At 46.2% G+C, this 144,179-nt stretch overlaps 1 protein-coding gene across 1 annotated transcript; it reads right to left on the bottom strand.

Moving 5' to 3' along the window:
• Nucleotides 1-26,349: 26,349 nt before the first annotated feature.
• OSTC (oligosaccharyltransferase complex non-catalytic subunit) lies at nt 26,350-103,198 on the bottom strand. Its single transcript, XM_069630872.1, has 4 exons — nt 102,974-103,198; nt 64,081-64,174; nt 31,005-31,202; nt 26,350-26,584 (listed from the first exon to the last, which is right to left on the bottom strand). Exons 1-4 carry the CDS (start codon nt 103,110-103,112, stop codon nt 26,566-26,568), a joined length of 450 nt encoding a protein of 149 aa, XP_069486973.1. The 5' UTR covers nt 103,113-103,198; the 3' UTR covers nt 26,350-26,565.
• Between the last annotated feature and the right edge of the window lie 40,981 nt (nt 103,199-144,179).

The raw sequence follows: 144,179 nt of genomic DNA, 5'->3' as shown, positions 1-144,179 counted from the left end.
GTGTACTGGAGGTGTTGGGGGCTTAAAATTACTTTTATTCACTTGTCATATTACCTCATTGATTTTATTTACTATGAAATAAAAAATGTGATCATGGTGTACTTTTATTGAAAGTTGTTTATTTTGAAATAGAGCTAATGTAATATAAAGTACATGAAGGCAAAAACTAGTATGTGAATAAATTATAATATGAATTGCAATTACCCTTTTAATGCAAGTACAGAGTATTTGTTATGTTAAGTGTGGTGTGTGTGCCTTGTAAGTAGCTGATGGAAATTGGAAAGTTGAATTGAAAACTTTAAATAAAATGCATAGTAAATTGAAAGAATTGGAACAAATGCTAGGCAAAATTTCTATAAACATATTTTTCATTGAAAGTTGAAGATGTTAGAGTTTTTTTAGAAAAGGTTTATAGTGTATACGTTTTGTCTAAATCGCTGGTATTGTCGGAAGTCACTATGGAATTCTTCACAAATGGCTCAAAACGGTTCTATGTGAAAATGTCCCCAGGAAAAAGTAGTCATGTGAAAACGTAGTCAGCAAAAAGTCATTTTAATACATGTAGTCATTCAATACAAGCAATGCAAAGTGTGCACCTGTTTTCAATAATAAGGTTGCCCAAAATACTGTTTTATAATACACAAAAGTACACGAATGTTACCCTAAATATGACCGAAACCTCTAACAAACCCCCACAATCAACCTTCCCCTAAGTAGAATTACGGTTATTCTACCCTGAACTCTTACTGAGCTCTTCAGCGCGCCAAAGCATTTTATTAGCATGTGACTCAATACAAAATCATTAGAAAATGAACAGTGAACCTATCTCCAAACCCAACACCACCTCACCACAAAGTAGATAGCCCTTGCCTTAATCCAAACACTTGTTCCAATGCTAATGTTCGCCTTCACCTAACTGCAACTCCTCACTTACCCTAAGGCTTAAATTACCCTAACCTCTAGGTTTAGCCTAATCGCTATCCTATGCCAACATCACCAGCTCTCTCCAAATTCCCTATCCCTTTCTTTAACACTTACCCCAAACCATTTTTATATTAACCCAACCCTCACACTAACCCGGACACTTAATCTACCCTAACGACTAACCAAACCCTTACTTCTTTACTCTAACCCCTATCCTAACCCAGACTCCTACCCTAACACTAAACCAGGCAAGCACAAGCTCATCAAACTCTCCTTAAACCCAACAATTAGCCTACTACAACTACATTTTGGCTACCTTTCAGGCACTTGTTTTGACTACTTTTTGCTTGGTAACGTTTTCACTGCAGAGGTATTTTCACGACAACCTTTTCACTGACTACAATTTTGTTGGCTGAATTTTCACTGGATACCCTCGAACCACACAGGCAGGTATTTACTTGTCGACCGTGGAATCCCATCCTTCAATGAATCAACCTTAAAAACACTTGATAGGCCCAGTGCTTAATTTATGCTCTTATTAACCCTGCCACTTAGTTCTGAGACCCGGCCCTTATGGTCTCAGACTCATTAACTATGAAGTGATGATAGCCTGAGTATCCATCAACCCCGATGAGAAGGTGCGAGCTGTAGTTTAACCCCAAATGTGTTGAAACTTTGGGAAGCAGCTGTGGGTGGTGACAGCAATGGTGGTGAACTGCCCGCCCGCAGTGTCACAAGCATGCTAGAAAATATTTGGGCCCTGGCACTTATTTTCTTACAAACTAAGCACTGGATAGGCCACAATCCTGTACCCATCTGTGTAACAGATACAGAAATAGTTTTGTTGAATTAATCTAATAATTGCATTTATCTTGTCTGGCCCATCTTCGAAAATACAAGGCATTGGTAGGTTTAAAAAAGTCCCTTTTTGAGAGAAGTACGGACAGTACAATTCTTTTCAAGCAAGGGTGATATAGAAATGTTTACGCCCTTTTGAAAAATAAAATAATTTATTTTGAGCTTTAAAGTCAATTAAATGTTATTGTTAAGTAATTAAATAGAATGTTGAATAGTTTGCCTTGAAGTAAGAACTATACCTTTTTTCAAATATAAGAACATTTATATCATCAGTGAACCAAATTCACAATTTAGTAGGAGAACAACATAAATGGCTACAGTTCAAGGCTGTCACAAATAAAATGTATAAACACAAAATGTACTCATTACATGGAGAACAAGGGCAAACTGTTGCTCTAAGTTTGTGCATCAGGACTATCATTGTTGTTTGTTTGTTTGATTATTGATTTGTATTATGCGCCGGACCCAAAGGTATCAGGGCACAGAGGTTACAGGATGATTCAAGGCTTGAGTTACAGGCAAAAGTATGAAATATAAATACAAAGAATACAGTGATAGTTATATAAAATCGTAAAAATGCAGGAGCATAATAACATGATAACACACAGTAACATAGCCTAATAGCACAGAATGTAATAGGAAGCATGCAGATGACTTATACAGAGCAGGAGTCAGGCCTTACTGGTCCTGGGCTTTGAGCCAGTTGACTAGTTTCTGTCTAAAATGCGTATATGGTTGATCAGCTCAAAGGTGGTGGCAGAGAGTTCCAAAGCTGAGCAACTTTTACCTCGCCAAGTTTCACTCTTGGGACAATGAGGTAATTCGAATTGGCTGTTCTTGTGGGCCTGGTAGAAGGTTTCCTACAGAATCTCTCACTGAGGTAGAGAGGGGCGAGTTATTCAGACATTTGTGGGTGAAAGAGGCTGTTTTGATATGGATTTTGTTGCACGTGGAGAGCCAGTTATTTTGTCTTCTGCACTCAGAAACGTGCTCTCTCTTTGTGATGCCCAAGGCAGCTCTGAGGCCATTGTTTTGGAGCATTTGAATTCTCTTGGTGGTGAGTTTGTTGGACCCTACATAAAGTTACAATAGTCCAATTTGGAGAGGATGAGAGCTCTGGCCAGGATGGTAGAGCTGTCTATAGATAGAAATGATTTGCCTGCTCTGATAAGTTTGCATGTATATGCAGTAGTAGAGGCCACGGAATTTACTTGACAGGGTAGAATCAAGGTAAAAACCTTAGGTTTTTACCTCTTTGGCAACTTTAATGAGGTTACCATCGATCATAAATGAGTTGTATTCGAGGCCTAATTTATTAAGGTTAGATGTGGTGCCCAGGATGAGGAGTTCCGTTTTCTCATCATTCAGGCATAGACCGTGTATTGCCATCCATGCCTGGATGATGAGGTAGACCCTCTTCACCAAGGCCAAATCCTCGTCATAATCCCCGGAAAGTGGTAGAAGAATCTGAGTATCATCTGCATAGTTTGTGTAGGTGATACCAAGATGGTCCAAATCATCAAAAAGGGGCTTGGTGTATATATTATAGAGGGTTGTTGAAAGACAAGATCCCTGAGGCACTCCACAAGTGATGAGAGTAGGGACTGCAGCAACAGTAGTTGAGAAGGCTCTCATAGTCCTATTACTTAGAAATGATTTAATTCAGCTTGTGGCTTCCTTGGAGAAGTGCACAGCAGAGTGCAAGTGGCTGCACAAAACATTATGGTCCACAAGGTCAAATGCAGCTGACAGATCTAGGAGTAGTAGGGCCGATTTCCCTTTATCCCTAAGTTCGTCTATTTTAAGGAGAAAAGGCACTGTGGTAATGGGTCGGTAGTTTGTGGGGATGGATGGGTCTAGAGTTTGTTTTTTAAAAAGAGGAAGTACCCATGATTCTTTGAGGTTGCATGGGATGGAACCAGAGGTAAAGGAGGCATTGATGAGCTTCGATATGCAGGGTGCCAAGTCCCTTGCATCTTTAATGAATTGGGCTGGGCATAGGTTGCCCTGACAATTCGAAAGTTTAAGTGAAAGTATAACTTTTTCAGTCTCCAGAATAGAGACTCTAGAAAAGCTGAAGCAGTTTAGGGGGTTATAAGTGGTAGCGGGGGTGGGTACAGGAAGTGTTAAGTTGGGTAGAGAGGCTTTTTTTTGTAATTTTGTCTTGAAGGGTGGTGACCTTGTTGGCTAGATCCGACTGAATATTAGTGCACCATGTTTGATCTTTAGTGCAGGACTCTTGTACTGGAATGGGTGATTCTAGTTCTTTAAGGATTACAAGTAGTTCCTTCATGCTGGATTTGGCTTATGATATACGGTTATTGTATGATTCACGTTTCAACAGACATATTTCTTTTTTGAAGAGGGATGATATGTTGATAAGGTTAGTTTTGTTTCCCGGGGAGGGGAATAGTCTCCATGTAGTTTCACATCTTCTTTTCTCCAGTCTTAGGGTTTTCAAATGAGGGGAAAACCAGGCGTCAAGATGGGCTTTGGGTTTGCTATGTCTCATTTTAAGAGGGGCAATAGAGTCAAGTGAGGCTGTCATAACTTTATTGTACTCCGCAACTAGCATGTTAGGGTCCATACTGTCTGTGAGAGCATTAAGGGTTGGAAGAATTAGGGGTACCAGAGTATCCGCTGTAATATCATTTTTATTTCTATTTAGTGTGGGAGGCCCAGTAAGCGTGTTTATGCACGTAGGTTTTATAGGGGCAAAATTGAAGGACACTAGGTGGTGGTCTGTCCAGACTTGAGGAATGATAGCAGTGATTATAACCTTGCAGTTATGGTCTGCCACCCAGTCAACAATTCTTCCTTTGTCGTGAGTGGGTAAGTTAACTCTCTGTATTAGTCCTAGTTCTGACATAATATGGGCAGTACTTTCAGCATGTATATCTTCAGGGTCATTGAAACCTAAATTGAAGTCCCCTAGTATTAGAACTGGTAATGTACTTTTTAGGTTGAGAGAATAGTGGAAATGTCGTCCTCGAAAGACCCAATGGGGCCTGGAGGTCTATATATAAAAGATGGATAGTGAGAGTTTGTGAATTGGCTATAGGCAATTTTGCTATTAGGGTCTCACACAATGTAGGATGTGGAGACGGGACTAGTCTCATGGACTGGCTAGTTTTAGCGATAAAGGCCACGTCACCTCCTTGCGCCTTGCATCTATCTATCCGCTCTCAGGATGGTGCATCCATCCGGGACTGCTAACATGATGGCAAGGCCTGCTGTCTCGTGTAGCCAGGATTCGGAGATGGCAAGAAAGTCATAGTGTCAAGCTAGAATCAGGTCAGAGATCTCTGTAAGATGCGCGACTAAAGATCTGGCATTTATTAGTGCTCCATTAAGATCTAGAGTGGAGGTGTCTGTTGGGGGTGAAGGTGCAGGACTTGTCATCCCACTGAGGGCTGTGTGGTGGCACCATGGGAGGGTTTGGTCAGGTTAGGTGATTTTTTTGGTAATTTATGCATATTTCGAGGATGTGCCTGGTTGGGGGGGTTTGGTTGTTTCTAATATAAATATTGGAGGGTAGTGACTTTTTACTTTCAAGGGCAAAGCTGGTGACTTATCTGACAAGAGGTTCAAAAAGTTTGTCTAGTCTAGACCGAGCCTTGTGTTCCTGAAGTCTGTGTCACTAGGCCAAGAAGGGTATGTTGGTAATTGGGAAGAGTTCAAATTGCTGTGCGAAGGGTTGTGCGTAGACTTGGTAAGATGGGTAGGTGGAACGTTGATAGTCATGGTGGACTTGGTTATACATGTCAAGTCAGACATATGAATAGTTGAGGTTGTCATCAGACTGGCTATGAATCCTAGTATTAGTGGGAAATCTGAGGTGGATAAGTTGGAGGCAATGGTAGGCATATCGCTGCAACATGTAGTTAACATGGGATAGCACTAAAGATAGGCGGAGCAGTGCTAGCAAAGGTCCTGGATCGTCTGATGTATGCTCCACTTAGTGACTAGCGTTATATGCAATGACTGGGAAGGTAGGAAACACTGTTCAGTTCATACACAGTATCAGCTGGGTAGAGTGGCATATATTATCAGTGTAGGCTGAATGTAACGATCCGTACTAACATTCTCGGATCTTGTAAGGCAACCTGCCCTGAAGTCATGCAGCTGGGTAATGCATAGTGGTGGAGGCCGTGCTTTGGCTTTGTAGGCCAAGCAGCCAGAGTTTTCTCTGCGACAGCAGTTCTCCACCAAAGTTGGCATTACCTCACATTGATGGCAGGTACGCCAAGTGCAAATGTCTTCCATGCGACTAGGATCGGGATCCTGTGATTGATCGTCATGACTTTCTGTAGATTCCACATCTTTTTGGCTTCTTTCTCTCTCAACCATTTCCTCTTCTGTGCACTCCAGCTCATACAGCTAGGGTTGAATTGTTGCCATAATTCTGGATTATTGAGGAAGTATAAAAGCAACTGCATGAGAAAAATAAAAACTAATTTGACAAAAGTAACAAAATTAGGATTTAGTTTAAAATGCTATGTAAAAGAAAATTATAAGAAGATAAAGAAATGTTACAAAAAATCCATAGTGCAAAAACAAGAGGAAGAGGCTCAAATTTTTAAAATTCGCATTGGCACATGTACAAAAAGAAATCTTCGATAGAAAATGTTAATATGGTTTGGTAAAGACATTTGTACATCATATAAACATGTTTTAAATAGAAAGTGCTTACAGGGGTAACTTAAGCAGTGTAAGTACCAGTTCTCAGTACGTTGTACTTGATAGCTGAACAGAGCAAACAGTAGTTGTGGGGCCTCGAAATGAAATAAACACAAAGGAAGAAGAAACTCCAATGTTGGCTGATCAGAAAGGGTTTGCTGATACCTCAAGGAAAGAGGCATCTTGACATTTCCATGGAAACATCACTGTGTCCCGTACTACGCTTCGGACCAACATACCCCCAGCTCATTGCCTAATCGGACCATCACTAACCTAAGCCTTGCACATGAGGTCTACCTCTAATCTGCACCCCTGTACCTTCCAAGTGCCCCATCACCTACTGCCTTTGATCTTCGCACCTATCCCAATGTCAAGACTGCTAAGCTGAATTCTCACGGGAACACTGGTATAATGTTACGCTGCCTCTATGCTAAAACTGTTGCTAATACTGCCTTATACATTCGGAATCTAAAATTGCATGCCGCTTCCTTCAGTTTCCCGGTAACATGTCTTCTTGCATAGATCTATAACATATTGTTGCATACTAACTCTTAGTTTGCCATGAGACCACCCTGCCAGCTCCTATACCACTACTTTATTACTTCTTCTGCCTCACATATGCTACTCCACTGTATCTCTGTCTACTTAGCCACTGCCCAACTTCCCCTTACAAGCTTACTACAGTTCCCCGTAAATAGAGGTGAACCTAGTATGCATTACCCTGCCGATCATGTCACAGAGGTCCGTTTCATGCAAAGACCTTACTATACAATTATTCTTTTGATATTTCTGCTCGTTTGCATGCTTAATGTGGCATTCTATGCCTAGATTTCCCCCTCCTATATATGCATGTTACCGCCATCCACGTTATTTCCTGATGACATATTAACCACAACTCTCTGAAACAACTGATGTGCCTCCTCTAGCATGCATTGAAAGTACCCAATATGTCCTTCCCACGGGCCCAGTGGCAAGATAGGAACTTTCTTATGTATTTCTTGCACCTATTATATCTACTTATGTACCTGATGTAGTTCCCCACAACAAGAGGCAAGCTTTCCCAAGCATATTTTCTGTGTAGCTATTATGCCCTCCTATGTACTTTGACGTAGCTCTCTGCAACAAGAGGTAAAGCTTTTCCGTGTATGTATGTATTCTCCTCCACTACCTAGGCCCAATGTAAGCCTGACTTGTAATTATTGTAACCATATTCTTAAGCTAAAGCACCCACATGCCTCTGGGCTTTGTGCGCTATATAATTAAAAAACAAAACCAAACATGTCAATAGATTGCGCACAGAGAACATGCAAATGAGAAATTCACTGGAGTTGTGACAAGGGGCGCAACCGTCTAGTGATGTCAGCTTGAGGGGCAGTTGATCCGATTTACTGCCGCAAGGGCACTTGAACTTAGGGCAATGGATAAGACGTTACACTCACCTGGTCGTAGTGCAGAAAGCGTAGGGATCTCTCAGGAGCACCTCCTAACAGAACTTCAAATCGGGAGTACAGGAGCTGTATGGGAACAAGGGAAACGCTGTAAATATATAAATATAGGAACCCCCTGTGTTTACACATCATATCATATATATCAAATGTGGCAGATTCATGAACCCGAAGCTTACCCTCCGGTCCTGTACTCCAGCGTTGTAACTAATCTCAGGAATCGATCCAGAGTCACACACAAAATGAAGGACAACTCTCCAGCAATAATGGAGTAACCTAACAGCTAACACTAAATACCTAGGGGATTAGACTATCTAGTCAAAGCCATAGGATCCTCGATTCAAAGGTATGAAACCGTTGCAAGAACGCCATAGCGTCTTCATTGAGAGCCATTTGTATTTCTCGACATCCCATCCTGGTTAGCACGCTACGTACTGACGTGTTCGGGCAAGCTGCATGCCTGCTCTGTGATTGACTGGGGGGGTGCGTCCTTGGCTGTTGCTTGCCAAACACCTGCTTGCGCACATTGCACAGCTTCTCCTCCGTACCAGACGATAAGCGCCTGAGTAGTAACAGGAAAAGGCACGGAATGTGGGTGCCGGGCAGTTCCTAACATGAAATTACCACAAAATTGCGGTTTCTGGCCCATGAGTTTCGCATGTGTACATATGAGAAAACCAAAAGGTAAGATGCATTGGCATTATTATTTTTTATGGATCGATCGATATATGCTCAAAAATACAAGCCTGATCCATTGGGCAAATGAAATTCCTGAAAGAACTTCCCCTTTAAGTATAAGCTACAGTGAAGGCGATGTGCTCAGCTAATTTCCTGGAGTGACCTGTGCTCCGTATACCACCATTGTTATTTTGTGTGTCCTTCAAAATGATATTAACATGTTGGTTTCAGACACTTAAACACATCAATGGGGTAAAGGAGTACTGTTGTTTAAAGTGAATTACATGTGCAGTTACAAAGCTCAGACCAAATAAAAGAAAAAATAAAGTTTGAGAAGAATAACTGACGAAATAGACTACTGCTCTGCGGGAGTACAGGGATGAGTGGTGACTACACCTCCTACTTAGCTGCACACCACTACTAAACCAGCAGCGACACCAATCAAAGGTAAAACAGGCACAGCCGAACGGTATATACCTCTTAGGCCTTGTCTGAAAGCACAGGCTGAGGGCAGGTTGGATCTTCAGAAAGGGAGTGAGCTGAAACACAGTAGCAACCCAAACAGCTTGAGTACTGCAACGCTCACCTGGTATCCACTGAGATGTCACTCAGCCTGTTCTGACCTCTTACGACCTCGAACCCTTCCCTGGAGTCTACTCGACTGGAGACTGGGCCTGAAACACAGGATTGGTGGAGTTTAACTCCCTATTGTCTCTGTGTGCTTGAACCTCTTCTTCCCCGGGGTTCACCGGGGTCCAACCCTTCCCTTTGATCCACAGCTCACCCTGTTTTCTTGGAAAGTGTGCTCTCCGTCCTGCTTTCAGCGCAGGGGGCTGTTTATTAATGCAGGCTTGTTGCTGCCTAGTTACTTCACTGGCAACAGTCCGACAGGTATAATGAGTCTTTTGAACAGTTCTCTAACTTCGTTCCTTTCCTTCCTTAGGTGATGGCCGGCGTCCGGGGATGGCAACGTGCTGCTGTGATGAGTAGCGCTGAAGGTGAGTGAGAGCGCGATGCGCGATGCAACCCTTTCGTATTTGTATTGAACGGAGTTCTTTTTCTGTGTCTTTTAGGTGCTGCGATGTTTTCAGCGTGGCTGCCGGTTATGAAGAAGAAATCCGGTGAGTAAGCGCGGTATGCGGCGCCTTTAGATGTTTCCACGCTAACCTGGAGTGTCTTTTCCCTCTTGCAGATGGATGAGAAGTTCCGGAGACAGAGTTCCCCCAGAGCGGCTGGGATTCATGTAAGCGTTTGAAGCTCGTACAGTCTTTAAAAATAAGCAAAGATTTGCTGAATGCTTACTAATGCCTTTTTCTGTTCTTTTCCCTTAGGAAGCGGCATGCCGGGATGGGAATGACACCGCCGAAGATGCCCGCAGAACAGAAGAAGCAATGAATGATAGGCAGAAGCGCCACAAGGTAAGGCTGTTCCTAACGGTGTTCTTGCAGGAGCTGAGCGCAGAAGATAGATGCAGGCCTACTGGAGACCGATCCGAACACAGTGAGTGTCACGCCTCAGGTGCAGAAAACACAAAGTATGTTTCTCAGCCTGGGTGTGGCTTAAATAGTCTCTGGGTATCCCAGGTGTCTCTGGGCTGAACCACACCCAAAAGACTAGACTGCACATGCAGTTCTGGGAACCAAAATATGTGGGGGCATCCATCTTGTCCCCATCAATGCACTACAAGTCCGATCCCCAATGTTATCCTATGGGAGTGAATGAGTCTGGTGCCACAAGCGCCAAGTCTGACTCCAAGTGGGTCTTTGGAGGGATGGAGAGGCCCTTAAGGGCCATGTAGATGATCGTAGCCTGGCTCCAGCCTGACATCTTGGAGGGCTGGGGGCATGAGGGGCAGGAATCATGACAAGTACAATAGTCCAAAATAAAAGAATGCCCAATCAATATTCTATACAAATATAGAGTTTTAATCAAACAAACAATAAAAGGTAAACAATCAGAAAACACTACAAAAACCGATCACTGTAAATGAAAACATGGAGAAGACAGACTTTCATGAAGGGGCACTCTGGATAAATGTGCAGTGTGGTCAAGCACGCAATTGGCAACAATGTCACTGTTCAAAGGATTTGTGTTTAAAACTATGGTAGAGAAGTGGCGCTTAAAAGTCACTATAATCCAACCGTCATTAGCTAGGCTTTTCATCATCAAACATGGAGTCAGTGTGCCTTTGGAATCAGGCCACTTATGAGTCGGGGAACAGAAGTCGCCAGAACAAATGAAGATGGCTTGTTAGTCGAAGACTCTGGGGATGGCAGGCGATGTCTTGTTAGCAACGCTGGAAGACCTGGTGGCCTCGGGTATGCAGAAACAGACTGACCTTCAGCAGTGAGCAGGCATGGCTCACTCAACAAAGCATCAGGCTATTCCAGTGGCAATGACTTGGAGCTTGAAGAAGCTGGTGACCAGGTGTTGTAGAGTAGAGGACAGTAGAATACTTGCTGGGTCTTGGATATGTGGAGATAGTGGAGCGTCAGCATCAGATGAACTCTGAGATGTGGAGGCGTTTGGGTGTCAATGTCGTAGAGGACTCCGGCAGTTCCCGTGCAGCAGCTTGGATGGCTTCAAAGTTGCCCAAACTGGCCTTGATGCAGTTTGGAGATGCAGCGGACGTTAAGGGTCACTTCCTTGGTTCTGTGGTAGCTGGAAGTTCCAATCAAGGGGCTCCAAGACCGGGCAAGTTCTTTTGCACTCCCGACTCCAGGGAGCCTGTCTTGCACCTAAAAGGATCATTCACCTCCAGTGAACAGGAGCCTGGTTCTGGCGTAGCCATTATAGAAGCCTTGGTTCAAAAGCAGTCCCCCCACTGTTCCCTAGGGATCAATAGGGGGACAGAACGATCTACTGACTTAGATGCCTTCTGTCTTCACCTCCTCCCTGGCAAAGTACTTTGGGAGAGACTCTCACGAAAATGGGTCCCGATGAATACACCGAATTTCAAAACCAAATATTAAATAACTACATGAAAAGGTGCTGAAATGACTCCAATTAATAAAAAAGGCGACAAGAATATTCCATGTAATAATTGCTCCATTTCGCTCATTGATGTTAGTGCTAACATGTCTGGGAAATTCCTGCTCCAAAGGCTGAAATGCTGTCTTATGGACAATTCAAGTGCTGTGTAGCCTTCATGAGGGATTTTGACCTGGTATTACCACTATTGATCAAGTGTTGCGCCTAAAACTGCTTCAGCAGAAACGTGCAATGTTTTTGGCCAACCAGTGTACATGAACATGATTGATCTGCGCACTGCGTTTGACGCAGTTCAGAAGGCAAAAGTTACGGATATATTTGATTTCCCTAGGCGCTCCAATCAACCTGGTATCAGCAATTGCCAACGTGCACCAAGACAAATATGCAAGGATGAGATTTGGTTTTGAGCAAAAACACTCTAAAACTAAATATTTAATTTGTTCATCAAGGAAGATGAGGGACATCAATCTACGACTAAGGGATTCCCCGTTACAAAGAGTAGATCGCTACGATTACCCTGGTGTATGTGTTGATGAAAAGGACTCGTGGCACAAACATTTCTAAAAGCGGAACATCACACTCGCAAGGTATGGAGATGCTGTTAGTAGATCCTCAAAACAGTATAGCGGGAACGCGGTTCAATCCCTTCAGGCCCAAGCAGTAGCTATATATCGAGCAGAGATATGGGGGCATAGTAACCTCCAACATTTGGGGAGAAGGGAATTTAAGATTTTAAAAAGTGTATTAAATCTCCCTTTGAGTACACCCAATTTCCCTCTCCTTTTAGAACTCGGGGTCCACAGTATTGATTAGAAGGCAAAGCTCAGGCTGTTACTTTTTTGGCACAAGCTTTTTTTGGACCACAGAGTGCTTGAATCCATAGAATGTAAAGACTTCCCCTCTCAAATTTGACCCAACACCCCGCTTGGTTCAAAAATATTCACAACTAAGCTTATGAGCTGGACCTTGGTAATGCAAAACATCCCATGAGATGGTTTGCCCCCAAGACTAACCATGAAAAGAGCTTATGAAGAAAGGTTTTATTCTAGTAATATGGCCATCATTGCCGGCTCTGGTATAATCCACAGGTATCTGGATAACAAGATCGTCCCAGATCAAGAATTGCATAGATCCTCCACTCAGGATACACTAACACAAATGCCTCTTTTTCAATTGCGAACCTGTTGCCCTCTCTTTTTGTCAGGTGCCTGATAAATTAGGCACATAGGGCCTCATTACAAGTTTGGCAGTCTGTTAAAAAAGTGGCAGTAATTTCATTACTGCCACTTATTTTGGCAGTAACAGAATTGCTGCTGCATTTACTGCACCGCCAAGCTACGAGTTGGGCCTTAAGTGGAGGATTTACCTCCAGCATGATGCTGTAGGTAAATCTTCCACTTTAATGCAAGAAATATTTTCTGTGGCGAAATTGCTGCTCACGATCTATCTGCTAAAATTCCCATGGAGTCTAATGGACTAACGCCACTATACCACCACTCGGAAACCTGTGATAAGTCCACCGGACTAAATGGAAGGAACTAATTGATTTTGCCAGGAATTCGGATTTACCAAAGTTAAACTGTGCTAGCACTGCTCCAATCCCAAATTCACAGGTATCTGTCTGAATGATACATTCCTGCCCATAATCCAGGATCTGTTGAAACGGGGCCCTGCACAAGCCATATTTCAAATCTGAAATATTATTTGGCAGGCAGGTGTCAAAGTGACCCTCTTTGGCAACTTTCTGCATGTCGGGTCATTCAATGGCGTGGCATTGGTCCCATACCCCTTGATAAATTACCTGTAGTAGAAAGACCATCACCCATTTCTGGGTGGTAGGGATGTCCCAATCCTTCACTGCTTGCACTTTTGCCTTGAGAGGCTGCCTCTTATCTCCACCCAGTTGGGTGTCCTAGGCAACAAATTACCCTGCTGTATCCAGAACTTTGAAGTCTTGAGTTAGACCAGCCTTTCCTTTGCCTTGTCAGTCTAACCGTCATACCAGTACCCAGTTGTGAAGTCAAAAGGTACTCATGCACTTGGCAGTGCCTACCTCATCAGCCAGCTCATCCGTACAAGGTATATGGTCAGCATCTGCTTGGGTGATACAATTGAGCCTTCTGTACCCACACACAAGTGGATATCTGTATTCCCAATGCTGGATTTTTAGGAACCAGTACCAAAGGACTAGCCGCTGGGCTAAGGCAAGGTCCCAAAACCACTAAATCCAACATTCTGTTCTTTACCGGCATCCTGTCCCTGGTGTCAAGATCATGGATCCACCAATCTATTCTACCTGAAATGAGTGAAAACAGACATGCATACTGGCACTGCAGTTGTTAGCAGGCCTCCTGCTCTGTTCTGTCAGGCTTGGGATGGGGAGGGGGCCGGGTTTGAAGGGGGAATCTACACTCCCTTCAGAGATTAATCTGTGGACTCCAGTGTGATAATTCTTGAAGGGGATCAGTCTCCTCAATCTCAATCTAAATCTAGTCTGCTATACTAGAGCCAGCACCATGCCATCCCTGCTGTAATGAGCTTTCAGCCGATTGATCTGAAAGACCCTGTGTCTCTACCTTAGGGACTTTGTGTCAATGAGGTAGTTAACCACACTGATCTTTTTCAGATCCACATAAGGCCCAATCCACTTACCATGAATGGCGCCGAGTTTGACAGGTGCTATAAATCAGACCATCTGTCCAGGATTATAATCTGTCACTGTGGATTTCTGTTCATGCCAAAGCTTCATCAGCTCTTGGCTAACCTTGAAGTTCTTGATGCTCTGTTATCTTTACTTGGCCATTTTGGATCTAAACTCAAGCACATAGTCCACTATGTCATGAGAAGGACCTTTGGGTTCACCCTCACATCCCTCTTGCACCAGACTTGGGGGACCCCCTAACACGATGTCCAAACTGAAGCTTCTAAGGGCTAAACCCTACTCCATTCTTTGTCACGACCCTGTAAGCGAACAGGCGGCATGGCAGGAGATTGTCGTATGTTCTCCTCCGGAGCCCTGGCAAGCCACCGTTCATGCCTTTCAGAGTCGTGTCAAATCTTTCAACAACCCATTGGGTTGGGGGATGGGAAGCTGTAGAGAACGTATACGTCACTCCACACACTCGCACCTCTTCATATATGCAGATATGAAGTTGGATCTCCCATCAGAAATGACATCGTTAAGCAACCCCACGCAAGAGAAAGTCCCCATCAGATCCTTCAGTACCACAGGGGCCATGATGCTCCTAAAGAGTACTACTTCATGGTACCGGGTGGTGTGATTTTTCCACAACCAAGATGTGTGGTTGTTCGAGTTGGTTTGGGGTCCCAACTGACTCACAATGTCCATGCCAATCCTCTTGAAAGGCCATCCAACCATTGCTGAGGGAATTAGGGGGTCTTTGTCACCCCGCCTGACTTACTGGATGCTTGGGAAGTATGACAGGGCTGAGCACATTCCTTGATTTTTACTCCCACCAAAGACTAGTAAAAATGGGCAGCCATCCCATCACTTGTTTTGATTACCCCTAAGGAACCTGCCAAAGGGCTGTCATTAGCCAGGTCGAGTAGGAACCTCTTGTGTCATTGGGGCACCATCAGCCTCCTGTTGGCCCCTGCCTTCAAAATAAATTCTTTCACTGTACAGGAGAACATTTTCCCTGTACACCTTGAACACCTCAGGGCTTTCGTCCTGAGCCTGCTTCTCAGGTCTGCTAGAGTGGGGCAGTCTCAGCACCCAGCAACGGTCAGCCTGAATTGGACCTCCAGCTGGTGAAACCTTGCTCAGCTCAGGTCTGAAGCTACCCTGTCCTCCATCAAAGGTTCTTGTTCAACACCAGTAGATAACCCAGAGGTCATTGATCTTCCACCACAGTAGGCACACCAATTGGCACTATACACTGGTAGGCGCAGCTGCCTCGGGTGTGCAACCTCAACCAAGAGCAACCAGGGTCTCTGGCCCCTCACTATTTAACAGGAAGAGCCTCTGGTCCCATGGTCACAAGGGCTTCCTTTTTTTTCTTGCTGTCAGAGCTTTCACCCTACCGACTGCCATGATTATCTTGGGCGCAGGAAGCTCATTACCCAACAGACAGTCTACAGGAATAGTCTCTTAACTGCTATGCAGCTCTGGGAGACCTTCCATCTCCAACCAAACTCTACCATTACCAATGGGCATTAGCTGAGGCCATCGAAATCCCAACAAGCTGGTCTGTGCCCTTAATGTCATTCTATAAAAAAACTAAAAACTTGGCTTTTCACAGAGGACACCTAGTTATCCTCTCCCCACTTGCAAATACCTGGACATGACTTACAGCCACCAGTGTAAACTATCACTAGTCAGGTACTCCCAGCCCTAAGGTGACTCGCTGTGTAACAAACACCTGTGCCTCGCATCTCCTGGAACCAAGTACTTAAGTATGCATTACTTGTGTTTTGCACAAGCTGTAACCAGATTCCCTCGCACAAGCTGTAACCACATTGTTAAGCCTGTTGAACATGTAACCGAATTCTTAAGCTTGCAGAACTTGTAACAAATATTGTATGCCTGCTTAAACTGTAAGCAATATCTTAAGCCTGCTCTACCAGTAACCATATTCTTAAAATGATGCCCCCAGATGCCCGAGGGTTAGGCAAGCAATACAAATGTAATAATGAATAAATAATGATCTGCTCATCTCACATCCAATGCCGTCCAACAGTGGTGCAACTAGCTGCAGAACGCACAGGAGTTTTGTTCCTATTGATGAAGTCATGCTCCAAAAAGATTTGGGGACCCGGTACCTTCCCCACTCAGTCACAAGGGAATATTTAGTCACTTCCTGTCCTAGTGGGAATTCATCTGTGGAGAAGCACATGCGGATGATGGCCTCCTCCATGAGGCCATCTAAAATAACTGGTATTGCCAATATCTTTATCAAAATATACTTTGTTATTTTTACTACGTATTTCAAGAAATACCAGCCTTGTGATGATGTGGTTTGCAAAATATTAATACAAAATCTAAATCTAGATATATAAAGCTTGAAACTTTTCAATGTTTCAATGTTTGTGAGAAACCGGAGGGTGTTCTCCCAAGTAGACCCCAAGAATCTCTTATTCAGGTGGCCAGGGAAGGGCTGGCGCGGTCAGTTCCCAACCCTGGTGTTAGATGAGCGAGGGAGGATCACCTGGGTAGGGGAGCCCGGGGGTATGCTCGGAGGGGTTGGGGGGTGGGAGGGAATACCCCAGGTGAGAGACGGTATTACTCCAGGGAACAAAGCAAGGACGAAGTCCCTGAGGCTTTTATAGACTGTTCCAAATCAACCTCCCTTCCACCCAATGAATCTCCCTTACCAGAAGGAAAATCCAACAACCCCTCCGTATCTGGTAAACCTATTAGGAACCCAAAACCCAGTTGCATTGGGAAACTACATCTCCCAGAAACCCTATTTTCCTGTTGACTACCCAAGTACTCCCAGTCATTCTTCTCCCCGTCCCTCTGATTATTATTTTCTCAATTCCCAGTCTGCTTTTATAAAATACTACAGTTCCCACAATCTGCCCTAATCATTTCACAATAATCCCAGTCATTCCCTCGACAGACCTCCAAACTATTATATGGATTTTTCCAATTCATTCCAGAGCACTACAATTCTCACCCTTCCGAGTTCACCAACCCCTCCCCCCCTGAACCCGCCTAGGATGAGGGTTAATGAACTAGGAGAAAGAAAGAATCCCCATGGGAATACAAGGGCTATAACTATGGGAGCCCGCCACGCTGTTGCAATTTTGAGGCCAGGCAAGATCAGGCAATTAACCTAGATTACACACACCCGGCTTCCCTTTCTGATCCCCACAGGGATAAAAATCAAAACACAAAAGACTCTGAGCGAGGCAAAACTTCTGTGGAAGCAATAGTTCAGAGATGGCGGTTTAACAAGAGGAGAAAGGAAGCGAGACCAGAAAGGGTTGCAAGGAGGGGATTGCCATTTGCCTTTTCAACGAAAGGAAACCTGTTACTTTCAAGAGCCCTCAAGGATAAGAAACAGAAGACCGGAACTAACGCTGAAGAAAGGTGTATTGTGTGTTGAAGGTACACATGCCTCTTCTGCATCAACAGCAGACGCAGGGAGGAGGGATTGCCGCTGTTGTATGGTCCTTGGCTCCAGCAACAAAGCTGTTCCAGTAAAGATAGCACAGCCGGCGAGTCTGGGAAACTGATAGCCGATCAGACTGTGTTAAACCCAAGGTCGCAAGCGACAACGTTGTGTGAAGAAAGCTGCAAGGAAAAAAAGCATAAGGCGTATGTGATGAGCGACACAAATAATTGAAGATCCAATGAGTGAGTGAACCTTTGAAGCAGAATAGATACCATACAGAGTGGTCCAGCACCATGTGGGAGCTCATTCGAAAGTCTCTGTTATGTATCCAAACAGAGTGTAAAATTGTAAACTGGGATTACAAAAAGGCAAGTGTGAACCAGACGGAGGGATACCGAGAGAAATCTAGGGGCAGGGAACCCTGCTTTCTGAGGATTGCAATTGTAAATTATGAAGCCAAAGTGGTCCTGCGTTGGGTCAAGCCAAATCCTGTGCACATTCGTAAGTCTTTGATAGCAAAGTTGAACTGTAATTGATCTGAGCCCAACAGGGGGTGTCCGAGGTGAACCATGAGTCACCAGAGAACTAATTGTGGAGAAGGGGTCTGAGCCAGACAGAGGGTAATCCATGCTGAGCCGCGAGTCACCCGAGAACTAATTGTAAAGGGGGGGATCTGAGCCCGGAAGAGTGAATCATCCGAATTGAATAAACGTGAGAGGAAAAGAACATTGTGTTTCGTTTTGATGCATCAGGCCCTCTGAATCAAGAGACTGATGAAGAGACTTGGGCAGAGAAGGCCCCGATCCTGGTAATGGATCTGTATCCTTGTGCTGAAGAAGACAGAGTGAGTGCTATGCTCGAGTGAACCGCCTTGTCCCATGCTGAAAACGTGGGGAAGGGAGACGCACGGCCTCCACATCATGACTTATTCTCTGTGAACACTTATTTTTCATGAACATTATCCCACACCATTTGTAAATTAGCTGTAAGGATTAGCAATAGGTTTTTTAGTATAGGGCCTTTTTATTTTGATGAGACTTCACTAGAACTTTTTAATTATTTGATATTGTTGCTTGTCCCCATCTTAGATTTCGGTTTAGATAGGATTTCATCACACCCTTGTTAAAAGTTCAATAAATACCCTTTAACTGTGGTCACTTGTGTCCATCTTGCTTCGATACCATGCCTTCCCTTACAGTTTACACATCACATACATTAGAAAACCACCTTTACAAATGTACTTCATATTTTAAACATGATAATTTAACAAAATGTAAGAAATGTACACAAAATCATTTTTTTGGCATGACAAACATTAGTCCTGTAGTATGAAACCCTTATATAAGATGATTCAACAACAAAAGGTATTATGCTTCCATCAATATCAATGCCATTCTTTGGGACCATTTTTTCTTTTAGAGAAGTATATTTATAAAACGCACCCTATAAATGATTATATATGGCAAGTTTCCAACATGTTTTTTTCCGACATTCATCAGAAAGAATTATCAGTGTACTAGACTTCGAGTCATAACTGCATTGTTAATCTATTATTGGTTCATCTGTAATGTACAAAGGAGGTTCTAAATGTTGACTCCAATATTGATTAATGTTCTCTTGTTTAATAATTTGTTTCTTAAACAGCATCACTGTGCGATTCACCGCTTAAGCTAATCTCTCGGTAGGAATGTAACTTCTTTCCATTGTGGATGATGCACATTTACGGGTTAGTTTTTTCCCTTATTAGGATACTGCCGATTTGTAATCCAATTTTGTTAATGAAGAGTTTTGGAAATGAATATTTTTTGAAGGCTCTATCCATCAATTCAGGTACTGATGCCCCTTTGGACCTCAGTTCCAATGTGGGGTTTAGCTCATCTGTATTGAGATGTTGGCATGTACATTATACCTTGTGTTCGTAACATGGAGATGAACAAGTTACTCTCTTACCTGGCAACGTTCTTTCAATGGGATGGTCCGACAACTTATTCCATATCTATGACACGTAATCACCGCATCACAGCTATGGTGATTACATGTCAGAAATGGAATACGTGAGGACCCAATCCCCTCGAATGATTAATTAAGTGTTAAACCCATAGAAATATTTGTTTTACTGTAAGCGGCGAAACAGCAGAGTTCCATGCTCCTGGGAGGTCTAGTCTTTGTCTCTCCATGAGGCCAGCACAGATTATGGTCTGCTTGGATCAACCCTTGCATGCTGGATCACCCCTTTGTGTATCATCTCTCCACATAGAAAGGAACTTTTGTTTGCCGAGGATGTGGGTGCCTTCTTCTTAGGGATACCTTCACCTTTCTTTTCTGTCGAAGTGGATGTGCCATGTGGCTCGGATTTCCTGTTCCGTTTTTGAGGGGTCAGAACCTTTCTCCTTACCCTCCTTTTGTTTACTTTCATCAGTGGCCATTTCTTCCGATTTGGGCATGCTCGCCTGAATCTTTTTTTAGACTTGATAACTGTCAGAAGCTTTTGCCAGCTCCCTAAACTCTGCAATATTTTTGGTGAAACTCTGGCTCACAATTGTGATGAATTGTGACGGACATGCTCACATGTAATCAAATTATACATCCCTCCAAATGTGTCAACTTTGCTACTAGTGACACAACCACTCAGATACTTTAAGGACTGACATGTAAAGGCCTCAAAGGATTTTGTGCGCTCTCGGAAGCTTCTCCTTTTTGTGATCTCTAAAGCTCCAGCGGTATTGCTCTTCAGTCTTGCAGAAAATTCCTGAACCAGGTGGCCTTCATTTTGACATTAATGGGCCTCTATTTGGGAGCAAACTGAATGAGTACATTCATTCCAGCCATTTCTAGACAACTAAAAGGGCTGCTCCCCACAATTCCTCTTCCGTCTCCTGGAGCTAGATGACTAGTGACAGTGCTTCGAACCAGTTGATGTCCTTCCCCACCTAATACTGTTGGACCAAGTCCTTGGGGACATGACACCTACACTGTCCTAGGGGCCATCACTGGAAATCTTTCCCTGCACCTTATAAGATTGCCTGCAGGCCTCCCTTTTCTCCTCAGGCACTAGCTTGCAAAGTTCTAGCATCACCGGATCTCTCTGCTTCTTCTCTACCAAGAACACACTCCTCTAGAATGAGCTTCCTGGCAGCTACTTCTGCCCCAATGACACTACCCTGGGACCTGGCTGAGGCCTGGGACTTTAGTGAGACCTGGATCTTTGGGAAACCACTCTACCGGCCCGTAGGGAGGAATGCTATAAATAACACTTTCCCCATCCACTACCATGCCCCCTGCTAGATAGAGGCCTTGGTTTAGGGGTTCAAGATCACTACCTGCCCCCTGGGTCTCTTCTACCAAACCAGATTCCTCAAATGTTGGAGCTTTTTAGCATTCCAGGTTTGCGAACATAACCGCAATGAGGAAAACCCCTTTCTTGACATAGCTCACAAACTAGGCCAGACTTCAGGCCCTTCAATGAGCCCATGTTCCGTTCCATTTTGGAAAAAGCAAAAAAAACACTGTCTAACATTGAATGCAGAGTCTTATTTTGGCTAAGCTTTAGGCGCAGTCTGTGCCAGATTCCACCGCTGTCCACTAGTGTGATGAAATGACTACTGCTCTGTAGGACTAGAGGGATGAGTGCTGGCTCAAATGCCTACTCAGCCCTACACTGCTACTAAACCAGCATTGATTCCAATCATAAAGGTGAAACAAGCACAGGCCAACAGATATGCCTTCTTTTCCTCGTTTGGTAATGTGAGCTAAGGGCAACCTGTACTCATCAGGAGTGCTGTGAGCTGGGATAGATGAAATGCAGACGACATTAGTATTAAAAAAAAAAAGTTGAAACAAGGTTCTATAAAAATTGAATCTTTTAATTAAAACTAACAAGCATCCACCCCTATCACAGAAAACAGAGAAAAAAAAAAAGACTTTAGAATGAAGGGGCCCTCTGGGTTTGTAGACAGAGGAATCAAGAAAAGACATCAGCAACACGTCATTCAAATGTAGAGAAGGGGGCTAAAATGTCACTAGAGCACTAAGTCGGACCTAGGGGATAGGGCTTCTTCAAATTGTATTTGGGACAAAAAAGGTATCAAGCCAGCATTATCATTGTCGAACCAGGAGTCTAGGTGCTTTGGTGCCAAGTTGAGGAGGATGGCGACAGGTACCAGTGATGGCTTGTGAATTGAAAAGACTTGGGGTGGCATGTCGGGTCGGCAACACTGGAAGACTTGGCACCTTGGGTGTGGAGCAGTGGAGACCGGCCTTCAGTGGCGAGGGAGCTCAGCTGGCTCACCGCAGCTTCGGGGCATTGAGCAGCAACAGCTTGGTGCCAAAATAAGCAGGTAACCAGGCCAACAGTGTCGAGATGGGGGTGCTGGAAGACTCAGATGGTCTCAGATGTGGAGAGGGCAGGGCGTCCGTTTCTTCGTCCAGTGAAACTCGGAGATACAGCATTTCACTTGCAGTAGTTTGGATGACGTTGAAGGTGCCCAAATTAGAACAGGGGCGGTTCACAGATGCAGGGAGAGCCAGGGGGGCACATCCTTGGTTCTCAGATTGCTGGCAGACCCAACCCAATCCAGGATCTCATGGGAAAGCTGTGTCCTTTATGTATGCTCTAACCAAACAGGAGGTTTTGTAGAGGCCACTTACAGGAGCTCTCCCACTTCAAGTGGCAGGGTCCTGGTACCAGAGCCTCTGTTGCAATAGGCTTTGTCCACAGAGCAGGCATTTGTCTACCTTATGTGGCAAAATCCGATATTGTGACTGTCCAATATTTATGTTCGTTTGTTAGCTCAAAGGCTCATCCAGTTTGCACCAGCTCTTGTATCTTGAATAATCATTACAAATCACAAGGGCAATAGGTTTCTTTAATTCAAATGAAAACGTAAAATTAGTGAATTGGACAACTTCCTGAAGATACACTGGAGACAGTGGAGAAACACGTGTAGAGGTTAAGATTTGTACCCAATTGAATATAATGGGATTTGAAACCAAGATCAGACATTAGCAGCCATCAGACTGGATATGTGAATATCGATATACAAGGGTTATATATGCTGCTTTAATTCAAATCTCTTGCGCCTTCTTACGATTTGTAATGATTATTCACAATATAAGAGCTGGCGCAAATTGGATGACCCTTTTGTCCACACAGCAGTTTCAAACCAAAGGTGCCCTTGGAACGGGTCAAGAGACTAGCTTTTTCCTTCCTTGAAGCCTTCCGTCATCACCTCCATCTCAAACAGAATATCAGTTGATCCACCTTTTTGTTCAAGTCCTAAGATAAATCAACTGAGGGGCGGGTCTGCCTCTTTATTAGGCAAAATGCTACAGCAGATGGTCCAGAGCAGGCCAGTTGTCAAGGGTGCAACCCAGGCTGCTGTAACAAGTGTTTTTTGCCTTCAGATGTCGTATCAAGACTGCTTTCACTGCAGGAAGATAAGGGACCCGGAGCAGAATCAAAGATGGTGGAACCCCTCTGTGGGCTAAACCTCGCCTGGGAAGCTACCTCCATCCCCTTCCTCCATTCTGTTTTGAGAGGGCATTATAATTGTGCGATCCCAGTAGCCACCATGCCATAACTGGACATGGCTTATATTTCTTTTTGTTTTATTACACACTGGTAACTCGAAAAGCATCAGGGCGTGATACACAGAACATGAAGACAAACAAACAATAAGCCTATCCAAGATAGTGTGAGACGTTCTCTTTAGCTTGTAAAGAATTGAGATATTTTGGAAGGTTACCATAAATTGCCTTGTGTGTAAGGACCAAGATTTTGAATACAATTCTGGTTTTAACTGGTAACCAGTGGAGTGCTATTCTGTGTTCGGAGATAGGTTAGACGAAACACATTCTTTGTGATACTAACTGCTTTATTTTGTATTGTTTTAAGAATCTATAAATCCTTCTTAGATGCACCACCAAGCAAGGCATTGCAATAATCCGTCCTAGATAGGATGGTGGCTCTGGCTAGCGTTTAACAATTTTCCTCTGAAATCAATGGCCTAATTCTTCTTAAAGGTTTTAGATGGTATCAGGTGTTACATACTATACCATTTACTTGGTCCTCAGAACTAACCGGGCAGTCCATAAACGTGCCTGAGGTTTTAGCTTTTGATTGGGTTCCTACGAAGCAAAACAGAATCAAGTTTAGTTCTTAGGTGTGTGGGGCCAAAAATCATAAGCTCTGTTTTTGCTCCATTTAAACACATCCAGTGTTTTTGCATCCATTCCTTTGTGTTCAAGATGATCAAGATGATGTTCCGATTTGTTCGTAAAACCTTGATAGCTCAAACTATTGTGTATCATCTGTGTAATTTGCGGATAGGACGTTAGCATCTTCCAGAATATTAAATAGAGGTTTCATGTAAAGATTAAAAAGTGTTGGCGAGTGGTAGGCTCCCTGAGGAACACTACATGTTCTAGGCAGGTAACCGATACCATATCATACCATTATTTAGATATTAACGTGCCACAACAGTGGCTAGGGGCACAAAAGTATATTTGGAATCAGAAGTGATTGCAGTTAATAAGCCACCTCTGCCACCTGTTAGCACTTGTTCTTCCAGCGGCTGTGTTCAGGAAAGTACATTTGACCTTTGAACCTGCCCTGTTGTCACTGCAGGGAGACTGTTGGGAGAGGTCAGTAAACCGCCAAAGCCAGGGACATGCCATGCTAGTTTTTTTGACATGGAGCATTTAAGAAAGCGTGTCCGATTAGCAAAGATCACGTTCAGAGACATAATTACCTGCATCATTTTATCGCTAAAACAATTTAACCAAAAAAGTTAATGCCCTTTACCCCCACATATGGCATCCCATCACAGGGGGAGAAGGCAGGTGCAGAGGTTTTTAGCCCAGTTGAGGGATGAACAACAGATCAGGGAGGTAAGCGCTCTTTACACGGTTTCTAGGTGTGTTGTTGGTGCACAGGCACCATGAGTCAGTGGACTCTAGATAACGGAGAGCTAGTGGGCATATGATCAAGAGCCATTGTTAGTGTGGACATTTGGGATCAAATGTATTTTGCGAGTTTACATTTTGGCCGTGCTTGGGGCGTCAAAAGGAGTGAGGTTTTTGGGGGAATTAAAAAGCATATCCAAGAGAAGCTTAATGCATGCCCACCGATATATGTATAGGGAGTATGACATGTTGTATTATACATCTTGCAGGTTGAAAAAAATACTGGCATCATTGATGCTTTTGGCAATTCAAAACCTCTAAAATTCAGATTAGAACCACGGTTTCTTTCTCCCAACATAGTGTCTGACCTGGTGGCTGGTAGTGTGAGTATTTACTAAAGTCATTATTGTGTGTTTTTTAGGGGTTCACATAATCATGGTGGTGCAGCGGAACACTGTTCACCACTACGATGCAGTTATCCAATCGAAACTAGCTTCTTCGATCAAGGAAGCACGACCTCGGCAAGTTGACCATTTATGGTTGTAGAATACAGTATATGGTGGACGGGAAGTCGATCTATGAATAATCCATATTCCACCATGGACGTGTAGCTAATAGATTGATTTACCATGGGTTTTGTCGGTCTTCGTGATCTCGGATTGTTAGCACTTCGCACTTTTTTGTTCTATTTCTACGGGCTAGGTGTATGGAGTAATTGAATATATACGTGCACACCGTTGGTCAGTGAATGGAAATATGTATGAGCTGATGTCTAACGCTGCCTTTTTTGATGTAGGTATTGTGGTTCGACCTGTGTTTTTTTATATGCACCCTATGTCTATGATTTGTTTGAATTCTAATTAAACAATGATATTTCTCAAACTCCTATGATACCAGGTGGTCACTGTGTGTGTGGGGGCAGGGTAACAGGGGGCGGTGGGCGGTAGTCATTCATTTTGGTTCAGTAAGGAGTAACGGTGTGCGATTATTAAATATTTTTGCAAATTCCTAATGTGGCACCTCCTTGCTTTTTTCCTTATTAATCATTTCACCGCTGGTGCCAGTGAGTTACATAATGTTCCTATCCTTTTTCTTGGATATGGCAGATGGAATAGAGCAGCTAGGAAACCATCAAAAGATTAAATGTTGCAACAACGGCTAAATCATTTGATTTGCCACCAACAAGGCAAAGAATTTGATGAGGATTACCAACCTTGCAAGCGGCAAAAATCATAGCTTAGTTTTGCATTTCATTTCTTCCACGAATCAGGCCTGTAAATCGGGTGCTGAAATAAACAGGTCTGCACTATTCTGTAGAGCATCCATGCACACGTATCTCAAGATTAGCCTCCACAAAAAAAATTGATTAGTGCCACGTGTCTAAAAAGCTACATTATTCGGGTGCTATAAACCTTCCTAAACCATCAACTTTTGCACATAGCATGCCACCAAAGCCGACATCAAATCCCAATTGGTTTAAGGGGGCATTCATTTGGTTGTTCCAATTAGTCCCCGCCAGAAAGAGTAGTGGCTCTGGCAGTCTGGGTGGCTGCAAATGTTTGGTGTAAGGCAGATAAAAGGTGGAGCAGTTCCTAAAGACTGCACCCAACAGTAGCCTTCACAAGTTGCCATGATCGTTTTTACGCAATCAAGGCCCAGCTTTGAACTCATTTTTCGGGGAGATCTTACTTCGGAAAACTTTGTTTCCATTGCGACAATAGGTACATCTCTCACCATCATAAAAGCAACACATTTAGAAGTGTTCTACGACCATTAAAGAAGCCAAGCGCTTTAAGAAAATCAGTTTATTTTACAGAATGCAAACCAGTAAAAGAAAAACCTGTGTGTTGATCACAGTTTTTAAGCAGCTGTTGGAACAAGTCCATCTGAAGTTGAAACCCTAATAATACGGGTATTGTGTAGTCTTTGCTGGATCCTTCCTCTCCTGGTAGCTCCCGATTTGCAGCAACTCCAGACGATGCAATCACGCGCCGCTTGGAAACACATCAGCCCATTAGGTATCCCCTGCATGACAAAAAGAAAAATAAGTTGACCAATAAATAGCCACGAATTAAGGCAGACAGGAAATTGCATTGCAAAAAAATAAAAAATAAATAAATTTAAAAAACACGTATTTTTATTGTTCCACAAGTGGGAGTATTTTAAGAAAAGAAAAAAACCACCTTATCGTGTTATACGCAGGTTGCTCTGTCCAAACTTTCAAACTGCTAACTATAGAATGTACCTTTCAGACTTGTAACGTATAGATCTTTAAATAATGGACATAACTTAATTCAAAGATCATCTATGCCACTAATAACCAATTCCTCCGGTCACATCTCTTCCTGTAGGAGCTGGTACAATGAGGCCACCAAACGGTAAAAGCGCATGTGATGCATCAAACTCAGGGGTACCAGTGATCCAACCTTCTTATCGAATTTTGGTAATTTGCACCAGGGGGGTTGCTAGCTCTGAAAAAGATCTGGGGCTAAACTAATGTCAGGACTCGGGGCTAGCTAGCCTTTTGGTTGTAGCCCCTGAGGTTCTATCCAGGGCTACAACCAAGACTCAGGGCTATGGACCCCCCCACCAGCCCCAGCCCTCCCCTAGCAACGCCTCTGACGTGGACGGAACGGCAGGCTCATCTCCTCTAAAGGTCATGGATCGTTGGTTATTTGCAACACAGCGAAAATACAATTATTACCCCAATGACCAGTAAAGGTTGTATAAAAATAACTACTTTGTTATATTACAACAGACAATCTAATAACACTACTGAATACAACCCACACTGAAAAGGAATGCAGAGTACAGACAGTTTCTAAAAAGGAAAAGGGATGCACTCTGGATACTGACGGGGGGTAGTTGGTATGGTTACCACAATAGTCTTTTAAAAGGCTCCCTGGCTTCAACAAAAAGAGAAAGGGAAAGCTCTCTAGGGGCCTTCTGGGAAGGATCAGAGGGACAAAACCACAATGTACCTCTTGCTGTAGTTCTTGGTGAACAGCAGCATTGGGTCGGATTCAGGGTGCTTTTCAGGCTTCTGCGACAGAGTCCGAGATGGGAGTCAGCGCCAGGTATTAGGCGGCAAGACGGTGCGGCGAGCAAAGCTTGGCGAACGATTGCTGGCTGGCTGGCCTTCACAGAGACTCAGGGTCAGGAATCGTTTCAGTGCTGACCTGCAAGTTCTGAAGCTTTGGTCGAGACGTCTCAGGGTTCATTCAGCGACTGCGCCTCGACGCAGTAGCTCGAGGCAGGTCAAAGTTGCAGATCGAGGAACTTGACTGACTCGAGATTGTCCTTTGAAGGCAGACTGCGTCATGTGCTCGTCATGGCACTTCTCCCTGCCGCTTCAATGGGTGTGTGTTGTTCTGTAAGGCGGACGGCCCAGAGCTAGCGAGTGTGTTGCATGCAGCTGCCTTGTCCTTGGTTTCAGGTTCAGAGACCTTGTGGCACTCCGTGTCCAGGAGCTTGCTGCAAAGCCTAGTAGGGCACGCGGTGTGCTGGCTAAGTACTGGTTCTGAAGCTGCTGGATGGTCTTCGGAGTTCTTTTCTCCCCCTGTTCCCTGGAAGAGGTTAGGGGAGGGATCTTGGATGTTCCTGGCCTTCCTTCACTGGCAGAAACTGTAGGGCAGATCCAGGTTCCATGGATGAGTTCTTCGTGTTTCAAGTTTAAAGAGGGGCTACCTCAGTGAACCAATCCAGAGGTCACTACCAACAATTCTCTATGTGTGAGGACATAACCAGAGTGCTTTGCAACAGGAAAGGATATGGTAAAGAGGTGAAATGGAAACAAGGGGTGTACCACAAACAATATGGCAGACCCCTTCTCTCAACAGAAACAACTCTGGGCTCACTCCCTTGCAATACTAGGTCCCACCCATCTTCTTGTCTGCTGTGATTAAAGAGTCTCTCTGGTTAATGGCTCTCCCTGTGCGATTCCTTTTTAAAAGCAGCATGTCTCCCTTGAAGATGCAGAGAGACCAGACTCTGGCTTCTGGAAACCACATACTTGTATCTCATGAATGGGGTGACCCTAGCAGAGGTGATCTACTGCAACAGTAGATCCAGACATGCGAGTTCACCGTCATGGATACGGAGGGCGAGAGCTGGCTTCAGGTTGACACAGGTGTACATGAAAGGTGTGTTGGGTTTCCCGTCTCCTTTGTTATCCTCTGCAGCCATGCCCCGTGGGGGCCCGTTTGAAGTACCCTCTACTGGTAGATTAATCGCTCACCATCTGCATGGCCTAACAAAAGAGCAGGGCGCTTCCATGGACCCTATGTCAGTTAACCAGGCTGCCCATGGCATGGGGAAGCTATTCACCCCCCCTTGTGATGACATCATGCCGTCCTCTGCTGTCATAGTCCAACTAAATAGGACATGGGTGGACTGTACCTACAGGTGGCATCCTGCCCGGAGTACACGGGTCTATGAGTTTGTTGTGGTGCGAGCATAGGAAAATGTGTGTGGATTAGCCCCACACATTTTCCTCAGGTAGGTCTACCATCATCCATTAAAAATTACAAAAAAGCCCAGGCGAACCCACACCCACCATGCAGATGGTCGAATTACTCTCAGCACACTATCCGAGACTGCTTTCCAGTACATTACATCTTATTCCAACTCCGGTGCACCAAGCATTATGATGCATTTCAGATATAGGAGAATGCTGTTCTTAATAGGGGGCTGACTAGGATGGGGAAAAGGTAAGAGGCAGAGAGGGGAGATAGATCAGGGGATCTCAGTTTCCAAAATATAAACAGATCATTGAAGGAGGTCTCATGTTCGATGGGATCTGAACAAGTATTCCATATTTATAGGGTTTGGAAAAGAACACAGTAGATTTCGTTGAATCAGGGAAGTGGGGGGCAGAGAGGGGGCAAATGCCCATTATTAAAAATGAATGCTTTCTTTATGTTTGTTCAAGTCATACACCTCACTTGCTCCAGGAATCTTAGTGTGAAGAAACTTTAATATAAAGATGTGTGGCAAGAATGTTGTAACTACAGTTAAGGGTCAATGGACAACATTTATAAAGGCTTATTTTGGCAATTAGCAGACCCAATTTCAGAAATTTGCTAATCTTAGAAAAATTTGAAAATCCATGCAGGAGGACACTTTTATAGAATTGTGAAGGTGCACTAGTCACAACTTCCGTCAGGTTTTCAGATTTTCGATTTCAGATTCCAAGACCTACCTTGAACCTTCTACCGTTACATTTAACAATTTTTAGAAATGTTATCAATGAGTGATTCTGCTTGTAGAATTCAAATCCTGCTGCTAATCCCATCTACTCAATAGATTTGTCAGAAAGATGTTGGCAAAGGCAGAATGTACAATATAAGATTGTATAAAGCAGAGAATGAGCATAACATTTTAACAATTTTGAACCCACTCGGACAGAATGCTGCTAGTTCAAGATGCTGGCAGAACGTTTGTTCCGTGTGCAAAGTACGATTTTGCCTACAAGCAGACCCTGCAATGCGGTCCGAATGAATCCCACAAGGGGAAGATTGTGTTTGGTACATCCGCTATTTTTAGTTTGGTACATCCGCTATTTTTACGTAGCGGTTTCACAAATTAGTGGGGTCACTGCAAGAATCCAAATACTAATGTGGGCGGGACAAAGACTGATATAAAAATGGTTATTTCACATCTGTGACTCTCTCAAAGTGGGAAAACACCACAGAACATGTTATCATCCCATGTTCTCTCTGGGGAGGGGTGCCAGCTACCTTTTTTGAAGAACTCATGTTTAGCAGTTTCATGAAGAAACGGATTTCAATGGTCTGTAGTGCTCGTGAAAGGTGGCGGGTCCAGGGAGTAGGACATTCCAGGTTCACAAGGCAGAGCGCGCTGCATCATTCTCAGAAGGTTTCCAAACACTGTGGGGGGGGGGGGAATATTTTCTGCAGGACCTCTGGTTACTCGAGTAACTAAATTCACTCAGGAGTTATTGGTGTAAATTAGTTCTTTTCTCTACATTACTGGACTGTACCTGGATAGAAAGATGCCAATCCAGAAACAGACCAGTGCGCTTACAAATGCGTTTTGTAGACACACTACTCTGCTGGTACATAAGTATCGAGGAGTACAGGCAGGTGGTTGGCGAGGAAGGCCAGGAGGAGCAGGTCTGCAAATGCACAAGTGTAGGACAGAACGCACTGCACACTACAGGTCTGAGAGACTGTAGGCTTCTATCATTAGCTAATGGCTACCAGGTAATGCTAGAGGCGATGCAACGCTCAGCGCATCGCTATGGAAGACTGCAAAATTAACAAACGTCATCTAGTTACATGCCTTTTTTGGAACTACAGTTCACTTATTGCAATTGGGAAATGCACCTGCAGAAAGAGATCAAACAGATGTCATCTAAAACAAAAAGGGACAGAGAAATGAAATTGGCTATGCCTATAACTGCTCTCCTACTGAGACGACTTACGGTAATTTCATGCGCATGAAGACCCGTGCCATGAAGAAACTCAAAAGCACACTGACAAATCCAATGAAGAGCAGCAGGAACCGGTTGAGCTTTGGGATGTTTGGGGCATTTGATCGGTCCAGAATGATGAAGCCTAAGCCACCCATCGTAAACAGAAAGCTGGATGCCAATCCTTCCATGATGTACTGCCCATTCACCCTGTGGATAGAAAAGAAGCTTGCATTAAAAGGCCACCTCCACATCTCTACACAATACGCCATGTTGAGTAAACCAGAATGCAAAGCGCCTCTTGTGGCTATGAGCTCATGTGCATGGAGGTTCACACCAAGAACCTAAAACAGCTTTCAGACGGCTGTAGACATGTACTTCCTCTGCATTCATTTAGCCCTATATTCACTGTCACCTTGACCTCTTCTTACATTTACTTCTTCCGCCATTCACTTGTACCCTTTACTTCTGATATATGGCATTTATAACGCGCCTATACACAAGTGTATCAAGGCGCGACGAGGCAAGGGAGGGGGAACAAGGGGAGGACAGACAACGATCCTACTAAGCCAGGTGTCATTCAGACTGCGCAAGTGCATGGGGTGGGGGGAGGGGACAGTGCAATACTTGGGAATAAAATAATAACAAAAGTAAAAATAATGGCCAGCAGGTGGCAAGTGCAAGGCAGTGTAGACGTTGGGTGTCAAGCGCTGGTAGTGGGATTGTAGGGATACAGAAACAGTCTCCGAGTGCGTGGGTTGAGGGGCAGGCAGTGCAGGCATCTGCAACTGGTGTGGGATGGACCTGGGCCGGAGATCAGAGGGTGGCCAGGTAACCAGTGCGTTTCAACCAGGAGGTCAGCAGAGTAGAGGAGGAGAAAAAGCAGAAGCAAAGAGAAAGGTTTTGAGGTGCTTCCGGAACCGGAGATGGTTCTCCTCAAGTTTCAGGGAGGCTGCTCCAGAGGGAGACCCTAGCCGAAGCAAGATCTACCACTAACTCATTGCTTGGAGAAGCGATTGACCCTGAGGGAGTTGCAGGCAGATGAGCGAAAAGCTCAAGAAGGAAGATATTTAGGAAGAGAGTTGAAGATATTGAGTCCCCAGGCCCCAGAAGGGCTTGTGGACAATGCAAAGGGTTCTGAACTTAATCCTCACAGCCACTGGGAGCCAGTGCAGAGATTTCAGTCCTGGGAGATACAATCCCTGGGCTTGAGGTCAAGGACAAGTCTCGCAGTCCTGTTTTGGATGAGTTGCAGAGGGCGGAGAGTAGAGGCAGGCAGATTTAGAAAGAGGCTGTTGCAATAGTCCAGCCTAGAGAGAGCCAGAGCTCTGGAGACAGTGAGCTTCTGGGGGAAGGAGAGGAAAGGAAAAATCTCTGAGGAGGTGGAGTTGGTAGTGTGACTTCTTAGAGACGTAAGAGATGTGAGGAGAGAAGGAGAGTGTGAAGTCGAAGATGACCCCAGGGTTTTTAGTCTCACAGGTGGGAGCAGGAGGAGGGCCAAGGGAGGCCGGTCAGAGTGTGACAAGAAAGGAGGGAAGTGGGTGTGCCGATGAGGAGAATCTCAGTCTTACTGGCATTAAGGCAGAGGTCATTGGCAGCACACCACTCCTCGATAGCAGACAGACATTCAGTGATGAGGGAAGGAGAAGAGGAGGCTGAAGGTAGCCTGAAAATGACCCGAGTGTCATCCGCATAGCACTGAAAGTTGGGGCAGAGCGGAAATGCGGTGGGCAGGAAGTGCCAGGTAGAGGTTGAAGAGACAGGGAGAGAGGTTAGACCCCTGGGGAAACCACAGGTAGAGAAAAAGGTAGCAGAGAGAAGGACCCCAGTTGGACCTGGGAGGGTCGGTCAGAGAGGAAAGAGGTCAGCCAAGCAAGGGCCTGACCGCGGATAGCCAAGTTATCACAGACATTTGAGCAGGATTGCGTGGTTGACTGTGTCAAAGGCAGAGGACAGATCAAGCAAGATGAGGACACGGGGTGTTAGAATCAAGGTTGGAGAGCAGGTCTTCACGAATGTTCAGGAGAGCAGTTTCCATACTTCTGGCAGCTCTGAAGCCAGACTGATGGTCATGAAGACAACCAACAGTTTCAGTGTGGAGATTAAGCTGGGAGATGGCCAGCCTTTCTAGGTTTTTGCCCAGGAAGGGAGTGATGGAGCTTGGGCGATAGTTGGCCAGGCAGGAGGGGTCAGCAGAGGGTTTAAGAGGGTGCACAAGGGAGTTCTTCAGGAGGGATGGGAAGACTCCAGTGGCGAAGGAGTGGTTGCAGAAGTCGGCCAGGCAGGAGCCAGGGAGTCAATGTGGTCCTTGATGGTTTTGGAGGAACAGGGGTGGATCTGTTTTGACGAAACTTTCATAGAAAAGACTTGTCTAGAAACCTCATCAGCAGAGAACAGGGGAAAGAAAGAGAAGGAGGGAGGAGAGGTGGCTGCAGAAGGGCAAAAGGAAGAGCAGGGAGTAGAGGAAGGGAGGGGAGGAGAATGAGGACAGGATGTCCTGAGTTTTAGAGATGAAGTGACAAGCCAGTGCCGTGCAGAGGGCCTGCGTAGGGACAGGAGAGGTAGAGCCTGCGGCAGGCTTGGCCAGTTCCTTGCAGATTTTGAAAGAGTTCAGCCGAGTTGCTAGATGCCACAGAGATGCGGGCTTGGATATGAGCTCTCTTCTTAGTGAGGACAGAGAGCCGGTATTGCCTTTGGAGCAGGCAGTAGGCCAGTTTGTCAGAGGATGTACATGAAGCACGCCATGTCCTCTCGGCCACCCTGCACTTGCGTTTAATGGTGGCGAGGTCTGAGTCGTACCAGGAGTTGCACTTGGCTTTGGGCTTCAGGCAGATTCTCATGACAGGGGCAAGGATATCTAGAGTATCAGATATAGCAGAATGGAGCAGTCAGCCAAAGGGGGCATGGGGGTGAGAAAGTGGTGGCAAAAGGTTCAATGGACACGCGCTTCATGGGTCGGACGACCGGCAGTGATGGAAGTGGCTTGGCCTGAGGGGTGGAGAGGGAGAGATGGGAGGAAAGGAGAAAGTGATCACTCCAGGAAAGAGGAGTGATGAGAGGGGCAGAAAGGGGAAGGTCTGATGAGATCAGAACATCCAGAGTGTGCCCTGCAGAGAGAGTCAGGCCAGAGGGGAAATAGAGAGAGAGAGAGAGTCGCAGAGGTCACAAAAGAGTCGGGGGGGGGGGGCAGGAGGCATCCAGGTGGATGTGGAAGTCTCCAAGAAGGAGTAGTTCAGTGGTCGAGTCTAGGAGTGATGAGAAGTCCACCCACTCAGAGAGAAAGGGAGAGATCCGACCAGGTGGCCGATAGATAGTAGCCACTGTAAGGGAATGGCTAGGAGAGAGGGAGAGCCTGCAGACGAGGCATTCAAAAGAGGAGTAGGCCTGCATAGGAATGACAGATGCAGGAATCCACTCGGGGAAAATCAGGGCTACACCCCCTCCGGAGCAGTTGGACCTGGGCGCGGAGAGAATCTTGTAGCCGTCAGGGAGGAGTGCGTCAAAGCTTGTGACAGAGCTGGCCATGAATGATTTCTCAGTGAGACCAAGGACATCGAGGTCAAGTTCCTCAAGAAGGAAGCAACAGATGTCGGAGGAGTGTTTGACAGCTGAGCAAGAGTTAAGAGTGGCAATGTGGAGAAGGTTGCCATCCTTGAAAGACTTGCAGCGGGTGGGGGGTGGTACAGATCAGAGGTACGCCCTGCGGAGGTGTAGAAGGAGCCCGAGGGGGGAGCAGAAAGGGACGAAGAGGGTAAAGTAGCCAAGCAGGAGGTAGCAGGGGGAGGCGAGGAAGCATTGGAGGGGGTGGAGGGAGAGAGAGGGGACAGCAGGAGAAGAAAGGAAATTGATATGGCGTGGGAAACATTTATCGAAGAGGAGAAGGTTGGCCTGAGGGTCTCGGACCAGGACGGTGCCATTCCTATAAACATTAATGATGACCTTGGAGGAGTGGAAGGAGGCCTGGAGGGCATTCCACCGGGTGCCACCATTAATAGGAGAGGAAGAGAAGGGAGAGAGCACAGAGACCATATGCGGGGTCCATAGGTCTGGCAAATGAACGACAAAGAGGATGTCGTGAGAGTTTCCCTAGAGGAGGCACTGGTATAGGTGTCAGCAATAGGGAGGCCTGGGTTGGAGACCAGGATATCCTTTTTAAACTTCTTCCTACCAGATTTAGTGAGGACGACGGACAGGATAGTCGATAGAGAAGCAGTTAGAAAAGATAGGAGAGACAGAGGGCACCATAGAGTAGGCGGGGTGAGGAGAAAGGTGAGAGGGAAGGGGAGAACACTAGGGAGGGACACAGGGTAGGGAGCAAGCAGACGAGACAACACCTAAGTTTGAGAATCCTGAATAGAGGAAAGCGGCCTAGGTTTCACAATGCAATTATTTGTCATCACGCAGGGTTGTGGGGGACCTCCATGTAGCCCCTCTTTCCTAATCCATATTCTTGCCACCTACCAGCCCTTGACCCAAACATTAAGCACATCTATTGCCATCTCGATGATATAAAGATGCAGACAACGTGAATGCAAGAAGAGGGACGGGTAGAAGTAAAGGGGGAATCAGTCTTGAGGCTACGCTGATTAGAACAGGTAAATAGTACGATTTCTAAAGACTGTTAATAAAGATAGCTTTAGAGGTAGTCATTTACAAATGTACAGACTGGAGAAGCCACAGGATCCAAGGGTAGCAACGGAGAATTTTGACTGGCGATTAATTTGGATGCGGGGAGCGGGGGTAAATGTCATGATCCCTGCTTCCAAAAGATCAGGACTTGCCCGACTCCCTTGGAAGCAGACCCATAACCCCGGTTCCGAGTGCCAGCCAGTCCCAATAGGGGCCTTTTGGACCCTGTCCTGGCGCCAGTGGCACCAGGCTCATAAAGATGCCCAGTCCCAGCGCTGGAAGCGCCGGGCTCATAATGCTTGGGTGGACTTACCTGCAGCAGACCATGCTGCTTACTTACCTGCCAGTTGAACCCCTGATCCTCTTCTGTTTGGGACTACTTTTCCTGTTGGGTGGGGCAGGAGCCACTCCCTAGGTTCAGAACACTGGAACTCTTCTGGAAAGCAGGAACTCTTTTCTTACCTAGGCGTGGCTGTGGAAGGAGACACCTAAGCACTACAGGAGGCTATTTAAACCACACCCGATGGATGAATCTTGCTTTGCGTTATTCTGCATTCCCTGCAGCAGAACGCTCATCGTGTCTTCTGCTTCTGATCCTGGGCCTAAGGGAACAAAGGCTTACCATCCTGGAATCCAGTCTTCAGCAGCACCTGTAAAGACAAAGAAAGAACAGGTTAGCACTACGGTCTTCAGTGGCAGCGCATCTCTTACCTGGTCCATCGGCTGTCACCAACGCCTCGCGCTGCATTCCGGCATCTGAAAGACAAAGGCTTACCTACTCTTCGCATGCTCCGGAGGTCTTCGCACTGCATTCCGGCATCTGAAAGACAAAAGCTTACCAGCTCTTCGCATGCTCCGGAGGCCTTCGGCGCTGCATCCCGCATCTGAAAGACAAAAGAAGGTGCGTTTAAAGACATTGGGCAACTTTATTACTCACGTGCCATTACTCCTTCCCACGCCGAATCCAGTGGGTATTCCAGCACCCTTCAGCTTCTCTAAAGCTCTGAACTTGTACCTGCAAGATAAAAGGGACAGTTAGTGCGCATCGTGAAGCAGGCTACAAGCGCTTACTTACGTGCTTCTAGGCGCTTCTATTCCTCACGCGGGTTCGATCCTCAACTCTCATCAGCCCGCCATCCGCCATCGCCGGAACCCTGCAAAACAAGAGATATCATTACAAAAGACTTACCGTTCGTGCAGTTAACGACGGACAGCAGTCCTCTGAGGTCAAGAGGCCTGCACCCTTATCCAGTGAAGAAACTGGTTACGGCACCCTGCCCCGAGGCAGATGGAGAGCTCGGCGTTCACTTACCTAAGGTGAGGGCGTTAACCTTTGGGGTTCTACAGGAGAAGAGAAAGGGAAGAGGAGAGAGGCACCCAATAACCCCAGTTCATTAATCCCATATTTTCTATCTGCAGACATCTTACTCTTCGAGTCAGACATACAGTGCACAGAGGTCAAGCCCAAAGAGCCAACCGTGTGTTACACATCACCTTTGAAGATACGGCATTCACCCAGTCAAGACCGGCGCCTCTGCGGGAATCAGGTGAGCGTTACAGAACGCAAAGCCTACTGCAAAACTCCCACCCAGGCGCTATGGAAACCTCGGATACCGACCAGCTAGCCCAGGTACTTGGGGAACTAAGAGCAGAAGTGCATGCAGCCTGTCAGGAAACGAATGCTCTAAGAAGGGAACTGATTATTTCCAAGGAGCGAACAGATGATCTCGCTAGACAATTGCTACAATCACAAGCCGGACAAACTCCGTTACCCGCATCAGGGGCAAATCTTCCTTCAACATCCTCTACGAACCCAGTGCAGATCAACCTACCTGGGAATGTACCTCTGGCTCCGCCCGAACGATTTTCTGGTGACCCAAAGAGGTTTGCAGTATTTATTAATCAGTGCCGGTTGCACTTTTTATGCCGGCCAGCAGCCTTTCCAACTGATCAAGCTAAGGTAGCTTTCGTGCTTTCGTACCTTAGTGGCAATGCGGCAGACTGGTCGATCCCTCTAGTTAATCAAGATGATCTGTTTCTCCATGATTTTCAAGTTTTTCAGCTCAGTATGGAAAAACTGTTTGCAAGACATTCACAGGGGCAGGCCTTGGACAATGAGCTCCTTTCATTGCGACAGGGTAATCAAGACCTTTTGGCTTATATTGTGTCTTTCAACAGACTGATAGTGGAAACTCGATGGCCTGAGGACAAAAGGATTACGCTGTTTTATAGAGGTCTACGTGGAGTGCTCAAAGATGTGTTAGCCCAAGTAGTGAATCCCCCGCAAGACTGTTCGGACTATATTGACTTAGTCGTTCAAATTGACCACAGACTGCAGAACAGGAAGGCCGATCGTTCCAAGTTTGATGCTCGAGTATTTTCCAAACCACCAACTCCTACCAAAGGAGTAGACTCCGGGGAACCCATGCAAATAGGGGGCCTGAAAGGACCACTAACACAAAAGGAGCGGGAAAGGAGAAAACAGCTGCAATTATGCCTCTATTGCGGAAACTCGGGGCACTTTCTTCGAGACTGTCCGGTGAAACCAGCCAAGAAGGCAGTAGGAGCTGCAGTTACCAGGGTCACAAACTCTGAGCAGGGAAACGACCTCGCCCGACAAGAATAGAGGTCCTCTTGCCGAGCGTTAAAACCAGTTCCGTGACCTCGCATTTCGTGATACCTATGGTCCTCATTAGACCTGAACATCCGGATCGATTACATGCGATTGAAGCTTACGTCGACAGCGGTGCCATCGGCAATTATGTGGATCATGAAATGGTTTTGAGGATGAATCTGACTCTTTGTCCAAAGGCTGTAAAGGACGTCATTACTACGGTGGATGGTACGGAGATAGCCTCCGGACCAGTAACGCATACCACCCAAGAAGTGACGCTAGTAAGTCAAGATGGACACCATGAGAAGATAGTGTTCGATGTGATCAAGGCCCCTCAGTTCCAGATTATTCTAGGAATTCCTTGGTTAGAGAAGCACAATCCTCAGATCGATTGGCGAGCAAGAACGGTTCAGTTTCCAGAATGTGTCTCTACTTGTCACCCTCGACCTGGTGTTGCACTGGCAGCAATTTCCTCTGAGGCTCCCCAGTTACCTCCTGAATACCTAGAATTCCAAGATGTTTTCTGGAAGGATCAGGCTAACTCTCTACCTCCTCATAGGTCTTATGACTGCCAGATAGACCTGATACCTGGATCTACTCCTCCTTGTAGTAGAATTTATGCCCTCACCGAGCCTGAGAATCTTCACCTCCGACAATACCTGGATCAATACCTAGCGAATGGGTTTATTCGTCCTTCCAAGTCCCCTGCTTCCTCAGCTTTGTTCTTCGTTCCAAAAAAAGAAGGGGACCTTAGAACTTGTATAGATTATCGCGCCCTGAACCAGATCACCGTTAAGAATAGATATCCGTTACCTTTGATCCCTGAACTCCTGGACCAAGGCAGAAAAGCATGCATATATACAAAGCTGGATCTTAGAGGAGCCTACCACTTGGTACGAGTAAAAGAGGGCGATGAATGGAAGACGGCCTTCCGCACCAAGTATGGGCTATTTGAATATCAGGTCATGCCCTTCGGACTTTGGAATGCCCCGGCCGCCTTTCAATATTTTATGAACGATGTCCTCAGAGAGCTCATAGATGTGTGTGTTGTTGTTTACATTGACTACATCCTCGTTTATTCTTCATCGGAAACTGAACATCGGAAACACGTGAAAATGGTCCTCGAGAGATTGCGTCAACACAAACTTTTCGCTAAGTTGGAAAAATGTGTTTTCAACGTGACTGAAGTTGAATTCTTGGGATTCATATTATGACCTAGCGGAGTGCGTATGGATTCAAAGAAGGTCGATGCAATTCTCAAATGGCCATCGCCATCCTCCGTAAAAGGTGTTCAAAGCACGTTAGGCTTCGCTAACTTTTACCGCAGGTTTATCCCCGAATTCTCTCGAATAGTCCAGCCCATCACTGCCTTGTTAAAGAAAAACAAACGTTTTGAATGGTCTACCGAGGCGGAACAAGCTTTCCAGAATTTGAAGACTAGATTCATCTCTGCACCGATCTTAAAACATCCTCGCCCAGAACTCCCCTACATCGTTGAAACTGATGCTTCGAGCCTTGCCATGGGGGCAGTTCTATCACAAAAGGACCCAGTAAACAATCAGTTGCATCCCGTGGCATTTTGGTCCCGCAAATTCTCGCCTCCTGAAATCAATTACACTATTACTGATAAGGAACTTCTAGCTATCAAGTCCGCCTTTAAGGCTTGGCGGCATTATCTTCTGGGGGCCCGACACACCGTTACTGTGATTACAGATCACCGAAACCTGCAATATTTGAAAACCGCAAAAGCTCAATCCTCTAGGCAACTCCGTTGGGCACTATTCTTTGCCGAGTTTGACTTCATAATTACCTATCGACCTGGTACAAAAAACGGTAAAGCTGATGCCCTTTCTCGGATGGGAGTGGAAGAACATTTGATCAATCCTAAACCTGTACCTATCATTCCCGAACAAAGAATTCTAGGTGTAATCGCCACACAATCCATAGAGGAAGTTAAGGATAAAGCCAGGCTACTGGTAACTCCAGCAGACATACAGAATTGGCATCTGCAAGGAAAGGACTTTACGGTGAAGGACAACCTATTATATTTCCAAGAACGGTTATACCTGCCCAGCACAGATTTACAGAAAAAGGTAATCTCTTGTTATCACGATTCTTTAATGGAAGGACATCCCAGTATGACCAAGACCTCGGAAAAGATCAAGCGCTACTTCTGGTGGCCGTCTTGGAAAAAAGATATCAGAGACTTTATAATGTCCTGTGGAGTATGCGCCCAAAACAAGAGTCAAAAGGAAAAACCAGCCGGCCTCTTACGCCCTATTGACATCCCGCCTCGCCCTTGGCATACGCTTTCTATGGACTTCATCACCGATCTACCTCCATGCTCCGGATACAATACGATCCTAGTAATCGTTGACCTATTCTCCAAGATGGCGCATTTCATTCCACTCAAAGGCTTACCAACAGCAGCAACTCTGGCCCGAGAATTTCTCGAAAACATCGTCCGACTGCACGGTTTTCCTTCAGTTCTAATTTCGGATCGAGGTAGTCAATTTATTTCTCATTTTTGGCGAAGTTGCTGTCGGTCGGCTCAAATTGATGTGAGACTTTCGACCAGCCACCACACTCAAACCGACGGACAAACCGAGAGGACCAATCAAACTCTGGAACAGTATTTGCGCTGCATGCTACAACAAACTGAAAAAACTTGGAAAGATATCCTTTGGATAGCCGAATATGCCTACAATAACTCTGTCCACTCGGGAACTGGGAAGACCCCGTTTTTTCTTTTATACGGTAGTCACCCTCGAACCTCGGAGTTGGATCCACTCCAAGATCTTGGAACACCAGCAGTAGACCACCTGCATTTTACAATCACCCAAGCCTTTAAGGAAGCCGTTTCTCACCTTCAAAGGGCTAAAGAACAATACAAGAAAGGAGCAGACCAACATCGGAAGGAAGCCCCCCAATATCAAGTAGGAGATCAAGTCTGGTTAACCACCAAATATCTACCTCTAAAAGGACCACGCACATTCAACCCAAGATACCTTGGTCCCTATTCCATCACTACCATAGTAAATCCAGTAGCGGTCAAGTTGGACTTGCCCCCTCACATGAAGGTACATCCAGTCTTCCACGTCTCTCTATTAAAACCCGTGCAACCTCAAACCCGACTAACTACATCTCCAAAACCTATTCTAGTTGATGGAGAACTCGAGTTTGAAGTCAAAAGCATCCTGGATTCCAAGATCTCCAAATCTAAACTATTTTACCTGATTGACTGGAAAGGCTACGGTCCCCAAGAAAGATCCTGGGAACCTGCAGAATATGTCCACGCGCCTCGTCTAATCAAAAGATTTCATCGAACATTTCCTAACAAGCCCAAACCCCCGGAGAAGCCCGGTTTGGGAGGGGCCTTGAGGGGGGGGTGCTGTCATGATCCCTGCTTCCAAAAGATCAGGACTTGCCCGACTCCCTTGGAAGCAGACCCATAACCCCGGTTCCGAGTGCCAGCCAGTCCCAATTGGGACCTTTTGGACCTTGTCCTGGCGCCAGTGGCACCAGGCTCATAAAGATGCCCAGTACCAGCGCTGGCAGCGCCGGGCTCATAATGCTTGGGTGGACTTACCTGCAGCAGACCATGCTGCTTACTTACCTGCCAGTTGAACCCCTGATCCTCTTCTGTTTGGGACTACTTTTCCTGTTGGGTGGGGCAGGAGCCACTCCCTAGGTTCAGAACACTGGAACTCTTCTGGAAAGCAGGAACTCTTTTCTTACCTAGGCGTGGCTGTGGAAGGAGACACCTAAGCACTACAGGAGGCTATTTAAACCACACCCGATGGATGAATCTTGCTTTGCGTTATTCTGCATTCCCTGCAGCAGAACGCTCATCGTGTCTTCTGCTTCTGTTCCTGGGCCTAAGGGAACAAAGGCTTACCATCCTGGAATCCAGTCTTCAGCAGCACCTGTAAAGACAAAGAAAGAACAGGTTAGCACTACGGTCTTCAGTGGCAGCGCATCTCTTACCTGGTCCATCAGCTGTCACCAACGCCTTGCGCTGCATTCCGGCATCTGAAAGACAAAGGCTTACCTACTCTTCGCATGCTCCGGAGGTCTTCGCACTGCATTCCAGCATCTGAAAGACAAAAGCTTACCAGCTCTTCGCATGCTCCGGAGGCCTTCGGCGCTGCATCCCGCATCTGAAAGACAAAAGAAGGTGTGTTTAAAGACATTGGGCAACTTTATTACTCACGTGCCATTACTCCTTCCCACGCCGAATCCAGTGGGTATTCCAGCACCCTTCAGCTTCTCTAAAGCTCCGAACTTGTACCTGCAAGATAAAAGGGACAGTTAGTGCGCATCGTGAAGCAGGCTACAAGCGCTTACTTACGTGCTTCCAGGCGCTTCTATTCCTCACGCGGGTTCGATCCTCAACTCTCATCAGCCCGCCATCGCCGGAACCCTGCAAAACAAGAGATATCATTACAAAAGACTTTTAAGACATTTGAAGTGCCCAGAACTTACCGTTCGTGCAGTTAACGACGGACAGCAGTCCTCTGAGGTCAAGAGGCCTGCACCCTTATCCAGTGAAGAAACTGGTTACGGCACCCTGCCCCGAGGCAGATGGAGAGCTCGGCGTTCACTTACCTAAGGTGAGGGCGTTAACCTTTGGGGTTCTACAGGAGAAGAGAAAGGGAAGAGGAGAGAGGCGCCCAATAACCCCAGTTCATTAATCCCATATTTTCTATCTGCAGACATCTTACTCTTCGAGTCAGACATACAGTGCACAGAGGTCAAGCCCAAAGAGCCAACCGTGTGTTACACATCACCTTTGAAGATACGGCATTCACCCAGTCAAGACCGGCGCCTCTGCGGGAATCAGGTGAGTGTTACAGTAAATCAGCACCATGTGCAGAACATGTCCTTTTACACCAGGGCGAGACCCTTTAGTCCAGAAGGAGCAGCAAACTAAACTGCCCTCAAATGACAATGCATTACTTACCGTAAAAGCATTTCTGATGGTTGTATCTGCTTAGATTCACATGCTGTGCATAGGTCCGACATCCAGTGGTCACTGCGGAGTATTGCATTTTGTTTTTCGTAGTCGAAAAGGGGACGTCGACAAGGCGCGTCTGTAACACTATCCCTATAGTGACGTGCATTGTACCCACAATCCCTCACGCGTAGAGGTTCCTCTGTTTGTATTTTTTGTGCCCTGAGGGAGCCTTCTATACGTGAGTGAGTACAGAAAAGAGAGAGAGATGTAGAAAGGTGTCTATGTTCCTTCCATCCGAGCAGGGAGGAAGGGTGGGCGCATGTGAATCTAAGCAGATACAACCATAAGAAATGCTTTTACGGTAAGTAATGCATTGTCTTCTGATGTTTGTTAATCTGCTTAGAATCACATGCTGTGCATAGACTAGCGAGCAGTACCCGGAGTTGGCGGTGGGTTATGAGAAGGAACAGTAGAGAAAAGATGTCTTAATACTGCCTGTCCCACCTGGGAGTCAGATCTAGAGTGTGCATCTAGACAGTAGTGTTTTGTAAAGGTGTGCACAGAACTCCAGGTAGCCGCTTTGCAGATGGACTCAAGGGGAACATTTGCAATGAACGCTATGGAAGCCCCAGTGCCTCGAGTAGAATGTGCTCTTGGCTTGAAGGGTAGTTCTCTCTTAGCAAGAGAGAAACAGAGAGTGATGCATTGAACAATCCATCTAGATATAGTGGACTTTGAGACTGCATCTCCTTCTCTTCCTGCTGCCACCGAGACAAAGAACTGATTAGTCTTTCTCGGTGGCCTGGTTCTTTCCATGTAGAACATGATAGCTCTGCGTACATCTAGTGTATGCAGACTTTCCTCTCCCAAGCTGGAAGGGTTTTGAAAGAACGTTGGTAGTTCTATTGACTGGTTTACATGGAATTTCGAGATGAATTTTGGTGCAAACCTTGGGTGTGTGCGTAGAACCACCTTATCCTTGTGAACTGTTACGAAAGGGTCTAGAACAGAAAGAGCCTGTAGTTCACTTACTCTCCTAATGGAGGTGATAGCTATTAGGAAAGCAGTCTTAAGAGTGAGGTCTTTAAGAGTTGCCTTGTGCACGGGTTCGAAAGGCGAGCCCATGAGTCTAGAAAGTACCACATTTAAGTCCCATCCGGGAGCTAGGTTAGCTATCGGAGGGTGTATTCTCTTTACCCCCTCCATGAAGGCCTTGATAACTGGTATCTTCCACCACGACACTTTAAATTGGGAAGTGGTGTATGCAGAAAGGGCCGCCAGGTGGACTTTAATGGAATTGAACACTAGACCCGAATCCACTAAATGGGTCAAGTACAGAACAATGTGTGTGGGAGAGCAGTCAACCGGGTTGATGCTCTTACCTCTACACCAGATGACAAATCTTTTCCACTTGCTAGAATAGCAGTGGCGAGTATTGGGTTTTCTGGCTTCCCCGAGGATGTCCATACATCTCTGCGGGAGTTGTAGATGTCCAAATTCTATGATCTCAGGAGCCAGGCTGCTAAATTCATGGTCTGAGGGCATGGATGCAGTGTCTTGCCCTTGTCCTGTGACAGCATGTTGTACAGGCAGGGAAGTTTCACTGGGGGAGATAGGGACATCTCCATCAAGTGAGCGAACCATGGCTGCCGGGCCCACATTGGGGCCACTAGTATCATGGTAACTTGCTCCTGGTGCATCTTGTGCACCACTTTGTTGAGAAGGGGAGTCGGGGAAAGGCGTAAACAAATTTCCCTGACCATTGAATCGACAGACCGTTCCCCTTGGACTGGTTCTGGGGGTACCTGGAGGCGTAACTTTGGCATTGTGAGTTCTCCAGAGTTGCGAACAGGTCTATTTCCGGGAATCCCCATTGCGTGAAGACGTCTAAGACGATGTCTTCGTGCAATCGCCATTCGTACTCTTCGGGCAGGGGGAAGTGTCTGCTGAGTTCGTCTGCTAGCAGATTGAGTTCCCCTGGTACGTGTTGTGACAGTAGGAACATGTTGTGTTTGAGAGCCCACTTCCATATATTCTGGGACAGCTTGGACAGTCCTGGAGAGTGGGTGCCCCCCTGTTTGTTGATGTAGTACATGGCTGTGGTGCTGTCTATAAGGACCATCACTGTCTTCCCTTGTAGGTGTTCCTGGAAGGCTTTTAGTGCCTTGAACACGGCCAGTAGCTCCAGTAGGTTTATGTGCTTGGATGCTACGTTCGGAGTCCACACTCCGTGAGCAGTCTGATGGGATAGGTGAGCCCCCCATTCTGTGAGGGATGCGTCCGTGGTTAGAGTGGCCTCCAGCGCGGGTGTGGCAAAGGGTTTCCCTATTATCAGGTTTTCCTTTGTCCACCACCGTAGCGAGAGAACCAGGGCTTGCGAGACCACCACTAGATCGTCCCATTGTCCGCTGGCCTGACACCACTGGCTGTTGAGCCACTCTTGCATTGGGCGCATGCGCAGGCGCACGTGAGGTACCAAATAAATACACGACGCCATCATTCCTAGCAATCGCATCGCTTTGCGCACCGTTACCTCTCGACCTGCCACATATTGGGGGATCTGAAACATCATGTTTTGGACCCTCTCATTGGAGGGGAAGACGAGGCCGTCCTTTGTTCGAATTAGAGCCCCTAGGAATTGTTTGACTTGGCTGGGGTCTAAGCTGGACTTCTTCTCGTTGATGGAGAAGCCCAGTTGGAACAAAAGGTCTACAGTCTTTTGGGTATTTGAGAAGCATGTCTCGTAAGAATCCCCTGTTATGAGCCAGTCGTCGGGGTAAGGGTATACTGGGATGGATAACCTCTGCAGGTGGGCCGCTGCCACTGCCAGTACTTTGGTGAATACCCTTGGCGCATATGCTATGCCGAAGGGTAGCACTCTGAACTGGTAGTGTTTGCCCTCTATCATGAACCTGAGGTATTTTCTGTGCGCTGGCAACATTAAAATATGAAAGTATGCATCTTTCATGTCCAGTGTTGTCATGTAATCTCCCTGTGATAGCAGTGGGATCACTTCCTGTAAGGTCACCATACGAAACTTTTGGGGTTTGACAAACTTGTTCGCTGGGCGCAGATCTAATATAGGGCGCATGGTTAGATCCTTTTTGGGTACAAGGAAGTACACTGAATAAATACCTTCCATTACCTGAGATAGAGGCACGACCTCTATGGCTCCTTTTTCCAGCAGTTGGTCCACTTCTTGGAGAAGGATGGCGAGGTGTTCTGGTGTCATGCGGCGTCCCCTCGGGGGTCTGTATGTTGGGGAACTGTTGAACTCTATACAGTAGCCGCGGGCTACGGTGGAAAGTACCCAGCGGTCTGGTGTTATTCCCTCCCATGCTGGAAGAAAGGATGTTAACCGGCCCCCGACCGGCGTTGCATGGGAGGGGACGCGAATCTTCGCGTCACTTGGTGGTGTTGTTGGCTTGGGAGCCTGTGGGGGTGGAACCCCGGCCTCTTCCCTTGCCACGGCGTTGACCCCTCCGATTGTACTGGCCGCTATTACCCTGATAGTTGCTGGCAGAATACTGTTGGTTTTGTTGCTGGCATTGTCCATGAAAAAAGCTCTTATTACCAAATCTCTGCCCGTTAGGGGGTTTAGAAATTTGGTCTAAGGTCTTTATTGTATCAAATTCTTTCTTCGCGTTCTCCAGCGCGTCATCCACTGCTCTCCCAAAGAGGTTGGACTCCTCTATGGGTTTATTAATAAGGGACGCTTGTGTTTCTGCCTTAAAACCGGAATTGCGAAGCCAGACGTGACGCTTCAGTAAAATTCCTTGTACCAAAGTGCGGCCAGCCGTCTCTGCTGCATCGAGGGTATTCTTGACGATGCTTTGATTGACCAGAGAGCCCTCGTTAACTGTAGCCAGTAAACGAGTCCTTAGGTGTTCGGGAACTTCTTCGATGTCCTGTTTGAGCTTAGCCCATTGAGCATCGGCGTAGCTTGCCAATAGGGTATTATTATTGGCTATTCTGGTAGAGAATGCTGCAGAGGTGGTGATTCTCTTGGCTAGGGCATACAGCTTCTTCCCCTCTTTATCTGGGGGTGCCTCGCTAGTAGATAGTGGGACTCCTGCCCTTTTCCTGGTGTTGGTCACAACCAGGGAGTCCGGGATTGAGTGAGCCTTAATATATAAAGGGTCTGATTGAGAGGGAGAGAACAGTTTCTCAATCCTCGGATTGACCCCTCTCACCAATGCAGGAGTGGAAAGAGAAGGTGTAATGCGTCTCTTAACTGAGGCGAGGATGGGTATAATCTGGCTAGTGGGGGTTTTTCTTTGATAATCCTCTCCACAAAATCGGTGTCTGGGGTGACCTCCCCAGTTTCGATTTCGAAATGTGCTGCTGCCTTCTTCAGCAGTGCATTGAAGGTGGGTTGATCATCGACAGGCGAAGGGTTCCTGACGGTGTAGTTTCAGTAGACCTGATGACTATACTGCTACTGCCTGTGTCAGTCGACCTAGCCGGTGACTGCCAGGGATTTGGATCGCCCTCGCCTGTGTCTTCCTGGAATCCCTCCTCACCTAGGTTAGTTTCCTCGTGAAAACCTTCCTCTTCTTGTTGGTCCTCAATATAGGTGAACTCATCTTCCTCCTGGAAGAAGGTTTCTTCCTCAGTGGGATTATAAGAGTATATGTCCTCCTGTATGGGGTTATAAAACTTTTGGTATTTAGCCCTTGGACTCTCCAGGGGTGCCTCCCTTGGTGTCTTGGGCGCCCTGTCTTCTGGGATGGACATGAACCTGTCTAGTTTGTCCATACACGTCTGGAATCTTTCAAAGGTCCACTAAGGTCGGCCAGGACGGTCTGGGAAAGGAAAAGGAGTTTCTTCCTCCTGTAATTGTCTGGTTCTGTCCCATAACGTCGAAGAAAGTGAGCCTTCTCCTTCTGAGTAGCCTCCTTGCTGGCTAAGGCCTTCTGTCAGCGTCGGGAACTGGCCCGATCTGTTTTCCGGCGCTTTCGGCGTATCTTTGGCCTTGTGGGCGGTTTTCGGCGTTTCACTCGCCGTACGTTTCTGGCCGTCCTTAGATGCTATGCGCGCGAGGCTTTCGGTGATCACTCTCTCTTCCGAGGGATCGGTCGCCGTCGAGCCTTTGCTCGCCGTTTCCTTGCTCGTCGAGTCCTTGCCCGTCGAGTCCTTGTTGGCAACGTGAGTGCTCTTACGATGCGCGTCGCCGGAGGTTTTGGTGTTAGCGCCTTTATTTTTAGAATGCCCAGTCGCTTGTCGCGGAAGCTGTGGCGGGGAGGGCTGACGACCCTTACGGTCGGCGGAAGACGCCGGTGGGCCCGGCGTCCCCGTTGGCGCTATGGCTGCCTTCGTCTTCGACGAATGCGTGCCGGGGGGTATGTGCTTTGGTATTTTTCCGTGTGCGTCCTTGTCGCCGGGGTGTACTTCCCATAAACTGGGCGTGAGCCGGGCTTGTCGGGGCCGGGGACGGACGACGAGGAGCGTGAACGCTCCTTTGAGAGGTCTACAGCCTCCATTACGGGGGCCGTGTAGTCACTGTCCTCGTCACACTCAGCGGCGGCGGCAGCGGGCGAGGAGTCAGGCCTAGACATGGCGTAGGCCGCCCACCTTTTGACCCTGTGGTCTTTTAGAGTTTTGGGCTTTAGTAATTTACAGGCCGCACAGCTGTCCTCCTGGTGATCGAGGGGTAAGCAACGGTTGCACCGTTTGTGCTTATCCTTCCAGGTATATTTACCCTTGCAAAGCGGGCAAAACTTAAATGGCGTCCTCTCCATAGCTGAGGGTAATAAGTGTGACTACGACCTCGAAAGAGAGGGAGGGGAAAGAGAAAGGCATTCTTAAAGAGAAGAAAGAAAGACCACAAAACCCCACTCTCCCTACTGTGTATGGCTGACGAGGCCAGGCCACGTGTTCGGCAGCGCCGAAGAATCCCCTCCGCTCGTCCTTCCGTCGAAGATCTTGCTCGGTGGAGAAACGTCTCTGCGTCGAGGGAGGGAACTACGTTATTGATCTTAATAACAAACGACCAAAGGTCGAAGAAACTATTTGGCAATGTCTCTCGAGGAGCTCCGCATAAAGGCGACCAGTAGCTGGGCGGAAAAAAACAATCTGAGGGACCTCGACGCGTGAGGGATTGTGGGTACAACGCACGTCACTATAGGGATAGTGTTACAGACACGCCTTGTCGACGTCCCCTTTTCGACTACGAAAAACAAAATGCAATACTCTGCAGTGACCACTGGATGTCGGACCTATGCACAGCATGTGATTCTAAGCAGATTAACAAACATCAGAAATGTATTTTCGGGAAAACCCTAAATTTATTTCTACAAACTTGTACCAAACATGTCATAGCAAAGACACAAAACAAAGTGAAGAATGGCCTACAATTCACATGCACAATCAACCCCAAATCTAGCTAAATAAGGATGGGTTTTCACAGTGGCAGTCTGACCAAGCCACTACTGGCACCATGGAGCACGACTGCGCAAACATTTATTTCTGCAAGATACATCAAGTGGCCTCAAGATATTCAAGAGAAGCATGTGCCGTCCCTCCCAATATTGGTTAATACAGGTTCTTGTGTTGGCAGCACCCATAGGAAAGTAGTCCTTTCACCTCACCAGTGCCCATCCTAGGTCTACGTCAGGTCCAGATACATACATAGTATGACTAGCCACAGCCATCCCATATGCTAAGAAATGTCATTTCCCTCTGCTCTAGCTCATTTCCTACAAGGCGACATGAACCAAATTTGTATGTGATATCCAGAACTAAAGTCTTAACGCAAAAGCGCAACACTAAAGACTTGAGCAATGAAAGAAGATGGGATGAGACCATCATAATCCGTATATGCAGCACTGCCTAGAACAAAAGAGGCACTTCTACACTAGGTGTACCACAACACTTGTGCGGCATTTTTTACAAGAGGCTCAGGGTACAGTTCAATTAATCCGCCACATACAAGCAACCAAAAGAAAAAGATGGCAAAGCCTCCTGCAATTTTAGTTTACACTGGGTCACGTAGATCAAGATGTGTAGACTACCTTTCTGCTCGAACCAACAATGGAATATTAGCAAGAAAATGTTAACCTACACAAAAAAAATAAATAAATAAGTATGCATCCACTCGACAGTCACCAATTTTAACCTCGAAGGAAATTAGCACCAAAGCAAATCATGAGGTCCGTCAACAATATGTGCCTGTGCTATCCCCAGTTGTGCCTCATTTGGAAGTTGCCAATTTTTTTTTTTTTTAAAAAAACACATTCTCACACACACAAGGTTCTGGTACTCCACCGCTCTGGCTTAAAGAACCTGTAGAGGAGGTCCCAAACACGATTCGCACCCCCACTGCCCATTTTGAGGTGCCAGGAACGTTCACGCCAAAATATGTGATGTAGGATGAACAAATAAACCAGCAGAAAACAGCAGCAGGGCTCTGCCCAGTACCGATCAGACTGACAGCACCTATGGAAGGACCTGCACCTAAGAAACCTTGGACAGTAAGGTACCCATTGAGAAAACCATATCGACAAGTGAGACAGAATGACGATTGTCAAAATGCAATACCGGAAAAAGCCAAGAAAGTCCTAAAAGACGAATGGTGATGTCACAAGAACCCGGACTGACTCGCATATACAAGATATGACACCCTATGAATGATGAAGAGACGAAACACTATGGATAAGTGACATCCTGAGTTTAACACGAAACAATGTCAAATGTAAGATGCTTATGCCATGAGTGTGATGCAGATATTCAGCCAGCTTACACGTGTACATATGCAAGGAACCACAAGAAGCTAAGAAAACTGTGAGGCTTGCTAAAGCTTAATAGTAAAATAGAGTGTGGCAAGCGCCACCTATACATATCTACCTCAAGAAAAGAACTGGATATAAGTATACTTCCACTATGCACAAGAGCAGAACTGACCAAAGGTTACTTAAGGTCTCACGAGGAGAGCTTCGCAGCAGGAAAATCGTGAATTAAGGAAAGACAAACTCAGACGAAGACAAATCATGCCAAGAAGCCAAGGTCATACCAGCTGAAGTAGGCCAATAGTAGATACATTTAATGAAGAGAAGAACAGAGTATCCTTTTCTGAAAGGTCAAGATAAGTCTCAGGAGGCAGATGGCTGACAGAATTAAATCAAATGCATGAATTACATGGAGAATAAGACGACTTTCACAGTGTCAGAATCACGTGACCGAGCCAGCAGTAGAGATGAAACTTCACACCTACGCATGGAATTGTGCCATGCCCAGGCCCCTTCCCTTTTCCAGACCAAGAGCAGTATCAAGGCCAAGATACAAAGAAATAATTGACACATGACCACTGAAGTGATGATTGATTGTTGCAATAATTGGAGAGGAAACTGGTGCAGCGGACGAGCTCCCTGCACCTCGCTGGTTATTCTGCACGCTGCTAGGCTGGTGGAAAAGTATGAGTGGGGTTGATGCCAACCCAATCATAGTGAACCAAGTAATCTAGGGTCCTATAGTTAATAGAGCCAATGTGACGTCTTTGTTTAGTGACGTCTACGGCAGACATTTTGAAGGAAGGGCTCAGATGCCCCACCTGACACTGTTTATCCAATCTCCTCACTTCGTTACCATATACAGATATAGTACCTATATTAAAGTTACTTTCCTATAACCAATAGAATTGCATGCAACATTTTAAGCGTTTCACGTCAGTAATGATGAGTTTTCAGTATAAAAGATGTGTTTATGAAGTTCGTTGGAGTTGTGAAGTGAGAAGGAAGATCGAGCGATTGCTGATGTTCATGAACTCCCCGTTTTTTGTACTTGTCATTAAACGGACTCCCTTTGCCAAACTATTGAGTAGTCATTATTGATTTGATGCAAGAGTATTAATCTGCATCCCCATCCATCTCACGGGTGCTGCTACTCATCTTAAAGTGCTATTGGGCAACCCCCAGCTTTATGGGCCGGTTGTGGTCCTAGTGCAAAAACCGTTTGGCACACATGGATCGGGGCTCTCACAACTACCTTCAGCTTGCAAAGAAAGACACCCTTGTAGGTCCCCATGTGGGATGGCACCCATTTTCATATAGACTGGGAGTGGCTTGTAGATCAGTTCCCCCGCCCCCTGATTTTTAACCGCTAAGCGCTGTCAAGACCGGTGGGGGGTCTGTACTTCCGCTCTCTATATGGTAGAGGAGAGGCACAGAGGACCCCAGCCAAGATTCTCAATTGTGGTAGCAATGGACGAGCAATCAAGGCCTAGCTTCTCAGGAGGTGATGCAGGCTGGTTCTTAAGTACAGTGTATCCCCAAGCCCCCACAAAGGAATGTCCACACACTGTATTACTGAAAACACAGTCTTTATATAATTAATATTCAAGGGTTATGTACACTTATCACAACAACGCACTTTGTGCTCAGGAAAACCAATAATGATAAATATCTACAATTCTAAAGTGGTACCACTAATATTAGACCTCATAACAGTGCATTCACAATACTGTAGCAATGGCACGCGGATCAATAAGAAGGAAACCAGCAATAGAGAGAGGAGAGATACCAGAGGGTTGAAACAATAGGCAGAAGACTGGCCCTTGCTACTGGACACAGTTCTGTGTGGAGATCCCCCCACCTGGGCAACCTGTAAAATAAAGAGATATAACACAAGCCCAGTCCATATATTGTTCAACAGTCTTATTCTCTCCTACAATGTTTTTACCCCCCCAATGTACCTGGTGGAGTCGAGTTCTTCGAAGAGGCGTCGACAGATCCTTCTTGAATGACCCCCTTTAAAGCAGGAGTCACGGATCGTCGAGAGGCGTCGAGAAACGTCGAAGACCTCGGGGTTCGGCGACGGGGAATCGACGGCCCTTCTTGAATGCCTTCCCTTTCAAGCGGGAGGCATGGGGCGTCGAACGTCCGTCGACAAACGAGGTAGAACGATGTCGAAGAGGCGGCAGCTTCGTCCGAGCGGTGCTCGTCGGCGTCGGGGCGTCGGCGTCCTGCAAGGCGGAGGTGTGCGGGGCACCTCGATGACAATAGTTCTGGACCGCAAAGATTGTAGAGACGGGAGCCCAGCAAGGGCGTCGAGTCGCTCGAGTCTTTGGGGTCGTGAGGTGGCGGGAAACCCACCGGCGGATTCTCCTCGGCGCGTTGGTCGTCCTCGACTTTCTCCGGCAGGACAAAAGCGGTCGACGGTGCGGACGAGGGAGTCCTTCGAGTCAAATGTTCTTAGGCAAGGAGCGGACGGCTCCGGTCGTCGGCGGCTCGGCGTCAAGTGGTTCCCACGGCTGGGCAACACAACTTCGACGGGCCTCCAGCGGTTGCACAGACCTGCGAACCCTGGTCGACGGCAATGGACTTCGACAGCGTCAATGTCCGGGTGCTTTACTTCGGTCTCCTCGGCAGTCCCCTTCTCCGGTCGGCAGCCTTTCGATGGTCTGGCGTCCAGGGAGCTTCGGCGAAGATTCAGCGGTGCTCGATGGTCCCTCGGAGCACGGGAAGAGGGCGCCTAGCCAGGTCCTCTCTCGGGTCAGTCCTCGACGATTTCGACAACCTTCAGTTCCGTCGAAGCAAATGCCACAGCAAGTCTTCTTCCAGCTGGACGTCGAGGATCAGCAAATCCAGTTACTCTTGAGTGGAGACTCAGCTTCTGAATGCTTCTGAACAATTTCCAGTGGTGAGAGGTCCCCAGATATACTATTCTGTCTCTCATCCACACTGCTGGCACACACACAGCAGCCAATCACACAGAAGGGCATTCATGCAGTCAGTCAGCCAATCAGGCACACAGTGCATTCAGGCCACACTCCTCCCTTTCAGACACTCACAACAAGGAATGTGGATTGGGACAAGTACCCAGCCATTCAACACTACACACTGCATTCAGGCCAGTTTCGGGCAGGGCTGTCTCAGTCTTTGTCTCTCATGCCAGAAACCAGACAACCACAACAAGGAGTGTATATTGGTCACACACTCCATTCACCCAGGTCCCACCCACAGGAGGTACCCATAACATACAGTCACTGGGAAGGCTCCAGTCAGTCTAGCTGGGCCTTCACAACAACACCATATATGGAACTTCCACCCCACAGCCAGTCAGGGGGAAGGGACAGAGTCAGGGCTTCCCAGGACTTTGGGAAAAACAAGATAACAGGCAATAGAAAGCAAGAGGCCACAGGTGCCATCTTGCTTCCTATCAGGAATCAACTGATTCCAATGGCAGGGCCTGGGTATCCCAAAATGGAGGACACCCAGAGCACCTGTCAAATTCAGCATGGAGCTGCCACCAGCCCATACCCTGCTCTGTGGGCCACCCACAGGTGCCCAAAAACATACACTAGGGGCACAGGGTTGTACCCCTACCCATGGGTGCCATAAGGGTATCCCATGGGTCTGTTCACCAAACCAAAAGAGAGAGCTGCACTGCCAGAAGTCCCAAATGGACTCATGGGCAGAAAACATGACAGAACACACGATAAAAGGCAGTAAAGGGCAAGGATTCAGAGGCCCTGTCCCCCTGATGCATTTCCAGCATCACAGTCGCCCCCCCCAGACTGAGGTGGAGGGTGTCTAATCTCCCACGGGATAGACACCCTCATCCAGACGGTCAACATACCTTCTGGAAAGGCCATCTGCATTATCGTGACTCTTCCCTGGTCTGTGCTCTATGGTGAAGTCTAGCCCTTGCAGGCTAATGGACCACCTGAGCAATTTCGGATTCTCACCCTTCATCTGCATAAGCCACTTCAGGGGCTTATGATCTGTTTGGACCTTAAAGGTAGACCCCGTAAGGTAGGGCCTAAAACGCCTAAGGCTCCAAACTATGCTAAAACACTCCTTTTCAACAGTAGCCCACCTAAGTTCTCTACCCTTGAGTTGTCTACTGATGAATATGATAGGATGTTCTCTCCCTTTGTCATCTAACTGGGACAAGACAGCTCCAATTCCGGTGTCGCAGGCATCCGTCTGGACGATAAAGGGTCGGCTGTAGTCAGGCGCACACAACACAGGTGCCCTACACAGACTTTCTTTCAAGCCATCAAAGGCCCTCTGACAGTCTTCGGTCCAATTAACCTTCCTAGGCTGTTTGGGTGAAGTTAGAGCTGTCAGGGGTGCAGCTATGGTTCCATAGTCTGCCATGAAATTGCGATAGTACCCAGTGAGGCCCAAAAAGGCTCTCACCTGGGTTTGAGTAGTGGGAGTCTCCCAGTTCTGTACGTCCTGTACTTTACTGGAGAGAGGTTGGATTTGACCCCCTCCTACCTCATGACCAAGATAGGTAACTTTCCCCTGAGCTATCTGGCACTTGGTGGCCTTGATAGTGAGGTTAGCCCTTTTTAAGGCCTGCAACACCTTATCCAGATGTGTCAAATGCTCTTCCCAGGTGGAACTGTAGACGGCAATGTCGTCTAAGTAAGCCACACAAAAGGCTTCCAGCCCACTGAGCGCATGGTTGACCAATCTCTGGAAGGTGGCAGGGGCATTCTTCAACCCAAAAGGCATGACCCTAAACTGGTAGAGTCCCTCAGGTGTTGAGAAAGCCGTCTTTTCCTTGGCATGGTCCGTCAGAGCTATTTGCCAATAGCCTGAGGTAAGGTCAAAGGTGCTCACAAACTTGGCAGCACCTATGGTGTCCACGAGCTCATCAGCCCTGGGCAATGGGTGCGCGTCAGTTTTGGTGACGGCATTGACTCCTCGGTAGTCCACACAGAACCTCCAATCTTTGGTACCCGCCTGGGAACTTGCCTTGGGGACAAGGACCACTGGACTGGACCAGGGACTGGTTGAGGGTTCAATAACACCCAGATCCAACATCTTGGCGACCTCAGCCTGGATGTGGTTCTTGACGGTATCTGACATACGATAGCACCTGCTTTTGACAGGCACACTGTCACCAGTGTCAATTTCGTGCTTACACCACGGTGTAAGGCCCGGTGTCAGTGAAAACAGAGAGGCATACTGCTGGAGCAAAGCCCTGCAGGCCCTCTGCTGCTCTGTTGTCAAATCTGGAGAGAGATGTACTCCCTCCACCGAGCCATCCTGAGGGTTGCTATGCAGCAAATCAGGAAGGGGCTCACTCTCATCCTCTTCTTGCCCTGAAGCTAGCAAGAGACATGAGACCTCTGCTCGCCTGTGGAAAGGCTTGAGCCTGTTGACATGGAATACCTGGGGGGCTACCCCAGAGGCTCCCATGTCCACCAGATAATTGACTTCGCCCATCTTGGAGATGATCCTGAAGGGTCCAGTCCACTTGTCTGCCAAAGCTCTAGGCTTGGTAGGCTCCATCACAAGGATTTCCTGTCCCGGAGTCCAATCCACTTGCGAAGCTTTCAGGTCATGCCAGTACTTATTCAATTCCTGGCTGGCCTTGAGATTTGCTGTTGCCTGACCCATCATTTGTGTCATCCTCCGCCTGAGGCCTAACACATAGTCCCCCACTTGCTTGGCGGGACCTGGAGGGGTGGCTTCCAAGCCTTCTCGGATCAAGGCGAGGGGCCCCCTCACGGGATGTCCAAAGAGTAACTCAAAGGGGCTGAAACCAACACCCTCTTGAGGTACCTCTCTGTAAGCAAACAGCAGGCATGGCAGGAGGAGATCCCATTTCCTCCTTAGGGGCTCTTCCAAAGCACCTAGCATGCCCTTGAGAGTTTTGTTAAATCTCTCAACCAGACCATTGGTCTGGGGGTGGTAAGAGGTGGAGAACTTGTAGGTTACCCCGCACTCTTTCCACATGGTTTTCATGTAACTAGACATGAAGTTGGATCCTCGGTCAGAGACAACCTCCTTGGGGAATCCAACACGGGTGAAAATGCCCAGGAGAGCCCTGGCAACCACCTTGGCAGTAACAGTCCGAAGGGGTATTGCCTCAGGGTACCTGGTGGCATGATCTACCAAGACCAGGATGAACCGATGTCCACCTGAAGTGGGAGGGTCAAGGGGACCGACGATGTCGATGCCCACCCTCTCAAATGGTGTGCCAACCACTGGTAATGGCTGCAGTGGGGCAATGACCCTGCCTCCAGTCTTGCCAGACAACTGACAAGTTGGGCAGGTCCTGCAGTGGGACTCCACCTCTACTCCCATCCGTGGCCAGTAGAAATGGGCAGAGAGCCTCTGCTTAGTCTTCTTGGTCCCAAGATGACCAGCCAAGGGCACCTCATGCGCCAACTGCAGTAGGAAGGGCCTGTAAACCTGGGGTACCACCAACCTCTTGCGGGCACCAGGTTCGGGCTTAGTGGGCTCACTAACAAGGAGCTCACCCTCCCAATAAATCTTGAATGTCCTAGGCACTTCACCTTGTGCCTGGGACAGGGCCTGTTTCCTCAGGCCCTCGAGAGAGTGGCACTCCCTCTGTCCCTTACAGAAGTCTGCCCGGGAGGGTCCCCCTTCAGCTAACAAGCATTGAAGGTCGGGATGATCCTCCGGGTTGAGAACCTCTCCCACAGGAGAGTCTTCTGTCTCTTCTCCCACAGGAGTTGAGTTTGGGTTTTCCACTGGACCCAGCCCGTCCGGAGCATGGATCCCAAGGGGTGCTGTCGGAACAGCAGGAAGAGAAGGTGTTCCCTCCACAGAGGTGGCCTTCTTGGTCTTCCTTCTTCTTGCCTTAGGCCTCGCCTTTGGCTCGGGTACCTGACTCACAGCCAGACCCGGTGTCACCTGTGACCTAGTGACTGCAGCAGCAGTCATGGGAAGACCATCCGAGATCAACCCCAACTCTACTAGATCATTTCCTAACAGAATGTTAGCAGGGACATTGTCCTGAACCAGGACAGGAAGCTTTGCTGTCTTGTCTCCAATCATGAGTGTGACTAGGGCTACAGGCGATAATTTGGGAGGCCCACCAGCTAACCTGGTGGTTCTCAGAGGAGCACCTACATAGTCCTCTGGCTTGAGCAGGGTCCTGTCCACCACTGTCATGCTTGCCCCAGTGTCTCTCAAACCAGTAGAAGGCTGGCCATTCAAGAGGACACTTCTCAAAAACCTACGGGTGTTCTGCGGGATAGTTGCCAGTACTTCTGCGTACTGGTCCCAGGCCCCAAGGGACACTAAGGAAATCTCTACCGGAGCACCAAACGTGATTCCTGTAGAGGAGGGGAGGACAGTGGCCTCCACCTCAGTCACGGGGTAAGGGTAGGTCAGGCTGACAGCCTGTACTCCAAGTGCCTTACCTTTACACTTGGGGTCACCCCTTTTGTGATCCAGAGCCCCACAATCCCAACAAGTGCCAGGAGTGCGGGGTACGGTACTGGAACCACTGGGAACCTGCTTTGCAGCAGGTGGACCACTACTCTTATTCCCACCCACAGAAGACTTATCCCCACTAGATTTTTGGGTCTTAGGAGAGGAAGGTTTTGGTTTACCCGACTGTGATTGCTTTTGGGACTCCTCAGCTTTCTGAGAGGTCCCCCTTTCTTTGTCCTTGTCCTTCCCACTGGAGTCCTTAGGGGACACCCGGTGGGAGACCCACTTGTCAGCCAACCTAGCCAGCTTAAAGGGGTCCAAAATGTTCTGGTCAGCCACATACTGACGCAGCTCTGGTGAACAGGCTTCAGAAAAATGCTCAAAAAACAAGAGGTGGGACAACTCAACAAAAGTTTTCACCTTGTAACCGTCAATCCACCCCATCATGTTCATGTGCGCAGTACTCACCCAGTCAACCCAAGACACATTCTCTCTTTTCTTAAAATCCCTGAACCTTTTAAGGTATTGGGTAGGTGTCTTGCCAAACTTGGCAATCAAAGCAGACTTCATACACTCATACTGACCCCTTTCTTCCACACTCAGCTTCAGAATACAGTCATATCCAGTTTGAGGCACTCTGCTTAACAAACACTTAGCCCAATCTCTTTTATCTACATCATGAATTGCACAAGCCATTTCAAACGCTTCAATCCATTGGAGGATATCTGAACCCTCCACAAACACACCAACCAAATCTTTCATAAACTTGGTGGCTGGGGACCTGCCACTCTCAATTGGTCTAGCTGAAGTCTCCACTCTAGCTCTCTCTAGCTGGATTCTCTGACATTCAGTGTCCTTGTCTTTGAGCGCAAGATCCCTATTCTTAAGTTCCACTTGCTGTGCCAGCTCCTCTTTCTTAAGCTCAGCTTCTATTTCCAACTTGCGATATTCAAAGGCCAATTTCATCCTTAATAACTCAAGTTCCATGGAATTGCTGGGGTTTGGAACAGAGGCAGCAGGAATGGTGGCATTCCCAGAAACAGATTCAGCGACAACCCCAGGGGCAGAGTCCTCACTGGTTGCATCCCCCCCTTCATCAAGGGTTTCACCATCAGTCTGGTAGTCCACCAGGGCAGCTATCAGCTCAGCCCTAGACTTATCCACAAAGTCTAACTCCCTGGCTTCACAAGCACTCTGGAGAGCCTCTAAGCTCATCCGAGTCAATTTACCATTTGCAATGGGCTCCATTGCCTGTAATGCAGTTATTTGGTACACACCCAAACCTTAATCTAATAAAGTGCGGATATTTTGTAAGTGGCACGGTTATACACTGAGTCTTAAAACCATAAGCATCCCACCGCTGCCACCAGCTTGTCAAGACCGGTGGGGGGTCTGTACTTCCGCTCTCTATATGGTAGAGGAGAGGCACAGAGGACCCCAGCCAAGATTCTCAATTGTGGTAGCAATGGACGAGCAATCAAGGCCTAGCTTCTCAGGAGGTGATGCAGGCTGGTTCTTAAGTACAGTGTATCCCCAAGCCCCCACAAAGGAATGTCCACACACTGTATTACTGAAAACACAGTCTTTATATAATTAATATTCAAGGGTTATGTACACTTATCACAACAACGCACTTTGTGCTCAGGAAAACCAATAATGATAAATATCTACAATTCTAAAGTGGTACCACTAATATTAGACCTCATAACAGTGCATTCACAATACTGTAGCAATGGCACGCGGATCAATAAGAAGGAAACCAGCAATAGAGAGAGGAGAGATACCAGAGGGTTGAAACAATAGGCAGAAGACTGGCCCTTGCTACTGGACACAGTTCTGTGTGGAGATCCCCCCACCTGGGCAACCTGTAAAATAAAGAGATATAACACAAGCCCAGTCCATATATTGTTCAACAGTCTTATTCTCTCCTACAATGTTTTTACCCCCCCAATGTACCTGGTGGAGTCGAGTTCTTCGAAGAGGCGTCGACAGATCCTTCTTGAATGACCCCCTTTAAAGCAGGAGTCACGGATCGTCGAGAGGCGTCGAGGAACGTCGAAGACCTCGGGGTTCGGCGACGGGGAATCGACGGCCCTTCTTGAATGCCTTCCCTTTCAAGCGGGAGGCACGGGGCGTCGAACGTCCGTCGACAAACGAGGTAGAACGATGTCGAAGAGGCGGCAGCTTCGTCCGAGCGGTGCTCGTCGGCGTCGGGGCGTCGGCGTCCTGCAAGGCGGAGGTGTGCGGGGCACCTCGATGACAATAGTTCTGGACCGCAAAGATTGTAGAGACGGGAGCCCAGCAAGGGCGTCGAGTCGCTCGAGTCTTTGGGGTCGTGAGGTGGCGGGAAACCCACCGGCGGATTCTCCTCGGCGCGTTGGTCGTCCTCGACTTTCTCCGGCAGGACAAAAGCGGTCGACGGTGCGGACGAGGGAGTCCTTCGAGTCAAATGTTCTTAGGCAAGGAGCGGACGGCTCCGGTCGTCGGCGGCTCGGCGTCAAGTGGTTCCCACGGCTGGGCAACACAACTTCGACGGGCCTCCAGCGGTTGCACAGACCTGCGAACCCTGGTCGACGGCAATGGACTTCGACAGCGTCGATGTCCGGGTGCTTTACTTCGGTCTCCTCGGCAGTCCCCTTCTCCGGTCGGCAGCCTTTCGATGGTCTGGCGTCCAGGGAGCTTCGGCGAAGATTCAGCGGTGCTCGATGGTCCCTCGGAGCACGGGAAGAGGGCGCCTAGCCAGGTCCTCTCTCGGGTCAGTCCTCGACGATTTCGACAACCTTCAGTTCCGTCGAAGCAAATGCCACAGCAAGTCTTCTTCTTCCAGCTGGACGTCGAGGATCAGCAAATCCAGTTACTCTTGAGTGGAGACTCAGCTTCTGAATGCTTCTGAACAATTTCCAGTGGTGAGAGGTCCCCAGATATACTATTCTGTCTCTCATCCACACTGCTGGCACACACACAGCAGCCAATCACACAGAAGGGCATTCATGCAGTCAGTCAGCCAATCAGGCACACAGTGCATTCAGGCCACACTCCTCCCTTTCAGACACTCACAACAAGGAATGTGGATTGGGACAAGTACCCAGCCATTCAACACTACACACTGCATTCAGGCCAGTTTCGGGCAGGGCTGTCTCAGTCTTTGTCTCTCATGCCAGAAACCAGACAACCACAACAAGGAGTGTATATTGGTCACACACTCCATTCACCCAGGTCCCACCCACAGGAGGTACCCATAACATACAGTCACTGGGAAGGCTCCAGTCAGTCTAGCTGGGCCTTCACAACAACACCATATATGGAACTTCCACCCCACAGCCAGTCAGGGGGAAGGGACAGAGTCAGGGCTTCCCAGGACTTTGGGAAAAACAAGATAACAGGCAATAGAAAGCAAGAGGCCACAGGTGCCATCTTGCTTCCTATCAGGAATCAACTGATTTCAATGGCAGGGCCTGGGTATCCCAAAATGGAGGACACCCAGAGCACCTGTCAAATTCAGCATGGAGCTGCCACCAGCCCATACCCTGCTCTGTGGGCCACCCACAGGTGCCCAAAAACATACACTAGGGGCACAGGGTTGTACCCCTACCCATGGGTGCCATAAGGGTATCCCATGGGTCTGTTCACCAAACCAAAAGAGAGAGCTGCACTGCCAGGAGTCCCAAATGGACTCATGGGCAGAAAACATGACAGAACACACGATAAAAGGCAGTAAAGGGCAAGGATTCAGAGGCCCTGTCCCCCTGATGCATTTCCAGCATCACAAGCGCCCAGTCCTAAATATAGTGAGACTCATGGTTTGAGTTTCCACTTATATGCAGATGACACTCAAATCTTTATCGAGACTAAGATCATTGAGGACGCATTTACTAGAGTTGCGTCACTAGTGCTGTGTCTGGTCTACATTGATCGTTGGATGGCCAACAACCAGCTCCAGCTTACGCAACAAAAACGGAGATCATTTTGCTAGGCCTAAGCAGCGAGTTGTGAATGCCAAGGGATTGTTTTCTCCCCAAATCCTCGGTGAGAAGGTACAATTCGTCCCAAAAATTAAGAACCTGGGCTGTCTCTGGAAGGAGAATCTCAGCAGCGAAGTCCAGGTGGGGATTAAGGTCAAGTCAATTCACTACTCGTTGCAGATGCTTAGGAATGTATTACCATTCCTACCATCCAAATATCATGCAGTTGTTGCGGGAGCCATGACAAACACCCACCTGGATTACTGCAATAGTCTAATGGCGGGCATTCCAGTCAAGCAGATACACAGACTGCAGAAGGCCCAGAATGCCGCGGTTAGACTTGTGGGGCGGCTGGGGGAAAAGGATCAGGTTCCACCGCTCTGCAGATCTCTGCATTGGCTAGCAGTCAAGGACCAAATTAAATTGCAAGTAGCCTGTTTAATTTATAAATGGGTTATGGGATTGCCCCAGAGTATCTCAGTGCCAAAGTCTGTCAATACCACCCTGCCAGAGCATTACGCTCAGAAGACAAGCTTCTGCCGAATACTCCACACACAAAATCCGTCTCCAGAGGTGATCAGCGATTTGGAGTTTTCGAACCCAAACTTCGGAACAGCCTCCCTGTGGAGATTAGATCTTGCCAGTCACTATTCTGGTTTAGGAAATAGCTTAAAGTCCACCTGTTCAAATAGATTTTCTCAGCTCATGGATAGCATCTGTACGTGTTTTGTCTAGCACCTCATTCCGAGGCTCTGTGCCTATCTGCACTTGTATACAGTAAGTCTGTTTGGAGAGCGGTACAAATGCTAAAAAAAATAAAAATAAATAAAAAATAAACAAAAAAAAAAATCAGATATCACCACCTCCAGATCTCCGTCCTGCCTGGCATAAACCCATCCGGTTGCCTGAACAAATCCCCTACTCTAGGTTTGTGTGAATACCTGTGTGCCATTTCCCGTTCTCATAAAATTGTACTAAATGTTTTGCCAGTCAACTCTTTCAAAATAGAACACATTTTATCTCCAGAAATTTCTACTGTACAACCGATCTTGGTGAAATCCAATTACTTTTTTTCCGCATATAGTATTTCAGTGAAGAAATTAAACTGAATTATCTTAACTGATACTTGGGACACCCCCTCATCCGACTGGTCCTTTTGACCCCCATTTCAAACCAACCAGTTTGGCATGTCTGGCAAAGGTTTACGACCATTAAGCAATCTCCAGTTTACCCTCTCTTTTGAAAACATCTCTTCTATATTTTTGCCGGGTAGGGACACCTAGCACCAAGTTCCCAATCAAAGTGCTCCTAGGCGCCCACAGAAAAGATACATTTTTAATAAGAAAAAATATTTAATTTCGAATTGCCAGCAGAAGCACGGTCATTAAACTCGTAATGGCAATTAAACGTGTACAGATATAAATGTCTAAATGCGTTTCTGTGTGGGAGAAAAACAAGTTTTATATGAAAAGGCAGAGCATGCAATTCTGCCGAGCCACATCTCCCCGGACTGCTTCCTACCATATAGTTTCTGTCCCACCACTAAGGAAGAGGACTGCTTAGAAATAAAAATGCGATTAGGCCGACGTAGTGATTGATTTAAGGGACTTCCTCAACAGTAGAGATAACAGTGGAAACTCGGGAAATCGCAGTCAAGCGACAAAACAGTCATCTCTAATAGGAGGTAAGGAGATGGACACAATTAAAGAAAGAGATTTAACCAACACAAGTAAAATGACACGAAACTGGGGCAAACGAGCTTGTGGTGCCAAAGACTCCTTCCTACCTGTACGCCAAGAAGGCAACTGGTCTCTGGTGCCCATTTTCATCTGTCATCGAGCCTACGCTGGGAGGCTCCACAATCACATCGTAGATGATGCCTGTAAACAGAAACATGCCGATTACATATATGCATATCCATACACCAATAATAGTGTTGCAGAAAATGTGTTCATGGGTGTGCTTTTTACATGCATGCGTTTCACCAACGGGTTATGGTTTAGCATTAAACCGTGAGTCTTGCCTCCTTCCTGAGCTTGGTGTGTCAATGCCCAAGTGAACCCAGAAGTAGCACTTTATTAAAGGATACATGTTTGGGAGTGTGCCATTGTAGCAGCTTCATGAAGAACTGGTATGTCCAAACGAGCCGTATGGAAGGAGGACAAGGAGAGGAGCACGCGTGTGGAAGTAAGGAGGATTAACACTAAATGTCCTGCATGAGAAAGCTACCTCCATTTGATATTTTCAGTCCGCAAATAGGGATCTGTAACAGGTTGGTGATCAGTTGAATGCGCATGTGTGCGAGGCAGCACTAAAGCTCACACGCCAATATCAGAATCATATTTTGAGAGATAAGACTGGCAGGTGAAGGGGGTGGGGCGGTGGGAGAGGGGAGATACGATTCTGAAAGACAGGATCTGGAACGCTACAATGCCATAACCCTATGACAGTACAGTAAAGGCGCGCCTTTAAAAAAATTAAAATAAAGAAGGAACTGGTGGTCTGAAGGAAAAGTCCAAGCTCGTGTTTTTCTGACACCAATACACCGCAACATGCTTCAAGAGTGCGTGGACACGCTGTTTGTATAAAATGAAAATGGTCTCCTATTAACGAGGTCAGACTACAGGCGAACTGGACCCAACAGAGTCGGAGGTAAAATTCTAAACAGTGCCAGGACTGGTCTGGTCTTTATTCAGCCACTACCCTAGAACGCAGCAGTCGACTGGGTTTCGTTTGCTCATTTTAGCCACATACAGCAATCAAGGACTACATTTCCTAATCTTATATTGAAATCAGTTGCACTTTTTAGGTTTCATTTTTACATAGCAAGTCACACTAATGTGTGTCTCGAGCAGGGGTTAAAATCTCCAAGTCCAAGCTACTGGTCAGGTGTATGAAGTTACTCACTCCCTCAATTCTCACTAGCCTATAGTCAAATATCACTTGCCAGTGCACAATTTCATGCCTGGTCTAGGAGGTCACTATCACAACAATCGTTGGTGTCCCAAAGGACATTTCGTGCAGGAAAAGAATGACTGAGGATTAGCCAGCAGGGTGTGGTGGCCAGGGGCAGACTTATAAAGTTTGCTGACCCATATTTGGAGGAAAGGTATTAACTGGTCCTTGTGCAACCCCTTGTGCAGACTTTGGTCTGTTAGGGTAAGCATACATGCCAACATAATGCATTTCATTTGAGCTACACCAGCACAGTGCTCGTTTTAACTTTGCATTCTAAGTTTTGTAGCCCCATTATGAGCAGAGTACTACAAGTCCCAGATTTCGAAGTTAAAATCTGCACTACTGTCTCCAGAATGGAACTGATCGTGTTGGCATGTATAGGCAGGATACACATCTATACAAACATTCAGATTATATAGAATGTAGGTGTTGGCATTGGTGATACACCCAATACGTGGTCTACATAAGGCTCCCCCCCACCCCCTTTGTTTATATTGATTACACAGAAGGGTTTGAACTGACAATTCGATGAGCAGAAGCTAAAACCATCTCTGGGAGCGGCATCACCCAGTAGCAGAAGCTACGGCTGGGGACCCTGGAGCGGGTACACAGCCCACTGCATATCTAGCTTCTACTTAAGATGCACACTTTAATTTAGTGTGCATGACCCATTATGTTTAAATGTGTCCTAGATGTGTTATAATTCTTCTTGTTTACTTTCTCAAACACGGTCACATATACATAAGGCACCAGTTGGCCTGGGGAGCCAAAAGTAACTCCTAGTAACTGTTGGCGTTAAGCTAACCAGGCGATCCAGGGGTTGGAGCAGGAGCTAAATAGCTCCCAGAATTTCGAACCCTGCAAAGTGGCTCCACTTAAATTGTGTTTACTCTTCCTCAGATTGCTTTTAAACCAAACAAGCATTAAAAATCAATTATTTTCAAAGATATTGTGCCCCCTCTCCCCACCCCTCCCAAGTCTATAGATTACCATCTTCCGCCTGTTTGTTCACCCACACCACAAAATGCCATGCATGCATGCCTCCTAGAGGGTTAATGTCACAACGTTGTGATTATCCCCTACGTCTCTCTCTCTCACCTTTTCACAAGGTCATTCTGGGCACTGTACTAGTTAGATGGTCAGTCTAAGAATAATAGGGTTTACAGGGTATGCCTTAAAATGTGGGCAACACAGGCTCTAGGCTTCAGGGGTACGATGGAGCACATCTCTGGTTCACCCCAAAACCATGCTCTAGCTAATACTACCACCAAGTAACAGAAACTGCCTAACAATGGAATTTGTTCATTTTCATGAGATACTCTGTATTCTTCTTTGTGATCAGCAGTAAATTCGACCCATTGCCAATTACTACACAATAATTGTTCTATGATAAACGCACTTAATACCAGAGATTGGTTTCCAAGCGCAGGATAGGGAGTTCAACCTGTGTTGCGCTGCTTTGTCTTGCTTCCAAGACAAATACGTTGGCACAGAGCTGTGAGGGGCAGGGGGGGAGGGAATAGCTCAGGGACAACACGTTTGTCTTGGAAGCAAGACAACACAGCCCAACACAAGCTATGTTGCCCATTATTTATTACATATTCTTATAAACCACGCCACATGACCGGAGGCCTCCGGGCACGCATACACAACAACAAACAAAAAGCAGATCACGGAAGGCAAGAGATCCAGGGGTCAGAAGAAAAAAAAAAGAAGAGCATTAGCATTTTAAGGCATACCCTGTAAACCCTATTCTGTGACTGACCATATACACCCCTACTACAATCACATACCCTCCCTCAACACCTTCCTTCAATTGTTCCACTCCATGTGCCCATTTCCTAGCCGTACACTCCATTTCTCCTCCCTCTCAATGTTACCCTTTTCCATTCCTCCGCAGACCAAGGTCTAGTTACCCTGTGTGAGGTCAAAGTGTGTCCTTTTCCAATACCTACTGGCAGAATGCAACGAGATGCACACATTTACAATCATGTAATCATCTTGTAATTTGAGGTAAAGTAGTGAATTTCGGATGCTGACTTTTGGAATCGCCCATCAAGGATGGTGCCCCATGGAAATGAGACTGCAAGGCTCCACACCCACCAGTGGACCATATCTAACAGCTTCATCTCTCAATCCTGTGTACAATACTTTGAATATGCTGATAATGAAAGATGTTACTAAACTTTGCAAGAGGAGAGAGGGACACACCTTTTCTATCTATATATCTTTTATATCACGCCACTGGCCCAAAGGCCTCAGGGCGCTCACAAGACAGACAACAAAAAACAAAGCAAGGAGAGGTCATATGATTATTAATCTATCCCTATCAAAAAGAAGCGTTTTCCGATGTTTTTTAAACTGGCATATCGAAGCACAGGCCCCAAGATCTAGGAGATATTGAGTTCAATAAGGTACGTGCCCATGCATTAAAGCCAGAACCACCAATATTTTTTCGGAGGACACGTAGTTAGTATAGCTGAATGAAGAGTGCGCCTAAAAAGTTATTTTCAGTATCGGTGAAAGGTAGAGAGGGGCTTCACCTGAAAGACATTTGAACACTAGGACGGAGCCAACTGTATTCGCTGCTCAACTGGTAGCCAATGCAACTTGCTGCGAGATGTGGAGATGCGAGATCGACGACCAAGCGCCCATACAGAGCGAACTGCTCCATTATGTGGCATGAAACTCCTATATGTTAGCTTGGGAAGTGCCCACCAAAAGACTATTGCAATAATCAAGCTTTGTATTTACAATAGCTGCAGCAATCAAGGCTCTATTAACCTCAGATACGTGACGAATCTGCAACAGCAGGTTGGTGTAGTAGGAACAGGACGATTTAAGGTACGAGATGTGTTTCTTAAAAGAAGGTGCAAATCAAAAAAAAAAAAAAAAAAAAAAAAAAGAGACTCGTATTTTAACTGAATAAGAAACACAAATGGCGCAGCTCAGTTTTTGAATCATTCACAGTTAGAGAATTAGCAGCCATCCACATATGTATGACTTTAAATACTTTATTCCCTATCCACATCTTCACTGGGTATCATCTGCATAATTTGCAAACTGAACCCCCAGAGAGGCAAGGAAGTCACAAAGGTTTAGAGTACACATTGAAAAGAAGCAGCAACAGGCATGATCCCTATGGAACACCACAGATTAAAAGAGTTTTGTGATTGGGCATTACCCTTAACCATATTGGCCGTCCAAAGTCCCAAAAAGGTTTTGAACCAACTTGCAGTCTGTGGGGTACATTTTCCTACCTTCACCAGTCTTTTGGCCAGCAATGTGTGGTCAACCAAAGGGAATGCCAATGAAAGGTCTTCTACCTTCCTCGATAATGCCTGTAACGTTTGAATTTAAATCCAGAAGGGCAGTCTCCGTTCCATGATTCATACGAAAAACAGGTTGTTCATTAGCCAGAACATCATTTTGTTCCATATTAAGCACAAGCTATTTTGTCAACATTCGTAATAGGTCTATAGTTTCCAGGGACTGTTGGATTGAGGTTCTCCTTTTTCATTAAAAGGAGTTATCCACGCCTCCTTAATATTTTCTGGGATGTAAACCTCTTAAGGAGAGCGATTAACAAATCTTGTAACCCCAAGGGACAAGCGTTCTAGTAAAATGCTTAAAAAAGGACCGTTGCCAGGAAGATATCCCCTTTACAAGATGTGGGCTTCATTCTTTGTATGGTCTCCATTACTGTGCTTTCCGGCACCCCTTTAAATGCAAAGAGAAAAGTATCTGGGTTAACTGCAGTGCAGGGAGATATTGTAATAGCATCAACAGACTGTAACAACTTCACCTGATCCAGAATGCGTTGATGTTGTGTTTTTGGGTGAAGCCTTCATGGATACGTTGGCACCAAGCATTGTCTTTGACAATAGCTGACTCAACCACAGTTCCTTTTAATTCTTGTAGGACCGTAAACAGTTCTCTGGGTTTTGATTTAGCCTTTTCTACTCTGGCTTTAAACACTTCTTCCTTAAAAGATAAGTCGCCATCGTGTCATTTGACGGATGTTTCCGACAATTGCGTTCCGCCTTAGGTTTCACCCCCTGGAATGCAGCACCTCTGTGGTAAACCACTGGTTAAAGCTGACCACTCTGTTCTGTTTTACCAATCTTAATGAAGCCAAAGAGTCGAAGCCTTTATTTGTAGCCGCTCTAAAAGAAGATATAAAATCATCAAGGGAGAGATTCTCCACCATAGATGGTAATAAAAAGGTAACACTTGTTACTCAAAAGCCTCACTAGAGACTTGTTTACAGTTGCGAATTAGAATTGAGGGTCTAACTACTTTTAAGGATTTCGTTGGAAAATAGGCGAGGGAACCTCGAAAACAAGGGAAAAGTGATCAGACCACATGCACGTTACCTGCACCTTCTGATTCTTAGATACAATCCGGTCCAAACAATTACCCCCATTGTGTTGGGGCAAGAACATGCTGATGGAAACCAACAAATTGAAGTGTTTGTAACAATGACGAGGAGTCATGATCCAGAGGGTTATTCGCCCATAAATTAAAATCCCTGAGGATAATGAAGGCTGTTGTATCTTTTGAGGCACCACCAATTAATGCTAGGAGTTGCTCTTCAGTGACTGTACCTTAAAGTGAACTAAAATCAGTGATTTGTCATAGACTGCATTATGATCCAATTAAGTTACAAAATATATTGGAATTAATTCCACTCTGTGCAGTTTACCAGCACTCTAGAATACCTTTACATAGAGAAATGCCAGAATATTTTTTTCATGCGTTTTTTTTATTATGCAATTCACATACACACACGCACATTGGTAATCATTTTTCCAGCATCTTTGCTACACTATCAAAACCTATACTGTCTACCTCATGCTTGAGCAACCCATAGGTCGTCACCCAGGAAGGCGTCTTCTATTCAACTTTAATTTATAACCAGACTGGCCATACCCCCCGGCGTTGTCTGCGTCTGTAGCAGACATGCACGTGGGGGTCTGCTATAGCCTTTTGTGTGTTATATTGTATCCTAGCTTCCTATTTTTGTAACATCGCAAAGTTGGCAATCTCCCGGAATCACCTTTACCGATAGCACAAGGCCAGACCCTGCTTCACCCCTGTGCAGGGAGAATGTCTAGGGGTGGTCAAATTTCACTATCGCCGTACACCCCAGACTGGTATGCCGACCCTAGGCCAGAATTTCAGTCCACCAACTGTTACGGGCTGGAGCCAACCCCAAACATACAATGTCCCAAATATATAGAAGATACTAGCTTATTGGACCCTGCTTTTTGTAAATGGGTGTACCTTTTTCAGCCTAAAGAAATTCTAACGGATCACCAATGTGCCTTGTTGCTTTACACAATACCAAAAGCATGGATAGCTGACGGACAATGCATTTGATATGATATATGCTACAACGCATAGCAACACAGGTTTGAATCCCGGGCTCGCGCTTAGAAATCGTCCCCGGTATTAAGCGCGTTATAAAATAAACAATTATAATTATACAAAATATCTATAGAATATTCATTATTTAGAATTGAATGTTAGTTTCAGTAATTTTCTTGGATAGACTCAAAGTCTGAACAATATGGATTACGATTGTTTTAAATAACTACTTACAGGAATGCAGGTCTATGCTCTCCTGAGAAGAGTCAACAAGGGACTGGAAACACATTGCAATATCTATATCGGAGAAGATGATACACAAATTGACGCTTTCCTCACCGAAGAAAACGTGAACTTTGATTTTTTTAAATTTTTTTTTATAGAATTAGAATGCTCGTGTAAATTAATATCAACAACTTTCAATTGATGCGTTATAAAATCAACTATCAAAAAATATAATTAAAAAACACGGGGTAAAGATTTCAAGATGTAAACTAGGGGACAGGTCATTAAAAGCCATGCACCCCATTTCTTGCTGGTCAAAAAAAAAAAAAACTATTACTAAGCAGTGGACAGGACGAGTGCAAATTTGGAGGCTTTGATTCTTGAGGGGTAATGAGAACTCTTCAATATTAACAAGACTAAAGTTCGGGTTACGTAGCCAAAAAATGCTGAGACAATAAACCAAAATAACTGAAGCATTTATGAAGCATGATGTGGCGACTCAATCGATAGTGAGCGTTAAAAAAAATATATGGTTGGGAGTTTGATGTAGTAGGAAATATTCTGCAAGTTGTTGGATAATGCGGATGAGCTAGAAGATACAAAAGACAAGCATAAAAAATTATATATATGCAGGTAGAACGTGTAGTAGTGTTTAGACGTAAACTTTTTATTTTACAGATAATGGAAAATGTAAACGTTTTCTTTCCATTTTGTTAGTTGTATGGACGTTTTTTTTTTTTTTTAAATAAAAATGGTATTCCCAGTAATGAAAAAAATAAAACCTACAGTACTGAATTCGCGGAGCCTCGTTAACAGTGCACAATGTATACAAGGAGAGCGAAAATGGAATGTCTGCAGAGGCCAGTAGTTGGAGTGAGAGAGTTGGGCCTTTTCATGACTTCCTATAAAGTGCAGTGCTTTGTTATGCCACATTGCTTGAGGCCTTGTGACTGTTCGCCCCCACCACTAACTTGCTCACTATTCATCTTCCCATCTTCTGCTAAACACATTAGATAACCACTCACACACTTAGGGCGACGCCACCTGGTAGCCCCATGCACACACCAACTGCATCCAAACTCTATACATCTACCACCAGCATGTCACACACTGCCCTCAAATCTCAACCCTTCCTTCCGCTCAGGGGAGATTTAAGTAGAGAACAGAGCACCTACAGTGCCCACAAAAACTCCCAAGCACCCTCACCATAACTAACCTAGAAATAAACCAGCACACAGTGCTTGGTTCTTTACGAGCTTCACGCATCAACAACAGCAAACCTTGCACTGCACCTACTGAACAAAACCAATCCCATTTCCCGCAGGTCCAACAACACAAGGAGACCTCGGCAATGGCAGCAGTGAGCACTGCCCTGTATTAAAAACCAATAACATGTTTCATCCCTTGCTTTTACGGTTTCAAGACTTTAAAGCTGCTCACCGAGGTATTAGAAAACTGCCGATATCTGTGAGCAACCTGCAGTCATTCGGCCTCCTTATTAGGAGTTGGGCAGGGCAGTAAAATGCGGCAGTAACACCGTATACTGCCGCTTTTTTCCGCACTGCCCAACTACGAGTTTGGGAATAAGATGGACGAAAAACCTCCAGCAAGAAGCTGGAAGTATTGCCTCCAATCAACACACAAAATCGGCCAATTACAGAGGTATGAACACCGACTGCATTTTCAATAATGAATTGATATTCCCCTTTACAAAACGTCACGACAAACTGCAACCTCAAACTGAGACATGTTCCGTTGTAGACCAGAGAGGACCTTGCAATTATACGATTCCGACTTGGCATTTAACAAGCTTCAAAGATTCCCTTTCTTTCTACAGCTTTCAAATGTCGCCATCAGAGTGTGGAAGCCTACAGAACCCACAAATGGCTTTCAGCAAGGTGGATCGCAAAATGCTGGGCTATCCTGCATTAAAATGCCCTACCTGCGCACACATGGCCATTTCCGAAAACATTAAAATGCTTTAGAGAGCGAGACCTAAGGGGCTATCAGCTAAACTAACCGGTGCACTTCAAGCTGACAAGCTAAGTAGCAGAGAACACTGCATCACTCTTATTTGAAAGCAATTTGTTCCCCCAATACCAACCAATGCCCCAGCACACAGAACTAGTTGGCTATTTTTCAGAAGTCCACTAGTCGTAGTAATTACTTTTGTTTTATTATTGGCTTGCCAGGTTTCTACCCATCTGGTAAATTTGAACTAAACAATTACATTCAATGGTTTGTACATGTATGAACCCGCGGGAGGATGAACCACATTAGGAACCTGCTGAGCAAGTTAAAGATCTTCAAACGCCACATCACCACTAAAACACCACACCCACTTTTCAAACTTTGAATAGTGTATTGTGCTGCCAGTGGCCCTTCAAGGCGTGGCTCTGCATAAGGCCCACAAAATATATCAAGGTAAAGTAACAGCCACAGACTTGTTTTAAGGGTCTCGTTTTTTCTGTAGTACAACCAACCATGTTGGTAACTAGCCCATCTAGTTCCCACCAGCTTCTTACTTACATTCCTTTCGCTGTGTGGCGTGTGTCCAGTAACCCGAAATTGCCCATTATACTCTTACATTTCGAGGAGGATGCTTTTTTGCACATATAATTTAAAGTCGACCATGACGCAGAGATCTATCTCAGAAAATTGGCTACACTGGGGCAAATCCTGATCTACCACAAAAACGAACACCTGTAACTTCCCACATCATCAAACTTCTCTGTGGGGTGGTTCTCAAAGGTTTATAGTTAATATTTCGAATTCAATAATTTCGAATGCAAAAATGTCGAAAACATTAACATTAAGTCGAAATGTCTGTATTTGTTTACACTTCATTTTACTTACATTCGAAAAAAAATGCGTTCGACATACTGACTGGACACCCTCATCAAAACATACGTTTCGACAAATCTGGGCTGTGTTAATTGGAGAATCCCCTCCCCTCCACCCCCCAAGAAGGGTGCCAGCTTCTTACCAGGCTTGTCAAAAATAGGGATGCAAATCCTTTGGATACAATGCAAGCCTCACAGCAGCTTTCCCAATTGCTATTGTTTGATTGATGAGAGGTTTATTATAGTAGCTAGGCTACTGCGAGGATACAGGTCTTGGGTGGAGTAGCATTCCTTGCACATTTTAGGCGATTGTGAAAAGACATGTGCAGGATTAGGACACTAGGTATTGGTGTATATAAATTAGAAGCATTTTAGAGGGGCAGGCGTAAGGCCTCCAGTTAAACCTGAACTAAAGAATAAATCGCATTAGTGTGTCAGAACGAGAATGTTTCTTATTTTCCAAGTTCACAGTGATATGGCATTTGTGGTGGACATGTTTCACCCCGTTGCTGCTGCTCTTCAACATTTATAACGCCAGCATGAACCGACAATAAAAGGGGGAGGGGTTGTGGTGTGTGCCTTTGGCAAGGATCCATAGTTGGTGCCACAGCTCCATCCCCAACAGCACCAATCCCCAACCTTGAAGACAGTGACTAAGTAATTTCTCCTCATTCACTCCTTACTGCTCATTCGCTCCTCAGTTATCTCTCTTCACCCCTTCCACACTCCATAATTTCTAAAAACCCCTTCAATCGGATTGGTTACATTTGTTCAATGAATAAATCTGCCTCCTCATTTCCACATTAGAAAACAAAATGCGACTACTGCAGGGGCTAAAGAACACAATGTACAGGTGTCAACAGTGGAGTTGAGAGGTAGGTGGAAGACACCCAATAAATTAAACTGAATAGACTCGGAGTCGAGGGCTTTCAGGTTTATCATTGGGCTGAAATTGTTCCCAAACCAAGTTATTTTCTGCAGTGACTCGAAAACACAAAATAACAACAAAAAAGCAAGACTGGTCAGTTCACAACCTACATGGAAAGCAATTAATGTTCTGCCGTCATTCGAGTGTGTTTTTCTACTCATTTGGATTTATAATTAAACTGTGCATTGGAGGTGGACATTTCAGGCCAATGTTAAAGATGAAAGCCTGTCAACCAGCCCATCGATGGGCCACTTTGGACATATAGCTCCTCACTTTTAAAACCTTTTAACAGCCATTTAATGAACGCAGATCACTGCCATTTTGGTCCCAAATACCAGACACAGGTCAGGGGTCGTGAAGAGGAGCATTCGTGCCAGAGAAAACTACTAAGGAGGAAGAGAGATGCATTAGGAGGAATTAGAATTAAAGAGGTTTGTTGCCTAATGGAGGGAAGTAAGGAAGATATTGGAAGTATGCAGAGGATGACGAAGAAGGATGTGTTAGGAGTTAGAATTATAATGTCAAACTGTACAGCAGATGATGCTGAGGAGGAAGGATGAGGTGTGAAAACGAGGAGGAGTGAAGGGTTAAACGACAAATGAAAAGGAGTCAGAGTGAGCAGGAGAAATGGGGGCGGTGATTTCCAAAGTGGACACTGCACAGTAAAAAATGTACCTTTCTACACTGCAGGTCTCAAAACCGCTCTCAAAAAACAAATCTTTCTCCCGGAATCCAGCTCCAACCCTGTTCTCCCATCCCCTAATCCGGAGCGCATCACCCCTTCGCTAATGGCTCTCAACATTGGCACTCTGACCAGAAACCGTTCCAGTTCATTCTAGCCTCTCCCAATACAGAAACCTCCAAAAACATTTAAAAAAATATATATAAAAATTTAAAAATCTGTCCACATCCCTCACACAACTCGAAAGTTTACTCTTTAGCTAAACAAACGCGAGAGCCAGATTCTTTATATACACTCCCAAACTCCCCCTAAACACAGTTCTCTACAACCTTAAATAAAGTTCTCAGCTTTGCGACACACAACCTCTTCAATGTTCCCAGATTTCTTCCCACACCCGCCAAAGCGGCCTCTACTGTGAAACTTTTTAAGAAGTATTTGTATTGGAAAAAAAACCCATTAACAGCAAAAGCAATACATTACAATAAATCACAATTCAAAATACGGGCATAATAATACAAATGCCTCGTACAGCCCAAGAGCACCTTTAGCAGACTCACCGTCAACACGTACATCATTACAGTTCCTAAAAAGCCACATAGCATCCCTACAGGATCCAATATTCTTTATAGTAAAATTAATCCTGTGACATTTCCTTCCCAAATCGTAAAAGGTAGGCCATGGAAAAATGTAAAAAATCCTCATCAAAGCAAACCCACAGGCACATTCATTGTTACATCCCAACCATTGCATCGGACCGTGAGGAGCACATCATATAAATACATGAATACAAACCTCCTGCACTCAGGATTTTTAATATCACTTATATTACTAGGCCATGACACATAGCATTTCAAGAGTATTAAAAACTGAGCATAGAGGACTGGTATACAAGATACAGAGGCCTGCAGTTTAAGCATTACCTCGAGCTGACCATTAGTCAGATTATTAAATGCAAAGACAGATTTAAAACCCCACCATCTTAGCAGGGTGGTTAGTTCCAATAAACCATGAAAATGTCTCTTATGCCAACGATGACAGTGGCTCAGATAATGGGTGGTTGGTGTTTGGGCTCCCTCTGAGGCCCAATTGAGGTTTCAGTGAAGAGAAAAAAATACCTGCACTGAGCTTGAACCATTATTCTCGAGTTCTTACTTCCAACCTTAAAGCATCACCAGGCATGCTAGCAGGTAAGACGGTCACTTCCTGTCAAACATTATTTTGGATAACCTCCAAAAGGGGAGCAGTTAAAATAAACACAAGTTTCAATACCATACAGAACTGTGGAATGCACTTAGCCTCCAACACTTTCAGACATTTATCCAGTCGCCACCCTAATATTGAATATAAAGCCGTAACAACCCAATTAGTCCAAAAGAAGCTCTCTTGCCAATCATTCTTATATGGGGACCGAGCTACCGCTCTTAGCAAATAAACTGACATTTGAATGGACCACCTCAATTTTGATATTATTGATGAACAAAGAATGGTTGCTGCCCCCTTTGCCAAAGACCACATTCTTCATCTTGGATAAAATCTGTTGCAGAAAGTAGTCTGTATTGTAGGCCACCTGGCGGCAAAATGCATCAACACTGTCGTCGGCATACAACAACGCAATGCACATAGTGCCATGCAAAAGAGAAGGGATGACGCTAGCTAAAAATGTGAAGATTAAAATCCGAAAGAAAAAAAAGAAAGGGATAAATAACGACAAATTGACATCCTTGCCTAACCCCCGAATTTGTGTAAAAACACAAAAAAAGAAAAACCAGGAATGATCATAGTCCTAAAGCAACATACCGCTGCTTACATCAATTGAACAGGTATAACAATCCCACATGGACCCCAATTCTTTCCGGGTTACGCCATAGGGTACTCGAATCCAAGGAATCAGAGGGTTTAAACAGATCCAAAACGGCCACATATTTGCAACCACTTCTAGCTTAAGGGTATTTCGCAATGATGTATTCAACACAAAACAGTGGTCTATGAGGTAAAACCTTTCCTAAGCCTGCTTGGGAATCTGGCAAGTTGTATTAATGGCAGCCCATTCCTCCAACGTTGGCGAGAAGCATCTTGTAAAGATTTGACCCGAAACATCGAAAAGCGAGTTTGGCAACAGCATGGATCGGTTATCAAGCTTTTTTCAAGTAATGAGACAATCAGGCTTTGGTGTCACAAAGAAGGCAAAATGCATGTCTGGCCAATTACATAAAACACACGCAACCAACAAAAGAGCCCACCACTCAGGGAACCACTTGAACACACCCGGCCTTAAAACCATCGGGCCGGTGACCTCACCCTTTAAAACCAAGATAATGCAGACAACAATTACAAAGGACAACATATGTTGTTCTTCCCCATTAGCTTTCCACAGAACCGTGTTATCATAAGGCAGACATTTATATAAAATTAATTTTAAAATTCGACAGCAACTGCTGGGGGAATGGAACTAGAATCGCCCCCATCCTCAAAACCCTTCGAAACCAGCTTCCAAAAAGCTTTTCCGCCATTTTCCTTTGCTACCCAATGCTTTAAAGTTCATTCATCCTCCTTTTTCCAACAGATGTTTACAGGACTGTTTCAAAGCATGTAATTGCCCCTCATTAAGCCATGCCTTTTCACTTCCATGTTCATCCTCCATTTCGAGGGCCCACATTCAGCATCATACCATAGCGCATCATTCTTTCCCTTTGTGCTGCATATCAAGGAGTAATTTCATTTTGGGAGAGATTACTTCTATATAGGATCCTCTGTGGGCTATATGGGACCAAAAGCTGGTTGCCTTCATCCGGCGGCTCCTCTGCAGGGCTTTGGGGTTTTTGCTGGGCTCTGGAGGATGCCTGCCGCGCCCCCTGCTGGGCTGTGGGGTTGGTGGATGTTGGCCGGCGTCCACGGATGAGGTGTGCACGAAAGGTTTGTTCGCCCGGCCACAAGCGGATGCCGCTTCCTGGCATGGGGTTCCGTGCCCCGCCCTAGGTGTCTCATCGCACCATTGCATGATACGGGGCTCCTGCATAGGTTCCAGTTGCGGGGCTTCCGCATCCTCTGGGGATGGAGGGCATGGTGGGTGTCGTGGATCTCGGCTTGCTGCCTGTTTGGCCTGCGGGCTTGAAAGAAAAAAAAAAAAAAGAAGAACGAACATACATCAAAAGGGGAGGACTGCTCTGGGTGTGCGTGTTCTTCCGCTCTCTGGGCCTTTGGTGGCCATGTTGACGCTAAATCATTGCGTGGCAACAGGAATGCCTCCCGCAGTTTCTCTGGTTGTTTGCAGTTAAATGGCGGTGAGGCTCTAGTTTGAGTCTTGCCGTTATCCCGGCTGTTCTTACTATGGGGAAGCACACTGACAAATGCAAACATATGGATGCGGGCTCTTCCTCTTCTTCCAGACCTGCTAAACGGAGGAAATCTGATGCGGTTGATGCAAGGTCTTTCAGAAAGGACTCAAGTTCTCTTCAAGAACTTCTTGGCCAGCCATGCTGCTAGGGTTGGGAAGGCAAAGGCTGTCTCTGCTACTTCCATGGCAGCTCTTCTTCCTCCTCCTCCTCCTGCTCTTCCACATCTTCGTATGCCAATTCCCCTTCCCTTTCTTCAGAGGATGAAGCAGCCACAGGGAAGTACTTGGGCGGGGAGAATGTCCAACTGGTCCAGGACCAGATTTAAATTTTCCATGGAGTTTAAAAAGGAGCAGGTGGTGGTGGAGCAGGCTTCAGGTCCGAAGATTTGCCAATTAAGCATACCGCAAGTTGGGCCTGCTATTGATTTCAGACATTCAAAATAAGAATTTTGTGTGAGTGGTCTAATCCGGAACATCTTTCCATGCCACGCTTCATGGCAAAATTGCACCCTCTCAAGGGGGAAGGAGTTCCGAATGCGGATGCCGGTGGAAGTTGATATTCTGGCTAGCCTCATTGGAAACTTCTCCATGTCCGCTGAGGCCGAAGTCAGGGATCCGGTCGACAAGGTGGACTCGGCTCAAAATCCTACATCGGCTCCGAATTCGCTTTACGTTGCAACACCTATGGGTCCTATACGGCAGACGCAGTGTTGGTTTCAAGAAGCTGAAGAAGTTGCAGAATGATGGCACAGACTGCTCTCAGCTCCCAGTTGACATGCCGATGCAGACCGAGTTCATGTCGGACCTTTTTTATGACGGGGTCCGTGGCACGGCCATGGCCATGGGTTCCACTATTTCTAGTAGGAGTCATTTGTGTCTTTGCAACTGTAACACAGAAGGAATCAGGGCCAGAAGATGTTCCGGAACGCTCAAGAGGGTATTCAAGGCGGACAAGTTGAGGAAGAAGTCGGGGCCTGTGGGGTTTCGGCCTCCCCATAAGCCCTATGCTTCCAGACTGATTGCAAGAAACAGAGCTTCCATGCCCGCTTCGTCGACCAGGTCTCCTCCCAAGCCCCAGAAGCCCAGACAATTAGAGCTGGCCAAAGAGGGATCATGAAGGGGGGACAAGCTCACTTTTCCTCCGACGCTTAGTCCCATTCAGCAGTTCGCCCGGGGCACAGGCTGGACTTTGCCACTTCTCCTCCTCCAGAGTCAGGGCTCCGGGTAACACCTCTGTCCAGGGACGTCCGTCTGTGTTCTGCGATGCACACAGCCCTCTGGGACCTTCTTCGGAAGTGGGCTATGTGAGACAGGCATGGTATCAAGAGAGACACAGAGGAAGAGTAGAAGTTTGAAAACCTTAATTCAAAGTATTTGGGTTTGGTGGAATGCCTAACTTGCTCCATCTTAACTTGGGACTTCACTTAACTGATGCTTCTACGGATAGTCAATGTCTGTAAGTCCCAAAACAAAAACGGTCTGTGTCAAACCTATGCTTGCCCTCACTCTGTAGGATGACTCCAAAAGAAAAATAGTGTCCCAAAGAAATATAGCCAAGACTCGATTCAGATCTTCTCAGGATTGGCACTGCCAGTACGTAATATAGTTCAACATAGGACCTTGAAATCGCACAAGCAAAGTTCCTGAAATGTCAACATATTTCACAAAATCCTCTTAGGTTTGCTCGGGTGCTCTTCCCTAAGCTTCTTAAAGTACACAGTTTTAGGCTTCTCAGCATTCCCTTTCCCAAGCTTAAGCGCCTCTTGTTCAAGAAAAACGGTTCACAACTTCCTTAGGCCCCTAAGGGTTCCCTTCCCCAAGCATAGGCCCCTCTTGTTTCAAAGCAAAAGTTTGTAAAACACAAACGTTCCAGTTGTCAGAATGCACTTCTCAACATACAGTTCCTTCTTGGTGGTTCAGTAGAACAGCCGCCGTCTTATTTCGGGGTTTCCGCTCCCACTTCACTCTGTGTAGCTCCCCTTTTCTACTTCTGGTGCTGCACACCACCTCTTGCTAACACTAGGGCAATATCAGATACTTCCGAGAACGGAGGGCCTTTACTCCACTCCTTACCCTGCGCATCCACTCTGATATATGGCCCTCTCTTAGACTCTTTTTCTTGCTTTCATGGGACTTGCCTTTCCACCCCCCCCCGCCATGTCTCGGCACCTTATGTCTTTCTTCCGCCTTTCCTTTTCTTGTCTCTTGCTTTCCCTTCGACACCTTCTGCCTTTCCATGCCACTTGCACACTTAACTGTTTTTCTCTCCTCATGCCGCTTGCACACGTTTCTTCCCCCCTTTTTATTTCCTGCCGCTCGCACTTTTGAAACTTTCAACTTCCAGGTCGCTCGGATCCACTCGTTTCTTCCTTTTCTTTACAGTTCACATTGTTTCCTTTTCTTTCTATTCTTTCGTGCCAGTCGCGCACCCCTGTTTATCTTGCTGTCGTGCCACATGCACACTCCTTGATTTTTGTAACACTCCCCCGCTCCAGCCTCACACACACGTACCAGGTTTCTCACCATCCTAGAAACTCAATGGTTAGTACAGCGCTGGCAGGGAAAGCTTGTCACCTTCAGTGTTGAGGTCAGGGTCTCACACACCCCTGGGGGTCCTCGATACCTCCCAGGGGAACAAGTAATTGCGCGACCAACAACAGTAGGGTTCAGCACACCCCGATCCAGCTCCCTGGAGACACGCTGAAACCCTTCTCACACAACAGGTCAGCATCCAGGCATCTCGGGCTCTACCATATACATCGAGGTCTTTTCCACGGCTCCTTCAGGTTCCACAGCTCGCTCCGCTTCTCTGGCTTTGGACTGAGAAGGGATCCCCCCCCCCCCCTGCTGGACTCAGCCACGCAGCCTCATACTGCTTTCCCAACTACTTCTCTCTGAGCTTTTAACTTCCCCACCTTGTATACACCCGAGGCCTGTTAAGGGGCTTCAGGTGCAAGTCCTTGGCCGCCGTTGCCTGACCTTCATTGGGCCAATAGGACATGCCTGGCCCTTAGGTCCCCTTCTCGCCTAGTCAATCCTGAGGTTTGTTTAATAGAATGCAGGTGTATAGGATTGCCTGACCTCGCCTGACTATTAATGGGACAGCCTAACGGTGGGGTGGAGTAGGCCTCTCCCTGCACAGTGTTGTTCCTATGGGTAATCCTTATAACTCCTGGTCGCATCTTCATCGTCCCAGTACATATGGGGAAATGTGGAGTGCAGGATGAGATTGAAAATACCCCATAAAGGCTGAGGGAGAGAGTGATGATGTATAACTGGGAAGGGGTGTGGAGGGGGCCGGTGGAAACACTATCTCTGTACCTGTAGATATTACATGTGGGAAAATGTTGTACCGCAACCTAAAGAGGTCATGGGAGGGGTAAAGGTAGATTGGCCCTCAGTCAGAAAAGGGGGATACTATATCTCGCCCGTGGATACTTCGCTCCCAATCCTCAAGGATCCTCCCCCACTTGTCCACCCCCAGTTTCTGTATCCAACAGCGGTCGCCATGCCCTGGCCACCTGAGAAGAGGATACAGGGGGAATAGGAGTGAGAATACCGTTTGGTTTCTCATAGCTATCATTCCGGTGCCCTCAGGGCAGAAAGGGAAAGGGTTCTACTCAGGTATGTTTCTAGTACCCAAACCCAGGGTCTCTCCTTCGGGTTCATTCTCAACACGAGGGGTCTGAATGCCTTTGGACGAGCACAACTATTCAAGATGACAACCCTGCAAAACTATCATGGCTGTGCTACAGGGAGACTGGATGTTGATCGACCTGCAGGACGCCTACTGCCGTGTCCCCATCTTCAGGCATCAAACTATTCCTGCAGTTCGCTGTGGGCATGGAACATCATCAGTTCTGGGTTCTCCCCTTCGGGCTCAAATCTGGACCAAGGATGTTTACAAAGCTCCTGGCCCCATTGGTGGCATTGTTGCACTTGGCCAGGATTCAAGTTTTCCCCTATTTGGATGATTGGCTGCTCAAGGCCAAGTCCCAGAACCAGGTGCTGGTCCATCTATCCCAAAGTCCAACCTGTTCCCTTCTCAGATGTTGCAGTTCATCAGCACCCAGTTCTGCACTCCGGAAAGGAAGATTAGGTTCCCACAGGACAGGGCTTCCCAGCTCTGCAAACTGTTGTGCGGCATTTTGAGCAAGAACTGCGCTATGGACAGAAAACTCCAGATGGCTATGTTTGAGACTCAATTCATCACACACTCCCATTGGAGCTCGGCATCCCAGGCCTAGGACTCCTTGCTTCATATCACGCCTGCCCTGCGACAGGTCTCCACTTGTGGACCTTCGGGTCTTACCTCCAGAAAGGGGTGGCCTTGTCCCCAGAGGTGCCATACCCAGAGGGCATACCGACAAATTGGAAAGAACTGGTGACAATCCAGAGGGCATTGTTGGTCTTCAGGAAATCAATCCGGGGGGTGTTCTGGTTCAGGCAGGCAATACCACTGCCCTGTACTGCCAATCATCGGTGGGGTTGGGGGGGGAATTGGGTCGCGGTACTTGAGGACATGGAGTTGCCTATCTGAGCCTGGGCCAAGTCATAGCTGGTCTCCCTGCAGGCAGTCCATATACAGGGGGTTGACAATACACCCACGGACAGGCTCAGCAGGGTGTTTCCGGTGTTGGGGGGTGGGGCTACTGTCCCTTCTACCCCCCACCTCCTCCCAAGGTGTTTCTGGAGATTTGGATGACCCCTGGATGGACCTCTTTGCCTCCCCTTGCAATGCTCAGTTTCTCCAGTTTTCTTCCCGGGCTCCGTCCCCCGGGGAGTGGACGCTCTCACCTTGGACTGGCCTTTGGCTCTTCTTTAAGCCTTTCCTCAGATTCCTCTGACTCAGAGGATCCTCCGAACGATCCAGAACAGTCTGGGGTGTTCATAGGGTAATAAGGGAAATAAACTTTTAGGCTTTTTTGTTTTTTTAAAGACCGATTTAGAAAGACCACTCTGAGACCACAGAGCGATCTTTCTAAATCGAACTGTCAGCCCATGCAACGCACCTGAGTGCGCGCAGGGGCTGACAGGCATGGCAGAGCCAGAAGAGGAGTCGCGCGAGTGTCGGTGGGATCTTGGCGGGTGAAGAAAAAAAAAAAAACCCTAATAATTAAAAATCTTTTAAAGAATTTAAAAAGGGCTTTTGAGGGCTGCACAAAAAGCGACAGAAATAAAGCTGTCTTTTTTATGTGCGGCCTTCAAAAAGCAGAAAAAAAGAAAAAAAAAAAAAGACAGAACTGTTTATATTGGTGGTCCCTTACTGGCCCAGGAGGGGGTGGGTCCCGAGTCTTCTGGAGATGCAGCTTGTTCCCCCTTGGATGTTGCCTTGGTGGCCATTGCTGCTTTGGGGGGTGGGCGGGGTGGGGGCAGGAGGGGGTCACTGGACTACTTCTCTAGCACAGTGTTCCCAGAGGAGTCTCCAGGCCCAGCTGTGTAGTCTTTCAGACATTTTGCAATTCATGAAGGGGCCAAGAAAGGTTTGGCAGTCTCTACTCTATGCTCTCAATGGTCAGCCATTCAGGCTTTTCTGTTTTCCTGGTCCCCTCCAGCAAGGTGGGAGTGTGGGGTGCAGGGGGGTGGGGGAGAAACTCTGGTCGCCACACTTATGAACAGGGTGACAGGGTCTCGTCCTGTGGGAGATTTGCCCTGAGACCTGCCTCTAGTCTAGTCCATGTTGCAGAAACCGCCCTTTGAGCCCCTTGAGAATACTGAGCTGAAGTGGTTGACTCTAAAAATGACCCGATTGCCATCACTTCAGCCAGATCTTTGGGGGAGATAGGGCCCTTTTGTGCAGGCTGCTGTTTCTGGTGGTCCGTGTTAGGCAGAATCACCAGCAGTACCCTTTGAGAACACTACAGGTAATTAGGACTACAAGTGTAAGCACAATTTCATCTTTGGTACAAGCCTGTACCTCACAGTAAAGTGCTAGCGATGGCTGAGCAGCCAGACTTATCTCAAGAGTTTAAGTGAGCAGTAGAATAGGTTACACAAGGACCAACCAATACAGTGTTTCAAGTAAACACTTACTCAAGGTTTCTTAGTAAAAGAAGATACATTTCTTTACTCAATCATTTAATATAACATTACACTAGCATAAGCAGCGCAATAGCCAACACTAATAAACCACAAAAAACCAACCGGTATGTAATTGAACAAGTTTAGCTCAAATATGAAGTGTGAGCAAAATGGCACTTCAGATACTTAAGAAGGGAGGGAAAAGATAAGGTTATAAGAATAGACAGCCTAAATACATTCATAGGCAGGGCAAAGGGTTTCAGTTAAATACAACCAGCAATCTTTTCAATAGGCCTGGCCCAAAGTCAATGGTTCAGAGTCTTTTGTAAAGGATAGCACAGTTCTGGTATGTAACTGTTAAGTCTTTGCCACAGATTTTTAAAGGATTTGGCTAGGCAAAAAGTTTGACGAATGTTTAGGGAAGGACAAGCCTTCGTAGTTGAGGAAAGTTTCACACACGAACAAAGGGACCAAACCTGGTTTGGCGCGCAGAGTAAAACACATGAAGGACTTTTCCTAAAAGAAAATGTCGAAAAAAGATGACCAGAGTCTGTTTTTACAGATAGGTCTGGGGCGCCATATTGAAAAACATAGCTACCCCTGATTTTTAGCTGCCGTCGTTAGCGGTCGCGAAAAATCATGGTAGTTGATCTAAACCACTGCCACCAGTTTAAAATAGGAACATTTCACTGTTACATGAGTGTTTTGACTCAGGGGAAGCTAGGCAACCCCTCCAGCACTCTATAGTAATATAGGGTGTGCTGGGTCAGTACATTTAAAAGAGACTAGTAAAGTCAATTTAACTTTACATGCCCTGGGAGACAGTAGTCAGTCCCAGGGAAGGTATTTAAACCTTGGGGAGTCTGAGAGACACCCCTGTGCCACTGCAGCGAAGGTAAATAAAAAAAAAAAGAAAAAAAAAAAAAAGCTCACTCTTTCCAGGTAAAATTTTAAATCCCAGAAATCCAGCAAAGTTGCTGGGGGTTTCAAAGGGTAAAGGAAATTAGCACATTTGGAGAATTCTCCCTAACAGTCCGCGAGGAGGCTCCGGGTCTGAAATGCGACCTTCCTTTGTGCCCAAGGACCCCTCCCGCTTCCATCGTTCTCAGGGAGGTGGTGCTCCCGGCCTTCTATCCAGTTGCTTCCTCTCCCAATGAAGTGGCCTGGCATTGCCTGGGTGTTAAAAGGGCTGTCTTGCAGTATCTTGACCACACAAAGTCCTTCCAGAAGAACGATTACCTTTGGTGCTGGAGGCTGTGGCCACCTGGTATCCACTCCCACGATCAGCCGGTGGATCAAGTCCCTGATTCTGCTGGCTTAAGAGACCTCGAACCTCTGTCCTAAGGGTCGGTCCACGAGAGGTGTAGCCGCCTCATGGGCAAAAGTTCAAGGGGTGCCTCTGCTTAACATCTGCCTGGCTGCCACCTGGGTTACTCCCAACACTTTCAATAGACACTACGAGCTTAACGTGGAGGGGCACAGTCTACTCCCTTTGGTGTGGGAGTTTCTGGAGCTGGGTCACCTTGAGCCTCCTCCTTGCTGTGGCTCAATAAATTGGGTGTTGGATTGGTGGGAGCATTCCCCTTGGTGTCTGTCTTTTGTGGTGGGAATGGGCAACCTTCCTGTGCTCTGGCTTTGGTACAGCTCAAAGCTAAGTACTGGGACGAGGAAAGAGATGTGGGGGTAACGTTCGTTGGTCAGGGGAGTTCGTTTTCGAGTGGAGTCTTTGCAGAAGAGTATTCCTTTGGTCTAGCTGGGGGGACTGGAGGTCTAGCTGGGGGGACTGGATGGTCCCTTTGGATCTACAGGATGCCTGTTGTGTGCCTACATCACATCTGCAGTTCCTCGGGTTCTCTGTGGGGGAGGGCACATTATCAGTTCCGGGTCCTTCCCTTTGGGCTGAAGTCCTTTCAAATAGTTGTAGAGGAGCAGCTTGACATGCTATCCCTAGCTCCCGCCCCCTCACATACTGGAACAGTAGGAGAAGAGACCTATGTGGGACACCAGGTATGATCTCAATACTGCATCTAGTTTATGAAAGGCAATATGCACTCAGATAACTATCAAATGTATCCTTGCCCTGAGAGAGGGTGGAAGGATGTTGGCACACACCATTGGACATTACAGAGCTATAAGTGAAATCTGACAAGAGCAGAGTGATGTCGTAGAGGAAAGATACTGAGACTCACTGAAACGATATGCAAATACTCAAAGAATAAAGACGTAACTGAAGTAACAAGAGCAAAATGTAATCTGTTTATGGTCATTTCATCTAAAACCATTGCATCTAATGCCATTCCATCGAAATGTTTCCATCTACAAATTGTCCATCTAGTGTATTTTTTTAACCCTTTAAAATACACCTGAACAAAAATTAATCCTTTACCCCCCCCCCCCCCACAAAAACACATGCATTAGATAGAAAATGTTTAGATGGAAATGTATCGATGGAAATGGTCGATGGAATGGTTTTAGATGAATTGACTAGAGACCATGTAATCGAATATGAAGAAATCATAATGCAAAGAAGATAAGGTAACCTGATTAATCTATCTAATTCTTCTATTGCGCCATAGGCCTCAGGGCGCTCTCAAGACAGACATACAAAAAAAGAAGAGTCAGCAAGGGAGTGCAACCAGAGGAACAGAGAGAAACTACATATGCACCCCTTTCTTTTAACAGGAAGGTCTTCAGATATTTCTTGAACTGAACGGTCGATATACAGCATCTGAGGTCTAGCATTCCAAGAGGTGGTGACCACGCATTAAAACTTGTATTACCCGTTTTTTTTCAGTAAAACTCGAGGCTGAAGGAGTCCGATGTGATTATTGGATCATATGTTGCGCCTGAGCGGAATCAAAGTTATACAGGTGCTTTGCCATTTAAACACCATCAAGGAGCCCTTGAACTGAATTCTCTGGTCAACAGGGAGCGAATGCAGCTTCCTACGAGGCGAGCCCCTGACACTTGAGATCTACGACCAAGACACACAGCTCGCACTGCTCCATTTTGTAACACCTGCAACTTCTTTAAGAGAAGTACCAACCAATAAGCTATTGCAGTAATCTAGTTTCGTGTTGGCGATGGCCGCCGCGATTAATGCTCCATTTGCCTCAGAAAGGTAGGGTCGAATCTGCCATAGAAGATGGACATAATAGGAGCATGAGGACTTGAGATACCCGTTTCTCAAATGATAGGTGAGGATCGAAGAAGACACCTAGTGCCTTTACTTTTTTCAGAGACTTGAATGACATTTTGAGCAACTGAGAAGCTTTTATATTGTTGGTCAAGTTTTTTCAGCTTTTGCTGGGTACCAAGAATAAGTAGCTTGTTTTTTTTTAATTATTCAGAGGAGTTAGCAACCATCTATGACTGGATTGCCTGAAAAACGTAATTTACTCTTTCCAAGTCAGTGTTACAAGACCCTGATAATTCGATCATAATCTGGTGTTGTCTGCGTAGTTTGCAAATGGATCCCCCAGGGTGACAGGAAGGTCACAAAGTGGCTTGGAATAGATAGAGCAGTGGTAACAGACATGAACCCCGGGGCACACCACAAATTAGGAAAGTTCTAGAAGATTGATCACTTCCTTTGATTACATTAGCAGTTCTGGGACCCAGAAATGATTTGAACGACTGGGCTGCAATAGGCGCACAGCCGCCCACCTAGATCAGTCTATCCACCAAGAGGTTGCAATCGACTAAATCAAAAGGTGGCGGATAGACCCAATAATAGAAGTAGTGTCGTGCCACTTATTTCAGCTATATTGGATTTTAAATCTAGAGTGCGGTTTCGGTCCCATGATTCACACGGAACCCAAATTGTCTGGGAGCAAGAATATCTTCTTGTTCTACACATTTTGGTACTAGCAGCATGCTATTTTGTCAGTATTTTTTTCGTGTGAAGGGGACATTAGTGATGGGCCTAAAATGCCCTTGATCTGCTGGATCCAGTTTCCTTTTTCAGAAGGGGTGTGATCCAGGCGTTCCTCAACATTGTCAGGGACGAAGGTTTCCTGGAAGGAGCGATTACCAAATCTAGTGACCCATGGAACAAGGGTCTTAAGAAAATCCTTAAAGAGAGAGGTAGGGAAAATATCACCCTTGCATGATGTGGGTTTCATCTTGGTTACAATATCAGTAAAGTCTCTTTCCGAGACCTCTTCAAAGACAAATAAGGTGCGGCCCAAAGCAAAGGAATGTACCAGAGGGGGTACCAACCCCTCTAAAATCTGAGCTGGATTCATCCGAGCTAGAATACATTGCTGATGGTGTATGGTGTAAGGTTTTTTGGATAAAATCATCATGTATGTGCTGCCACCAGTCATTATCAATGACAGAGGATTCGAACACAGTTCCCCTTAGCTCCTTTAATACTGCAATTATTTGAGTCTTGATGTCGCCAGCTAAATTAGTTTCTTTAGCTTTAAAAACTGCAACTTTAAAAAGCCTGGTTGCAAGCTTATAGCTGTGCAGGGTAGTATTAGACAGATGTTTTGTTTTCGCCATTTGCGCTCTGCCTTCCATATAGCAGTCCAAGCATCAAGGACATCTGGAGAAAACCAAAGATTGGATTTAGCCAATGTTTTCTGATTCACAAGTCTCATAGGAGCTAAAGTATCAAAAGCCTGGTGGGTTCTGGATCTAAAATCACGTGTAAATTCTGCCAGCTGAATGTTATCATCCAACAGTAAAGGAACAACTAAGGACTTAAAAGCCTCCTGTGTGACCTTTCGGCAATTCCTAGTAGGAGCCAACAGTTTGCCCAATTGGGAATTTCTATTTAAAAGGAGAGGTAACTCGAAGAAAAGGGAATAGTGGTCAGACCAGATACAATCTTACTAGAATCTCAGATACCTTCCGATTCTTTGAGAAGATCCAGTCCAGTGTATTTCCACCCTTATGTTTTGAGGATTTAACATGCTGCTCAAAACCTATGGACTGAAGGGTATGTGAAAGATGTATCATCGTGGTCCTCAAGGTTATTAGCCCACAAGTTAAAATCATGCAACACAAAGAGAGCTGTTCTGTGTTTAGAAATAAAACCAAGAAAGGCTAATAACTGTTCTTCAAACAACGGTGTCGCCATAGGAGGTCTATATAGCAATGATATACTAAAAGTACTAACAGCATTGATATTGAATTTCAGCAGCATAGCCTCACAACGAGCAAACTTAGGTAGATCAGAGATGTAGAATTTAAGCTCTGGTTTAAAAATCACGGCTACTCCCCACGCCCCTGGCCCCAACACTGTCTGTATGTAAAAACAAGTATCTATCAGGAGTAGCCAATTGTATAGCATGGAATGGAAAGCAGCTTCATGAAGCCAAGTCTCTGTAATTGCCAGAACATCCAAGTTTAAAACTGCAAAATAAATTCTGCTATTTCATCAGCGTGCCGCACCAGAGACTGCATATTTAATGGTGCGCATATTAATGGGTGTAAAGTAAGTTTAATAAGAGAATTAGTTTCCGTTTGTACAGAATCACCATTTGCACAAGCAGATGCCGCCGTTTCAACAACCAGTGGAGTTACAATGTTCTGAACTATATTTACTGGGGGACACTGGAGTTGGGTTGTTTGAGGTAGCCTAACAATCAGTAATGGTTTCTGCAGTGACGCAGTTACTTTGGAAGGGATCATCCGACATGGCCGGTAGCCTGGTTCTACGGTTCCTCTGAATCGCAGCTAAAAGCTCACACCAGGCTGACATGAATAGAGGTTGGTAGTTGAAGCACTTCCAAAAAGATGTAACTTGGGTGACCAGCTCACGTTACAGGGACAGGCACAAACCAGCTTTGATACGCCGGACGTCTAAAAGAAAGCACGAAAACTACAGGAGTGCTTGGTAATGTAGTATGTGCGCTAAAGCAACATCAATTGAAGCAATGCAAAAAAAACAGAAATGATCAATGGCCTACTAATAAAATCCAGGTTGCTTCTAGGCTATGTGCTCAAACCAAATTAATATAATTAAAAGATTATATATTTGTTTTTTTTTTAAGTTCTAAAATGCAGTGGTGAACCAGTTAAACAAGATAAAGTGACAGGATAAAAAGTATAAACAAGTATAGCAGCAAGGATTTGCACAGTAACGAGCAATGTAATAAATGTATATACACAGAAACACAAGGAAGACTAGACATATAGAAGCTTGTTGCAGAGGAAAACATAACCTGGCTAGAGCAGCCATGATGGAAAGAGGGACGTCGGACTGGTATTAAAACCAATCAAGCTACCTCTGAGACAGACCAGAGATGTATAGTCAGTAAACAATGGAAATACAGCTTTGTGTGAGGAATAAAGAGGAGTCTATTGGCTTGGGCTCAATGATGCAATTTCAAGGAACAATTGCAAGGCACAAGGGGAGTCAAAAGGATAAGCCATGTACATAAGACATATTTCTCTTAGATTAAGCGAAAGAGAAAACATCTGCAAGAGCCAAGTATTAGACAATTAAAGATGCAGAAAACTCATGTAAGATGCAGTGAGCAAGTCTCCAGAGGCAAGAAGGGGAATGACACCTAGCTCAAATTGAATCAAATAGCAGGTCGAGATGGACAAATTTGTGGTGGTCTCACGCGAATCAGAAGTTGAAAACAAGGGCTATTCATTAAGTCCAAACAAAGAAAATAGTGTGCCTACACTCTGTCCCAGAACAGTGAGCAGGATTTCGAGGTCAACTACAAAGGAGAAGCCCTGGCTTGGGGCCTGACTGATTAGAGTTGAACTGGGAAAGTGGGGAGAAGTCAGACGTTGCTCTCGGCACCAGAGTTTCGTTTTGCTTACGTGCTAATAATCCCAAAGTCCAAGTTAGGGAAAGCATGCCAACCAATCAGAGGGTCTATGTAGTAACATTCTATACAATGTTGTAAAAACCAACCCGCTGCCATTTCCCCCCGCAATAATCAGTTTTATACATATTCAGAGGTGGTTTGAGGAGTGCCCACCAGATAAGGGGCAGCCCAACACGTATGTATATAGGTACATATGTTCGATTGTGAGCGACCTGCGGGTTCCACTAGGTTGGTGGTTGAGAAATTCCTCCCTACTGAGGGGGGTGAAGTTGGATAGACTCCCTTGAGTCTATCTGACCACCGGTCTCTTTCTGCTCAGCAGCAGTGGGACATTGAGGGGCTCTGTCATTCCCTCAATTGGAGGGAGTTGGCAGCCATTCATCGCGCTCTCCTGTGGTTTGCTCACCTCTTGCAGGATCGGGCTGTGTTGATTCAGACAGGCCACGTCAATCAAGGAGGTTCAGGGTCCAAGGCCCCGAATTGTCTGGTGGGGTGCATCAGGCTTTGTGCTGAGCAGCATTTGCTTTCCCTGGAGGTGGCACACTTTCAGGGGGTGGAGAATGTGGTTGCAGATCGTCTCAGTCAGGTGTTCCCGATCTGCCCGGAGTTGATATCGTCGGTGTTGGTCGCCAGTTCGGGACACCGGTGTTAGATCCGTTTGCTTCCCCCCCTCCTCGGCCAATGTTCCCAGGTTTTGCTCCTTGTTCCCGTCATTAGCGGCGTGGGTGGTGGATGCCTTGCATATCGAGTGGACTGTCTCCCGTATGCCTTCGCTCCTCTTGCTCTCATTTCCTGTGTGGTTCGGAAAATCCACTGAAGTTCTTCTCTGGTGATCTTGGTGGTTCCCTTTTGGCATTACAGTGGGTGGTTGCCTTTACTCATGATCTCCAGTTGAGGCAGGTCTGGAGAATTCCCAGCTGGCTGTGTCCTCTTCAGGGGGTTCTGCTGGCAGGGTTGCCTGTGATCCGCTGGTCAGCTCGTCTCCTGACAGGGCAAAGTTGTTGACTTTGGGTTTCTCGGCTCTGGTGGTGGAAACCATTCTCCACTCCAGGCAACCGAATACCTTGAAGGCATATGAAAGGCATTTGGCCCATTTTCTCAGCTGGTGTGATGGGGCCAGAATTCCCCTCTCCCCAAGGTTGTTGTGTCCCGGGGGTGTTACAGTTTTTGTAGGGTGGTTTCACTAAGAGGCTGGCAGTGGCCACCATGCGGGCTGAATTGAAGACCCTGTTGGAAGGTTACGGTGTTCCTCTGTTGGATTTGGGTCTGGTGAGCCGCTTCCTTAGGAGCCTGGCTTCTTCTAGGCCGCCTGGGTGTTCGGTTCCCCTGCCCCCGGTTTTGCATTTTCTTCAGCCTTTGAACCGATTGGCATTGTTGTTATTAAACAGGAACAAGAAAGAGGATCCAAGATTGGAGTCCTCCCATCCCCTGCACTCTGGGGATACGCAACAGGGGCGTATAAATCTTAAGGATAGTAGTTAAACATCATATGCGTACAATAATTAGTTGGAGATAAATTCTTTCTAGTAATCCCAGAGATGCTTTACTCATTACTGTGTAAAAAGTAAATGGAGGGTGAACTCCTATTTATTCTTAAAAAATTATTGAAGCAAAAGAAAAATCATGAGCAGCACATTGTTTACAACATCATAAATAACAAAGTCCACTGTGGTAGGCTGACGCGTTTCGAGGTCAATCCTCTTCAAAAGCCTCTGTGGAACTGATGTAGATTATAATGTAACAAAAAAGAAAAAGGAAAACGAAAACTAATTCCATTAGCTCTAGTTACATCAGATTAGTCAATGACATGTTAACTGGCGAGTACTAAAGAAATACATCCATAATAGCAAAGATAATTTGTTTAAATGCATCCAATACAACGACTAAAATTCAATAGACCAATGGGCATAGTGGCACATAATCAACAACTGCACATATGCAATTAAACAGTAGAAGTCTTTAATCATTAAATGGAGCTCAGAGAGGTTACACCCACTACATGGGGGGAACTAAGACTGTATAAAGACGCCATAGGACTGCAGAGACACAAAGGAAGTGGGAGTATGTTCTTACCTATAAGGTGGGTAATGTGCAAGTACAGCAGAGTGCTGCTACACTCTTGTCAAGGATGGAAAAATACAATCCTACAGTTGGGAATCGTATGAGCCAGGACCACTAAGAAAGAAAAGAAAAACAAATGTACTAATGGGTAGAGATGGTAACGAAAGGGCGATCCCAAAAGTAAGTATGTATAAAAAGTGGACATTAAAGTCCTTAAGATTGGTAAGCAATGGGCCAAAATAACGGTGTCCCCCAAGCGTGGTGAAAGAAAATAAGTGAATCTATGAAGAGAAGGTCAGGCGGTGGGCAAATGCACATGCAATACGAGATGACCTCGCGTGTCAACAGCTTAAAGTTCAAAGAGAGGTAAATGCTCTGATTACTTACCGGTAATCTTCATTACTCCTAGTCTACTCTTCCTCGTCACAGTACTAACTTCATGAGGCACCCGCCTCCGACACAGGACCTTCTTCTATTTCTTTAACTCCCTATAACTCCTCCCCCACATCCACGTCACTCAGTTTCATATTACCAAGCCGCAGCATGGGACCTTCCCCGCAGGGAGGGTGAGGAGGGTCGTCAGCACTGTGACGAGGAAGAGTAGACTAGGAGTAATGAAGATTACCGGTAAGTAATCAGAGCATTACCTCCACGTCCACTCTTCCTCGTCCCAGTACTAACTTCATGAGGTATACCAAAGCAGCAACGGGGAAAAAGGTCCCAATGAGACACAGAGTCAAAAACAGTGCAGCAAAACACACCCACAATAACTCTAAATCACATCCCCACAGAAAAATCTCCAACCACGAAGGAACCAACCCCCGAGTGGGAGCAACTCAACCCATACCGGTTGATGAAAATGCCTAGACCAGCCAAGGCGGCAGCCATACAAATCTCTTGCAGAGAAAAAAACCCTCCTTGCATCGGCCCAGGAAGCCGCCAAACCCCTGGCGGACCGCCCGTGTTCGTAAGAAGGTACAGGCAGGCCAGAAGCCACACAGGCCCTGGAGATCACAACCCGGAACCACCGGAAAATGTAAACCACAGATGCGTTATGCCCAGCCCCAGCCAGACCACAAGCAATCAGAAGACTATCAGATTGGTGGAAAAAGCAAACCAATCCAAACACTCCAACACGTCCCGCCGGACATCAATGTTAAGCCGAGCCACCTCCTCAGGCGTTCTTGGATCATGAAAGAAGTCAGGGAGAACCAGACCCTGAGAAGTGTGAAAAAACCGAGAGAAACTTCGGACCACACCCCAGCACCACCGAGTCTGGCAGCACCCTCAGGAAAGGAGCGTGACATAAGAGAACCCCAATCTCCCCAAGCCTACGGGCAGAAGTGAGGGCAATAAGAAAGCAGATTTCAGTGTAAGATGTTTGATATCAATCTCGGAAAAGGGCTCAAAAGGAGGCCCGTGAAGGAACCGTAATACAAGAGGGAGATCCCAAGGGGGAAGCCCTTTATCAGCACAAGGACGGGAAGAAGAAAAAACCCTGGATCAACTTCCCCACCAACACCTCCCCATCCAAGTGGCCATCAGAGTCCCCCAAAAGCAATTTCATGGAGGCCCACTGAGAGCGAAGCCTGGAAAAAAACTGCCAGGCCCCTGTCAAAACCCCTCCTGGAGGAACCGAAGGATAGCAGAGAGGCCAGAACGCAGGGGAGGGAACCCAGACCACCCATACCAGTCTCGGAAATGGCCCCAATGTCTGCCGAACACCTTCAGAGTGGAGGGTCCAAGAGCATCCATTATGGACTCAACTACAGGAACTGAAAACCCCTGAAATCAACCCAGACTGAGCAATAGCCACACTGCCCATTGCATCCGGTGGACTTCCAACCGCAGATCCCCTTGAAGGGGACACGGCCACCTCGGAACCAGCCAAGGTTCCTAGAACTGAAGCTTCAACAGAGAGGGGAGCCAACTCCGGTGGGACCAGAACGGAGCTAACAACAACACAGTCACCCTGGACACTCTGATGCGCCAAACCACCTGGGGCAGAAGGGGAATAGGCGGAAAGGCATAAAGGAAAAACCCCAAGGCCACTGTACAGAGAGAGCGTCCATCCCCCAATCCCCTTGGCCCGAAACCGAGAGCAGAAGAGGGGAACTTCTGCCGAGGCCGAGGATGCAAACAGGTCTAGAACCACGGACCCTAATATGACACAGGTCACCGCAAAGACCTGGGCCAACAGGACCAGTTCCGCAGAGGAGTGAAAACCGGCGTCTGAGAAGATCCGCTTGAACATTGTCCACCCTTCTGATACGTGAGGCCACCAGAGACACCAGATGAGATTCCTCCCAGGCGCCTATCAACGCTGCCAGAGCATTCAATGAGCGGCCGGAACCCCTTTTGCAGTTGACATATGCCAAGGCCGTCGTATCGTCAGATCGGATCAAAAACCGCCGACCGTCCAGCAACTCCTCGCAGTACACCAGAGCTTGGACAATAGCACAACTCTTGGCAATTGGACGATCGCCGACTCTCCCCAGATCTCACAACCCTTGAGCTGAGAGGACCCCCAATGTAGACCCTATCCGCTGGCGTCGGTAGTAAGAGAGGCCACAGGAGGAAGGACCATGCACACCTCAGCCTGCAGACTTCGAACCCCCGCCACCATAGCAGGGAGACTAGCAGCGCTGGGGACACTGAAAACAAAACTACGAAAGCCGAGATGTCAGGAGCCAGTGGGAGAGAGTATAAGACACCAGGGGACGTAACCGAAGACAGGCTCAAGGAACCGGAAAAAAAAACAAGACGCCACATGCCCCGTAACTTCAGCAACAGGCGAGCCGAGACATACCGCCTTCTGAGAACCCAGTCCAGAACAGCCAGCAAGCGCCCCCCCCCCTGCACAACATCCAGAGTACGCTCTCCCCAGACGTCCGGACAAGCAGTGCAGGGGCTTGAGACCCATAAGGCGGTGACACATCCTAGAAGGCAGAGTGAACAGGGAGAGGAACGGGCAAGAAGGTAACCCACAACAACCATTCGGAGAGAACGGATCCCATGGCCAACCACTTGGACCGAGAGCTGGGCACCAAAGTCCTAACCATGCAAACCTGGACAGGCGGAGAAAGGAACAGCAACTGATACCCCCCCTCCGGAAGGAGCCCATTACCCAGGAAGCTGAACCCCACCGGTCCCATACACCTCCGAGAAGATAGAGACGAGGAGCCCGGGAAAAACCGCCAGACACTGCACTTGCACCAGAGGAAATTCACAGGACGTTGAAGCAGGCCTGCGCCACAATATAACAGCATGCTTGTCAGCCCACAAAAAGATCCTACTTATCAAAAGGAAGATACAGGACAGCCCAGACGTCCAGCAGACCATGGCCCCCTCAGCCGACAGAGGAGCCACCACGCTGGCGTCAAAAGGGCAGAGTACTGTCACAAAAGCGGGGCAAAGCAAACCATCCCGGGTAGCAGACATCAAAGGCAACCCCCCACCTGGGGTATGCCTACACTGGAAAAACCCACTGAATTGACATCCCCCTCCACCGGCACCAGAGCTCTGAGAACCCCTCCAAGCACAGACACGTGCCACCATGTGCCATATCACTTCCCACAAGTCTGAGAGGAGGCGTGAAAGCAACACGTCGGCACCGGAGGACCTAGGCCCTAAAAGAAGAGACACTGGGAACCCTCTGCATGGCCATTACTTCCATGATGCATTTTCTATAATTCCATGCCGGACAAGGGAAAAGAAAATCATCTCCTTTGACCTTCCCTCGCGCAGTTCAGAGGAAGAGGACAGGACAAGGAGTCTGTGTCCATAGCTAGCACAGACCCAAACACACCACTAACTTGCCACATGACTGAGAGGTGGCTTGAGCCCTGTATCTAGTAGCTGGTAGCCCCATGCCCTAAATTGTTCCAATGCGTCTGTCTAGGAAGGATGAAGGGCCGAGTCAGCACCACAGAGACTCGAACCCGAAGTGTAGACTATGCCAGGCCGGTACCCTTCCGGCCGCTTGCAGACGTGTCCAAATCTGCGCCGTTTTCACAGGCTGCACGCAAAGAATGCAGCCAACATCCGGTGCATCCTGGGCTGTGTGTGTCTGAGGAGCGGGTGGTATGTGACATGCCTGCGACAGAACAGAGCCCCCGCACATTCAAATACTCTCTGCCACAGTCACCCCATGACAAGAAGCAGAGAGTCCTCACAACAAAATGGAATACTTAGCCCATACTGCCAAGTGCTTGCCATCATTTCCAATAAAGATGTGTACACAAAGCACGAGGAAACGGCATGCTGAAGGAGTCAAGATGGCCATACCAGCAGGAGAGGGGAAAAATATCAAGCACAGTCCTCCCCTCTCCTTACCTTCCCCCAGAGAATGCAGCTAACATCCGGTGCATCCTGGGCTGTGTGTGTCTGAGGAGCGGGTGGTATGTGACATGCCTGCGACAGAACAGAGCCCCCGCACATTCAAATACTCTCTGCCACAGTCACCCCACGACAAGAAGCAGAGAAGCCTCACAACAAAATGGAATACTTAGCCCATACTGCCAAGTGCTTGCCATCATTTCCAATAAAGATGTGTACACAAAGCACGAGGAAACGGCATGCTGAAGGAGTCAAGATGGCCATACCAGCAGGAGAGGGGAAAAATATCAAGCACAGTCCTCCCCTCTCCTTACCTTCCCCCAGAGAATGCAGCTAACATCCGGTGCATCCTGGGCTGTGTGTGTCTGAGGAGCGGGTGGTATGTGACATGCCTGCGACACCCCGCACATTCAAATACTCTGCCACTTTCACCCCACGACAAGAAGCAGAGAAGCCACACAACAAAAGGGAAGGCTAGCCCATACTGCCAAGTGCTTGCCATCATGTCCAATAAAGATGTGTACAAAGAGCACAAGGAAAACGGCCTGTCCAATCAATATGGCCAAAACAGGAGGAGAGGGGAAAAACATCAAGCCCAGTCCTCCCCTCTCCTTACCTTCCCCGGGCCGTGTAGGACCCGGGACACAATGCTCACACTGCGGTCCGGAGCCCAGCAAAGAACCGAGCGAGGCAATCCCGCTCAACTGTGACCACAAGCCCCGCAGGTGGCCCAGGAGCAGCGCCGCACCCGAGGGAGCCGAGGGCCCCGCCACACAGCCCCCCCAGGGGGCCAGCAATCGGTGCTCCCCAGTGCCCCGCACCGGGAAGAAAAAGTCCAACCTGCCGGAGGCAGGAAAAATTCAACTGAGTGACGTGGATGTGGGGGAGGAGTTATAGGGAGTTAAAGAAATAGAAGAAGGTCCTGTGTCGGAGGCGGGTGCCTCATGAAGTTAGTACTGGGACGAGGAAGAGTGGACGTGGAGGTAATGCAATGTTTAAAGAAGAAAAAAATCACCGGAAATCACATGAAGTCCAAAATGCTTGAAAAAAGCTTGCTTATATGTACACTGTATGTATGGAGTACCTCTGTAGGTAGGTACACATCCCTGATAGCAGACAAGAGGGATGAGACAGCTACTTGTGGAAAGTTGTATACACAAGGGATCGCATAAAGTGGTCAAAATTATCGTGGTGACCAATTCCATGTACTGGTAGGTAAAGATTTGTGCCAACAGTAATGGGGGATTGACCTTATGACAGTCGTAGGCAATCACTGGGGCTTCCTAGAGTGCAGTGTATTTCCAAAAAGAGTAGCCGGTCGTCGTAGAGCCGATTGAAAAACGGCACTCAGAAACGGAGAAAAGAGTGGCATTCGTGGCTCTCAGAAATAACAGGGAATACAAGATCTATGGAGGCTACGTGTCCGAAAGGGTCCGTGCAGAATGAATAACTCGGGAGGGTGAGTAAACATACCAGTATCAGAGGCAAAGCAGGCTAGCGGCGTCCTCCAGCGTGGACAGCGTCCATGGATACCAGGGAACGTTGCGAAACTGACGGTGTACGAGTGAAAGAAAGGGTATTCAAATCCAGCACAGGACGTGCAGATAACATAGAAGAGGGGCTAAACTCATCATGAGTATCTGGCAGACATGTTGGAATAGGGTGAGTGTAACTAAAGCCCAATGGCGGCAAATACAGACCGGTCCAAATAGCGTGTGGTGCACAGTTGGTGCACACTAATGAAGTTATGAATCAATAGAGCTTCATTTAGTGTTTGAAGTACATGCATTTCTATATTTTAAAGGTGTAACCATTTTAAAATTCCAAATAGATATGATCAACAATATGGAGGCTGTGAAAAAGGTGCATATGCATGTACAGATAGTGGTCCTTGCTGGACATACGCAAGTAGGGCTTCAAAGAGGTCCTCTCATTTTGTTCAAAGTGACACAAACAGAAAACGGAATTTAGCAAATGACACACCTGAACCTCATGTGAGCGCACATAGTGTAATATATTGGAGGTAACATGATATAGTTACATGGATATACATTTGGTCACAGTCATTCAAACTAGAATTATAATGAATATTCGCCTATGTACCAAAAAAGAGATAAAGGGAACTGAATTTTAAAGACATCGTACACATCTAAAGAGGTTCTCCCGGTTATAATGAGGTCACCATAGCATATATTGTTTATACCTAGTATAAAGGGGAACGTTCAACATATTGATTAGGGTGTAAATCCCTCCAGACTCGGAGGGTTCAACCTGTTTATGTAGTTAGAGGAGGAGCGATATTGTTACTGTCTGAGTCTAAACCATGAGGGTGTACATTTTCACAAATTCAGAGAGTTGAGCCTGTTGGGAAAATGTTAATACTGGGTATCTACTGAATCTATCTCCTGACGGTCTAGCCAAGACATTTGGATGGAGCTTGTGTATGTATATTTATACAAGGTCTAGGATACTAGTGGTGTATGGGTATGCAAAGATCAAATAAAACAATTCAAGGATGTTTCTTCATTTAGACCAAGAGGATATTTGGAGTCCAAGAGGTATATCCAGTATTTTTCTCTTTGGGATAATATCATTTAATAGTTGCCACCACATTGTGGTCTTTTAACAACTTCAATGGCCTGAAATCTCAATTGTGCAATGCTGTGTGTCTGGCCTCCAAAAAAATGCCTCGCCACTGGTGATTTTTGGTTGTTACACTGGATGGTTGATTTATGTTCCGCTATGCTGTCCTTTAGTGGTCTGTCCAATATAGAGCTTCCCAAAAGGGCATTTTAAAGCATTTATCATGCATGTGGCAAAACACTAAGCTTTAATTTTTTTTCCGTTCGTGGGCGAGAGATCGTATCCCCTTTAATCACGTTATTGCAGCAAGTGCAGTTGAGGCAGGGCAAGGTGCCCATCTTTTTAGTCTGAAGGAGTTTTTGTTTGTCTTTGTCGGGTCTTTCTGCTTTAACCAGTTTGTCTCTGAGGTTCCGGCCTCTTTTGAATGCCATCATCGGGATTCTAGGAAAAAGATGTTTTAGATGCTCATCACTTTGGATAATGTTCCAATGTTTCCGTATTGATTTGCTTATCTGAAAGCTCTGTCGTGTATATTTAGAGATATACATTAGAGGAGTTGTGTCGCTTTTTGGTTTTGGTATCAAGAGTTCATCCTGTGTCAGGTGGTTAGATCTTGTGCTTGCCTCCTGTAGTACGTCCTCTGGGTACCCCCTCCTTTCAAAGCGTTCGATCAACTGGGAACACTCATCAAGGCACGCTGGGTCGGATATAATTCTTTTTAAACCTCAGTATTTGGCTATATGGAAGACTCTTGTTGTTATTAAACACCTTACGCTCAAGACAGCTTTTCTGGTTGCCATCACCACTGCACGGCGTCTGGGGCTCTTTTACCAACCTCCTTTTCTGCGTATCTTACCCGACTGCTTGTTGTTGAGGTGTAATCCTCAGTACTTGCCCAAAGTAACCTCCAAGTTTCATCTACCACAGGAAGTGGACCCCCAGGCCTTTTTTCCTGACCCTCTGTCAATAGAAGAGTGCCTTTGATGTACGTCGGGCGGTCCTGTAGTAAATGACCAGGACGGAACCTGTTCAGCGTTCCGACAGTCTTCTGGTGACTTTTGGTGCAGAGAGCAAGGCTTTGGTTGTTTCCATTAGTCGCTGGATCAAGACAGTATTTCTATGGCATATTTGGCCTTTGGTCTTTCTGTCCCTTTGGGTGTGGAGAGTTGTTCTACCAAGGGTATGCCGGCTTCCTGGGCGGATGCTCAGATGTCCCATTTCATGAGATTTGCAAGGCTGCTACCTGCGCGGACCCCAATACCTTTATTACGCATTACAGGCTTAATGTGGGCCATTCTAGGGATTGTTCCTTTAGTGGGGAGGTGCTGTCCGTGGCCCAGCTGTGATGTTCTGGTGATCAATTGCTCATTAAACTTGGTGTTTTTGCATCGATTCCTGGATGTCCTCTTGCTTTCCTGCGTCCTTTGGGCCCTTACACTTGGTTGGGCTTGGGTATGCCTTATAGGTGAGTACTGGGACGTGGAGGTAATGCTCAGATTACTTACCGGTAATCTACATTACACCTACTCTTCCTCGTCACAGTACTTCCAACCATCTGCAGCCTCTCGTGGTGTGGAAGGGCCTGGTGTCTGTACAGGCTTGCTATGTACTGTTGTATGTTAAGTAAGTAGGAGGTTTCTACCTCCAAGAAAAAAAGCAAAGTTCCTGTAGGGGAGGTAGGGCCTCATAGGTGAGTACTGTGACCAGGAAGAGTAGGACTAGGAGTTACTGGTAAGTAATCTGAGCATTTGCAAACAGTGGAGTCACCACAGCAGCCCATAATTGAGGTTAAGAAGACCAATATAATTGGTAAGAAAATCCACCGTAAATATGCACCACAAAAAAAAAATGGTTGCTAAAATACATTACACAAAAGTAGTTACTGGAAACACTAATTATAAAGTCCACATACATGGGAAGGAAGGAATACAATTGCATTGGGATGTGGCAATAGCAGCCACAACAAGCAGAACACGGTATTAGAGATTGCTGGGAGCCATTTGACTCCTTCTTGGAGCTAAGAAGGGCCTGGCTAGCTTGCCATCAAAAGTTGCACAAGTTACTTTTAACTTCATAGGTAACCTTGTACCATACAAACATACCCGTGTGACATTAGTGCTGTATCTTTATGGGAATGTGTACAAAAACATTAGGCCACATCTAGAGAATATTTAAAGTATAACAGACCAAGTTCAAACGACAAAAAGTTGTCGTTTGCATCATATGGGAAAAGTTAGAAGGCGACGAGGTACTAGCTGCTCGTTGCCCATAGGAGAGGTAGTCCCTACTTCTTGCGTGACGCCTGCTACCCAGAAGCCGATTTTAGCTCCCGCTCATCAAATCGACCCCTAACAACATCTTAAGCCTGTCCAGCCAATAACACGCTGCGGTGATATGTAGTGTGTTTTCGGTGGTCAGCGAGTAGCGTGCATGTGTCTGTGCTCGAATGCAATCAGCTTTGTATATGATTCTTGTGTGCAGTGTGTTCGGTGTGCAATTTGCATGCATCATTCGGCGTGTCCTCGATTACGAGTCTTACCCCCGGTGATGAGGAAGTAGGACACTACCACCATCGCGTACACAGTCATCGCGGATGGCATGTGCAGCCAGGAGGGCTTCTTCAGCTTGATGTTTGGACATTCCAGCACCGCGAACGGAATCCGATAGAGCGTTTCCATCCTGATCTCTGCAAGAAAAGGAACGCATAGAGTGCCGGTGGGTAGGTGGAGGGAGGGAGGTGTAGCTGCCAGCTTGTCCTCCACCCAGCGCCCCGCCCACTTTATCGAGTGACATTGAAGAGGTACAGCAATGCGGAAATCGAATAAGGTGGCCATCTTCAAAGGGGGAAACCAAAGTAGTGGGAGATAATAGGACATTTCCCGAACCTTGCATTCATACAGAATATCGATTTTGTTTGCTATATCATCGATATTTCATAAAATCAAGAAGAAAATTAAATGTACTTTGTACATAAAAATTTGCGAAACTATATTGATTTTGATTCGACGTTTAATCATGGAAGGGGACGGCTATTTCTTACGCATTCTGAGTTAATATTTAATTTAAAAAGATACTACACACTTGTCAGTTTGCGCGTATTCTGGCGCCAAGGAGCCTTTCAAGATGGCCAGCACATCTGGGTAAAAATGCAGGGAGTGTGGAAGCGAGAGAATGTATGCGTCCTATTTCTAATGTTGGTCAGTGGTGTTTATCCTGTCAGGTATATAACAGTAGTACTAGCAACCACACTTCACTGTTCCTGGACGAATTCTATGTAAGTAGAGAACACACACATATGCTACTGCTAGTCTCTACAGAAAACGTTTTCTGTTGAACTGCAAGTATCATAACTTTGTTATATGGTTCCTTTTTATACACATTCTTTAACCTGCGAGGAAGAGAATGGCCACTCGCCTGACGTGGCACTCTATGCAGGCGTGCCCAGTATTAACATAAAGTAAGGACACGTGTTTTTTTTTTTTTTTTTGTAAAACAGAGACATCCAACGAAGAACTAGAGCGCTACTGCTGCACAAATAACTGCACGGGTACACACCGGTAATCTTCATTACGCCTAGTCTTACTCTTCCTTGTCACAGCACTTACCTGTGCCGTCCCCACCTCCATCTCTTCCAGGAATTCATTCAATTTTTGGATTATTACCTCTACCTGAAGAACCCCTCCCCTGATAGTACAATTCCCCCAAACCCCACTACGTGTCAATTCAATACCCCCAACACATTTGTCCATGCTTCACCAGGGAGGAGAGGAGGGTCGTAAGTAATGTGAAGAGGAAGAAACTAGAAAATAGCCAACCTCATCCCTCTTCCTCGTCCCAGTACCTACTTGTGGGGGGAATAAAAAGACAGCAGTGAAAAAATGATCCATGAAGAAAACAAACAGAGACCCGAGTGCAGTGTCAATACCCCATCACCAATTTATTACCAAACACCACAACAGATCACCCTTGAACATGTGTGCTCGCATTCAACACATATCTCTCAACCTTTTAATATACTAGGGCGGGTGAAAAGGGAACATTTTGGTTTGGGTGGGTGAGAACCCATTGAAATTAATGGGCGGTTAGGTAGTTTAGCGGGTGAATGAATCAATTGCAAGGCTGGTGACACCCGCCTAAAGCATGTAGACTGAGTGTTATGATAGTTTCTGGTGAACGTATTTGATTTAGCCCATGGCGCCGCCCTGCAGATCGTAAATCGTCACTCCATGCCTCCGCTAAAGACACTGCCATGCCTCTAGCAGAACAGCACTTCACAGAAGTGGCAAAATAACCAGCGCCTAAGAATAGGACAAAGCAATCATCTGCCAAATCCAGCAGCTAATCATAGGAACAGTCACCTTCATGCTATGTTTAGGACCCCCAAATGTCACAAACAGACTTTTATGACTGCTGAAAAGAGGACGTCCTGTCCAGGTATGCCAAGGCAGATCTCTTCGCATGCAATTTGTGCCACTGCTCCTCGTCTGGAGAGACGGGTGTGACAAATTGACTTCTGCCCTGCAGAAGTGCAAGGATAAGCAGAGGCTAAATCGCCTACTCAGCCCTTTCACTTCTACAAAGAGCCAACGCAATCATAAGGGTAAAATAGACACAGTTAAGAGATATACCTCCTTCACCGTTTGTGATAACGTGGGCCGAGGGAAGGCTATTCTCTCAAGAGGGGTGTGAATGTGGTTCAGTAGCAACCCAAACAGAGGAGAATAACAGTCCAAAATAAAGGAATGTCCAATCAAGGTTCTATAAAAATATATAGTTTAATCAAACACACCATGTGCAATAATAACTAACTAGAAAACACTGTATAAAAACACACCCCTGCAGAAAGAACACAAAGTATACATACATATAAAAGATGCAGCACTCTGGGTAATGACACAAAATGAGGGGAGAAACAGCAATTAAAAGACCACAATGTTCAAAAGGAGCTTGCTATGACAATATGACAATCTATGTTTATTATCTGAATCTGAGCTTATAAGCCTTTTGCTACTGTTATTATGTTATCAGCACGTTGTTTGCTAAATAAAACATTTATTTGCCAAAGGAGCTTGCAAAAAGGGATTAAAATGACCTATCCAGACTCTAGGGCCCAAAGACACACCAAGGGACAATTATCAGTCAAAAGTACCGCTTTGCAGTACTTGGTGGTCCGGCAGCACCAAATGAGACATCTCGGCTCATGTCCAAAGATTGGAAGAGTGCAAAAGACAGCAACAGAGGGTCTTGGTGGTTCAAATGATGTGTGAAACAGTTCTTGAAACACATCTCCAAGCAGTTCAATGGTGAACAATGCTAGGATCCTTGGCTTTCAGGGTTCTGCGAGTCCCAATCCAGAGGCTCAGGGATCAAATGAGTCCTTCCATGTGCTCCCAAACATGGGGAAGGCTGACACACAACTTCAGGGGTCCTTCAACATGGTGAGCTCCTGAGTACTGCTGTGCTTGGTCCAGAGGCAGGTCTTGCTTCAGCATCAGGTTGCTCTGAGCCCAACTCCAGGGACTCTGGGAAAAAATTGGGACTTGTTCTTAGATCCCAAACATGGGGGAGGCTGGCAAACAACTGCAGGGGTCCTTCAACACAGTGAGGTCCTGGGTATCGCTGTGGTTGACAAAGAGGCAGGTCTTGCTTGTCAGCAGCATGGTCACCCCCAGTGGTCCCTGAGGATGGTTAGGGAACAGAAGTCACATCTGCCTTGGAACACCTGCCTTCACCTCACAAGTATGCAAAGGACTCTCCCAGCAGGGCACAAATGAAATCTTCTTCAAGGGTTGAAGTCCAAAAGATGATTCAAAAATTGGTCTGAGAGCCCTTCTTTTAAAAGTAAAAGTCTGCAGGTGATTGGACTAAAGCTAGCCTGTTTCGGGTCCAATCCCTGCTTTGAGATTAGTGGACTTTGCCCTCCTGACATTACACCCGAAATGCTTTGTGTGACAGGAAGTGGAGGGGACAGGAAAGAGAAAGAGAGGTAGAGAGAAACAAGATGGCATACATTTCCCAAACTTGTACAGATCTCCCTCTGGCTACACTAACCCTTCCTTTCTCAACAGAATCAAAGGCATTTCGATAGCAGCACCCTGGTGGTCGGCTACCCCCTTTGAATGGGTGTCCTCATTTGATGCCTGGGCTCAGGGCAGCGGCCTGCTATGCAGCTGTCTCTAGAAGAGGGTGTTTCCTGCCTGCACAAAGAGATCAAAGAGAAGACATGGCCATTCAGGTTCCTGGACTGTCATTTGGCCAGATAAAAAGAACAATAAAGATTCCTGAGGGGGGAGTAGGAACAGCAGTACTGATGGACCACTATTGGGCCTGCAGAACAAAAGCTTTTAACAGCTTACCACAGCCATGGAATGGGGTATGTACCATGGTACACGTCAACATACCATCCCTGCTAGTACCGCAAAAACACATCAACCTGGAGAAGTTCCCTAAGATGGACGAAGGAAACAAAAGGAAGAGAAGGTCCCTGGAAAAAGCAGAAAGCGCTTCAAAGAGTGACATTACTACAGAGAATAAAGTATTCAGAGTAAAAAGACAAGGATAACCACTGACTGGAAATTACCTGTGGGGAAGGTCAGAAACAGCACTGAGTGAGATTCCACCAGCACACAGACTATTTAGCAGAGCAGCGATGTTCTTCTCCTCTGCGATACATCCTGGAGTGCAGGCGTATGCGAATGCAAAATGGCTACAGATAACAAGATGGGAGCTAATGATGACGATTAACTCCACAGTTAACGGATTCAATGCAATCAAAGAGGAACTGAGGGCAATAAGGATGGTGGCCCTACAGAATAGGTATGTGCCAAACCTTCTAACAGCAATGGAAGGAGGTGTTTGCGCTAAAATTGGAAGTTCATGCTGCCCGTTCATTCCCGCAAACGACAAGGACAACAGCACCCTATCTGCAGCAGTATCCCAGCTGGCCAAGATGCATGCCAAGATGGAAGAAGAAACAAAGGGAGTACAAAAGGATGGTAGCTGGTTTTCGTATATCTGGTCCTGGATGCCATCATGGCTGTCGGTTGGCCTCAAGATTGTGGCAGGATGCATGGTCCTGGGAATGGCTTCACTGATGGGGATAAAGTTATGGAAAGCAAGGTCAAAGTGTACTGCCGAGGAAATGATAGGCATGCACGTGCTAATGCCCGCTGAAGAGGTCAAACACGCAGATATAATAATCAAGTAACGCGAGAGACTGCGGCAACAGGTAGTCGAAGCAGAATTGTTCCTGCCATCGATAAAAGTTGACAATCCACGAAACCCAAAGAGCTATGTTGGAAAATGGGTTTATTGCAAGCCCGGTGGAGGATGCGTATACATGTACTGGTCCTTTGAAGATCACGTGGACCGATACGGACACCTGGCAGGAATAACAAAGGTATGGCAAGTAAGGGGAGATAAAAGAGTGGATAATTTTGTGGTCAACAAGTCGACCATAGGGGGGACTGAAGAGGGAAAATGGGACAATCCCTTCCCCCGATTCCCATCAAGACCATGGCCTATGACGTCATGACCTAAGCACGCACTGCTTTGTTTGTTTGTTTGTTTTATTATTTATATTGCGCACCAGACCCGAGGGTATTAGGGCGCGAAGGCATAAAGAGGGTTGTTAAACTTATGTTACATTGGTTTGCAGGATAAGATACAGTTATGGTTACAGTGCTGTGTGCATGATCAACAGGCAGAACGACGTTTATACAGAGGGAAGTATGCACTGCTGTAGGACAAATATATACAATAAATGCAATGAGGTACTATAAGATACATATATACAATAAATGCAGTGGTGCTAAGGAGGTTACATGTGATGTAAGGTCAGATATCATGTTCCTTAAGCCAGTGGATAAGATTGGATCTGAATTGCAGATAGGGTAAATCTTCCCTTAAGGCAGGCGGGAGTGAGTTCCAGTATTGTGCCGCTTTGATGTGGAAGCTGCTCCCGCCGGACGTAGTGCGTTTCAATCTAGGTACTGATAGAAGGTTGGAATTTACTTTTCTTAGAGGGCGAGTGGCTACTTGTCTAGTAAATCTGGCTGTGAGGTAATGTCCTGTAAAGAGTCCTGTAAAGCTTGCAATACCAGGGGAAGGTCCCAGGGAGGCACCCCAGCACACACTATGGGATTGAACAACAGGAAACTCTTCAACAGCCACTTGACCAATGGCTCACAACCAGAACTGATAGCCAAGGGCTCCCGGAAAACCTGGATCACCGCTGACTAGGCCCTATGAGATGATACCGCAAGACCCATGTCCCAGCCATATTACAGGAACTGCAAAATCATTGGCACAGGGCAGTCCACTACCTGCACAGATGTCCTTGTGCACCACCATGCAGAGTTCCTCCAATGAGCAGCATTGACTTTCAGAGTCGAAGGCCGTCTGGACTTCGGCACAGTCATCGTCAACTGCGGAGTCAAGCCCTGTCTGTGCAACCCCTGCCTTTCAACTTCCAAACCCCCAACTCAGAATCTGAGAGGCAGAAGACCCCAGACCCATCCTGAGAGGGCATGGAGACAAAGGCAGGAACCATCCCGGAGCAACTGACAGTTTGAGCAGAAGCGGAAACCAGGAGTGCCTTGGCCACACTGGCACCACCAGAATCGCCTTTGACCCTGAGTTCCGAATCTTCAGCAGGACCGTGCGAAGCAGAGGTATTGGAGGAAATTCGTAAAAAAGCCCTGTCAGCCAGTACAGAGTCAAGGCATCTACTCCCCAAGCCCCCGGAGACAGGAACCTGGAGCAAAACCGGGGCAGTTGAGCATCTAGAGGTGGAGCAAGCAGGTCCAGGACTGGCATCCCAAATCTCTGGCAGAGCAGGCGAAGCACCAATCTGCGCAAGATCCAACAGGATAAAGGGAAAACTTTGCTCTGGCTGTCAACTTGGATGTTTTCACACCCCTGAAAAGAATTGCCTGCAAGTACAGCACATTGTGCTCTGCCCAGCATCCCAACTGGAACTCCAGCTGACTTGACATTCTACCACCCTGGCGATTCACATACACCTTATATGAGATGTTACTTTGGGGAAACTTGGAACAAGTATTGCTATAGGCCAAGAGACACTAATGAAGAAGTTGAAAGGCTAAAGTTGTACACATCTCCTTTATATATGAAATGTCAATTTGGGAAAAATTGGAACAAGCATTGCCAAAAGCCAAGAGCTACCAAGAAATAAGCTGACAGACAGAACTTGAATAAACCCCCATATATGGGATGTCAATATTGGGGAAATTGGAACAAGTAATATCTGAAGTAAATGAGTTATAAACAGTGAAGAAGTACAACCGTGTTACACTTGAAAGAAAGTGAACATTGTAGAAAGATACACATCAGGTAGTGAACCCTTTTTGGAACGATATAGCTGGCAGGAGTGTGCACATCAAGTAGTTGTTGAAATTAACAATTTTGGCATCCTGTAAAGTAGAAAAGACTTCCTTTTTGCTATACCGCAAACAGTGTTGTGGAAAAGACATTTGCTTTGCCATCCTGAGGAAAGTATTATGAGAAAGAGACATTGGGTGTCATCACGAGTTGGGCGAAGCGGGAAAATGCGACAGTAACACTATTACCGTTGCATTTACTGCTCCGCCCAATCCCGTGTTCCAGGGCATTCACTTCTAGCTCTAAGCTGCAGGTGAATGCAACAGCTTTAAGGCCATTTTTGGTGCTATTACCGCTTGTGCTATTACTACCGGTGGTAATAGTGCCCCTACAACACCATTGGATCCAATGGACCCAATGAGAATGGGATTTACCACCCCCCGCAACCCGGGGTCCGACGGAGTTGCCCCAACTCTAATTGCATTGGGTGGCATCCCGGTGCAATTAGCACTGGGATACGGCCCAACTCATGATAAAGCCCATTTTCATTAAACTTAACAGAACATTGTTGGAACAGAACATTTTCAATGGTTTTCCTGAAACAGTTCAGGGGAAGGGAAACAACCCCTGGATACAAGGATTAGTTTGTTGGAATTATACATTTGGATTTTTACACACTTTTGTTGAATTGAAAATAGACACATTTACCTTGCACCTTTTGATTGTTTATGTTAGTGTGAGGGTCAGATATATTTTGGACTCAAGCAGGGCTCAAGTTGAGGGTACACGCAGGTGGATGTAGTCCACCCACTATTTTCAGAGGGCAGATTCAGTCCTCCCCAGCTAAAATGAGAAGCATTGAATGTCCTCTTTGAATTCATGCAGACCTCGGGGATCGAACCGCAGTCCTCAGGTTTGCGGGCCGGACATTTCACCACTGCACTATATAACCAGATGAACAATTACAAACAACTCAAGGTGAAATATCGCATTTCGGTAGTGCATGTTGCAGGAAAAACATTTATATTGGTTCTTGGAGTTTAAAACATGCACACCTTTTAACGTTTTCAAAAACACTATAAGAAGAAAATATCCTCTCTTGGTTTTGTGTGTGTGTTGATTTTATGAAAGGCAAAATGCCATTTGTCCTGTGCAATTTGGGTGGTTATGCAAAGCCACATTTCACCTTGATATGCTAATTTCTGGTGATGTTACATCCCATTGCATTTGTTGATGAGTCCTCCCACTTTACATTTTAGGACTTGACCCCTGGACAAAAGGTCAGCTTGCTTTTTTCATAGGCAGTGACATATTAGGATAGGGAGAGGTAGGCCTTTAGCCAAACCTTTTTTCCTTTAATAAAAAACATTACAACTTTGCATCTGCCTCTCATTTCTGACCCCAACGTCATCAACACTTTTGCGCATCGACTGAAACATCTGAGAGCTTTCTCACTGCAAAGGGCTTTCCTTGTGCTGGTCTTACCTCTAGCTGTCAGGTGTCCTCCGGCAGTTTATGGCGTCCCAGGGACATAGTGTCTTCAGGGAGAGATCAACCTTATCTACACTCCTCATCCTGGTCTGGCAATCCTCAGATTAGAGCAGTGGTTGAAGGGGAGTGAGCAGGGACTAGCATCAAGAGAAAGATCAAGAGCAACAGAGGGCCACGACGAGCAGAACAGAATGGAAGAGTCTGTGGGGGTGATAGTGGGTAGGAGGGAGGAAGATTGTAACAAGGGGAGAGAAGAGCTATGAATTGCATAGAAGAGGAGGAGAGGGTGTGCAAGCAAGCAAGTTGCTTTGGCTCCAAAATAGGAATCATCGGTGTCTCCAACCAGGCACCAATATCACTATCCCTCTCCTTACAATACACATTAACTAAATCCTTCCAATGGAGAATGAATTCAACAATTCTGCACAATGAGCGCTTTAAAGAGGAAATTGTGAAAGATATAGAGGAATTTATTGTAATCAATAGAATGGATGGGATTTCCATCTCATCTGTGTGGGAGGTGTCCTGATATTCAAGACAGGTAACTACAGGAGAATGAAAAAAAGAGATATGAAGAGACTATCTGAGGAAGCAAAACCTTTAGAGAAGCATTATGCGATGAATCATGACCAAGAAGTGAGAACCAATCTGAGGAGGACAAAATATGAGCTGAATACAATTATATCGGACCAGATTGAACATGCTCAGAGGTAAAATGTATTATTTTGAAAATGGGGAAAAGGCTGGAAGGCTGCTTGCCCAAAGACTGAAGGTTGCAGAAAGTGACTGAAATATCACGGCCATAAGAGACACAGCAGGTACTATGGAGACACAACAAAAAACATAAATTAAATATTCAAAGGATTTTATGAAAATCTCTAGAAATCAAAGCTGAACTGTGGGCAAATCATTATAAAGTCCTTCTTGGACTCCATGGAGGTTCCTCGCTTAACAAAATGATCAGGCTGCAACTCCGGAGAATGACATAAAGCTGTAACATGTTCGCTTAGCTGTCTCTTAACTTTGAATGGGCAAGTCGCCCGGTACTGATGGAATGCCTTTGGCATTTTACCAAATCCTGCCCAATTGCGCTTTGCAGCTGCTCTGTGACATATATAGCACGTCATTTGAAACTGGATCACTTCCGGGTAGTATGCGGCATGCCTTGGTGACCGTTCTGAAGAAGAAGGATAAATCCCAAACCAGATGTGCCAATTATAGACAAATCAGTTAGATTAATACAGACTGCAATCCTTTGGCAAAAATACTATCTAAAAGAATAGAAACTGTTGTGCCATCTCTAGTACATGAAAACCAGGCGAGTTTTGTAACAGGAAGATCAGTGGCAGACAACATAAGACGGCTACTGATGGCAATTGAGTGTGGAAGTAATAAACAAGTGTGCCCTGCTGCAGTGGTGTCTCTGGGCACGCAGAAAGCATTTGACCGTGTCAAATGGCCATTCCTATTTGAATGTCTGGAGAGAATGGGATTCGGACAGAACTTCAGACGGTGGGTGGAACATTTGTATATGAACCCCTCTGCCAGTGTGCTCACAAATGGCTAGATTTCCGATCCGTTCAAACTCAACCGGGGTACCAGACTAGGATGTCCACTCTCCGCAGTACTATTCATTCTGGTGATGGAACCATTGGCGGCGATGGTCAGATCCAATGACAATATAAGTTCGATTGGAGACAATGTGCATATGAATAATATCTGGCTTTATGCAGATGATTTACTGGTGCTCTTACGTGACCCCGGCATTCCACATTTAATGAATGATATCCAGTGTTTCTCAGAAGTATCAAGTTACAAGGTGAACTGGGCAAAGTCTGAGATTCTTCCGATTAATAGGGCATGCATGAGGCATACATGCAGTCAATTCAAGTTTACTTGGTGTCTGGAGAGAATGAAATATCTGGGAATTTGGATTGGCGTAGAGGTGGGGAAGCTACCAAAGCTGAATTTCCACCAAATAATGGCCAAACTTAAATCTGATCTGGACAGATGTGGGCTCTTGAGACTATCTATGTAGGGCAAAATCAACTGCATCAAAATGAACTTGGCACCAGGAGTTAATTATATCCTCTTGATGATTCCAATCAAGGTGCCCAAAAATATTTTCAAAGATCTTCACTCGGCCATTCAAAGGTTCATATGGGATGGCAAACCCGCGAGGCTGGCTTTATGGAAAATGCAACTCCCTCTAAAACAAGGAGGTATGAACCTGCCTAACTTCTTCGAATATCATCTGGCATTCATGGCTAGAGATCTATGTCGGACAATATGCACGGAGAAAGATCAAGTGGATGAAATGACGGTGGAAAGCAATACTTTATCGCAGCTAGCTCATAAGGCCCTGCTGACAACCGTGACAAAACCACCTAGAGGGCAGAACCCGTTAACAGCCTTTATGCGTGAATTTTGGCACTACATGTCCAATCGTATGGGAAGCACACCTTTCCTATTCCAGGAAGCATCGATTTAGCTTAATTCAGCATTGACTGCCGAAAGGAAGGTTTGATTCTGGCCGTCTTGGTTCTTGGGAGGAATCAGATGTATAAAAGATTTGATTGTGGATGGCAAATGGAACCCTTTTGCGCAACTGTGCCGTAACTTAGATCTGAGTGAATGCACCTACGCTGAATACAGGAAATTGAGGGCTATTATCGCTGCCAAGATGGACCCTGCCCGCTTAGCATCACAGAATACAACATGGTCTGCGCTGGAGCTTTGCAAACGGGCTCTGCACCCAGCCGCCAATATATATGAAATTTTCCGATCTTGCCGTAAAGGGGATCCAGAATTAGACAACATCTGGGCTGTAGAGCTAGGTGAAACAATTGATCAGGACTGTTGGTTGAGATGCTCTGGCAATGTTCGACTGGTCAGCATGGGTTGGGGTCTAAGAACGTCACAGACTAAACTTCTCTTTAGAACCTATTGGAGCCCAGATCATATGTTCAAGAGGCGTCTTATGGAGAGCGATCAATGTTGGAAATGCAAGCAATCAAGGGGTACTTAATTTGAGTAATTAAATCTGGACTTGTCAAAAAACAAAGTACTTTTGGGAAGGGGTCAGAGAGAGGCTGGGCTTGGTCTTAAGCTGAACTATTGGAATGAATGCTTCAATTTCGGTGCTTGGTGATGTGTCCTCACTGGATGGCATACAATTCTGTAAAAAATTCTGGCTACTCCAGGCATAGATGGTTGCAAAACAAAATGATTTTGAGGTCTTGGAAATCGCCTGCTTCCTTCTGTATTGATGACTGGGTGGAAGAGTTGTTAACTGTATCCACCTATGAGAGGGCAATGTATAAGCAATCAGGAGACACTGACAAATTCTTCGATATATGGGGATGTTTCCTTGAAACCTATGTGTTCTTATGGAATTTTTGTTATTTATTGTGTGCTTATACTCGATGAACCCCTCCTTTTCTTCTTTCCCCCTTCTTTCAGTATAAATTGTTCACCATGATGTATGCACATTGAGATTCCAATTTTATGTCTGTTCATTTTTATCATCACAATGACTATGCTGTTTTTAATGTTGTTAAGGCACCTTTGTTGAGTTCCACGATGTTTGCCATACAAAATAAAAACTTCTAATCGAAGCAAGCAGGGGAGAGAGCATGAAGAAAGTAGTCAGGTGAGGTACAATGTGATAGAACAAGTGCAAGAGAGGGAAAAGGGGAATAAAAGAACAGGTGTGAAAGAGATAAGAATGGGAAAGCCTGGGGAAGAGATGCAGGTGAGACAGAGGGAATAATAAGAGTGATAGACAACCAGGCATTAATAATGTATTCAAAATACAAAAAAGAAGATAATGATGTGAGGGAGTAGTGTGTAATACCGAATGCCAGTGTCTCATAGAAGGCTGTGCTGCCACATTTGAGCAGCACCACTAATGTGATGCAGGAGTACAATGGCATTTCATTTTCTGGCACAGGAATGCTGGTGGGATATTTACTGGCTGTGGAACTTTGGTGTTATGTGTGCAGGCACAGTATTTAAAACTAAGCCTATTCTTCCTGGCACATGTTCTATGAATGCCCATGTTCCACCATGGCACAACGTATTGGCTAGGAACTATGTCTAATGAAAACAGCATGTCTGGTTTTAACTCAGTGGTTCTCCTGAACACCCACTTGTCGGACGAGCAGTGACATACATTTAATTCCTCAGAGGAACAATACTTATTGGAATGATGGAGCGTCTTAAATAATTGGATTATTTCAAGAGCTCTTGAAACGTATGTCTTTGAGCTTATATTTCATAATACTCAATATAAATGTGCCATTTTACTCCATACATCAAAACCACTTGAAGGATAGAGGGTATACTTTCCATATCACACCGAAAGAGCTTGCTCACTTGCTGTGAAAGGTATTCACTTTTTAACTCTAAAACTGCCCTTCTACTGTTTAAAATTTTTGAGAAGCTATATATATATGACGTCAGTTATTGCAACAGGTTTGCTTCAAATAATATCATTTGATGTATTTTTGGATTTTCAGGAATTGTGGTCATAGTTGAAATAATTAGTGTCATTGAATTTGATGTTTTGTCCCGAATTCTTGTAGTGAGTCTGCAGGGTGCATGAGCACAAAGCATTTATAAAACACCATTGCCACCGGCATAGTGTTGTCAGATCCACCATCACTGTGCTTGAAGCCGGCATTTGAACATTCTGTTTTTTTATTACCAAAACCAACCATTTCGTTAACACATTTCTACTGTTTTGACTCCAAAATATCACAGAAACGTGGAAAATACATACATATGGGAAACTGTCTATTGTTTCACTAGTATGTGTCTCCTTATCATTCAAGGAGACTTGTCATTCAACAGCTCCTGCACATGCATGCTCCTCTGCCAATGTGCGCAAGACTCTTGGGTTGAAAGTAGGCTCATATGAGCTCAGGCACGCATCATTGCCAGAATGTTGGGAAGCATAGGTTAGAACTTACTTGGGAAGGGAGCAGCTGCAGCAGATGTGTGCTTGATCCTCCCTACCTATTACTCCATTATTTATTTCCCTACCCCATTATTAATTATAGTATGTCTTTGTGCAATATAAACATTTGTTTGATTTTTCAGTATCCCACACTTATTGTTGGGAGCTGATTGGCCAACAAAACCGTAAGACACTGTGACGAATCCCAGGGTATTGTCACTGTTTCCATAGGCGGAGCCGCTTCCCATGAGGCCAGGGTGGTGAGCCCGCTACCTGATAGTCCGCCTATGGGCGGTACTCAGTGGTTGGATCTGATGGGAGGACAAACCCCTTGTGGGACCAGTGACTATTGCCCTGGGCGAACGCAATATTCACCTACTCCACTCGTGTCCCCACTCTCCTTCTACCTCACTCAGTCCCCTCTGGTCCCCCATACCTTTATATGTTATAGTAGAGTAGAGGGTTTCATTAACCATACTGGCACGAAGAAGAGTGAGACTTACCCAGGCTTAATACAAAAAACTACTGAGACAATGAAGATGTAACAAGAAGGCAAAAGCCCACAGCGGAACCAACACACGTGGTATAGCTTTCGGGAAGCAGCCTCAATCATAAAAAGGGGAGAAGGAATGGATGGAGAGTCAAGCCAGTACTGGAGGAACGAGGAACCTGATGCTGGTTCCTCGGCAGAGGAACAAATGCTGGAAGCCGGGACGCGGATAGATGTGACTTCCCAAGAGGTCCACGCAATATGGACCTGGCCGGTGGCGGAGAGAAGAGAAGCCCAACCGGTGAAAGCAGACTGAGAACGAGAACATGAGCAGCCAGGGATGTGAGAGAGAGTATGGAGCTGTGGAGCCACGAGAAGCAGAACGCCAAGTGCGGCAGCAACACAGAAGCTCCTCTCCAGCTCCAGAAGAGACCAGAGACGGGACAGAGACTTCCCAAAGGTAGCAAAAGGGTTGGACCAGTGCTTGGGGTACTGAGGGAGCTGATTGAGTTGGAGAGGCAAGTAAATACATCCCAAAGTGCAATAGGGGATAAAAGAGAAATTATACAATTTGATACAAACTTTGAATATCAGATAAATACATCCCAAAGAGCAAAAGGGGATAACAGAGGACTTTTAAAAGTAATACAGACTTTGGGAATAAACCTATGTGGGACAGTACCTGGCAGGAGAGTACACCAGGTCGGTCCAAGTGGAAAATAGGTGAAGCAGGGACAGGGATACCTCAAATGCAGAAGAACAGGGTCTGGGGCCCATACGAAAGGGGGGAAGCCCCACCAGTGTACATCATGGTCTGGGACCCATATGGAAATGGGCAAGGCCCATCCGTTAAGTATGTAAGGGTCAAAGACCCACATCAGTGCAAAGATACCTATAACCAGTGGGGTGGAGCCCAGAAGAAGTGGGGGACATGCCAAGAAAGTATAAACGGATTAAAAGAGAAAGAAACAGCAGAGCAAACATTTTGGAACTCAAAATTGTGTAATCAAGTCTGGCTGGATAGTGAACCAGACTTCATACCCCATTGGCGATTACAGTATAAAGTCTACGGCCAGGTCTGATAAAGGGCTAGGGAACCAGGTCTGATAAAAGACTGGAAAGCTAAATTTATGTTTTACAGACAGAGGAAGAGGCTTACTCCAGAAGATTGGGGAACAGTGTTTGGTTTTGTTTATAAGTTAAATCAAAGACCAAGGAAGAGGATCCTTCCAGAAAATTGGCAAACTGTGTTTTCTTTAAGTTGGATATACATCCAAGAAGTGGACATTTAAACTAAATATTCTTTCACAAGAACTGAGCCTTGGAGTCTATATCCAGAATGAAAGGACCCTCCTTCGGGATCAATGAGACACCCAGTTTTCTTTAGTTTCTTTAAAAGTGTAGGGGACAGAAATAGGTTTAGGCATAGGGCGGTGGACATTTCACTGTACGGACATCCTGACTGGGTACCTAGTATTTCTGTTGAGGTAGGGCAAACCCTGGTAGTAAATAGGGCAAGATAGGTTTTTATTTAATTTTGCTGTTATAAATAAAAGTCTATGCCAACCAATATGCCACCTCTGTCTCAGATTCATACTTCTGCACCCTCAGAACACCCATTCCATACCATCACCGAAGAAATAAAATAAATTAAAGTAAAACTGCACCGTAACATTTTTCTTACACTGTAATTCAAGAATTGAATGAGATATAAAATGAGGGATCCTTTATAGTGAATCCGGTTTGTTTCAAGTATAAACACCACAAATACAGGAGGTACTTAAAACATGAGGCACACACTCTGGCATTGAGTCGGTAGTCTAGAGGAACTGGCTGAGGCATAGGTCATACATTTACCCAGTAATAAGTTTGATCTCGTCTAGGCAACCAGTGCTCATAGGGGCACTGGAAAACTCGAGCACAATAAGCCTGTCATATAATCCTGGTCCAACTCAGGATTGCATCATTTATTCCACTGCCTCCATATGAGCAAGACTAGTTTCCTTTGATTTTGTTAAACTCGGATTTTCCGCCCATTATTAATAATGATAATACTTTGTGTATGGGGCGTGTTGTTTCTACTGGATCCTGTACATCCACATGTTATGAAGCAGGAACTGGCCACATGGAGTGCTGTATCAAGGAAGTTTAGAGATAAATTGTTCATCAAGATCACAAGTAAAGCGCGCCCGCTAGGACCCACATCCTTTCACCTCTACTCTCCTCCAACTGACCTTGGGATCCCTAGAGTGGAATCCCTAGAGTGGAATCCCATTCCACTTGATATAATACAGGGATGATGCCTGGCCACATGTATCAGCCAACCCAAGTAAACATCCTCTCCTTTATCACGACCTCAACACACACACAAAGGGCCTTATTACATCTTTCCTGGTACCCTGGTGGTAAATCCGCCAGGATATCGGCAAATGGTATTCCTTTTACTGGCACTCAGTGGTATTACCAGTGTTAATCCCCATCAATGGAGTCCCATAGGACTCCATGGGCGATTTGCCGTTATTACAGGTGACGCTTTTATTAGTGCCTGTAATACTGGCGATTTATGCAGGTAGGGTGTTGGAATTACCTCCAGCTCTTAGCTGGAGGTCATTCCTCCACCCCACCGGCCGACTTGTAGTGGGCCAATGTGGAAACGTGCCAGTATACGTTAATTCCTGCACGTTAATTCCACACAGGCCCACATATAATGGGGACCAAAGTATCACTTATTTTGACTACCCTGTTCAAGTTAAAGATTTGTATCTGCACTGCACACTCTCGACCATCACAGGATCATTAAACAACAGCTCACCCTTCCTTCTCACCACAGCCTTTCTTATTCTCATCAATCACCTACCTTCACAACTAGGCAACTAGGTCCTTAACTCCCTTCCTACCATCTCATCCCACTTTCACCTTTTTTTTGCCTCCTTCGTCCTCTCCTTCATCTACAAACACATTCTTCGCTCACCCCAACCATGGCAGACAGACTTTGGTATACCTTTCCATTCCCTCATCAGCAAAAAATGTTTGACTCCCGTGGTTGCATGTGGTAAACATCGAAGCAGCCCCACCCGCTTTATCATCACTTCCTTTATCTCCCCACCACACACACCAGCAATTTGGATGGCTTCCATCAACCATCTGCTCACAAGCTCCCCAGCACTGTTGGACTCGGGGTGGACCAAAGCCATCCTTGTATGACTTCTTCCATTTTTCTCCCAATACTCCTCCACAACTTTCCCTCCAAATTGCTAACCTTTATAAGACAATGCACTCTTCGGATACCTTTCTTTCCAAATACCTCTTCTGTAAATTTAAAGGGATGGTCTAGTAAAAAATTTTATTTCAAAAATAGATAGGCCACATAAAAAAAAAAATACTAGCATCCTCCGTTTTAAAACTTCCTATGTAAAATTTTGAGCTATTCAAGCTCAAAATTCGAAAAAGCAAGCACAGGGGCGCAGCCATTTTGTGAAATGGAGGCCCTCCTGTGCTGGCTTTTGCTTTTGCGGCACTAATGAAGGAAAAGCCAGCCAGCTGTACTAAACAAAGTCTACAGCTGGGTGGCTTTCCCTTCATTAGTGCCGGGACTCGGAGGACGCGGACCGGAGACCAGAGCAGGAAAGCTGCAGCTGAATCTCGGTAAGTGCTATTTATTTTTTTTTACAAAAAATAAGCACTAGCTGCGTTTTTTTTTCTAAGTTTTCCGGGCTGGAGGAGCCCGGAAAACTTAGAAATAAAACCATAGCTTTAAAAAACGTATTTATGTTTGCGGTCGCTTTTGAAGCGACCGCAAACATAAATGCAACGTTATTGTGTTGGAAAACGCTGCGGTTTTAAAACCGCAGCGTTTTCCAACACAACCGCGTTGTGTCTGCCTGAATCTGCTTTACCATTTGGGGCTCTCGGGCTCCCCACAGGGTGCCCGAGAGCCCCAAACGGAAAAGCAGATTCATGCAGACACAATGCGGCATTGCGGGAAACAACCGCGTTGTGTCTGCCTGAATCTGCTTTTCGGGCACCCCGTGGGAAGCCCGAGAGCCCCAAATGGGAAAGCAGATTTAGGCAGACAACGCAGCATTTAGCATTTCCCATTTGGGGCTCTCGGGCTCCCCACGGGGAGCCCGAGAGCCCCAAATGGGAAATCAGCTGCAGGTAGAAACACTACACGGCATGTAAACATAACCGCGTGTGTTTCTGCCTGCTGTGGCTTTCACTTTGGGTGTCCGGTGCTCCTGGGAGCACCGGAGACCCAAAGTGATAGCCATTTCTGCCTGCTGTGGCTTTCACTTTGGGTCTCCGGTGCGGAGCACCGGAGACCCAAAGTGATAGCCACAGCAGGCAGAAACACACGCGGTTGTGTTGCAAAACGCTGCGGTTTTAAAACCGCAGCGTTTTCCAACACAGTAACGTTGTATTTATGTTTGCGGTGGCTTCAAAAGCGACCGCAAACATAAATACAACGTTTTTAAAGCTGCGGTTTTATTTCTAAGTTTTCCGGGCTCCTCCAGCCGGGAAAACTTAGAAAAAAAAACACAGCTAGTGCTTATTTTTTGTAAAAAAAATAAATAGCACTTACCGAGATTCAGCTGCAGCTTTCCTGCTCTGGTCTCCGGTCCGCGTCCTCCGAGTCCCGGCACTAATGAAGGGAAAGCCACCCAGCGGTAGACTTTGTTTACTACAGCTGGCTGGCTTTTCCTTCATTAGTGCCGCAAAAGCAAAAGCCAGCACAGGAGGGCCTCCATTTCACAAAATGGCTGCGCCCCTGTGCTTGCTTTTTCGAATTTTGAGCTTGAATAGCTCAAAATTTTACATAGGAAGTTTTAAAACGGAGGATGCTAGTATTTTATTTTTTATGTGGCCTATCTATTTTTGAAATAAACATTTTTACTAGACCATCCCTTTAACCGCCATAGTCAAACTCATCTTGCACACAATTATCACCTCAATCCACTGGAAAAATGTATCAACCAAGACTATTATAAACCTTCCTACACCCTCCTCCCATATCCACAGGATGTAGGATATCCATTGCTACTTCCTCCCACACCTCATTAGGTGCATTGGGGAGCACCATTAGACGACACCGAATTACCAACCCTTTACCTGATTTTTCACACTCTAAACACCTTTTCAATCTCTCAACAGCACTATCAAAATTTGGCCACCAATAATCAAACCTCAACACAGCCTTAGTATGTGCAATCCCAATATGTTCAATGTGTGTGATATCAATAAAATTCTCTCTAAGACACCATCGCACTACCACAGGACCTGAGCGATACACTAGCACTCCTTCCACACTCAGCCCCTCTCTCACTTCCCAAAAACTCCTTTGTTCTCCTTTGAGTATTCCTTTGGCTGGCCACAAGCCTCTCACATGACCCTTGACCACCATCACATTCACATCACTTCTTACTGCTTCCATTCATTCACCATGTCAAATTATCGCATCATAAATTACGAAAGCCGATTCTACCCTTGATTCCACTTAAGTCATTCCTCTTACTGGCAGATGTGACAAACCACCAGCAAAACTATTTTCTCTACCAAGCTCTTCTTCAGCACACGTATCGTGACACTGCAACTTCGCCAACCAGCTCACCATTCTACAGGAAACTTTATGTAGACACTTGGACTTGATAAAAGATTTGAGTGGCTTGCAATCAGTTCTTGAAATCAAATCTGACCCCCTTCCCAATATGTGAAACATCTCTGCTGATCAATAACACCTCAATGCCTCTTTCACGGTCCTGAGTATCTCCTTGTAGGCTCTTTTAGAAGTCTCTACACATCCGCAGAGTCCCCTTTCTGAAACAACACCTCTCCTAGTCTAACATCACTCACATCCAAGGTGACAGTTGACTTCCTCTGAGTGTCAAACTGACCTAAGGAAATCGACAAGTCATTCTCATTTATATCCTCTCCAGCTCATGAGGACACAATTCACTCCATACAAATTCTACCCCTTTCCACAGTAAGCATCTCATACCTTACACTTTTTCAGCAAAGTACTATACAAACACTTGGTAAAATGCTATAATTCTCAAAAACAACCTCAGCTACACTCCAGTCCCAGGCTGTTCAACACACTGTATCCCCTCCACCAAATCTCCTTCAGGTTTGCTCCCCTTGCCTGATATTCTATGCCCTAGATATTCCACAACTTCCTACCGAAAAGTGCACCTTTCTCTTTTTAGTGCAAGTCCCTTCACTGCCAGTATCCGCAGAATCTGGTTCAACGCCACAACATCCATAGTCCTCCCACAAACCAATATGTCATCTGAATAAGAAAGCACATTTTTTACACCATCATGTAATCTAAACATTGCCTTTTGGAAAACTGAGGATGCCAACACAAAGCTGAAGTTAATCCTTTGAAACTGAAACACTCCATGGAAAATAAAATCAGCGAGGTGCATGGGTTCAGGGTGTATCTCTTTCCGATGATACACGAAGGTCAAATCCAATTTAGTAAAAATCATGCTCTTCCCAATGGAACACACAATCTCATTCATGTTCAGTAACAGGTGATGCCCAGGGACGTCGCCAGGGCCTTTCAACGCTTTAAAATGAAAGGGGCGAGCCTCAGGGCGATGCGGAGCAGCTGCTTACATGTTGCCACTCAGCATTCTTATAATGGGGCTTAATTGAACATAGAGAGGTCTGTATTGGTAACTCATACGCCCAAAACCATGATGCCTCTGCCTACTTCCGCTCCCTATACAAAAGTATGACACATCTCAGGGGTCTCTTTTGTATATGGGGGCGATTTTAATTGCCCACTAAATCCCACATTAGACAGAACAGATTGCAGATATGCGCAACCCGCCCCTGCAGCCAAGACCTTGCGTACCATGTTGCAGGAGCATTCGTTGATATCTGGCAAACTCTATTTATAGACCACGCCTTCCACGGCTCCGCGCGTCTCAATGCTATTGCAGAGTAGCCCAGACGTGTGTTTGTAGCTCGCGGTATTGTTTCCCTTGTCCCAGTGCTATTACCCATTCCTTTTCCTCTCCGCCTTCCTGGTTCCGAGCTTTTCTAGCCTTTTCCACTCTCCCGGATTCCTGGACTCTGTGATCCCGGAACTTAATGCAACCTGGAACCAGACGAATCTCGAGCAGCGCTGTTCAAGACCAGGAGCGTTCGCGAGAAGGCAGCGATCGAAGTCACCGGCAAACATCGGACCCAGGTGAGAAGGGGGGAACTCCTTGACAGTTTGAGACGCCACCTGACCGAACCTAAAAACGAGATGGAAGCCGCTGTGCAGGACTTAATGCGACGCATGCAAGAACTATCAACCGAGGTTCAAAATCTTAAGGCGGAAAACGCTGCGCTCAAACAATTGGTCTTATCCCGGGATTCTGCTACAAAGGAGGGTGCCCTGTTGGGCGGTATTGTTGACAAGTATGATGGTTCGGCAAAAACACTCCGTGGATTCCTGGATTCATGCCTGGTCCACTTCACCTTCAAGCCCTATTATTTTTCGAGGGCTAAGGTGGGTTTCATCATATCCCACCTTACCGGCAACGCCTTAACTTGGGCAACACCCCTTGTCAGCTCCGGCGATGCACTCCTAGACGACTACGATGGGTTCATACAGACCCTTAAAGGCAGGTTTGACTGTCCAGAGCAGGTCTCTACTGCCCAAGAACGCTTGCTGGACTTTCAACAAGGCTCCCAAGATATGCTCACTTATGTGACAAGATTTAAACAATTGGCCAAGGAAGCAGACTGGTGCCCTGAGGCTAGTTTTACCCTGTTCAGGAGAGGCCTAAACGAAGAGATCAAGGATGAACTGGCCAGGGGGACCAGACCAAATTCATTCCAAGCACTAATGGACCTGGCCTTGCAAATAGACTTTCGTATCCAGGAAAGGAAGGCTGAAAGAAAGAAATCCAAGCAAACCCACCCAAGACGTCCTTTGAGAGCACAGCCAGATCGGACGCAAACCCAAGTCCAGCCCCAGAACCTGAACCCATGCAAATTGGAGCCTTTCATGGACCCATATTGCCTCAAGAAAGATTGAGAAGGATCCATATGGGTTTGTGTATGTATTGTGCTTCAGACAAACATTTGGTCAGGGAATGTCCTCTGGCACCTCCTCGGCGTTCGGGAAAAGCCAGCTCCCGATCTTAAATGGAGCAGAGATTCGGGAGAGAGATGTTTGCTCCACATCAATTCCATCCTTGAACTCTCCTGGACAAAACAGTTTGGTGATACTACAGGCTGTCCTGTCGCCCTCCCAAGACAAGACCTATCCCATTCTGGCCTTGGTGTGTGGAAACCGAAATAATATTGTACCTCCTATCGCAGTGTTTGAATGTATGTTGGCCTACGCCAAGTTGTCTAAAAACATCGTGTACATAGATTCCGCGGCAAGGTCTTGACCTTAATGTATTGTGCAAATCGCCATCTTGGATTTAGCCGCCATTTTAGGTCCTCTTGCAGTGTGGAAGTCACCCTGAACAACAAAATGGAGGCTGAATGACATTTCGAGTGGGATTCTGGCCGTTGTGACCTCCGCACACATGAATAAGTAATATGCCCGCAGGCCACTTGTTGGGGTCGCGAACTGAGACCTTGTCCTATCCCTTGACCTATGTGTAAATGAACAACTGTATCAGCGGAACTGATCAAAATGCATACATTATGGGATTGACCTGGCAACGAACCCTAGGCCTGGTCCCAAGAATGGTTAACCCGCGAGGGGGTTGGCCAGAGCTGGATAAAAAGTATAAAAACCCAAGTATCCCAATGTACGGTCTCTCACACTAACACGGTGAACTACCGTTGATAGTTCGTTCTGTTACTCTGAGGGCCGAATAGCTATCCGTATGTCAATTGACTTTGGTAATTGTTGTAACTTTGAATAAAGCGCTTTGTATGTCCTTTGTAACCTGTGTTGGTGTGTTTCCTTTGGGCTTCCCGGCCTCATATCAATTTTTCTGTTTCCACAGTTGGCACCCGAATAGGGACCCTCAAGATTGATGCCGGATCATTGAAGGTTGACGCAGACTATCGAACCGGGATCGGACGGTGTGATTCTGCGGGCCCGACCGATCGAGACGCGATACCTCGGCAGCGCTGCACGATCCGATCCTTGGACGATAGTCGTGTGGTCTGACACGGCATCTTGACGAGGGTCCAATTTTGAGGCGGGCAGATTTGCCGAAACCACCAAACACAAGGTAAAATTCGTTAGATAAGTTCTTTGGTAAACCGTACGGTCCTCCTTAGGTTTGGTCAGGTGCAGTCGTGACCCGGCTCTTAATATAACCCTGACAATTTGAATTTGGCGTATTGTATCTGCAGACACAATTATTGAACCAGGTAACACCATTTTTTTGTGAAATGCCTGGGAAATTGTCTAGCTGCTTTAGGGCTCTGTTCCGCAGCGATCGACAACCCTTGGAACTTGTACTATGTACTGTAAGTATGGCATTGGAAGTATAGTATTTAATGATATTTGGCACAGACAGACCAGACATGCCTCCGAATTTCAGTGGCCAATCAACGGTAGTTTTGAGATCCCCCGTATTGAATACTTAGAATCAATCTTGTTAAAGAAAAAAGGCTAGACCAGCAGCCTTTGATGTGTTACAGAATTGGAAGAAAGAAGCATTAGAGCAGCTTAAAAGTAGGAATAAACATGCACGTCGTCATAAAACAAATGCTGAAAAAGCATTATTATATGATAAAGAAAAGCGGTCAGAATCAGTTAAAAATATGGATAGAGCCTTTTCACTCGGGATCCAGAAAATGTATCCCTATAAAGATTTCCATGTGTCTGAGGAATTTATTGAGAAATTATTAAATGAACGCAGGCCCGATGCCTCAGCGCCACCTCTGTATGCTCCTGTTTTGGGCGCTCTGCCCATTCCTGCTGTTGTTCCTGTTGCTATCCTGTTCCCCCTGTACAGCCTATTGTTCCTAGTCCTTTGGTTATTGTTCCTCCGCCTATCGCGCCACCCCTTCCCCCTGCACCGATAGTTGCACCTTTGTTAAATTTACCTATACCTCCGCTCCCGAGTGGCCCCGTATTGATTGGAGTCGATCCAGGTAGAGGGTCAAAGATTGTGACTCGTAGTACTGTTTCTGCAGATAGGAAACAGGAATTGTTTGCATGGGCTAAGCATTGCATGGAGAAAGGTGATCAAGCTAATGTTTTTTCTACATTATCTAATTTGAATAGTTTTCCCGAGAAAAATGTTTTTATCGAAGGTTTGGGGACTCATTTGTGTGTGATGTGGGGTAGATTACAAAATTCGGATCTTCCACAAGGGGTGAGAGATCTGAATGCTTTGGCACTTTCGAGGGACACAGAGCAGAAAGTATATGGACATGTTGAAAGATTGTTTGAGTTTAGGAAAGACTTTGAAAAATCACGAGATGAGGATGATGAAGACGATAGAATATATGTACAGAAACGGTTCCTTCCATGCCGTAGAGCGGCACCTGAGGAAGTACGAATTTGTACCAAAGATGCGGTTCGATGGATCTCGGATTCATCGATACGACCAGACGAAGTGTAAGACACGTATAGTCAGTATACAGTAGACATGCAAAGAAAGGTAATTCAGGTGATGGTACAGCACCTGCAGGAGGAATGTGTAAGGAAGAGGGTTAGTTGCCCCATAGAATTATTGGGGATTTGTAAAAGGGCTTTTTTGCCCAACACTTCTACAGCTGCCTTAGCGCTCGACCTGGCTCTATTGCTTAGTAAGCGGCCGGAGGTACCTATATCTCAGTTGCCTGTGAGAGAGGTTCCTCCGACCTTTGTCCCAAAAGTTGAGATCCCCGCCAACGCGGCGACTGGTGCCCCCGCTGTGGATGTCCCTGCACATTATGTATCACAATTCGTTCACGTCCCGTTTTCACGACAGGAAGTGAACACAATTAGACAATCAGTTCCTGATATTAGGAAAAACCCGACGGGGTTTTATAAAGAAATAGAGTCCGTTTTACAGTCCTCTGTGTTCACCTTGAGTGACATTGACTTGTTATTCCCTGTACTCCTACCCGTAGATGTATGGAAACAGGTTCGGACAATAGACGATGTGCCGGGGCTGGGAGATACGTGGGCAAGTATGATTAGAATTGATGGAGAAAGACCAGCTGTTGAGAAACCACCACAGGTAATACTTACTTTACCTGATAGGATTGTCGCTAAACTAAAAACTATAATTCCAGAAAAAAGGATTATTTGGGACAAGCTTACGGCCTGTGTTCAAGGGAAAACTGAAGGCGCCACCGAATTTTTCAATAGATTCGAGCAGGTATTTTCTGACTTCAGTGGACAGGATTTAGGTACAGAGTCGGGGAAGAGGTTGTTCGTGGACAAATTTGTATGTGGATTCTTACCTGACATCCAGTCACAAATTATGTCCTCTGAGAGCGCTTGGCAGGCAAAATCTCAATCTGAGGTTTTGCACATGGCTCAGTATTATGAGAACCGTGTTAATAATGAGAAGGAAATAATTGAAAAGAGAAAGGGAGATTTGAAAACCAAAGTATTATTACAGCAAATTATTAGAAACCCCAGAGGAGGTATGACACAAACTAGAGGTCAGTACGTTCCAAAAGGAAATGCTCCTCTGAGTCCTGTAAATATTAATCAATGTGCTTATTGCCGCAGGAAGGTCATTGGCGAGCACAGTGCCCTGTCCTTCGCCAGAGGTCAAGCAGTGCGTTTGGGGGTATAGGTAGACGACCTAGGGGCCGCCCTGGAGCAGGGGGCCCTGACAGAGGTCAGCTTTTGCAAGATTCTCAGCAACCTTTTTCACGGGAAAATCAGATCTCGAGTACGGACTCGAGAAACATATTTGATCACCCTCCTGCTGCCTACCTTTCTGAAGAGCTTCTTTCTGATGAGGCTCTATTTTATTAGGATTGCCCGAAGCAGGGTTTGGAACCTTCACCTATTCCCGTTAATCAGAAAGGCCCCTACGTTGAATTATTAGTAGGGAATAGGAAACACCAGTTTTTGATTGACACTGGAGCACAGAAGTGCTCCATTGATCATTCTAGGGTTCCAAACATCCCACTGTCAGGGCAAACAAATGTTTCCGTAGGGTTTTCTGGTATACCAACTGTCTGTCCGGTTTCTGCACCGGTATCCGTTTCTTTGGGTCCCTTCACGGACCATTGCCCTTTTCTTCTCACTTCAAACTGTGGAGAGAATTTGCTGGGGTTGAATTTGTTAACGAAATTGAACGCAGTAATTCATTGTTCTTCGGATGGAGTACGGCTAACGGTTTCACCACAGCAACTTCCTAATTCTCAGTTCTCGATTCGACCTTTACCTCCCGAGTTCAGCATTGTCCCGGAATGCTTGTGGGCGGTGGACGACAATGATGTCGGAGTGTTACAGATTGAGCCCGTTAAAATAGTCCTGAAACATGGGGTGAAACTGCCACGCATCCCGCACTATAAAATATCAGTCGAAGGTGAACGTGCTTTGAAATGCATTGTCTCCGATTTTGTACATCGTGGGGTGATCGAGGAGATTACAGGTAGTTTGTGTAACAGTCCGATCTTACCCGTATATAAGAAAGGCGACAATGCAATTCCATACCGGTTTATAATTGATCTTCGTGCTATTAACCGAGTGGTCGCCCCACAATTTCCAATTGTGCCTGATGTGACGACGATGTTAACAATGATCCCTGCTACGGCTACGCACTTCAGCGTTGTGGATCTAAAAAACGCTTTCTTTAGTATCCCTATAAATAAAGAAAGCAGATATCTGTTTGCGTTCACCTTGGGGGGACGCTCATTTACATTTACAAGGGCACCTCAAGGGTATACTGAAAGTCCCAGTATTTATAGTAGAGCTTTAAAAGAGCAGCTCGACACCCTTGAATTGCCACCTACTTGCACGCTGCTTCAATATGTTGACGATTTACTTTTGGCTGCAGATTCTGAGAAGGCCTGTAAAGAAGGCACTATACTGTTGCTTGTTCATCTAGCTAAAAATGGTCACAAAGCTTCGCTTAAAAAATTTCAATATTGTTGTCAGGAGGTTGCCTATCTAGGCTACCTCCTGTCAAAGGAGGGGAGAAGATTGACACCTGAAAGAATAAAACACATTTCTGGCATGTCTGTTCCAAATACACAGAAGGAAGTCAGAGCCCTGATAGGGATGGCGTCCTACTGTAGGTTGTGGATCCAGAATTTCGCACTAGTGATAAAACCGATGTTGGCTTTGACGAAGAAGGGCATTTCTCTGCCACTGCCATGGGAATCGGAACATCAACGATCATTTGAGCTTCTCAAAACCGCGCTATGTTCGGCACCGGTTCTGGGTACTCCAAATTATGACAAGGCCTTTGTGTTGTTTGTGCATGAATGTGATGGATGTGCTTTGGCTGTGTTAACACAGGAACACGGAGGGAAGAATAGGCCGTGCGGCTACTACTCCTCCGCCCTTGATCCTGTCGCATGCGCTTTGCCAAGATGTTTGCGCGCTGTCACTGCTGCTGCCGCGTCTGTAAAACAGAGTGAGGGAATGGTCCTAGGCCATGATTTGATTTTGATGGTACCTCACTCTGTTGATATTCTATTGAACAAAACCCAAACGCAACACCTCACCTCTGCACGGTTAACAAGGTATGAACTAATTTTGTTTGCCCCTCATATTCAAATTAAGAGGTGTTGTGTTCTTAATCCGGCTGAACTCTTACCTTTCCCGCAAAACGCTGTTTGCGGTAACGAAGAATTACATGACTGCCTGTATACCACTGAACAAGAAACGAAGGGCAGGATAGAGCTCATAGATACTCCTTTGGAGAATGCAGAAGGGGAGCTGTTTTGTGATGGCTCCTGCTTCAAACTTTCGAATGGTACATCGACAGCTGCTTATGCAGTTACTACAATGAGCAAAGTTGTCGAAACTAAGAGAATTTTGCATAACTCCGCGCAGGCCGCAGAGATTATAGCGTTGACCCGAGCTTGTGAACTTTCCCAAGGGCGAAGAGTCAATACATATACTGATAGCCAGTACGCATTTGGGGTGGCTCACAATTTCGGAAAGCTTTGGTCGGAAAGAGGGTTCCTGACCTCACATGGGACCAAGATTCAGCATGGCCCCTTGATAGTGCAATTACTTTCGGCACTTTCACTCCCTAAACAGTTAGCGATCATGAAATGTGCAGCACATCGCAAGGTCATAGATGATGTAGGAAAAGGGAACGCCTTTGCGGATTTGATAGCCAGACAAACGGCCACAGACCTTAGCACGGACATGTATGCTTCAAGGGAAATGAGAGATGCTTGTATAATGGATGAAGGTATTGGGTCTGTGCGAGATATTCAAACTGATGCCACAATGGAAGAATCTAAAAAGTGGGCTGAAGGAATGGGGAAACTGTATGACGAAGGGTGTTGGGTGGATACATCCGAAGGGAAATGGTTGCTTCCTGATTCTTATGTATTGGCAATGGTTACAATGGCACACGGTCCTACGCATGTGTGTGCCCAGCAGATCACGAAAATGTTAGAACAGGTTTGGGTAAATGACAAAATTCTGGAAACTGCAAAGAGGCATGTCCAGAACTGCATGATCTGCCTACAGCACAATGTTGGTAAAGGGACAGTGACTCCAAGGGGAAATTTCGGGCCCCCCTCTGTCCCCTTTGAGGTCATCCACTTTGATTTTATTGAGATGGAACGATGCAATAATCTAAAATATGTTCTTGTCATTATTTCTGCCTTCAGTAAATGGGTCGAGGCTTTCCCCGTCAAAGATGCTACCGCCATGACCACTGCAAAGATTATGGTAAAAGAATTCTTTCCTCGATTTGGGCTCCCGAGGATAATCTGGTCGGATAATGGTCCTCACTTTATCGCAGCAGTAATCTTGCAAATATGTGCAGCCCTATGTATTGAGAAACGATTTCATTCAGCTAGACATCCTCAAAGTGCTGGGTTGGTAGAAAGACACAACAGTATTTTAAAGAATAAACTTGCAAAAACATGTGCTGATACCAAACTGAAATGGCCAGATGCTTTGCCTATTGTGTTATTAGCTATGCGTACCACACCTCAGACTAGAACTGGGCTTTCTCCATTTGAAGTAGTAATGGGGAGACCTGCTAACATTTGGGGTCTCCCGAAACCTAAAGCCCTGAGGGAGGTGGAGAATGTATTGCTTGTAGACTACTGTAACCAGTTAACTAAAAATCTGTATTTCATTTACCACCAGGTGAGTTCTGCTTTACCTGTACGGTTCACGGGCCCAGGACACGATATACAGCCTGGAAGTTGGGTCCTCGTGAAGGCGTACGAGAGGTCTTCCTGTCTCGCGCCTCGCTGGCGGGGACCCCATCAGGTATTATTGGTCACCAGGACAGCAGTGCGGGTGGCTGGAAAGAAGAACTGGATTCACGCGACGCACGTCAAGAAACTTCCTCACCCGACGCCACACGCTACAGAAGAAGCAGAACCCCTCGCTGATGCTACAGTCTCTGATCTTGGAGTAGCAAACAGCACTGTGAGTGCGTCGGAGAAGTTGTCTGAGCCTGAGGAGCTTGGGGAACAGTCCATTTCGTCTCCGCACTCTGTTGAAAAATCACTTCCGGAAAACACTGTTTCGAGCTCCGCGACTTCCGTTGCCACCGACACGTCGCTTCCCTCAGGAAGTGACGATACTTTGCTTCTGGACCAGACAATTTCGGGTACCATCAGGTACAACCTTCGACCAAGGAAATAAAACTACGGCACGAGTTTCGTGCATCTGGGAAAAAAAGGAAGTGTTTGGAAAATTGTCTTGTTATGAGAAAGTTTTGTTGAACAAAAAGGGATTCTGCTGGCTAGGGTTGGGAAGGACTAAGAAATCACGCGACCGTAGTGTCGCCAGCAACGAACATTGGGGCCGTCGATTGAGAAACTACGATGCCTGCCACCTTCACCGCTGCTCCCCGTACTGAACTTGTAAATAAGGGGGTGACCAAATCTAACAATGAACAATGTGCCTGGGCCCCGAAAACGTACTGTTGTGTTTTGATTTTGATTATTGTTATTTTTGCAACTGCTGCTGTAGGACTTTGGTATTTCGAAGAAGTCTATCCTTTGAAACCTTTATTACCGACCAAGATCGTACCAACTGTTTTGACTCCCTCTGTACACCTTCACACTCTGTCCCCTAGAGACTCCCAACATAGACAGAAGTATCATAATAACACTCTGATGATAGTAATGAATGCTACTCATGCCATTTTTAATAAGAGTAATTGTTGGATTTGTACTCACTTACCGCAACATGGGAACAAGGGACTGGGATGGTATAAACATCCTCTACCTTTAACGACTTCTTGGTATGCCTCTCTTAGAGCACTATTCTTTGGCCGATGGAATGATAGCATCTCAGGGAACTTTGATGGAACTAATTTAAATGATTTCGAGAAACGTGAATTGACTCCCCTGGGATGCTCGCTTTTCGTAAATAGAAGTAAACCTAACGTCGCTTCTATTAGGCCGTCTGACAAACTATCTCTTCCTTTTCAAACTCTGATTTCCTTTAAAATGGCTCCGATAGGCAATAAGGACGCTGTAATTCCTTCTTATTCTATAAATCATAGTCCCGACTTGGTTCCCTTCTGTGTACAGAGAAATGGCACTAGGCCAATGGGAGATTTTGAAACTTGTAAAAATATTGTAAATTTGACTGGGGAAAACAGGCCTCTGTATGTAGGAGGGCCTGTTTATTTTGTTTGTGGTAGTTTAGCATTTCCCTGGTTGCCCAAGGATTGGCAGGGGACCTGTTATTTAGGAATATTGTTACCCGGGGTATTTGTAGCTAGTACATTGGAGGTTTCTAAGGCTCGCCCACGGCGAGACAACAATGGAGATACCCCTGGGCAAGTATTGGGGGACATAGCTAAATCGATTGTGCCCTTTTGGGGACAAATAGCAAACTCAGAGAACATTAGGGGATTAGCAAGGGTATTGGAGAGAACGATCAACCGGACCACGGACATACTCTACAATATGACCTTAGAGCAAAAGGCGATAAGATTGGTAGCACTTCAAAATCGGATGGCATTAGATGTCATCTTGGCAGAACGAGGTGGAGTATGCAAATTAGTGGGGTCCGCTTGTTGTGTTTTCGTACCAGACTCCTCACCAACAATTTTTAAAGCAATTCAGAACTTGCATACTCTCAGTTCTGAAGTCCATATCCCTGTAGGAGACTGGAACCTTAGTACTTGGTTTTGGGATTCTTTGCGATTTTGGGGTTGGAAGGTGCTTTCCGTTATTCTGGTTATTTTAGGGATACTGTTATTCCTTTTTTGTTGTTTTCAATGCCTCCCAAGTATGTGTGGAATGATAGGGCGGTGTTGTGCTCAAGCAGTGAGCGCAATAGGGCATAAAATATATACCCCAGATACAGCATCTAAAGAATTCATGTTACAAGAGGTTCTTATGAACGACCTTATGGCTATAGACATTACAGACAATGAGGCGGAACCTATGGATGATAATACATGGAGTCATTTTCGAAAGTATTAGGGATGATGTTTAGCACTTGGCATAGGCCAAAAGGAGGGTCTGTGGAAATCGAAATAATATTGTACCTCCTATCGCATTGTTTGAATGTAAGTTGGCCTACGCCAAGTTGTCTAAAAACATTGTGTACATAGATTCCGCGGCAAGGTCTTGACCTTAATGTATTGTGCAAATCGCCATCTTGGATTTAGCCGCCATTTTAGGTCCTCTTGCAGTGTGGAAGTCACCCTGAACAACAAAATGGAGGCCGAATGACATTTAGAGTGGGATTCTGGCCGTTGTGACCTCCGCACACATGAATAAGTAATATGCCCGCAGGCCACTTGTTGGGGTCGCGAACTGAGACCTTGTCCTATCCCTGACCTATGTGTAAATGAACAACTGTATCAGCGGAACTGATCAAAATGCATACATTATGGGATTGACCTGGCAACGAACCCTAGGCCTGGTCCCAAGAATGGTTAACCCGCGAGGGGGTTGGCCAGAGCTGGATAAAAAGTATAAAAACCCAAGTATCCCAATGTACGGTCTCTCACACTAACACGGCGAACTACCGTTGATAGTTCGTTCTGTTACTCTGAGGGCCGAATAGCTATCCGTATGTCAATTGACTTTGGTAATTGTTGTAACTTTGAATAAAGTGCTTTGTATGTCCTTTGTAACCTGTGTTGGTGTGTTTCCTTTGGGCTTCCCGGCCTCATATCAATTTTTCTGTTTCCACAGGTGGACTGCAGAGATATGGGAATTTTCATTGATCAAGACTGGGTGGTTAGTCATCATATTCCGTACGAGACCCGAAACACCATGCAGCCGGTGGAAGCAATAGACGGAAGACCACTCTCTTCAGGGCCCATAAGCCTGCAGACTAAAGAGATCCAACTTTCCATAAACCATCATCAAGAGCAGATTACATTCGACATCATTAAGTCAGCCCATTACCCCATGGTTTTGGGAATGCCCTGGTTACAAAAGCACAATACGTATATCAATTGGACAGCAGGATCATTATTCCTGGGCTCAGAGTTCTGTATGTCCCACTGTCTGTCCCTGGATCCCTCCTCGGTAACTCCTAAAGAACCACCAAGAGACCAAGAAACACCACTCATGGTTTCCAATATCATACAAGTTCCAGAGGCCTATCAGGGATATGCTGATGTATTCTCTACTGCCATAGTCCAGGCCTTACCCACTCACAGGCCCGAAGACTGTGTCATAGATACTGATCCCTCAGCTGTAATTCCTTTCGGCAGAATGTTCATTCTTTCCGAACCTGAGAAAAAGGCCCTTCGGGAATACCTAGACACTAATCTTGAAAATGGCACCATCAGACCCTTGAAATCTCCAGCGGGTGCTTCATTGTTCTTCGTTCACAAGAAAGATACCAAGGAACTCAGACCTTGCCTCGTCTATAGAGGCTTAAATCAATGCACTCTCAAGGATCAGTACCCACTGCCTCTGATCTCAGATATCCTGGAAGCTGTGAGAGGAGCCGTAATATTCACCAAATTGGATCTCAGGGGTGCCTACCATTTGATCCGTATCCGGGAAGGAGACGAGTGGAAGACCGCCTTTAGAACACCCTTTGGCCACTACGAGTACCTGGTCATGCCCTTTGGACTAGCCAATGCCCCAGCATTTTTCCAACGTTTTATAGATAGGGTGTTCTCTGATATGTTGTTTCTCTTCGTCATTGTCTATCTGGACGACATATTGATTTTTTCCAAGGACCCTCAGAAGCATGAAGGACATGTCAAGGCAGTTCTACAAAGACTCCGGGAACATCACCTTTTAGCCAAGCCTGAAAAATGTTTGTTTCACGTTACCTCTGTGCACTATCTGGGATTTATCCTTAGTCCAGAGGGGATTGGCATGGACCCTTCAAAAGTAAAGGCCATTCTCGCCTGGCCTACTCCCACGTCCGTGAAACAGATCCAATCCTTCCTAGGACTAGCCAATTTCTACCGGAAGTTCATAGCCACTTTTTCCGAGATTGTACAACCCATAGTGGCTCTGCTAAAGAAGGACACCTCATTTGTCTGGTCAACTTTACAAGAAACTGCATTTCAGCGTTTAAAGACTGAGTTCACACAAGCTCCCATATTGGCTCAACCCGATACAAGTCGACCCTTTTTAGTGGAAACGGATGCCTCTAATTACGCCATAGGGGCAGTGTTGAAGCAGAAGATGGAGGACGATTTGCTTATCTGTCAAGAACCTTAACTCCTAGTGAAACGCACTACTCCGTCCTGGAAAAGGAACTCTTAGCCATTCGCCAAGCTTTCACTGAATGGCGACACCTACTTCTAGGAGCCAGACATCCTGTCCAAGTCCGTACTGATCATCGAAACCTACAGATTCTACAGTCGCTGGAGTGCAGGAACTGTCGTCAGGCACGTTGGGCCTACTTTTTTGCCCAGTATCAGTTCCACATTACTCATGTCCCTGGATCACAGAACCTGATCGCTGACGCCTTGTCTCGCCGTCCTGACTACGTGACCACTGAAGATAAAGCATTTCCTAAAATGTTCTCTCCCACAATATTCGTAGCCCAAGCAGTTAATCTCCTGGAAGAAGTCCGATCGCAAACCCAATCCTCGGAATTATGGAAGGACATTTCGACACGAAACCTCTGGAAATTAAGAGCCAAGGAAGGCTACTTATCCAAGGACAACGCACTATTCATTCCTACACGGAAGCTACAGCAGAAGATAATAAACCTTTGTCATGACACACTCCATTCCGGCACTGAGGAATCAACAACACCCTCCGTCTTATACAGAGACAGTTCTGGTGGCCTAAAATGAAGTCTGACGTGCAGCAATACATCCAGACTTGTATAACCTGTGCCCAAAATAAACATGATAACAAGAGACCGGCGGGTCTTCTTCTGCAGCCCACTCTACCCTCTAAACCATGGGAAATCATCGCTACAGACTTCATAGTGGAGTTACCACTTTCCCGAGGATATGCTACCATCATGGTCACCATAGATTTGTTTACGCCACTGATGAAACTACCCTCCTCTTCAGAGCTAGCTGGAATATTTCTGGAACACATATTCCGACTACATGTGCTTCCTTCCAAGATCATATCTGACCGGGGTGCCCAATACATTTCACAAATCTGGAAAACACCTCTGTCGGGTGTTAGGAATCCAACGTGCCCTCTCTTCAGGATATCACCCCCAAACCAATAGAGCCACAGAACGTGCAAATCAGACCCTGGAACAATATCTCTGATGTTTCGCTACCAAGGTCCAGGATGACTGGTCTCTCCTGATACCCGTTGCGGAATTCGCTTACAACAACTCCGAACACTCAGCGCTGCAGACCAGCCCCTTTTATTGTAGTCAGGGGTTCCATCCATCGGTCTTACCTTTGGTTCTTCCTGACTCTACACCAGTACCTACTGTTGACTCCTGGATCGAAACTCTTATCAACATTCACCGGGAGGCTAAAGAACACTTAGAGAAAGCCAGATTACAGACCAAGAGGTATGCAGATTCCAAGAGAAGACCAGGTCTGTCCTATACGGTCGGTGACCGAGTGTGGTTGTCATCAAAACGACTCCCCCGACACTTACGACCAAACAAGCTGGCTCCCCGTTACTGTGGTCCATTTCCCATCAAGGAGATTATCAATCCTGTCTCATATCGAATCAAGCTACCTGTCTCCTGGAAAAGAATTCATCCAGTCTTTCATACATCCCTATTGAAACCCTACATCCAGTCCTCTCGAAATCCCAGTAGACCACCTCCTCTACTGGTTGACAACCAACTGGAATATGAGGTGTCCCGGATTTGTGACTCCAGGTATAAGCGGGGCCATCTTCAATATCTAGTGGAGTGGAAAGGATATCCTCCTAGCGAAAGGACCTGGGAACCTATTTCAAATATCAAGGCTCCTCGGTTGCTCAGAAGATTTCACCTAATACACCCAGGCAAACCTGGAGGGAAAGGCCTTTGGAGGAGGCATGCTGTCATGAACTTCAGATCACGACCCTTTTGGACCTCCTGGTCCTTGTCTCAACGGGGCTTGCGTTCCGTACTACTTCCAACATGGCCGTCCAGAGCTGAAGCCCTTGCTCGCTCCATGCGCTGAACGCGGCATGGTCTATTTATAGACCACACCTTCCGCGGCTCCGTGCGTCTCAAGGCTATTGCAGAGTAGCCCAGACGTGTGTTCATAGCTCGCGGTGTTGTTTCCCTTATCCCAGTGCTATTACCCATTCCTTTTCCTTTCCCCCTTCCTGGTTCCGAGCTTTTCTAGCCTTTTCCACTCTCCCGGATTCCTGGACTCCGTGATCCCGGAACTTAACGCAACCTGGAACCAGACGAATCTCAAGCAGCGCTGTTCAAGATCAGGAGCGTTCGCAAGAAGGCAGCGATCGAAGTCACCGGCAAACATCGGACCCAGGTGAGAAGGGGGGAACTCCTTGACAGTATCCCCCTTCTTTCAACACTTTTCCCGCATCCTACCACGTAGGACATTCAAAACCACTGCCCCCCCTTTTCCGACACAAACATTTTCGCACGACACACCAGAAAACAGACTAACACGAGAGCCGTTTACCTGACATGTCCCAATACAAGGGTCAGGCACAGTCAAGCAATTGATCAGAACCACACACACTTGACGGCCCTTTCCCTTCATCACAGGGATAAAAAGTGGAGCGAGAGAGCACAGTACGAGCACTGCAGACAGCACAACGGCACAGCTAACCAGGCACGGCAGTTCAAGAGAAGTAGAAAGGTGCTGGTAATCGAGAGGGTGGCGAGGAGAGAAGCGACCTTGTCCTTTACGGAACCTTTGTGGAAGAGAACTTAAGACCGCAAACAATAGAAAGTGTCTTGCAGTAGATGTCAACGGTACACGAGCAAGCCTACGCCTATAAGCAGGAAGGAGAAAGATTCCTGCTACCGTGGTACCGGCCTTGACTCCATATAGAAGGATAATCCCAGTGGTTCATCACAACCGGTGAGTCAGAGGGAGATCCTATAAGAATCGGGCTGTGTTGATTGAGAATCGCAAAGTGGCAGGTTGAAAGCAAAGTGAACTGTAAAATTGTAAAAGGGAAGAGCAGCTGCAGAGGGGACTGGCACCACGTGGGTGCTAACTCGAGAGACTGTGGTCAACTCATTATTGAGTGAAACTCCAAGTACCAGAAGGCCATAGGAAGGCCCCCAGGCCAGTTAAAGTGGTCATACAGGAGGTCACGCAAAATCCCTGTAGAATCAAATGTCTTTGATCTACAAATTGAACCAAAAAGCAAAAGAAGCGAATCCCATAACAATTGAACTGTATATAAGAGAATTGAGAAAGTAAAGAGGGTTCAGCGCCCAGAAGAGGGGGACCCACAAGGGGAGTGAATCGCGCACTGTGGGAAAGCAAGGGAAGTGAATTCCGTACTGTAAGAAAACAAGGGGAGTGAATGCAACACTATGAGAAAGCTAGGGAAGTGAATCCTGTATTTTGAGAAAGCAATGGGAGTAAAATCCTGATTTTCATTTGAGGGTCAGTGCCCAGAAGAGGGGGACCCAGGGGTGAGCCCCTATCACCCAAATTGAGCGCCACAGTGAACACGAATGAGGGAGGTTAACAGTCGAGAGGAGTCGGAGCCCGGCAGAGGGGGATCCAAGGGTGAGAAAGTTGTCACCCCAAAGATTGGTGAAAGTAAACACCAGGAATAAATGCTAAGTAAAGAGTGAGACGGAGACCCAGGAGGGTGAAGCCATCACCCAAAGTGTCTTGAGAGGTCTGCGAATGAGAGGGGGAACCAGGGGTTAATCCGTCACCCAAAAGCATTTGTAGAAGTAGTCGAAAAGACTGTGAGGGGACAGCGCCCAGAAGAGGAGGTCCCAGGGGTAAAGCCATCACCCAAAATTATTCTCTAGGGCCAGCGCCCAGAAGAGGGGGACCCAGGGGTGAAGCCATCACCCAACGTGAACTGTGGAATAGAACTTTGTGTTTGTCTATTGGATACCTCAGGCTTCGAAGGCAAGAGACTTTTTATGCAAAGGACTTTGGCATTGAAGAACCTGATAGCTGGAACGAAACTATTGGCTTGTGCTAAGGGAGCGCAAGCATGCATGGTGCTAGCTGGAATGGGACTGTCGACTCGTGCTGGGAAAGCTCGAGTGTGCTCTGTGCTCCAAGATCCATCTTACCCCGTGCACAAAAAGTGGGGAAGGGAGATCCAAGCTACTTCATCCTGACATATTATTTGAGAACACTTTTTTCTTTTCTTGAAAGCGATCTGACACCCTTGTTGTATTAGTTGTGAGATTTGGCAATAGGTTTCCTAGTATAGGCTCTTTTGTTTTATACAACGCCATTAGGACTACCTTATTTTTCATTTCATGGTTGACGCTTGCTCCCGTCTTAGATTTAGGTTTAGATTAGGCGTTTTTCCACCCTGCATTCATTGTTCAATAAACACCATTGAACTGTGATCACTTGTGTCTGTCTTACTTGTTGCCACCATGAGTTCCTCACATATGGTGTCAGCAGTGGGATGTGATTCAACTGATACAAATTGAAAACCTATGCTAATAATTGTGGTACCACCTGAAGGAAAAAATAGAATAGTTGACCTTCGGACTCTGATCGAGTATCCACGTTGAAAGAGGTATTATCTTCTCAACTACTTATCCCCTCCAGTCAACAGGATCTATTCTTCAAGACTCAAGTCCTACTAGATACCCTTCCTCTATCGCACTATAACATACAATCGTGGGACCGAATATCTTCGGCCGATCTTCTCTTTTATCAGACCTAGTGCACTGAATCCTCCTCCATCTGAGCCTTTTCTTTTCCAAGGTCTTCAGTCTTCATCGGTGGCGGGACCATCAGGGTTACAAATCACACTACCCCAATCTACTCCTTCAACAAACTCAGAATCAGAAGACTGACGATTTTGAGACCTTGTCTGAAGGAATCGAGAGTTGTTTCTTCTCTGATTCAGACACTAGAGAGGGTACGCTCACGCCCCCGGAAGAGATGGCTGACTTAACCAATATCATTGCCCAATTAGCGGTCCATTAGATACAGGCCAAAAACATGTTCCAAGAGAATTTAACTAAACTCATTGAATTTCAAGCAAGGCCTTCTGTACCCCAAGGCGTACTTCAACCATATCTCAAAGACAAAGATTTGGGAATTTGTTTGCTCAACTTCTAACGCCTGGCTTAACAACCGGGGTGGGAAGAGAACCTTAAGAGATGCTATTTGGGACCTTTACTAAAAGGGGAACTCCAAACTTTTTGTCAGCTACTCAACCTTGCACCAGGAGCCTCCTTTCTGTCCATCAAGGAAGGGTTATTGAAAAGAGTAGGGCAAACCTGCAATTATTATCGGAAGAAATTGTGAGCCATTAGGTTGAACCCGGGTGAAACTCATTTAGAAATGGGTGAACGAGTTAAAAACACAGTGGCCCTATGGACTAGTAATAAAGTCTAGATGAGCTAACGGAGATGATTACCTTGGAACAATTTACCACTCCTTGCCACCTTTTCTGCAGAAACCCGTCCTTCAATTGAATCAACCTACTCTAACCATGGAAATGAAATGGCGCAGAACCATTCAGATGCAGTTAAATATTTCCACCTATCCCAACGATGGGAAGATCAAAGAGATCATAAGCCCATCCATCGGCCTCAACCCCAAGGAATAAATAAACAAGAAGGGTCATATAAAGTCAAGGAAGGGATGCCTCGAGAGAGATTAGAGACCAGGAAAATTGACACAAGACCTAGAGAGGAAGGGGAAAGAGAGGAAAGCAGAACATAGGAAGTAAAAGGAAGTAAACCACCTCCTCTGATCTGTTTCTCCTGTAGAGAAACCGGACACTTTGCTAAACATTGTCCAAAGAATATCAAAGAAGAACCTATGTTTGAAGGGTGAAGAGGGGGGCGAGCTGAGGAAGAGCTAGAGACCTTCAGCATTTGTTTATGTCAAACCCATTACCGAATTCCGATATGAAAAGTTTTGGGTAAATTGGAAACGGGTAAGGGCCCTAATTGACTTGGGTAGTAAACAAACTGCTATCCGGCCCGATTTAGTTACAACACAAGACCTAGATCACGCACCCCTAGTCTGGGTTACTTGTGTACATGGAGACAATGAGATATGTCCTAAGATTCCAGTACACATTGAAATCCGAGGTGAATCCTGGAAAATACCATCTTCCATCATCCCAGGGCTCCCTGAGGAAGTTACTTTAGGATGAGACTTTCCCATCTTCTCTACTCTCTTGCAGGAATCTGCACCTCCCTTCAGAGATTTTTTACTACAGAGATCCTGGCAAGAGACCTACGACTCCCAAAACACGCCCATATGGCACTAGGAAAAATCAACACCATCAACACCCAAAACAACCTTTGAAACCCAGTTCATAGGTTATTGTCGAGAAAGCAATGAAACCACTCTATCTAATAAGAACGATCAGCGGAATATGCGAGAGTCCATGGACATCTTTCATTCCTCTTCTCTGCCCAGTCTTAACCATCGAAGACCTGACCAAAGAACAGATATGTCCATATCGCATAGGGGAAGGTCATGTGAGAAATCTGAAGGTGTCGCCCTAGCTAGTCCCTGAGGATCTGTCATCCAGGTGGCCAGGACATGGCCATAGCTATTGGATCCAGTTCCTGGGGGTGGGCCAGTGAGGCAGGATCACCTGGATGGGGGGTCCTTGGGCAGTGGGAATGGTACACCGATGGGTGAGATGCGATATCCCCCTTCTTTCAACACCTTTTCCCCAACCTACCACATAGGACATTCAAAACCACTGCCCCCCCCTCTTTCCGACGCAAACATTTTCGCACGATACACCAGAAAACGGACTACCACCAGAGCCGTTTACCTGACATGTCCCAATACAAGGGTCAGGCACAGTCAGGCAATTGATCAGAACCACACACGCCTAACGGCCCTTTCCCTTCCCCACAGGGAGAAAAGATGGAGCGAGAGAGCACACTACGAGCACGGCAGACAGCACAATGGTACTGCTAACCAAGCAAGGCAGTTCAAGAGAAGGAGAAAGTTGGCGGGAATCGAGAGGGTGGCGAGGAGAGAAGCGACCTTGCCCTTTTCGTCCCAAGCCTGAGCAACCTTCGTGGAAGAGAATTTAAGACCACGAACAATAGTACAAGTGTCTTGCAGCAGAGGTCAACGGTACACAGGGCAAGCCTACGCTGATAAGCAGGAAGAAGAAAGATTCCTGCTACTATGGTACCGGCCTTGACTCCAGATAGAAGAAAAGCCCAGCGGTTCATCACAGCCGGTGAGTCGGAGGGGGAACTAATAAGAACCGAGCTGTGTTGAAAGAGAATCGCAAAGTGGCAGGTTGAAAGAAAAGTGAACTGTAAAATTGTAAAAGGGAAGGCCAGCTGCAGAGGGAACTGGCACCACGTGGGTGCTAACTCGAGAGACTCTGGTCAACCCATTATTGAGTGAAACTACAAGTACCAGAACGCCATAGGAAGGCCGCCAATACAGGTCAAAGTGGTCATACAGGAGGTCAAGCAAAATCCCCGTACAATGGAAAGTCTGATCTACAAATTGTACCAAAAAGCAAGGGAAGCGAATCCCATAAGAATTGGGCTGTGTATAAGAGAATTGAGTAAGTAAAGAGGGGTCAATGCCTAGAAGAGGGGGACCCACATGGGGAGTGAATCCCGCACTATGGAAAAGCAAGGGAAGTGAATCCCGTACTGTGAGAAAGCAAGGGGAGTAAAATCCCGATTTTCATTTGAGGGTCAGCGCCCCGAAGAGGGGGACCATGGGGTGAGCCCCTATCACCAAAATGGAGAGCCACAGTGAACCCAACGGAGGGAGGTTAACAGTCGAGAGGAGACGGAACCCGGCAGAGGGGGATCCAAGGTTGAGAAAGTTGTCACCCCAAAGATTGGTGAAAGTAAATGCCAGGAATAAAAGTAAAGTAAAGAGT

Source organism: Ambystoma mexicanum, chromosome 6q, assembly GCF_040938575.1.
Source record: "Ambystoma mexicanum isolate Mex_15411 chromosome 6q, UKY_AmexF1_1, whole genome shotgun sequence".
Classification (NCBI taxonomy): Eukaryota; Metazoa; Chordata; class Amphibia; order Caudata; family Ambystomatidae; genus Ambystoma; species Ambystoma mexicanum.
The sequence above is the reverse complement of the archived record's forward strand: the minus strand, read 5'-3'. Positions and strand labels throughout refer to the sequence as shown.

What these genes read in the sequence shown, in the direction of transcription:
- OSTC (XM_069630872.1), bottom strand. Translation starts at nt 103,112, where the DNA reads ATGGAAACGCTCTATCGGATTCCGTTCGCGGTGCTGGAATGTCCAAAC. An exon ending in CTACTTCCTCATCACCGGGG is followed by an intron (nt 64,175 to 102,973) that starts GTAAGACTCGTA and finishes TTCTGTTTACAG; the next exon opens with GCATCATCTACGATGTGATT. An exon ending in GTTGCCTTCTTGGCGTACAG is followed by an intron (nt 31,203 to 64,080) that starts GTAGGAAGGAGT and finishes TTCTATCCACAG; the next exon opens with GGTGAATGGGCAGTACATCA.